Source organism: Raphanus sativus, chromosome 4, assembly GCF_000801105.2.
Source record: "Raphanus sativus cultivar WK10039 chromosome 4, ASM80110v3, whole genome shotgun sequence".
In the NCBI taxonomy this organism is placed as follows: Eukaryota; Viridiplantae; Streptophyta; class Magnoliopsida; order Brassicales; family Brassicaceae; genus Raphanus; species Raphanus sativus.
Window position 1 is genome coordinate 35055512 of NC_079514.1, and position 109303 is coordinate 35164814.

Consider the following 109303-nt stretch of genomic DNA (forward strand, 5'->3'; position numbering starts at 1 on the left):
TTGGAACATAACTTTCATCCAAGCTTACTTGAAAGGCACAATGCTCTTCTGGAAACTCAGCAAACGAGCACACAGCTTGAGAGGGATGCTCCACAGCCTGGGCATTGTAGTACACTCTCGTGTTTACCCAGTTGGAAGCATCTCTCCTTTGCCGTGTGCTTCTCCTCAAGACAGGTACTTGCACTGGTTCTGATTGTACCTCTTGAACTCCACTCGTTTCTTCTTGTTGAGTCTGATCCTCTTGCTCAGACTGACTTCATTTCCTTCTCCCATCTCAACTTGATCATGACCACTGCCTGAACTTTGATCTCCTTGACCTCCAGCTTCAGGTGTATTGCCTCCCTCATGATCAAGATGAGTGGGTTCTTCAGTTCCATTTGTAGGAGGTGTGTGTTGCCTCCCTTGATCCTGGGTCACTCCTATCCCAAGTCCTTCAAATATCATCCGTAGACTGACTGCTCTATCAGATGGTCTAGCTAGTTCTTCTAGCTCCTCCCAATTCTTGCCTTGATAATATCCTTTCTCCTCCAAGAATTTAACATCTCTGGAAATCAGTACTCTTCTTGCATCCGGATCATAGCACTTGTATCCCTTTTGGGATGTAGAGTACCCAATAAACATTGCCTTAGAGCTCTTTGCTTCAAGCTTGTTCCTTGTTTCTCCTGGTACCAGCACATAACACACACAACCAAATACTCTCAAGTGATCTAGCACTGGTTTGTTCTTGTTAAGTACCTCAAAAGGTGCTTGATCCTTTAGTATCTTGGTTGGTGTTCTGTTGATCAAGTAGCAAGCTACTAAGACAGCATCACTCCAATATCTCTTTGGTACACTCGTTTGAAACATAAGAGCTCGTGCAACTTCCATCAGATGCCGGTTCTTCCTCTCAGTCACACCATTTTGTTGTGGTGTGTAAGGGCAGCTAGTTTGATGCAAGATCCCATGCTTGGACAGATAGTCTTTAAAGGCATGACCTATGTACTCTCCACCATTATCAGACCTGAAAATCTTGATCTTGGCATTATATTGGTTAGTCACATAATCATGAAAATTCTTGAATGCATCTATCACCCTATCCTTTGTTTTAATGAGAGTTATCCAGGTGTATTTCGATTTCTCATCAATGAAGGTGACATAGTACTTGTATCCATCTCTGGATAAACAAGGAGATGTCCACACATCAGAGTGGATTAAATCAAAACAATTTTCATAAACAGTAGTTGATCTTTGAAACACAGTCTTACAATGTTTTCCCAAAATACAAGCTTCACAATCATTGTTTTGAAAAACAACACCTGGTAACATCAAGCTTAAAGCTCTAAGGTGAGGATGACCTAGTCTAGCATGCCACAATGCATCATTATTAGAAGAAACTGAATTGAAGGAACAACAGGAACTAGAAATGGGTAAAGTGTCTTGAAGTAGATAAAGCTCTCCCTTGGTAACACCTTGTCCAATGAGCTTTCTACTCTCAATATCCTGAAACATAACCTCATTAGGGGTGAAAATAACATTGCATTGAAGATCATTAGTGCATCTTTTCACAGATAAAAGATTAGAAGTGAACTCGGGCATGTAAAAGGCTTTAGAATCCCTATCAAACAACTTGAGTTTTCCAACTCCTTTGATAGGAATCCTAGCACCATTTGCAATCATAACATGCCCTTGAGCCGGTTCTAAATCCTTAATGAGCTTACAATCACTTATCATGTGATGAGATGCACCTGAATCAATAATCAAAGGCTTATGCATGTTTTGAGCAATATGAGTCTTAGGGTGATCATTTCTATTCTGCAAGCTTTCAATCACTTCTAGCAACTTATCAGAAACATTCAAGGTTTTTTCAGCACTATATGTATGCTCAATCATGTCTAGCAACCTATCAGGGATACTTGAAACAAGATGAGCATTATAAGAGTAACCAAGAGTGTTTCCGAGTGTTTTACCAGACTCCTTGAGAGCTTTGATGAGGGACTCTATGTCAGACCTCCTTATGGTCTCATTGTCTCCACTCTTACTGCCCAATTGTTGAGATGCCATTGCTTTACCTTCGCTTTCACCCACCTTCACACTTGGACTAGCTCCGGATGGACCAGCTCCATTTGTTTCAGCAGAAAGGTTAGCTCTTGCATCTCCACCTTTTGTGAACTTCGGCGGTTTGAGGTGTGGGTGTAAGATCCAACACTGGCTCTTCCTATGCCCTGTCTTCTTGCAATGATCACAATCACCCGAGAACCTCTCACCATACTTTCTATCTCCACCTTTGTACATAGCCTTGTTAGCTTGTACTTCCTCAGCCTTGTGTGCTAGGGAGAGTTCCTTCTTCCCTCCAAAGAGACCAATAGATCCCTCTTCCTTCTGTAGTTGCGCGTACACCTCTTCCATGGATGGAAGTGTAGTAGACCTCAAGATGTGTGCTATCACATCCTTATAGGCCGGATCCAATGTCATCATAAGCCCGAACACCTGATCTTGCTCTCTTCTCTCCGCGAGTGTATCTTGATCAGTAGTGTTGGGTCTCAAGCCCTCCAGCTCGTTCCAAAGAGCTCTGAACTTCCCCAAGTGTTTGGCGAACTCCTCACCATCTTGAACAAGAGCATTGATAGCTCCTTTCAACTCAAACACACGACTTAAGTTGGTTTTGTTACCATAAGTCTTTTGAAGCACCTCCCATAGATGCTTAGGAGTCTCGCAGTAGCTGTAGGCTTCAAGGAGATGCAGCTCAAAAGATCCCTGAAGCACGGATAGCACCATAAGATCATCTTTCACCCATCGCTTGAACTCAGCTAAAGCTTTCTCCTTTTCCTTCTCATCTTCATCTTCCTTGGTCACTGGCTTTGTTTGAGCTTCATCCGTGATGTGACTCCAAAGCCCTAACCTTCCAATAGCTGTTTTCACCAGCCTAGACCACAGCAAGTAGTTGCTTCCTCCCTTGAGAGCAACCGGAACCGAGATCACCTTGTTGTTGTTGTAGTTATCCTCCATGTTTTTCTTCCCGCCAAGAACACTTTTGAATCTTCACTTGAATCGAACTGAAGAACACAAACCCAGATCTCAATACCAAAGCCAACCAGGCTCTGATACCATATGATTTTAGAGAATAAGATTGGTATTGAGAGAATAGAAGAGAAATAAAGAGAATCAGAGTGTAGAGAAAGATTGTTTGTAAAGAGATTATGTAACCATTGTTGCAAAGCTTAAGAGAAAAGATGTCTCTGGTTTCTTAATCTTAAAATGTCGACAATACAAGAGTATATAAAGGAAAGGAGAGTAAAGGCTAAGGGCTTTCAGAACACTATTCAAAGCATGTGGAGTCAAGGCAATACTAGGCTAAGAATGCACACATGCTTTGGTCAAAAGGAAAGAGTGGCGCGCCAGCCTGTCTTGGTCTGGCTGAGCTTAAGGATAAGAAACCTTATCCTCCAACGGTCAGTAACAGTATGCGCCCTTCCCTTAAGCTCTCCATCCCTTCTTACTTCACTTATGGTCGACCTTGTACCTTACTTAAGTTCCAAGTCTCCAAATAGTGTATAGTAACTCTTGTAATAGTAAATAGTTGTCATGTCACTATTTACTATTACACCACTTCTCCCAAATGATCCCTTAGCTTTATAAACCCATTCTGAACTCTTCCTCACCATTTATACTCTTCAGTTTAACACTTGAGCCTTTGTTTTACAGATACAAAGAACAAACAAGACAGGTGAGAACCAAAATCAACAACGAACGAAACAAAACCCTAAGCTATGTCAGATTCTAGGATCCAAACCCAGCGCAACATATAACTAATTAAAAATTCAATTGCTCTGCCCTAAGAACCCAAATCAACAACAACGAAATCAAACCCTAGAGAGATCACCTCAAGTTAGAAGACATCTCTCCTCTCTCTTTCTCTCTCGACCTTGCGCCCGTTTCCGTTTCCCAATTCTCTTTTGCATAACTCTCATCCCTAATTTTAAACTAATCATCATAATAGGCCCACTAAACAGGCCCAATTTATTAACGCCCACGATCTTGACCTGGTCGGTGTATCGATTTTAATAATTCCTATATTGTTTTGATATGTTGCTGTGATTTTAAATAGTTTGATGATTTCCTATTTATATATGTGTTCATAAATGTTACAAAAGAGTGATGTTTTTAAATTACAGTTTGTGATATTAATAATCACAAAAGAAACTGTTAATTTTAATAGATATTTCTACGAAACTATATGAAATTGAAGTTACTTATTTTTACTATGTGGTGAAATGTTAACAACTGTGATTAGACTCTGGAATACCCAAATTTTATGTACACAATAAAAATGATTGTGTTACTATGATTAAATTAAAAATTTTAATCTGTATAGATCACAAGAATTTATGATCAATTTCAGAAGTTTAAAGTGATATTTGTAAACAATGTAAAATAGAAGGACCATCTTGCAGACCAATAAAAACAGCCGTATGTCTTCATGAAGTGCATATTCAATTTAAAGCATTAAATGTGTTTTTCAACACAATATTCAATATTTATGCTAGAATATTTATGCTAGTTTCAAAGTCTCCTCTCCTCCTCCAATTTTTTTTCTACAGTCTATATTACGATTTATAAATTAAATTCGTAATTGATTTGGTAATTATTCACCTCTTTTGGATTTTTTCCTAGAAATAAACGAGATTTTTTGTATTTTAATAATTAATTTTTATTGGTTTAAAATTTTGATTGTATTATAGCTTTTTTTAAAAAATGGTGAGCTTCTTTTTTTACTTTTAAAAATGTTGCACCATCAAAGAGAAGTACCTAACCAATGATGACGATGTACCTAACCAATGATGATTTTGTGTTTGATTCAGAATTAGAGCGTAAACTATATCTCATTAGAATGAATACAATTCTAAAAACTCAACAAATTTGACTGTTCATTATTTTTGTAACATCCCGATCCGTCCACGGTTAATAGGTTACTCACGCCTGCTCTCTGGGCCCGTGGGCTCCATCCCGTCTGACGGTCGGTCCGTTAATTTTCCAAGGTTTGAAATCATTATTTACTGACCCTGCAATTACCACCCGACATTTCCCCGTACTTTGACCTCACTTACACGGTATCGCGAATCACTTCCCGATAGGTCACTCATCCTTTCACTACTCCAGCCCAAACACGCTTAACTTTGGAATTCTAAACGGATGTGTGACAGAAAAGGTAAGTCGACTTTGTTGATATAGGTAGCCAAATCAATTCTTTTAAGCCTTTTTCACATGTCACAACTCGGGATGTTACAATTCACCCCCTCTCAAAGAACACAACGCCCTCGTTGTGCTCCACGACAGGTCTCAAGACGCCTCTCAGGTCAGAACTGAGACGGCCAACCAGCTCTAATATCACTTGTAACGTCCCGATCCGCCCACGGCTAATAGGCCACCCACGCCCGCTCTCTGGGCCCGTGGGCCCCATCCCATATGACGGTCGGTCCGTTAATTTTCCAAGGTTCGAAATCATTATTTACTGACCCTGCAATCACCACCCGACCTTTCCCCGTACTTTGACCTCACTTACACGGTATCGCGAATCACTTCCCGATAGGTCATCCATCCTTCCACTACTTCAGCTTAAGCACGCTTAACTTTGGAGTTCTAAATGGATGTGTGACAGAAAAGGTAAGTCGACTTTGTTGATATAGGTAGCCAAATCAACTCGGGATGTTACAATTTTACCACTGGAATCAAGAAGAATTTGATCGCCAAAGTTTTCATTTCTAGAGGTGTTGGTCTGATGTTCTGGGTTCAGACCAGTATGTGGCACATTAGCGACACCAGCAGCAGCTAACAACATCGACAAATATTGATGTTATTCTGCGTTTTAAAGTCCAGATTAGTTGCTGTGCTTCTTGGTTTTTGATTGTTGGACTACACTATGATTTGTTGATTGTTCGCTTTCTTCTCTCTGCCATTACTTGCACCGATAATGTTTGCTATATCTGCAACTGATCAATATAAAAATCCACACCAAATAATTTAAACATATAAGTCTCATTAAAAAAAACTGAAAGGAAACCTCAGAAAAGTAATCGAAGGATGATACTAAACTGAAAATGGAACAAATTATAAAGTTTTTAGTATGGCAAATGAAGTCTTTTACCCAATTCATAGAGTTTCCATAGTTATATAACTGGCTATTGCTACCTGACGTTAAATAGCTATTACTAGTTTACTGACGTTAACCATTCATGAAGCAAGTGATAATAAGTCATGTACTAATAGACGTGAGACAACAAGTGTAACATAAACCAAAGTCATAATCTAACATGATCGTCAATAACACTAAAGGCCGTACACCCAAACATAAACCAAAACTCACAAAAACATTCAAACATCAAGCTTTCTTTTAATCCTGTGTTCTAAATAGCGAATCTTATCTTCAGCGCTAGGAAACGCTATAAGCCCTTGTCTATTTGCTGCACCAGCTATCAAATGATCAAGGGCTGCACAATAAAAGGGAGACCACTTCCTCACTCCAGGCAAACCATCTAGGATCTCAACCACACGCTCTATGCTATATGCTTGCTCGCGCTCCATCATCCGTCTCATCAATTGATTCTTCTTTGCGAGAATCTCGTTACGTGCAGCCATAGCCTCCACAACCGCTTCAGGCAAATTTGTGTTGTCGGAATCATACTCATCGTCGCTGTTTTCGCTCACTATGGAATCTAAAATTGCCTCTTCTTGCAGAGGGCTCCACCCTTGTGTCCCCGACATAGTAATAGCACCAAACACTACTCCTCAAACAGAACAATTCGAGTAAGAATATTTCCTTGTAAGATAATTCTGAAACGTAACAAAGAAAAAGAGTTAAGTTACTTTTCTCCTCAGATCTTCTAATTACTTTTCAAGTCCTAATGAATCAAACTAACTTACATTCAATCTCAGAACCAATCGAATAATAAAATTGTTTCTGAAGAGCCGAGATGTGAATAAAGACGGCCAATCTAAGCTCGCAAATTAGAAAGATGGTGAAAGAACTCAAATGCAATTTAAAAAAAAAAAATCGAAACTGAAGCACAGAGTCCCACAACACACGACTCACTTAAACATTTTTAAGATTTCTTCATTATTGATGAATCGAAGAGATGATAAAAAAAAATTTGTTGATGAACTCTGAATTTTGTTCGACTGCTAGCAAAATTATCATTTACTGTTCAGAACTAGTAGAATGAGAGAAAGCTATGGTGTGTCATATGTGTGAGTTCAGGGCCGGCTTAGATACTAGGGCCGGGCCCAAGGGTCCAATTTTTAAAAAAATTGTTTGGTTTTTTTAATAGAAACAGAGATAAATATATTTTGAATAAACTATATATGTAAAAACTAAATTTTGTTTTAAAATTTGTCATATAAATAATAAAATAACTTAAATCATTACATGAATTTTAAATTTTAATTAGATTTTTCGAAAACAAATTACCTAAAAGTTATACTCCCTCTGTCATTTTAGAAATTTTATTTTGTTTCAAAATGTCATTTATAATTTCAATGTTATTTTGTGCATTAAATCTATTTTTAATTCAATTTCTTGTTCTTTAAATTATTTTCATTTAAATATAATTTTGTTTTAAAATTTGTCATATAAATAATAAAATAACTTAAATCATTACATGAATTTTAAATTTTAATTAGATTTTTCGAAAACAAATTACCTAAAAGTTATACTCCCTCTGTCATTTTAGAAATTTTATTTTGTTTCAAAATGTCATTTATAATTTCAATGTTATTTTGTGCATTAAATCTATTTTTAATATTTAAAATAGTCAATTTCTTGTTCTTTAAATTATTTTCATTTAAATATTTATATATTAAATATGGGTATGTTAGTCTATTATATAAGTTTATTAAATATGATTGTATTAGTCTAATATATAAGTTTATGTATTATTATTTCTTTGCCCAGGAGCCATGTACTCGGTGTTATGTCTGAGAATTAAAATTCAGATCAACGATCCGATTCTGCTCCGATCTAGTCTAAAAACGGATATCTGGGAAGCCCGGATCTGGGTAGTGTTTCTACGGATACGGTAGATTTGAATACGGATCCGGATAGTGTTTCTACGAATTCGGGTAGTGAAATTGTAGGTCAGGATACCTGGATCCGGATCCAGACCTATTATATATTTAAAATATAATTATATTTATATGTATGTACCATATATAATTTATATATAAAATAACTAAAATTTTAATTTTACTAAATTTCAATATTTTTTCAATTTTATTTATTTTTGAATAATTTTAAATAGACTAAATAAATAATTAATTAGCTAATTTTTAATTTAGTTTTTAGTTTTTTAAAAGATTCGAATCTGGGTATCTGCGGATATTCAGATTTTAATCTCGATATCCAAACTTCGAATACCACAAGGCTCGAATCTGGATTTGGGTAGCAATTTTACGGATTTGGATATCCTAATATATCACGGATATTCAGTCCGTTCTACCTCTGCTGAGTGTATTTATTTTTTATTTTATTTTTGAAAGAAAGAAGGGACATTGTTTTCTAATGCAGGCCGTAACAATAAAATCATGTTATTGTAGGTTTTCCAAATCAAAATCATAAAATTATGTTTTTCAAAAACTAAGTTTTTCTGTCTCATCATGTTTTCCCGACATCGCTAAAACCATTATTTTTTTTACCAAAATATTAAAATATGTTTTCTATCAAAATGGCTAAATTTTACTGTTTCACCAAACCCATAAAATTAAAGTTTTCTGCCAAAAAATAAACTTTCTAGTCGAAAATCATATTTTCTGCCGATACTAAAAATTACTTTCCACCAAAATAACAATAATAATTCTACAAAAACCGTAAAATCACAGTTTTTGCTAAAATCTAAAGTTCGTGTATTTTATCAAAATCACAGAATTGTGTATTTTTGCCAAAACCAAAAAATTATATGTTTTCCACTAAAACCAGATAATCGATTTTCTCTCCAAAATCACTTTTGTCACCAAAATCTTTGGACTGTAAAATCACTTTTAAATTACTGTAAAATAATTTATCTTTTTAATACAAATATTTTAATAGAACTTTTTAAAAAAAAAAAAAAAATAATAATTACTATAAATTACTACATTATCATAGTTTCAATATTATTAACTCATGAAGTTTTAATTGTGAATACTAATACAAAAATAGGATATAGCCACAAAAGATTAACAGTCTAGTTTTCTATTAATATAGGAATAATTAGTACATCATCACTCATGGTAAAATAAATAAAATATATATATTTCAGTTAAGGACAAGTGTAGCTATACACTATTTATAAGATAACTATTTATGCAGATATATATCCATGTAAACAACTAAGGCTGGGTGTTCGGGTACCCATTCGAGTTTCGATTCAGTCCATTCGGGTTTCGGATTTTCGGGGTCAAAGATTTCAGCTCCATTCGGGTATTTCTAAATTCGGTTCGGGTTTGGTTCGGATCTTTGCGGGTTCGGTTCGGGTTCGGATAACCCATTTAAAATGTTTTTAAATTTTCAAAATTTATTATATACTTTAAATTTTCAAAATCTATAAGAAAGATAATATATTACATATAAATTTTCATAACATATAAATTGGTTTTCTTTGAATATTTGGATAAAAATTGGTTTTCTTTGAATATTTGGACAAAATACCTTAATTTAACATATAAATTGGTTTTCTTTGAATATTTGGATAAAAAATCAATAGATATTTAACTATTTTTAGTGTTTTCAGTATACTTTAGCTATTTTAAACATTTATTTTTGACTATTTGCATATATTTTCGAGTATTTTGGAAAACTTAAAGGTATCTTATATATTTTTAATATTTTTAATATGTATTATATATAAAAATAATGTATATATTTAAGTATATAAATTTATTTCGGATACATTCGGGTACCCAAAATACTTTGGTTCGGATCGGGTTCGGTTTCGGTTCTTTAAATACCAAAATTTTGAACCCGTTCGGATATTTAATCAATTTCGGTTCGGATTCGGTGCTACTTTTTCGGATCGGGTTCGGTTCAGTTTTTCAGGTTTGGATTTTTTGCCCAGCCCTATAAACAACTCTATACACATGTTTTTCTTTCCGCAGATTTACACAGATGTTAATTTCATATCGTCAAAACAGTAACTCAAAGTGCATCCGAAATTTACAGCGTATATATACTAACTCGCAAGCAATACCCCACATTACTTCTCTTATGCGAGCCCACACAGACACATACTAATAACTCTATATAGTATCCCCTCCTTATTAATCAAGAAGCATTTTTAAAGAGTAACCTTAAATGTGTAAGTTATTTACATGAGTGCCATGCTGACGTGTTAGCACCATATTCACTCTCAGCCCATATATAAAATCACCCTTGATTCACTAGAGAAATTACAAAGAAATGCCATTGTGGTACCACTCGAATTTCCTCATATACATTATAGTTCAAAATGAATAATTGGACGATTTCGTGTAAAAAGGAAAGTCAAAGATATGTCTGATTTCATCATTTCATGTTTAAGGAAAGTCAAAGATCATTACTATTTCTCTTAATTCTATTTCCCATTAACTCATTCCATGATTTCCTTTTCTATCAAAATATATTGCCATATATAAAGTTACCATAGATCATTGCCATATAATGTATTACGCAATTATGTAGTATAATGTTGTAAAATCTAATATTTGTTTTTTTTTCAATGCAAGATGTATCAGAAGCCATTTTATTAAAAGTAAACTAAACATTTTTTATAATGTATCAGAAGCCATATAATGTATCAGAAGCCATTTTATTATAACCGTAAATAATAGAACAAAAATTGTAAATTTTAAACTAATTTAGTATGTTATTTAATATAACCGTAATTTATGCCGAATCCTCCATAGAAATGGTTATCATTTTAAGTTTATACTATACACTTAATATTTGGTCAAATATCGTATTGAATATTGTTTCCTATATTAGGTTCGAAAATATAGTACTAACCAAATTTTGGAAGGCGATAATGCGTGTAGTTAAATATAATAATAGCGTAAATTTTGGGTAAACTACTCAATATTTGTTTCTGGTAATTCTTGTGTGCCTAAATCCTAAGTTGTCTGACTATATATGACCTTCTAAACTCATTTACTCAGCATCATTACCAACCAAGTTCGAACCGGTATGCAATCTAACAAAAAATGAGTCTATGCACTCAATATCTGAGTTGAAACATTTCAAAGGTGAAAAAGAGATGTAAAAAGTTTTTGGAAGCAATACTAGGCTAAAGGTGTAGAAACTTTTACAATATTTTTTCATGGATGCAAAAATAAGTTTTTTTTAGTTTATTGCAATATGCTCTATATCAACTTAGCCCTGTCTAACCAAATAACTAACACTTTCATATGGTAAATTTTTGCGGGAGGACAAAATGCGACATTTAAAAAGGTTTTGGTTTCTTAGTTTGATCCTTTTCTGAAACAAGGATAAAAAGGATTTGATTTCTCTTTTTGATTCAAATATATAAGCAGGTGACTTCAAATAGACGAGGAGCTTCATGTTCTCACATTTTGTTTGACCCTGAACTCCTAGAAATAGAAGCCTTCAAAAACAAGTAAGCATATATGAACATTTTCATCTGTTAATTATTTTACTTCTATATTTGCTTAAACAAACTACATTGACAGGATTTGTTTTTCAGGATACCAAGAAGAGCATTTTCATATGAGTTGCATATTAATTCGAATTTTATTTTGGTTTTCAGTTTCTGAATAATAAAGCCTTTGCATTGTATCGTTCATATTTTGATTTGTACCATTGTTGTTTTTAGCATTTGATCTTAAGATTCTAATTGATGAACTATGTACCGTTTAAATTATCTTGCCAGGACTAAACTATTGAAAGCGTTATTTTTAGTTATTTATTGTCCATTGTTTAGTTTGTTTTATTTTGTTGCTAAATATTTCATTGAATGGAAAAAATCGATTAGCTTATAAATATTATAAAAACTACAAAAGAGATTTCGCAGGTATAATTTCGGAAACAAAAGAAGGTAAGAAATATTGAAAGAGTAATAATCGATTATTTCATTAGTTTATACCAGTACATATAATAATCGATTAGTTACGTTAGTTCATCATTATTATTAGTTCAAAAAAAAAAGTAAACCCCTGTTATAATATTTTTTGTACCTGCAAAATCTCTTTTGTAGTTTTTGTATATGTATTTTCTTATAGTGATTTTTATTTTACAATGCAAACAAAAATTAAATTACAGAAAATAGAATATTAATTTCCAACATTAAAAATATAAGAACAATTTAAGTTGAAATGTTTTCACAGATAAACTAATTTATTTGAAATCAAATTTCTATATATTTAAATGTAAATGATACACTTTATGGTATCAATTCATAATCGTGATTTGCAAGTTATGATCTTTAATTTAATACATTTATGATTTAGAATATAAGTGAGTGATATTTTGTATCAATATATTGATCTCCACGCAAATTTAGATTATTATCTAGGTCAATATTGTATTGTATATGGAAAGTCTTGATTGCAATCACAAAATTTTATGTGGAGATAAAATTAGTGCTGATTGCCGTTATTTATACTACCTTCTTAATCTTTACATCACAAACGAAATCCTTGATTCAAATGTTTAATATTAACCTAAAACAATATTCAGCCGTATTTATCAACTTCCGAAAACAAAAACATTTGAAGAAATCTTAACTTGCAATTTGCCAATCAGTATCATCGAGCGTATATTTGATATATTGATCTCATTTAATAAAGAAATAATTTGAAACTTATATAAATATAAGTGATGGAAGTGCTTCAATGATATCATCTTCTCTCTATTCTTTTGTCTCTAACTTTTTTTTAGATCCAGTACTTAAATAAATGGCAAGTTTAGATTTAATTTGTTGGCGATTTGAAGCATGTCTACACAATATGCCCCTCACATAGAAGACTCATATTTAACATTTACTAGATCTTGATCAGTAGGACCGCACATGTATTTATTTTCAGTTTTAGTTTTCATTTATTTATACTTAGTTATATATTTATAATATTTGATCATTTTATATTGACTAAGCTAGGGGTGGGTATTTGGGTACCCATTCGAATTTCGTTAAAATTTATTCGAGTTTGAGATTTTTGAGTTTAAAGATTCTAGCTCTATTCGGCTATTTATAAATTTTGATTCCGGTTTAATTCAGATCTTTGCGGGTCCGGATAACCCGTTTAAACTATTTTTAAATTTTTTAAATTTATATACTTTAAATTTCCCTAAATCTAAAAATAAAAATACTATAACATGTAAATTTGAGTAATGCAAGCCAAATTACCTAAATTAAAAATTTACTTATCTTGAATATTTGGATGGAGAAGAAATATATATTTTAAGTATTTTTGGTGTTTTTTTATATTTCAAATATTTTAGTCAACTTTAAGATAGCTTATATCTTGGATATTAACTATAAAAATAGATAACATATTCAAGTATATATGATTCAAATACATTCGAATATCCAAAATATTTCGATCGGATCATGTTTGGTTCTGGTTATTTAGGTACCAGAATGATAAATTTGTTTGGATATTTATCCACTTTTGATTCAAATTTAATAATATTTTTTCGAGATATACGCTTAAGTCAAATTTTAGTTGTTTCCATATCTAAAATGACTTTCTGTACACGATGTTTTTTTAATTGTTTAGTTAAACAAACCAGTTGGTTAGCAGATAAACATGGTAAGTTAACTGATAATGTATATTTTATTGATTTCGATTTTGGCTAAAGCCGTGTGATACTGAAATTATGAAAAATGACATTAGCGAAGGAAGCAAAAAAATGACCGAATGCTATACCTATTTTCAAACATAATTTTTTTTTTTAATATTACTATCTATGTTTCTAAACAAAACTGAAATGTAATTCAGTTTTAATAATATAGATATTTGGTTATCCTTTTATGGTATATTATTTTACATTCACGAACCTAATAAATGATATACTATAGAACCACAAAATCATATTATTTAATCATATTTGCCAATTAAACTAAAACTCAATATCATGATCTCAGTTATGCATAATGTTCCTCTCTTTATACTATAGAACCTATAGAATCGTATCATGTAACTATTTTTGATGGTAGTCTATCTATAGTTTAACTATTTTCAATACAAAAATACACGTAACCTAATGTTACCTATCAAATATTTGATTGATTCCAGTCAGTGCTTCAGATTGTTTTGGGATTTGTATTTGATTTTTTGTTACTGATTTGTTCAAAGCTCCCTTAGATAGATCTACACAAACCAAAATTAAATAAAACAAAGATACTGGTTAAAAGACCAAACCGGAATGAAAGTTTGGTTTATTATTTTATTAACGAACAAAAATCATTCAATTAGTGTAATGTATACAAAAGGTCGCTACGTACCTTTCGAACGAAGAGATAGATGAAAATTATAAATATATGTTTATCATCCGTAGTTAAAAATAAATGTCTATCATCTGTAGTTAATAATTATGAACAAAAATATGTTGAAAATGTTATTATATAACCGATCCATAAACTATGTTTACAAATTTAGAACATATGTTAAAATTAAATTAAAATTTTAGAAATCAATCTCACCCTGCGCAAGGCGCAGGTCCTACCTAGTTTGAAGTAATTGAAAACATAACATAACAAAAATAATCGAACAGCCGACACTCAATATTGCCTCAACCGTTTCTGTCTTTCAACTGATTCTTATTGTATGGTACACATGATTAGAATATTCTCACATCAAATGATCGAGAGAAGAATGGTCGCTAATGACACGGAAAGGTCCTCCACCAAAAAGAAAAAGGAGACTTCCACAGTGGTATATCGCGGGGCACGAATGAGAAGCTGGGGCAAATGGGTCTCGGAGATTAGGGAGCCTCGTAAGAAATCAAGAATCTGGCTCGGTACTTTCCCCACCGCGGAGATGGCAGCTCGTGCGCACGATGCTGCGGCACTGAGTATCAAAGGAAGCTCAGCAATTCTTACACTACAAGAAAACACGCCGATATCGAGGGGCTTTTTCCTCGGTATTTCGTCGGAATACGCGTATTCCGACGAAATACCGAGGAAAATGTCCCTCGAAAAAAACTCGTCGAAATTTCATTTTCCGTCGAAATTTCCTCGAAATTTTGTGACGGAATTTCGAGGAAACATAATTCCGAGGAAATTTAGAGGACTGTCCTTCGTCGAAGAGGTCCTCGGAATATATTGAGGAACAATTCCCTCGGTATATACCGAGGATTATACCGAGGGAAAAGACCTACGAAAATTTTCGAGGAACCTGTCCCTCGGAAAATTTCGACGAACGGTGTTCCTCGAAAATTTTCGAGGAAAGCGGTTCGTCGAAATTTTCCGAGGGACAGGTTCCTCGAAAATTTTCGAGGGCTGCTTTCCTCGAAAATTTTCGAGGAACCCTCCCTCGGAATATACCGAGGAACACTTCCCTCGGTATATACCGAGGACATCTGTTCCTCGGAATATTCCGAAAATTAAATTTTTAAAAAATAATATTTTTAAAATTTAAATTCGTAAATATAAAATTAAAATTTAAATTAAAAACATATTATTTAAAATTCAAAGTCATACAAACGAAAAGAAAACATTTAGAGTTTTTGAAATAAATTAAACTACGGGGTTTGGAAGTCCGGGTCTGGCATGTTCGGGAAGTCGACGTTGGCGTTCGGGTTCATGCTCCTCATCATCGCCATCATTTGCTCGTTCAGCTTCCTCTGTGCCTCCCAGCCCGCCTCTTGACTCGCCACCATGGACTCCAGCGCAGATATGCGAGCATCCTTGTCCCTCATCTGGCTCAGAAGGACTTCTTGATCAACATAGGACGGTGGTGGTGCAGAAGCAGACGGAACCGAGGGAGACCGACGAGCCAAACCGAACAAACGGCCCTTCTTCTTTGGAACCGACTGAAAAAGAAAGTGTAAATTTAAATAATATAAAGATTTAAATAATATAAAAAAGGATTGAACTTTAAAAAATGAACTTACCGCTTCAACGATTTGGTTGATCCGAACCCGAGGCAAGCCGGTCGATCCCGTCGAATCGTCATCCTCGGTTTGAAGCTGAGACACTTCCTGTTCCATCTGACTGTCGATGAGGGTGACCACATCCCTCACAACACCATCATCAATCTCGCCGGTCTTCTTGTTGGTATACGCCGTCTTTATTAGGCGGAGATGATCAACCGGCTCCCCCTCATTTTCTTGCGCCTTGGAAAAAACATAAATTAAACAAACATTAGTAATTAAAAGAAATGCACAAAAAAATATTAGAATCTTAAATAATATAATAAAAACCGACAAGCTTACCAAGCGATCTCCCAGACTGGCTAAAGACTGAGCACCCAAGTTATGGACGTACATGCCCTTCCCCTTACGGTCGCTCTTGTGGTTGGTGGAGTTGGTGGAAGAAGTTGCTCTGACTTCGTTCTTACTCCTATGCTCACTCAACTCCCGCCAGACCGTCGGGTCCATCCCCTTTGGAACCTTTAAAAAAAAATTGTTAAATAAATAAAAAAATATTTTAAAAAATAAAAAAATTGTATCATAAATAAAAACGAACCTTGTTTATTTCCCACTTCTTCTTCCACGAGTGCATCTGCTTCCCATAGTTGTCCATAACTTTATGGACGAAGTGGTAATAGATAAACAACGTATCATCGGCATTCCAGTTGAATTGTTGCTGAAAATAAAACACAATTAGTAGAAAATTAATATTAAAGATGAAAAAAATAAGTAAAAAATAAGTAAAAAATAGAAAACTTACCGCAAACTGTTGAAACCACATATGCTGCTTCTCGAGAGGGAAGTCGGTGAAAGTCGGATGTCCATTGTCGAGGGACGAGTACATCATACTGTTGATCCATCCGCTGATCCCGTTCCCGGATCGGTCAAACCTAATAAAAAGAATTAATTATTTTAGAATTAAATATTTTAAATGAATCAAATTTTAATGAAAAAAAAATAGGTTTAATTACCATGTCTGACTCTGTCAACGTGGATACTGAGTGAGATATGGAAGATGGTCACGACCCGGCTGTCGAACAAACTCCGCAACTCTCAGAAGTGCCGGATGAGCAGGAGCATGAGCAGGAGCAGGAGTGGGTGCCACACCGGGAGCGGGAGGAGAATGAGAGGGAAATGGAGAAGGAGATGTCTGGTAGGAGCTGTACGGCGATGCGGAACCCGAAATAGAGCCGCTCCCCGAACCACCACGACCACGACGCTGTCGAGAGCGGGTATGTTCCTCTTGAGACCTTTATATAAATAAATTTTATTTAATATATACAATTATTTATTTAATTTGTTAATATATTAAAATTGTTTAATAATTACAAAAAATAGTTTTGATATATTAAAAATAGATTTAATATATAAAATAGTTTTAAATATTAAAAATAGTTTAATAATTACAAAAAATAGTTTTAATATATTAAAAATAGTTTTAATATATTAAAAATAGTTTAATAAATAAAAAAAATAGTTTTAATATATAAAAATAGTTTTAATATATAAAAATAGTTTTAAAAATCAAAAAACGTTTTAAAAATCCTGTGCGTGAACGACGGCTTCCTCTGTGAAGTCGGTGAAATCTACTACAAGGCCAACTCCTGCTACATCTTCTGCTGCACTTAAGTTACTGGATGTGATTGGTTGTAGTGGGTCTTCCAGCTCAGAACTCCCCTGAACTCGGCCTCTCGGGTTGAATCTGGTAACAGTAACCCATGGATCATCTCTGTTTCTTATCCGGGGGTACTTGATATAACAAACCTGTAACATTTTAAAAAATTTTAGTACAAGTTTAAATTATTACACATGATGACCAATAACTTACCTGATCGGCCTGAGAAGCAAGAATGAAAGGATCATAATATTGCAGCTTTCGTCTCGAATTAACTGATGTAACACCAAATGCATCTGTTCTCACACCTCGATCTGGAGTGATGTCGTGCCAATCACAATAGAAAACAGTACAGCGCAATCCAAGCAGGCCTAAATACTTGATTTCCAAAATCTCATGTATGTGTCCGTAGTATACATCATCTCCCGATGCAGAACAAACGCCAGCATCATAGGTCGTACGCGAACGTTTCGTCTTTTCAGTTGTGAATGCATATCCTCGAGTACAAAATCTCGGATATGACTTCACAACATAGTTTGGTCCAACCACCATCTCGCGTATCCAATCGTCAAATGTTTCACCTCTGGCCAAACCAGCAGACACCTATTAATAGCACATATATATGAGTATAAATATGTGATAAATATTTTTTTAATTTCTATAAATATGTGGTAAATGATTTTTTAATTTGTTTAAGGCACTCACATAAGTAAACATCCATCCAGCAAATTCTCTTTGCTTCATTTCTTCTAGTTCTGCCTCTGTAGCGTATCTATATTCGAACCGCTTTTCTGCCATGAAAATCCTGTGAAGACAAAAAATGTAATTAATTAAGATATAAATGTTAATTTGTTAAAATAAAATTTTGTAAGATAATAAACTTACCTCTCATATTGAAGAACATCTTCGCAGTTGGTGAGCAAATATGTTTGCAAATGACTGCGCTCCTGCTCAGTAAGTCGACGGTCCTTTGATTTTCCGCTAAGTCGTCCAACATCTGTGAAAATGTCAGGAACCGTAACATGGTATGTTGCCCGTTCGCCTCTATCATCGTGCCGTGCAGGTCTTCTGTTTTTGGTCTGAACTTCTGCTGGAAAGTAGTACTCAGCAAAGTTTGAAATTTCTTCATTGATCATCTGTGCGACTATAGAACCTTCCACCCTACTTAGATTTTTCACCATCTTCTTCAAATGGAACATATACCGCTCATACAGATACATCCATCTATACTGCACAGGACCACCAAGTTCCAATTCTCTTGCCAGGTGAATAACAAGATGCTCCATAACATCAAAAAATGAGGGAGGAAATATCTTCTCAAGGTTGCACTGAATCATGGCTATGTTAGTCTTCAGATTTTCAATACCTTCAAGAGTCACTGATCTGGCGCATAAATCGCGGAAGAAAGCACTTATCCCTGCTATTGCTTCATGAACATTTCGTGGTAATAGTTCCTTGAAAGCAAACGGAAGTAAGCGCTGCATCAACACATGACAATCGTGACTTTTTAAACCAATAAACTTTCCTTCCTTTCTGTCGATACAGTTACGCAAATTAGATGCATAACCGTCTGGAAACTCCACATCGTTTGAAATCCAATCGAAGAACGCATTTTTTCCCTCTGCATCAAGTCGGTATATGGGAAAAGGAGCCCTACCATTCCTATCAACATGAAGTTCTGAACGATCACATATATCAACTAAATCCAGTCTTGACTTCAAATTATCCTTTGTTTTACCTTGAACGTTAAGGATCGTGTTCATGAGGTTGTCAAAAAAGTTCTTCTCAATGTGCATGACATCTAAATTATGCCTTAGCAAATGATCCTCCCAGTATGGCAGATCCCAGAATATACTTTTTTGTGCCAGTTATGTAGGTTTCCAACAGCATCTACCGGAAAACGCGCATGTCCACCGACGTCTGGCGTCCTTTCTGCACCAAAATCTCTTAGTTGTGTCTTCAAACCTTTCCCACTAATTTCTGCAGGTGGACTGTCAAACACCCTCTTGTTCTTCGTAAACAAATTCCTACTCCTACGATAAGGATGATCAGGTGGTAGGAATCTCCTGTGACAGTCAAACCAACACGTTTTCCTTCCGTGTTTTAGTTGGAAAGCATCAGTATTATCTTGACAATATGGACATGATAGCCTTCCATGCGTTGTCCATCCAGATAACATACCATATGCTGGAAAATCACTTATTGTCCACATTAGTACTGCCCGCATTTGAAAGTTTTCTTTACACGAAATATCGTATGTTTCAGCACCTTGAGCCCATAGTTGTTGCAACTCATATATTAGTGGCTGAAGAAACACATCAAGTGATCTCTTAGGATGCCTGGTCCGGGAACGAGAATGGAGAGAAACAAAAACTCTCGTCGCAAGCACAAGTTTGGGGGTAAGTTGTATGGTGTAACAATGACTGGCCATAGAGAATATTGTCTTCCACTCTTCCCATACGGGCTGAAACCATCAGTACATAATCCAAGGTAGACATTTCTTCTCTCATACGCAAAGTCGGGATACTTTGATTGGAAATGTTTCCACGCTTTTGCATCTGAAGGATGTCTAATCTCACCATCTGTTGAGTGCTCCGCATGCCATCTCATTCGTTGCGCTGTGCGTTCTGAAAGATACAACCTCTGCAACCTTTCCGTCAAAGGCAAATACCACATCCTTTTATATGGCACTGGAACTCTTCCACTCGTATCTTTATAACGAGGCTTCCCACAAAATTTGCATGTAGTCCGCTGATCATCCGCCCTCCAATAAATCATGCAGTTATCGCTGCATACATCTATTACCTGATAAGATAAACCAACCCCAGCTACGAGTTTTTGAACCTCGTAGTATGAACCTGGAGCTACATTATCCTCAGGTAGAATACCTTTAACAAAATTAGCTATCGCATCCACACAGTCTTCAGCCAAGTTATAATCTGTTTTAATGCCCATCAGTCTCATAGCAGATGATAAAGCTGAATGACCATCTCTGCAACCTTCGTACAATGGTTGCTTTCCAGCATCCAACATTTCATAAAATCTCCTAGCTTCTGCATTGGGTAAATCTTCCCCTCTAAAATGATCATTTATCATCTGCTCAGTACCTACACCATAATCTACATCCGCCCTAATTGGTTCTTCTAATCTAACCGCCGGCTGAGGTTCACTAGTACTACCAAGTTCATAATCAGTTTCCCCATGATGATACCAAATTTTGTAACTTCGTGTAAACCCACTCAATAATAGATGAGTCCAAACATCCCACTCTTTAATAACTTTTCTATTTTTACAATTAGAGCAAGGACATCTTAACTTATCTGTTTCTGCTTCCGGTTGTTGGCGAGCTACCCTCATGAACTCGATTATACCTTGATTGTATTCTTCCGTTAGCAATCTCGTGTCCGGATCCAAATGAGGACGATCTATCCAAGAACGAAAATAATTTGAAGAAGACATGTTTTTTTGGAATCAAATTCGTGAGACTAGGAGAGAAGAAGAAAAGAAATGGAGTGAATGAAGAGGAAGAGGGGTGGCTGTATTTATAGATGAAATTGTCCCGGCATACTGAGGAAATTTCGAGGAAATTTCGAGGGAAACAGCCATCTCCTCGAAATTTCCTCGAAATAGTTTAAATCCCCAACGGCTCACCCAACGGCTCTCTAACGGCTACAAGATGTCGTCGAAATATTAGAAATATCCGTCGATTGTTTCCGACGACCCTGGTTTCCTCGGTATTCCCTCGAAAAATACCGAGGAAGTTGGTCTTCCTCGAAATTTCCTCAAAAAATAGTGAGGAAATTTCGAGGAAACCCCATTTCTTGGTTTCCTCGGTATTTCCTCGATATTCTGTCAGAAATTTTCGAGGAACTCATTTTCCCTCGGTATTTCCCTCAGAATCTGCGTGTTTTCTTGTAGTGTTAACTTTCCAGAGCTCTCAGATTCTTTGCCACGACCTGTCTCGCTCAGCCCAGCCGACATCCAGGCCGCAGCAACAAAGGCTGCATTTATGAATATCAAAACATTATCGCTTCATCTCGAGGATGAACCGCCATCTCCAACTAGATGTGAGACTGAGACTAGCGAAGAAAAGGCGTCGCCCCAGTCTCCATCTACGCTTTCAGAGGAGCTAGGAGAAATAGTGGAGTTGCCGACTTTGGACAACGAGTTGAAGAAAGATTTGGCGTTGTTCGACTCGTTGGAAGGGCTAGACTGGATGCCTCCATGGTTAGAGGCTACCCAAGAAGAGTTTACGTACCCACTTTTCCAAGAAAGCTTGTGGAAATATGAGTAAGATTAATTTCTTGAAAATATAGTTTTGTTTCACCAAATATCGATACCCATAATATCTTTTACAACGTCAAATTTTCTTGGAAAAGAAAGTGTAAGCAACACATACTATAAGCTTTCCATGTTTCTTTTTATCGTACACGTGATTGTGTTATTAATATCTTTTTGGGGTCACTAATCATTCAAACTTTGTGTTTTTCCCGAGAAAATTAGAATTTTGTTTATCTTTAAAACACAAAGTCAAAATACAAAAATGGAATACCAAAAAAAAATCCATTGATAGAATTTCCGGAGAACAAATAACTAAACTTTGTTTAATTAATTTAATATTGCTTTATGTTTTTTTTTTGAGCAACTATTGCTTTATGCTATTGCTAGGAGAGAAAGATCAATACGCCCAAGAAAAAATCGTTATTGGAAATATAAGAAGAAAGAAAACAGACTAGTACAAAGCTCTAAGTAAATTGTTTTACATTGAGATTCCCATATTCGACGTCTGATGTAAATTAAAACACAAGTAGGTGACAATACAAATCAGCTGTACGTAAGGTATCTCAGATATGTGTTCACTCTTTTGTTCGGTTGTTCTCCGACTTTATTTGGGTACCAATCAAATCATGTGGGTTTTGGCTGAGTTCAGCGTTCAAAAAGTCAATGGAAAATAAATACCACATCAGTAACCATCACGCGTATGTTCGTCGTCATGATAAATTGACCTCTAAAAAAGGAACCCGATCGAAGAGATTCCCACTACATCAATAAATTAACTGAATCTATGACTTATAGATACCATCTAATGGAAATATTCTCAGGATCCTGTTAAATCGTCTTTGGCTCGTTTGCTTTTAGTGGTCTACCAAATTTGTAAACGGCAACGTCACGTATGCATGAAGAAAATTTATAAAGGGAAAAAAATGAAGAAATTTTATAAAGGGATCCAATCAAATTGTTTATTCGTGTGCAGTACTATATTCGTTTTCTTCATTTCAATCGTACTTATGCTTTTTTAGCAAAAAAAAACTAATGCTTTTTCAAGTTGGAAAATAAGAAAACAAAGACAAAGACATTACTTAAATTTTTGATTGGTCGGATTATCTCACTCAATAGGTGTCCCCTACCACACCACAATGTTTTCATGTCACTTTCACTCCTTGATTAATTTTCTTTTAACTGAAGATTTATTATTTTTTCTTCGGAAAAGAACTAAAAATAAAATGAAACTCTTTCCCACCTCTTTCCTTCAGTAAAAACCTTAGACCATGCGCAACGGTGAGACTCATTAGAGTCCTTAGCGACAAGGACATTTCTGATTAATCTGGAATATTTCGGTTTTTTTTTTTTAAAAAAGATGACTATTCACGAGTCGCCACGTGGTCAATGGACCCGTGAACAGTGTCACGGATCAATCCTTACCAAAGGATTTTAAACATTCTTTTTGACACACACTCGAAGAAAATGAGCTACACACTTCCTAAGGACTCCCTCAAGAACTCTCATTATGGATGCTATTAGTTACCTTTACAGAGATAGCTAGCACAGGGAAAAAAACGTCAAGTTTGTCCCGAACCAATACCAAATATTACAGAACCAAAATATTTTATAAAATCGATTTATTATATAATATTTAAGTTTTACAAGTAACCAAATATACAAATATATCACACGGGAGCTCAACGCTCAAAATATCATCAACATTCTAAATATATACTTGTATTTGAAAAAAGCAAAATACTACACTAGCTTTTGTTAAGATCATGCAGTCGGTACATTTTTTCACTAATGGTACCCTGCAAAACAAGCAGAGTCATGATCAGCTAGCTTTCTCAGTGAATTCGGTTTTCCACTACCCGCAAATCAGTTCCTCAAAAACTTAAAGTAAGAATCATCATGCAAGATATCATCATTATACTGTTACAAAAAAAAGATATCATCATTTATATGCGGGAGCGGTCTTAGGTAGAGATGTGGTGGGGTATGTGCCACACACTGTTTTAATTTCTTCCCTTACTAATTATCTCAAATTTATGCAAATACCCCTAATATATGATTTATATATGTGCTACATACTATATAAGCTGCTGGATCCGCCCCTGATTATATGCAATGACCATTGCATATTAATGCATACTCAAATATACTGTATGTATATATATATTTTACTCTTTTTTTGTTCACACATATGTATATATTTTACTCTTTTTTTGTTCACACATATGTATATATTTTACTTTAACTTCCACAGTTCCACTTGCAGCTTTTCCACTCCTTTAACATTATCTCATGCATCCAAACAGATGATAGCCATAGAGGCGAAATAATTTCACATATTTCGGCTGCCTCTAAATATTAGCACACCCGGAGTACGGCATCGTCATGCGTATCACGACCCAAAGCTGTAATTTTGTTCCTCTGTCCTTCCATGCTGATGGATTGTCAAACGGCCATGAAAATACTGCAGAACGGAAAAAGATGCAAAAAATGCAAGTTTGCGTTTTCACTGACAAAAGTATAAAGAAAACTTATTAAGTGGAGACAGAATAATAGTTGTGAATTAAATATTTTATAGTATTTAGTCTATTTACTTATATAATAATATTTTGAACTCTTATATAAATACTGCTAAATTTTAAATAATAGATAATTATGTAATAAATTAAATAAGATCGCACTATAAAGGTCAATCTATTATTTTAAATATATTAAAAATAAGCTGAATACTTATAAAAGGAAGGGAATATATTTAATAAATTTAATTTGTTATCATATATTGTAATAATTATTTTAATTATTAATATTTGTTATTTATTTAAATATATAAAATAATTTTTGCTCATTTATCACCTTCTCCATGACTTTAGGTTGAGTCACTAGTTTTCATTAACAATTTTAATTAAGCTGATTAAAGCTTTGATATCTTTAATGAAGAATTACATAATTTATTATTTAACTGACTATAAATTAATATTATAAAAAATATCTAAAAAATTAATGAAAAAAGTGTTTGAAAAAAGTAAATAAAATATAATTCCATGTATTTATTTTGTGTTTATCTATGTTTTCTTTCTTATTTGTTAATTTTTATAATTAGTAGTATATATACACACATAATAATTAGATTTATCATTATACTATAATATTTAAATATTTTTATAAAATAAAATTTATTTATATTTTTGTAAACTTAATCTGTCATGGTAAATTTTTTAAATTATTAAATTATTAACAATGTATATAAGCAACAACAGTAAATCTGATTTATATTTGTTTGTTAAAGTGATTTTTCGTGGTATTTTTTATTCTTATTATTCAGTTGCAAGAGTAACATTTATTTGTTGTTAAAGTAGAAAAATAACCTTTATTTGTTTTATTTTCCTATATATTTTTATTAGGAATGAAAATTATCTTTTAAAAATATTTTCAAAATATCTGCCTCCAAAAGGCAATATTTTCAAATTATTATTCTTCTATCTATAAACCTTATATTTCTAAAAAAAAATTAACTTAACTCTTTTTTTTTCAAGAGTTTCACCAAATTATGACTTTGTTTAAATTAAAATTTCTTACAAGACTATTATGTAAAGAAAATGTGATTTTTTATAAAATTGATATTTACTAAAACGATTTTTAGCCATAATTATTAAAGTGTTAAAATTAAAATACCAATTGAAAATAAAAATTATGATTTTATAATAATAAATACTATTTTACAGGAGAATAGCAATATATATTTTAGAGTAAAAAAGTATATAGATTGACTATAGTCTATTTTTCTCTATTATAGCATTTAGAAATGAAAATAACAATAATAGAAAATACTCTTATCTTATACATTTCATATTAGTGTTTTGTTTGTCAACATGGTTTGTCTATTTGAGTGTTTATTTAGTTATTATATGTGGCATTTCACAATATAATTATACATATATTAATAGTTTTATTTATTTTGATTAATGTAATAAGTAAAGTTGGATTCGGTTTAAATTCTTGTATTTTTTTTTGTTTTGAGATTTTGTGGGTTTTGGTAATTCCAAGAATTTGGTTTAATAACATCAATTTATATTAGAAATTATATATTTGTTCATTTAATTTGATAATTGTTTATAAATTAATATAATAAAAGACTGGTTAAAGATAACAATATATCTTAAAATAACAAAATACTAATGTTGTTATCCAAAAATAAATGTCTTTAAATCAATAAAACATAAAAATTAATAAATTGAAAGATTCATAAAACAGTATAAATTTATTTTTTATTTTTAATTAATATTGCATTTATTAATAAGTATCTAACAAAAATAAGTCCGTATGTCGGCATGTGTAGACAAAACATCTAGTATAACTGATCTAAATAATTTGTATTAAGTTCCGTACAAGAATTTTTTTTTTTGTATTAACAATAAAATTATTTTCTAACTGTGACAGCTTATACAGATTAACTGTCATTCTACATATTTAATTAAAATTATCGGCAGCTTCATTAATTTTGAGCTTACGTTTTCGAGTATAATCTGAATGACAATCACACACAAAAAATCATTGCTATGAGACAACTTGCAGAACATAACCGAGTTCTGCAAAGTACGTAAAATCGTGAAAAATGACAATCACACAAAATCAGATAAGTGTTATTATTTTTCAGTTCAAAAAAATAAAGCTGAAGTCTTCTTTACCCAATCCTTCAATACTAAATAGTTGTATTTCTAAATAGTTGTACTTTCGAAGTTTTACTTTATAATATATCCTAACTAGTAAGTTTTTAATAAATAACACAAATCAAAATTGTGTCAAGTTTTCCTTATATTAATTAAGTGTTTTTGTTTACTTGTTCCTTCTTTGCAAGTGGATACAATAATTGGAAAAATAGAAATTGAAATAGATTACAAAACCTAAGATTTTTAAGAATTTTTTTTATGTTTCAGAATATAAAATAATTTTAATAGTCTAGATAATTGGTTAGTTTAATTATAATATTGTTACGTATCTTATAAGTGGTTAGTTTAATTTAAAAAAATATTATTTTTAATATGAGAGCATTCATTCCAAACATTTTGGAACAGAGGGATCTTATATACTCCCTCTGTTTTTTAAAGATGTATGTTTTGATGTTTTCACACATATTAAGAAAATACATTAAATATACATCATTTTTAGAAATTTTCAAATTCCAATACATTTTAACCAATAGTCTTTCAATAAATTCAATCAATTTTATTGAAATTTGCAATTTTTGTATAGAAAATATAAAAAATACATCTTTGTGAAACAATTTATTTTTCTAAAACATCTATTTCTAAAAATCAGAGGGAGTAATAAAGTATCCTTGGGGGTTTTGATGACACGTGGCATATATTAATGAAACGGTGTGTTTGGTTTATTCTTACGTTTTATGCTTTGTGATTTTATTTTGGACTTTTAATTCCGTTTGGTGTTGTGTTTGATTTCTGATTTCGTTTGGGCTTTCATTACCAGTCCAGGCCCAGAGTCAATTTAGGTTTCTTCATCACTTCGCCTGTGGAGTTTCAAGCGGCTGTCGACAAGAGTTCTAGATTTTGTGATCGTCGATCGGCCTTACGATTTCCTCACCGTAACGACACACTAATTCCTGCTTTGCTCCCACTTCTACATAATTAACCCACAGAGTAACCGTCTAAATCTAATTCTATAAATATACTCCATTCCAGACATGAGCAGAGCAGATCAATGAGACGCAACTTTGTCTATATTGAAATTTTATTGCGTCTTTGTTTAAATGTCTTTCATGTTTATTCCCCTGCAGATTGCCAGGCAATGAAGCAAAGCAGACAATGTCTTCATCAAAGGTTGTTCATGCGCAGAAGATTGAACCGCTTACAGTTTCTGAGCTCAACCAATTTATTATCATTGCTGATTCTCAGGTAGAGTCTTGGTTACTTAGATTTGTGATTATTTTCCTAATTTTTCTGCTTTTTCACTTAACAGATAATTGAGTTTCTCTGCATGGCTAGAGTGACCGGTATCCAACAAGATGACGGTTGGTGTTATATTGGATTCTGTGGGTGTTTTAAGAAACTCGTCCGAGACGTCTCTTCCTTCACATGTGTTACATGTAATGAAACAAATGCTGTGGCATCACTCAGGTGAGAATTTCTAGATGTATGTATTTGGCATTTTAAAATCAAATGGCATATCAAATAAATACGTTCCTGTTAATTCTCTGTATGGAACAGGTACTGTGTGACATTGTCCGTGTCAAACAACACTGATACTGCATGTTTCCTCGGTTTGATTTGGAGATGGCTAAACTGACTAACATCCAAGCTGCTGAGGCTGCACAAATTGTGGTATTGCCTCAAATCAACAATTACCTATTAAGTATTACTATTACTTTAGATCAATGATATATATAAATATTGCTTTACGTTCTGCAGGGGTAGGTGTTGATGCCCAGGTTAATACAGCGCTTTCTGAGTCCCTACCTGAGCATGTTGTGAAAACCTTCACCTTCCAGCTTAAACTGAACGAATTCAATTTTACGTCAAAGCACCAGACCTTCACCATATCCCACATATTTCCTGAGCGAGAGCTTGCACCTATGCCAGCCTTCGTTATGCCTGTTTGTTCTTCATCTAATTTATGACTTTGTTGCTGCTTACAATATATAAAGTTTATGTTTGTTTACATCATTACTATGAAGGGGAGAAGATCCCTGAAAAAGTGCTACCTGCATGTTTCGCTGGGAACAGATGGGAGAGATGGAGAGACTAGGAATGATGGAGAGGAGCCATTTACATCTGATGCTTCTATACCCGAACGTTAGCATCGACCCAAGAACCAATGAGTGCTGGTGAGAAGACCGGGAAGAGAGCACGCGTGGAATGAGTCCACTACTATTGAACAACCAAAGTTTATATTTTTCATATTATGCTTAACTATCTTTTCCTTTCAGCTTGAATCTTTTTCCTTATTGTTTCCTTTTGCTTAAAAACTGTAGTGGTTGTCTTTCAATTATTAATGCAAGTCTTTTTCAGGGAAAAAAACCCACAAGAAATATGAAGTCTGTTCACATGCATTTTACATCTTTCGTTTCAGCTTGTGAAAACGTGTACGTCTTAGAAAACCTTCGACAAAGTGCAGAGCGAAAATACATATATACCACATCCTCTGTATTTTACAGGCAAGCTTAAAAGTTATAAAGTGATAATAACTACCACACAATAACAGGTTTAAACAGTTGTGACGACAAAAACTTCAAAAATCTGAGATTGTAACCAATTACTTTGAAGCATCCACGAACGTCCTTGCTGCCCACATCAGTAGAATTAGTGAGACATTTTCAGCCCTCTCCATTGACTTTAATTAAACTGCAACTGTTGCAGTTACGCACACTGTAAATGCACTGAAATTGCAAGAGGCACCAGTACGGACGTATCTTCTACATTCTATCACTACACAGTTGTGATCCGAAGCTCTCAATTCTTGATAACTCAAGCATCAAGATTTACAGAAGTCATGGTGAAGATGCCAGTTGAAGTAAAAGGCAAGGAAACTAAAAGGAGATCTCCAAAACAGCTAAGTGTTTCTGAAGCATCCACAGCAGCATCATCATCTGTAACCAAAAAATCCACAAAAAAAATGGTTCGTCCAAATCAGGTTTCCGACCGCTCTTTACAACTAATCCAGCTTATTTGTTTTAAAGTTATTTCTACAACTAACTCCTATGTTCAAACCTCTGTTTCTACAAAAAAAAATATATGCATTATATATATTTAAAATTAACACAATAGATTAATTTTAACTAAAATTTAAAATTTAGATAAGAAAACCCAGGCGGAGCCCGGGAATACCACTAGTTATATATAAATGTTAGATACTGAACCTTGAAAATACCTGTAATTTAAAAGTTGGTGATAATTATCTTGTCATGATTGCCATGCAAGACTAACCACATTTTTCCTTCCTTTTGTTCGAGCATGTTGATCCATTCCTTTTTTTCTTTGTTGCTATAAATTTAGACAGCGATATCGCAGCACCATGTGTTAAGTGTGCTTGTTTTTTACACCGTTGTGTCGGTGTTACTTGAGTATCATTCAATTTGCTTTAATTACTACTACATCATTTTTGTTTGATGTGATATAGATAATTTTCTAATCAGACCTATGATTGGAGAGCAAAATCCATAAATAATTACATAGATTAATTCAGGATCCTATATTTTATCTGCTATAAACAAGTTTTAGTAAGACCATTTAAATTAGTATTTTTTTTTTTGACATCTTAAATTAGTATAACAAATAGATCTATAGTATATATATAATTTTTACTCTACCTTTTAGTAGAATAGATATCAACCAACCATTTACAATATTTAGATTAAAATAAATAAAGGCTATACGTAATAAAACAAATGATTGAATGTTCTATTCTTTCTCCATCAACCTAACAAAATCTGCAAATCAACTAACCATTTTTAAAATATACATCAATAATATAACATTCGATATGTTAAACAATTGCATCATCTTTAAAATTACACTAGAGTATGACCCGTTCTAAGTTTTTATATTTGATTTTTTATAATTATATTTAGATTTGATATTAATTTAATTTGATAAAATAATCTCTTAAATAAATAAAATACATAATTAGACATAATATTTATCAATAAGTCATGTTCCTATTTTAATAAAATAGATTCCTCTAGATCATCACAAACATACACAAAATCAGTTTACTTTTATGCTACTAACATTCCTCCGAATTTGATTGTCAATTAATCAGGGAAAAAATAATATTCTTTCTGGTTTATAATATAAATAGTTTTAGTTAAAAGCATAAAGAATAAAAAAAATATTTTTTAAATATCATTTAATAGATAAAATAGTTTTAACTGAACCAATTATACATAAATTTATTTAATTGGTTACACTATATAACAAAAGTTATCTAAAAATGGAAACTACATACATTTTTAACCAAGATACTTTTTCCTAAAACTACTTAGAGCATCTCAATTTTTTTTGTAATCAACGTACAAATCCAATAAAGACTATGTAAACTAATTTGGTAATTCCACATCTAAACGACAAAACAACTGTTTCAGAACACTACATGCCATATTATCAATCATTGTATTATGTGTTTTTAATTTGGTACATGTATAACCACTAAGTGATTAAATGATTAAATCTCTCATTCAGGATCTGAATATCTTCCAGATAGATTGTGTATAGTGACCATTCTGTTGGTTTTAAAACCATCTTCATCAGTTAGGAATAGTCTCTTGCAAATGTCACATGAAACTGTCATAAATTCTTCATTCTTTTGAATACCCATATGAAAACCTCTTTTTCGGCATAAATATTATAGGCTATCTCTCATGTTTGTCATCTCCATCAAACCATCCAAACCTTCTAATATGATGCATCGTCTTTGAAAACATCTTTAATGTAAATTTTCATTTTTCTTCTGAAACAGAGTAGAATATAATACGGAATAATTCTTGTTACCTACTCTATTTTTAACTTTATAATGGAACAATAAGTAAATAAAAAATAGATTACTCTATTTATAGAACAAGCTCATCTTTTACTCTATTGTGGAGTAGAAAATAGAATAAGATTAAAACATTATTTATTCTATATTCCATTTTATTCTATTTTTAAGTAAAAATAAAATGAGATTGGTGATATCCTTACAATATAAAACAAAGGAAATATATTTTCTTTTAATATAGGTATTTTGATATTAAATGGAGGAAAATAAAAAAAGTTTTACAAAGATTATAGTGTTTTTGAGAAATGCCAACTGAATAATATACTTAAAAATAGTATTGCAGAGGGATCATACAATTTTCCAAAACTCTTTATATCTTCTTAAAACTACCGACTGTAAGAAAAGATTGTAGTATGTGCCTGTAGCTGGGCAAAATATTCATGAATTTTGTTCAATTGAACAGAAAAATCTGTATAACCATAACTCACAATACTAATATGCAATATTCGTAAGAAGCAAATCAAATCATAAATACTAATACTTTTAGAAAAACTATCCAATCATATTCGATATATGCACATATATACATATATATACATATATGTTTAAGTAATTATATATATAACATATATAATTATTATATTTTATATAAATATATATATGTAAATATTGTACATATAACTTATATAATTATTATATTTTATATAAGTCTTACAATATTTTATGTATTAATTTTATAATATTAATAATTAGAATTAAAAAACTAACTATTTTATTTTTTAGTAAATTATTATTTTAAATTATTTTAGAACCTCAAAAAATTCCTAGATATCCAAGACATCTATTTTTTGGACATTTCAGAACACCAAATATTTCTGGATGATTTACAAATCGAATCATATCAGATAATTGATTATTGGAACAAAAAAAATCAGTCAAAAATCTGAATATTCGATCAGTACTTGTGATGAGAGATTCATCTTTGGAAAATTAGTCTCTTGATATCTTTTTGTGGAACATGAAGGAAGTAGTTGTAATCATATTCCTTTATACAGCAAATTTTGAGTAGAGTCCCGTAGTTGTTACTTCTTATATCGATAGGTTTTCTACATAAAAAGTTTTCTTATTCAAACTGCTACTGTCTAAATATTTTCTTCAAAAAGTCACAAAAGTGTGGAAAACAATTATTCATGCTGGGCCCATGTGTGTTTTTACCGTTTCCCCAACAGGAATGTAATAGGTGCTGTGGCGAAAAGTCTTTGATCTGAATATGAGACTGAACTTGGTTTGTGTTGAGTAACGTCTTTGAAGTTAAGCATAGCATCGCAGCTTGCATTAGGTTGAGTACAGAGGAAGCAATGTCAACTTTTCATGATTAATTCGAGTTCCTGAACAGTTTGCATTACGCTTACAGTTCGGATGCATACATAAGCTTAACTTAATACATACAAAAATAAACCCCAACAAATATTGAAGTGATGATGATTAAAAAAAAGAAACTGTTTAAACAGTCTTCGGTTAAGAAACAATTTATTAAGAATTATAAGGTAACAATAGTGATCTTATAGCTTCAAACTGGAAACTAGAAGTGAATCGTAAGTGTGTTCCAGAACCATCATAATTCCTTCTTCACAATATATGCAGCCTTGAACCAAAAACTATTTCCGAGATTGACCCCCAGTGAAACTTCCTGTAATGTATTTGTTCATTTTTGGTCGATATAAACAGCATCAACATCATCAAGTTCAAGTAGTTTCTGCATAAGCTCTTTGTTCAGTTCCATGGCCTCATCATCCACCTGCAACAACCCCAGTAATCTTATTTTCCCAGAGAATGACTGATGAATACTGATAAGAGCGACTCTTATTTGAGGGAAAGACAAGTTTAAATGAAAGAACTTATTTGAGGGATCATATCTTGGGGGGTGTAAGACATGCTGAAAAGGTTATGGCACAGAGGAAACAGAACAGAGCAAAGGTTCACACTACCTCAACTGTAGTCAGAGGGAGAAGTTCAGAGCCATTGTCAGGCTCAAAGTTCACTCCTTCATCGCGTAGCTTCGCCAACACTGTTGAGTAGTTCTCGTTAGAAGTTACAATTTTGTAGTACCTGAACAATTGTAGAGACAAGAAACAGATGTAACAATACAAAACATAAGAAAATGTACTGGTGAATCATCATGAAGAGAAAAAAAAAATCACTGACAATAAAAATATGCTGAAACACTCAGAATTTAAAGTGTTATACCTTTCTTCCCTATCTTCATCAGTATCATCTTCATAACTTGGGGGATCAATAACATCCTCAGCTCCAGCATCTAGAGCAATAATAAAGAGCTGGTCTTTGTCAGCCTCGGTGACCTTTATGTTGACGACCCTAACTCGTCTAAACTTGAACATGACAGATCCTGAATCAGCCATTTTGCCTCCATAATCCTTAACAACAGATCTAACAGCTGCAACTGATCGATTAATTTTGTCTGTTAAGACCTCGACTACCATACTAACTCCACCATAACCATATACCTAAAAGGAGAGTTTATTTCAGAGTCGTCAAAACTTAACACTTGAAACACACAAAAACTAGAGTTTGAAGCTTGTGTGAGATATAAACCTCATAGATCTTCTCGATAAAATCTTCTTGGCCCTTCTCAGAAGCCCTTTTAATATTACGCTCCACAATGTCCTTGGGTACATCTAGGTCTTTTGCTTTCTCAAGTATGGTAGCTAGAACTGTATTGGACACTGGGTTTGGACCCCCTTTCCTGACACTGAATGATGATATAACAAAAGAAAAAAAACAAATGATCCTCTTTGTCATAGACTCACACACAAGAAGTTGAATCCAACAAACTAAACATAGAATATGCAACATAGAGAAAAACAAAGGTTAAAGACTTACGCAGATACAACCTCCTTGCCAATCCTACAGTATAGCTTCGCCTTCTTTGAATCTTGAGCCCCCTGTATTCACCAGAAAAGAAAAACACAATGTCTCTGGGTCAATCCTATTTTTTTTTGTACAACACCTATTGAACAAACCTACTTAAAAGACATTTCATCAAACAAGTGGTGGGCATCAACAATTACTAGCTCTAGAAACTACTAATTTGATTATTCCTGAGAGCATTTACAATCATTAGTAAAGCATTCAAAATTGGAACTCTGAAGACGGACCTTTCGGCCAGCGATTTTGGAAGAGCGACGACCCATACAAAGAGGAGAAGATATCCAAATCTTTCTGACTTGCTGAGGCTTGATGCTGTTCTGCCCGCGGGTGAAGTTGGAAGTGGTGTGAGTGGAGATTGAGGAGAGAGAGGAGAGAGAGCTGGGGATGGTGAGAAGACGATGATGGTTTCTTCTTCCGGAGTTGAGAATGGATCTGGTGGAAGAGACGACTCCATTGGTGGAGAATCGGAGGAGGAGTACTCCAACAGCACCTCTCATCGTGCAGTGGGACGACGCCATTGTAGAGATGGATAGAGATGAGTTGAGAAGAGAGGGAAATGAGGTATAACTAGTATAGTATCCGATTCCCAAAACCAAACCTTTGTTTTTGTTCATGGTTTGGATCCGACCCAATTTACACTATGGATAGGATCTGGGTTGTTTTGGTTTAGTAATGTTCTGCCTAGGCCTGGGCGTTCGGGTACCCGTTGGCGTTCGGATCGGGTTTTTCGGATTTTCGGGTTTTCGGATTTACGCTTCTAGGTCCCATAGTAAAATTTCATTAGTACGGGTCGGGTTCGGATAATAACACTTCGGGTTCGGTTAATAATTATATTGCATCCTAAAACCCATAAAGTAACCATATATCATTCGGGTTCGGGTTATATCGGTTCGGTTCGGATATAACCAAAGTAAAAAAAACAAAAACTTAAAGAAAACATAAAGAAAAACAGCTAAATTAGTTAAAACTAATCTATCTCACATAAAATTGCTAAAATAACAATAAAATGTTAAATCAAGTATGAAAACAAACATTATTTGTAAACAATATACATTATATTATAGAGAGTAGACTTGTTATTCCAATGAACAAATTATAAATTACTTATTTATAACTAATTGTGTACTTGAAATATTTTTAATATTGTTAATATTTATTATTATATATCATATTACCACGAATATTAAATTTAATAACTAAAATACTTATATATATATATTTCAAAATATTTATATTAACTATTAGTTTCGGGTTTTTCGGGTTACCCGTTCGGGTTCGGTTAATAACACTTCGGGTTCGGATATTTTTTATACCACCCTACAAGACCCGTTCGGGTATTTTTACATTTCGGGTCGGATAACGGGTCGGGTTTTTCGGTTCGGGTTCGGTTCGGATTTCGGGTTCCGGATTTTATGCCCAGGCCTAGTTCTGCCTCCGATTGAAGAAGACCCAACTTTTTAGTTTGGTTTGGATGTCGTAAATTTGGAATTGGTTCCTTGTGATAGGTCTAACCGAATTAAGTTCGTAACGGTGTCACAAATGAATTAGCTCATTCAACTCAGACACTCAGCTTAATTCCCGATAAATTTAGATTTTTCATGAGCTGCCTCAACTTGACTCACTAATTAGAGCCGTGGAGGTGATTAAAAATAATAGAATCTGAAGCTGCGGTGACCGCTAACGGTTATTCAGAGAACAAAAAAGGAAACTCTATTGCTGCTAATTATTTCAGCGTCTCTTCTACTAGTTGTTAATTGACGCTGCGACCAGAAAACAAGCTGCTGTACATCATCGGTGTTGTGTGTTGCCGAGATATCATGTTTTATTTTTGGCTGCAGCCGCTAGACGCAGCGGTTGAGAAACGAACAGGGCTTAGGTCTATATCCTATGCGTAGGTTTGTTCAAAACATTCTAGTCTCAAAGTAACAGTGCCAGCGTCAACATAGGAACAAGTTGACAGGTGCACAAGAAATCATTTGTAGTCACATTAAGATGACAAATGATGATTAGGAATGCACCTCCTATCATGAAACGAGCTAGTAGCAACAGAGTTTTTATGCAGAAAATCATAAAACATTGAAAGATTCCAATCTGAAAGAATACAAAATACATAAAAGAAGTGTCTGAAATACCCTGCAAAAAGGCAAACAGAAACAACTCACTTGCCTTCTTTCATGGCCACCTCACTGATTCTCTTTTCTGCAATTTGCAATTGTCAGACAAAAGGCATTTGAACCAGCACAAGCTTCACACCTCACTATCCCAACTTCCTTCTGAAGCACTGAATAAGGCATGGCCTTTACCTCCCAAACACAGTTATTCAAGCTCTTCGCTCTTCCCAGTGTTTGGATACTCACCCATATCCCACCAAACAAACAAAATCATTATCTCTTTTTTTTCTCCTTTTTTCAATCTATTGGATTTTTTTTTAATCTTTTCTCCTCTTTTAAGCTTTTCTATTTTTTTTTTCCTTTCAAATTTAGGTGTCCTTACCAATGAGTGTCGAATTCTGGAAGTAGTCCAAAGCAACAGTGAGTTGCTCTGATTCTTCTTATTTGTTTTTGTTTTTTTTTTTTGGTCTTTATATCCTTTTCTTTATTTGCAGGTCTCATCACCATTGCTGAGACCCTCACACTATCGACTTCAAGCCCAATCTGTTGCTGCTACAAAAAAAGAAGCAAGAAAACACCAAAACAAGAGCATAAAGAGATCATGATTTGCATAAATTAACAAATGGGTTGCAAAAGAACATGCCTCATTAGTGAATTCTGCAAAGATTCTGACCTAGCTCCGTCTTCAGGTCTCCCCATGAGTAAATTATTTGACTAAGACACGAAAAAATAAATTTATAAGCGAACGAGGGAAAACATATGATTGCAACGCAAATCTGCTGCAGATAGACCCATTCTCAGGTAAGAAAGAGAGTAATATTGATCACTAAAGTAGCATAAGGTAGACATGCTTTAGACATCAAATAGCACAACATTCAAATTTAAGCTAGTCATATCAAGTTTATTCAAACAAAAGCACGAGATCACCCTTCAACATGTCATGCACTGGGTGGTGACACTCACAAATCACAATCTATCAAATATAAAATCATAGATATCTTAAGCAAGATACCAAACGTGAAAAATCTACCGGAGAATAAACCTAATGCCAAATGACAAGAGTTGGAATAAAAAACCTGAAGTTCTTCTGACAAACCACTTTTGAACAATCCATCTGAATGCAAGTTTCTATGTTCACCAGATGACTCCAAATTCGCAGCAGCCAAAAAACCCTGTAATAACCCATGATGACAAAGATCAGTACGTTCAAGACATTTTTGGCCAATTTTTTACGATTTTTATACTATAATCATCGAATAGGATAAATAACCTCATGATCAAGGTTCCGTCCGAAGAATTCATTCTGCAAAACACCATCAGCGATTTCTCCTAACATGGATTCCCGCTCCTCTTTATCAACATCCTCATTCAGATTTAGTCTCTTTGGAAGAGGTTGTGCGTCAGTGTCATTGATGGATTCAGATCCCACAACACGACCTTTTTCTTTATTATGCCCACCTTCACATGTTATCACAACTCTAGGATCAGGTCTCACATCCTTTCCTACAGGCTCAGCCAGATCATGACAGCCTTGAACAAGAGCCCTATTATCCACTTCCAGGTTTTGGTCATTTTGAGAAACTTTTCTAATTTCAGTGCTGTTACCGATCAATTTTTCGGCCTCAACTTCCACATTAGGCCCTGACACAATGCCAATCGGAGGAGTCCCACCAGTTGTGATAGCACTACTTTCAGGAGAAACTACATCTACACTAGGTGGACTAACAGATGCACGCTTCTCAGGTTTCTCTGGCCTTGTATCCATCATTTCATTGTCGTTTTTTCTCTTTGCATGTCTCTCAACATTGGCGGACAAAGATTCAACCGTCTCACCAGGTTCTCCACCTTGTTGATTCTGGTGCTTGGGTAGTCGAAATCTTTTACATCCGTTTGGAAAAACAAAAGGTGGAAGCTGCCGTCTACGAACATGAGAAACAAATACGTCCATCCCAGGTCTCCAAAACATATACATGTTTACGTCTTGCCTGAACTCGTCCACGGTTCCACGTATATCAAACTGTTGACACTCTTGGCCACCACCTCCTTCTGCCCTTTGCAAGCCCATGAAAAAAGCACAATGCTGAAACTGCCTGGAAGTGTCCACATACTCATTTGGTTGAGGATGGCACATTAACATCCCATTTGTGTCCCGTTCTATCTGCATTATTGGATAAAAAACAGAGTACAAACCCTCCAGTTATTGAAAATTTTCCAGTAAAAAGTTAGAGAGGACACTGAAGTCACTAAAGGAGTACTCCTGAACATCAAACGAACATAAGACTATATACCTTCAAGGTCAGCTGCCGGAACCTTGACTCCACCCAACCCTTCCAAGCCAATAAATCTTCAGCATCTGCTGCTTGTACATCAACCTGAAGGTAGTTTTTATATGCCTCGAAAAACATATACTGCTCAAATAAGGAACTCCAGTGTTGTTTATTTAACTCAATCTCCTGCAGACAAAATGGTGCTTAGCAACAGGATCTGAGGATACTGTTCATATACAAAATCGGCTCCCTTACCTGACAGATCTTGTTACCATACTGGAATTGCTCCATCATAACACGAAGAGTGCTTTGAGAGACATTGTAACTAGAATTCATGCATGGGTAAGCAGGAGTTATTATTGGCATAAGATGATAACGGTCACGGTGATATTTTCGTGGATCCCAGACAGGAATCCCAAGCTCATCCTCTTCTATTGCACAAAGCATGACTGGATTCGGCCAACGCCACTGTGTATATACTCTAAAGAATCGAGAAACCAACATACTAGGAATAGCATTTGGATAAAGCTGACACAGGCGTGCAACCAGAAGTGCCCAGTTTACACCACCAAGAAACCCAGTAACCTGCTCAAAATAATAGAGATGTAGATGTCAAGAGCTTGAACATTTTTGTCAACAGATGTAATAACAGAAAGACAACACCTTACATTTGAATAGACCCCACGCCTCTTGGCCCAGTACTTCATGCATCTTAATGTTGTCCGGAAGTGCTAGATTTGCAAATAAATGTCAGAGATGGCTAACAAAATGTGTATTAGTCTATTTACCAAAAAAAAAAACAGGCATTCAATTGATTTAACCTCGAAATTTGGAACGAGTTTAAGAATCTGATCAGCAACCCTACAACCATTGAGACTGCGGACAGTTTGCTCATCAACATCAGCCAGCACAGAAGAGTCGGAGATATCCAGATCCTGTTAGAAACAAGGGACCTGACTCAGCAAGAAAATATAATCTTTGGCGAGGTTTCAGCTCAGTACATGAATAAATCATGCCTGAAGGTTCAAAAAAATGGCAGCCAAACATCTAAGTGTTAACTAAGGACAACAATTTCCGAGAAATAAGTTTCTTTGATATCTCAGCCCTAGGCCGAAGAGTAGGACACAATACATAACCATTAACAAGCAACAGAAGCACGAAAGCCACCACAAAAAAAAATCGAAGATAGCATAACATAAAACTATTACTAAAATCACCCCTAAGTTTGAGCGGAAACAGAGAGAGAATTACCTGTGGCACAACAAGAAGTGAAACGCTGGCATAGAGAAGATCAATAGATATTCCTTGGAACTTAAATTTCATGACAGGGACATGTGCATCGGCAACAGGTTGAAGGTCAGTCACTTCTTCCATCTCAGCCAATATATCACGCAATATGATGAAGAAATCCTCCTGCAAGAACAAAAAAAAACCCGTTAGAAACTAAAAAAACAATATGGCATCAGTAAAAACATTGTTGTGTAACAAGAGTCACACCTCTCGGTTGACATAAGATGGGCCAACACATAGAGTATCAATATCAGCCCCAGGTCCATGTACCTGCAAAGTTAAAAAAAAAAAAAAAAATCAGACTAAATACCTAGTAATGCAGAGAGACTATAATCCAAACTTACTCCAAGGCGGTAAGATCCAAAAGTGAAAATGAGAGCGTTAGCGTCCTCCATCATCTGATCTGAATATCCCCTCTGGTGAGTTAACTCTTTCACCCACTCTTTTACAATCTAATACATATCAATGGGTAAAGATTAGAGAGATTAAAACAGCAAAACAAAGTAAAGGATAAGAGCCGATTCGAAACCTGATCAATGCGTCCAAGAACTTGCTCTCTCCGCATCGTTTCCTCTTTGCTCTCGTAGAGTCCCTCATCAACCAGAAACTTCGGATAACAAAACAAAAAAAAAAAAACAAAATCAGCGAAAAGCGTAAGTCAAACACACACGAAAGCAAGAGAGAGAGTGATTACCTTCTCCAGCTCCAAATTACGCTTCAAATCAGCCGAGGAAGGACCGGAAACAGAGAGCGGCTTCGTGATTCCATAGCTTTTCATAGCTTGAGTACCCACCATGGTGTAAAACCCTAGCCGATCTAACCACAAATAATATATATATAGCTATCTATCTACGAAGATGATTATTATATATATAGTTTAAAGATCTGATCAAAGCAGAGAGATCATGATGATGATGATGATGATAATTTTCGAAATCTTAATTAGGAAAGGGAATTTTCAAATTTCGAAAAAAAAAAGTGGAGACGGAAAAGGAAACCGAAGGAAGAAGGGGGGGGGGGGGGAAGTGGCGAGAAAAGCTCGGAAGCCCTAAATCGATGATGACTACAAATTTTTTCAAAGACGAGTCAAAGAGAGAAGGACGAGGAGGTTACAATCAATTTTGACTGGAGGAAGAGAGAGAGAGAGATGGAGACGCAAAGGGACACACGAGAGGGAAGGAGAGACCGTCTATTCGTCAAGAGTCCATATTTATTAGGTGAAGCCAAATTTATCAAAGAATAATCAAAACGTTTTTTCTTTTTTTTAATGTTTACATGAAATTTCTTTTTTTTTGTCTAAATGAAATTTCTTTTTCTTTTTTTTAATGTTTACATGAAATTTCTTTTTTTTTGTCTAAATGAAATTTCTTTCATCTATACAAACACATTTGGATTTTTACTTTGTTTACCCCTATTAAATAGACTTTCTTTGAAATTCATTAATGACATTTTGGACATTTTGCATTGGTTTCTTTTTAATTGTTTTTGGTTTGTCATTAACCACCAGTTTCATAATTCAATTTTGGTATGTGATTATTCCGTGTTTGATACTGCATCATTTTAATATTTTTCCAACCGGACATGTTTGAAACTGCATCGTTTTTTCTCAAACTATTTAATGGTTTGGTTTTAAACCGCTTTTTCCTAAATATAATCCCAACTATCTAACAAAAATTATTTATAAAAAATAAAAATTGTTTATTGGTTCAACCGGTAACTGGATTTCGATTTTAGTAGTTTTTATTGGATTTTTAAATTTTTTTTTTTTTTCAAACCCGAACTGAATTTATCTTTGATCAACCGGTAATCTGTTCAACCGCAGGTCTCAATCGAATTTCAAAAAACCGATCAAAACTATAAAACTGTTATATTGATTTATATGTAAAATATCTAATTCAAAATTAAAAACCTAAAAATACATGTATAATATAGTTTTACCGAACATAAATCTGGATATAAAATACATATATGAGACGGGTTATATAAATACATATACAAGACGGATTATATAAATGTGATTATATAAAATTTTCACCAGACATAAATCCGCGCTTTGAAAGCGCAGGTCAAAATCTAGTATTCATTAAATATCCGATCAATACTATTAAATTTGAAGTATATCCCATTAATATTAGTTGTGTCCATTTAAAAAAACAAGGAAACAATGTCTTAGTGGTTATATACGTGATATTTATATAACTACTTAACCACTAATCTAACTTTATATATTACACATCTAAACAACGGAGTAGTTAAATATTTCAATAATATAATTACTTTTAGAGTCTTTGCAGATCAGTTCATACAAACTGTTACTTCTCTATCTTTTTTTTCGACACAAGCTGAGACAGTATATGGCTTTTGCATAAACGTTGATCAATCATCTGCAAATACAAATTTTAAAAACATACTTAGAAACTAAAAAGGGTAAAATTTGTTTATTGGTTCAACCAGTGGTTTAACCGGTAACCGGGTTCCATGTTTTAATGATTTTTTGCGGGTTTTGATAGATTTTTAAATACAAAGACTTAAAAATTCATAAATATTTATATGTGTAATGTGAATAATAAAATTGATTTTCAAAAAGTAAACCAAAAGTAAAATATTATTAATAAATTGTCGATAATAAAATTGAAAAACCTAACTTCTTTATCAAAAATTATACAAAAGAGATTTAAAAATGAAATTAAAAACTAAAATAAAAAGAGTAAAAGTTATCTATTGGTTCAACCAGTAGTTCAACCGGTAACCGGGTTCCGAGTTTTAGTGGTTTTTTTGTGGATTTTATTGAGTTTTTAAATATCAAAAATTATAAATTTATAAATATTTATATGTGTAATATGAGTAGTAAAATTAAATTAAAAATCTAAAGTAAACCAAAAGTAAAAAGTTATTAATAAATTGTCGATAACAAAACTGAAAAATCTAGCTTATTTATTGAAAATTATACAAAACATATTTTAAATACATAATTAAAAACTTTTTTTTAAAAGTAAAATTTATTTATTGGTTCAACCAGTGGTTTAACCGGAAACCGAGTTCTGGGTTTTAGTGCTTTTTAACGGATTTTATTAGATTTTTTCACAAAACTCAAACCAGATTTATCTTGGGTCACCGGATTTACCGGTTCATTCGCGGATCCGGGTCCGGTTTCAAAACATTGGTACTTTTATTTTCGGATCGATATGTCGGGTTTTTGGGTAAGAATATTCTTGACTAATTATCTTAATTCTTAAGTAACTATTAAGAAAATACAATATGTTGCAAACTTTAGGAATGAAGTTTAAAATAGTTTATGAAATGCATGTGACATAAGTATATAATTACGCAACTGACATATTTAATATAATTATCAAATTATATTAAACTAAACTAATATTAATTAAAAATATAATTAGAAAAACACAAATATAAAATTTAAATTTCTCAAAAAAATTAAAATAAAAATTATACCCGTCATTTGAAAGGACGGGTCCTAATTTAGTCAATACTATTAAAACAAGAACATGATCTATTGATACAGGTGTTGTCCAACTATTTTAATATAATTATTAAAAAATATTAATCATTTTAAAAAAATATTATATAAATACAAACATAAATATAATTAAAAACACAAATTTAAAATTTTAAATTTTTAAAAACGTAAAACAAAAAAATATACCCGCCTTCTAAGGGCGGAGTCAGAATATCTATACTATTAAAACACAAGGAGCTTTTTGGAGATCACCTTAGAATTTGAAATAATTACCATTCTTTGCCACTGATTTATTTTAAGCCATGCTTTTAATTAAATGTTTATATTTATAGTTTTTAAATCGTAAAAAAAAACCAACTCCTAAATCTATGTATCTTTTTTTTTGTCGATTCTTTACTTAATTCATGGAATTATTTTCATGCCTATATGAATTACTATATGTGTAAGACTTAACCTCTGGTTTAATCCGGTTTTTGTAACGTTCTCACTGTATACATGGTAATATAAGGTCATATACTCAAATGATAATTGAAAGTATTTTTAACCAAAACATATTAAGTATGTTATTCGTAATCAGTATTTTATACACGAACGTTGTGTAATTGGTTAATTGCATAGTTTTTATTGTGTTCTTAACTCTGTCGGTAATCTAAAATATACCAAAATTTTGGTTCGGTGCAAACTTTGAGACTAACCAAACAAAGTCCAAATCAGAGTTAAAATATCCAGAAATAAAAATATTCTCTTTTTGAATAAAATACTATAAACAAAATTCCATTATTTTAAAAACAACAACGAGATTGACGATGAAAACTATGAAGTATTTTTTCTTTTTTTTTTGAACTATGAATTTAACAATAAGATTTTGTTGATCTAACTTAATAGATCTCAAAAAACAAATATTATATATTGTTGTAACTTAAAATATCTCCAATAGTGTATATGCTTCGAATATTCTTAGTTATACTCGATTTTATTTTGGTAATTATCCACAAAATCCTCCAGTGATGAGAGCTATATATATCGTTTTTGATTCTCAAACCTCCATATACTGTCAAGTTTCATAAAAAAAAAAACCCTCCATACTGTCTACCGTGCTCCAAAGTTATAGGTTCCATTATCGAATCCGCAATTTGAATGATCTAAAACCTTTCAGATTTGCATGGAAAGTTCACTTGAAATTGCTTCATTCATGGAATTCAATCAGCCCGGCTGATTCTTCTCTTGAGATGGTTTTGACAGACGAACATGTAAGCTATGTTTGGTTTTGACAAACTAATATTAACTATGTTTTAATGTTTAGTATATTAACATAGTTTTTGTTTTTTGTTTTTGGGAGTCAAAATCCAGGCCAGTTGCAAGCAATCATTATTGCAACAACTCAATGTGCATAATGGCGGACATTTTCGTTAACTTTTGGTTGCTTGTGTATTAAGGTACTCTATGTTTTCTAAGTCATTAAAAACCTACTTTGAGAAAATTAGGGTTGAAGTTTGCTGAAACATAGAAACATCATTGCATAAAAATAAAATGTGATGGTTGAGTGTATTTATCAGAAAAATAATATCTATCCTTTTATCAAACTACTTAGAGCCTATCACTGTATGATGAGTGAATATCATCTTAATTTTACTACTGTTATATATTTACGGAGTGAGATTAATTTTTTTCTCGGACAGTTCTTTTTTACAGGATTAACTGAGATGACAGTCATACTCTATGTAGCAAAACCGTTACAAAATATAGCATCATTATCACAAGTTAGTTAAAAATCTAAACAATATATAGAATCGAAACCAAAAAGATTTTTTTAAAAAAATATACATAGAAAATTAACAATCTTTGATTTCGTAGCCAATAATAGTTAAACATATTTTTTTAAAATCCCTTTAATTTGCTTACTATCTACAAGTGTGCCATTAGAATATATCTATTATATTAAAATAGAAGTCACAACTTCATTTCATGTGTGATATTTTAAGTTGGACCATTATTTAGAAGATTTATAAAATACACATAACTTAACTATAATATCATTTATATCTTCATTTTTATTTAAAATAAAAATAACTATTAATTTAAGAAAATTCTAACAAAATCTTTGAAGAATCTCTTAAGAATCTTTTCAAAATTTATTTTCGAAAATTGATTAATTTAAATTTTAGTTATCATAAAATATAATCAGAAATTTAAATTTAATTGAGTTTTGATTTATAAACAAAAAATAAAAATTATATAAAAGTGTAATGATAATCTATACTATTAAAACACAAGGCCCTTTTTGAGGTGCCCTTGATTTTTTAAAGTATTTACAAGTACTCTATGCTTTGTATTAAAGAGTTTTTCTTTTTTATATTAATAAAAAAACGTTTCCCATATATTGTGGTAACCAATCACGATGATATATAAATCTGTTGACCATTAATTGTTTTTCGAACCAACATTGTACCAACATTACGTAATGGTCCAAACATATTTCAAATTGCAAATGCTATAGTCATAACAGAACCAAGTCTTATTTTTAAAAATCCTTCTTCACCTGCACCTAAACAATCTACGAACTCACCTAACAACACACTTTAACGTTTAAAAATATGGCTAAACCAGACCCCTCCATCACTCCATGCAATGTACCGTCATGAACTGTACCCTGCATACAAATGTGCAGACATTAATAACAAGCAGATCTTTCAGATAACACAATATTACTATCACATTATTCATCATACATTGCTATAGCATGTTTACGATTACATTATTATGAGTCATGACGTTAAAAACACTAATTTAATTAATAGTATAGATACTATTTCTCATCCATAACAGATGCTTAGGTTTTTGGAGAAACTTGGGGATACTCTAAATCATATCTCACCCGATTGTTTGAACTTTCTTATCGAAATCTATGAAGTTAGATTAATATTTTAGCATGAACACAATCAAACGGTTATATGGTTTAATATTTAAAAATTATATCACAAAATAATTATAATTCGAACAAAAAGAGGATTAGTCGAACTGTATTACTTTAGATTTTTTATACAGATATATTATTGTTAGCAGATATTTCAGTTTTAAAAATCGCAACTACATTATTATATATTCATAGAATATTCCAAAAATTCCAAGTATATTTTATTCTCTATTTCACTATATATAAATAGCACAAACAACACATATCGCAGTCACCATTCGAAATACACAGCCTTAAACTTCATATATTATTATGGATACCCAACTCAAAATCAGCAGCTTACTCGAAGTAAAACCTTTCAAAACATCACGGAGTGTAAGAGCGAAAGTGTTGCATACGTGGATATCTTTCAGTCACCAGTACGGTGCCTCTCTTCAGATGGTTCTGACAGACGAGAATGTAATTAATACAAAGTTCCTATCGTTTCTTATTTTTGCTTTATATATGAACTAAAGTGTTGGCTTTTTACGTGTCTTAGGGTGTTAAGATCCATGCTGATTGCAGTCAGAAACTGTTGAAACTCTTCGAGAGGCTTTGTGTTGTTGGAGAATGGAAATTGATAACAAACTTTGCATTACATCAAGCGACTGGTTTTGTCCGTCACACCAACCATATTTACAAAATTGAATTCGTTTGTCAAACTGTTATAACGGATTGCAATATCACCTGCCGCAACATGTTCCTCGATCTCATTGATTTTGCAATCATTTCTAATGGTTCACGTGATCCATGTTATCTTATTGGTAATGTTTCGGTTTGTGTTTTGTTTTTTCAATAGTATTACTGGTTTCGAACTTTGTTTAACAAACTATTTGTTTATGCATCTCAGATCTTATAGGTGAGATAGTAGAATTTGGCGGTTTGAGAATCTTGACATGCGTAAGAAAAGAAGTTTCCAGGTTGGAGTTTACTTTGAGAGATATCAGGTTAGTTTAGTTATAATATGATTTATTTCTATAGTTGACCCGTGGTCGTATAAATATTTGCTTTCACTTCAATTTTTTCTTTGTTCTAATGATATATATATATATATATATATATATATATATATATATGTGTGTGTGTAAATTAATATGTATTACATAATTGTTAGTATAACATTTTAAAACAATTTTTTATTTATTACTTTAAATAATTATATTATGTGATTTTAATCGTCTATTATATCACAGTGTATCATATAAAAATCTAATATTTATAACTAATTGGACTTATATTATAAAAGTGTTATGCTAACAATTTATAAATAAAATATTTTATATTTTATTTATATGATATATAAATTGATTTTGATTTGCGATTTATATTTTATTATTTTTATTAATAAATATTGAAAATATTAAATGTTAACAAAAAATCTATAAGGAAATTTATTTTGGTTAAAATTCATTCTATTAAAGAAATCTATTATTTAAATTAGGAAAAGACATTAAATACTTAAATCTATCATTTAAATAAGGAAAATATAAAATTCTCTACTATCTTTGTTACCAAACAAAATTTAGTTTTTTTAAAGACTCCTATCCCTATTACCAAACAAAAGCTTAAAGTACCTCTACTTTAATAAGATAGATGGGGAAGAGAATACACGGACAGAAAAGTAAAAAACATAATAACAAAAAGTAGTTAATATATTTTATAATACGTCTATTTACTGAATCAAAAATGTTTATTTACTGAAAACATAGTTTTACTGTTGTAATAAAACGTTATTTATTTTTAATATGATTAAGAAAGATAAAAAGCTTAAGTCTTTTATAAATAAACACAATATATCAAAATAGCCAATATTAATCTAAATAATAATACAATTATTTAGGCTTTTGTATAATTTTAGAAGTAAATTTACAAATAAAATTTACTGAAATTATTTTTAAGTTTAATTTCTTAATGTAGTTTCCAATTAAAAAAATATTATTTCACAATACTAACATTTTGTATAGATGAATATAAAAATAAACCTAAAAATAATTCCTAACAAAATTCATTAAAACACTTGATATACATCTTATGTTGAAACACATTTCTTATAAAAATAAAAATTTGTCAATGGAAACATACCCACCTTCTCAAAGGTTGCTTGCCATGCTATCTGTCGGTAAGATTGTACGTTATCGTAGTTGATATATATATATGTCGGACCAAATCAAATTTATTAACGACAATCGACCTCAACCCGGATACTCATGCCTAAACCTACTTATGAAAAATCGAACAAGAACATAAATTTTAAACAAAAACGGTTGTCCCGCCCTCTAAAAGGGCGGGTCAAAATCTAGTATTCTATTAAAACACAAGTATGACCTATTAATATGAGATTGTGTCCAACTATTATTCTCTTTATTTAAATATTTTCTTATTATTTTCTAAAATTAACCTCCAACTTAGTTTCATGATTCTCGAGACTTATTTCTCTCAATAACTAGTAGTGGACAGTTCCATTTTAATTCCTTAATTCTGGGAAAGCATTTTTCTTGATTAATTATTTTCTGATTGTGTTTTGATAAACACTTGATAATAACATAAGGCAAATAGAAAACATATATTAGTTCACGGTTTATGTCATATTACTTTCTTTTGACTAAGGTACTAATTCGTTTATAAAACCTATGTTTTATTTTTCACCTAATAACTAGATTTTGACCCGTCCTTATATGTTTTGTTTTGTGTTTTTATAGTAATTTAATTTAATTTTTGTGTTTTTATAATTATATTAGTGTTTAATATTAATTTAATTTAATATATTTTGGTGACTATATTCAATATGTCAAGTTGCATAATTATACACTTGTACCATATGCATTTCAGAAACCATTCTAAAGTTCTAAAGTTTGCAATATATTATATTTACTTATTAGTTACCTAACATAATTTAGTCAAGAATATTTATATCCCAATCATCCCAAAAATAAAAGTCTCATACTCTATTAGACATGATCTATAATGGTTCTTAAATTATTATATTCGAAAACTAATATCAAACTCAACTCACAACTAAAATCGAACAATTTTTTTGAAAAATGTTTAAAGAAATATTTTTAACATATTCTGTTATATATATATATATATATATATATATGTAGTTGGGTTAGAATGGTCTTCACTAACTTTAAGTAGAATCACATTTAATAAATATTTTTTATTCGAATAATCTATTTAAAACCCGTTAAACTAATTGAGTTTATATGAATATTTATTTCTATTAAAAATTTACTTAAACCAGTTAAACCCCGTCAATCATAAAATTAAATTTTATTAATAACGCGCTTCCACCATTAATTAATATTAATATTAGTTAACTTTATTAGTTAACTTTTAAAGTTTCATAAGAAATATATTTCCATCGGTTTATATATATTTCTGTTTAAATTTTAATATATATATATCGAAATATTTAATATTTTGTAAACAAAACATATTTTGTGTTGTACATTTTTAGAAATTTAATTTTCATTTTATTTTTAGTAATCATATTTGTGTTTTTTTATAATCATATTTATGTATAAATCTTAACAAAAATATATTCTAATTAATTTTAGGGTCCTTAATTTATCTTTAAATAAAGGAAAATAATAGTTGGTGTAAATATATATCAATAGATTATGTTCCAAATTTAATAAAATAGATTTTGGTTTGATTAAATAAGATATATTGATGCATTTACAAATTTGGTGCTTTTTAATTAATTTTTTGAACTATATACGTTGAAAACAAACAGTTTTTAAGGAGTAGTGGGGTAGTGCATAGTGGTTACATGTACATCATTATTTTATGAAGACACAATTAGATGCAGTTACAAATTAATTAACATATTCTATAAAAGTTACAAATCTATTTTATTAAAGTGGTTACATGAATAATCATTGAATAACCATTTAGATGTAGTTATATTTTGAGTTGGACCCAACTAATATCAGTTGGTCATGCTTCAACTTTAATAGTATTGATATTTTACTACAGCATTACGATCTCCGGAAGAGCATAGATCATAGTTATTTTTATTGTTGTAAAAAAACAGCATTACGATCTACACTTTTTAATAACAGTTGGCATAACGGGTGCGCTTTGTATGTTTAACAATTAATTTATTGTATTATTTTGTAAGTATATTTTTCAAAATATTTATTCGGTTTTCGGTGCGGTTGGAAATAAAAATAAATTAATTTTACTATATAATAATATATTAGCTATGAAAATAAATATATAGAAACCAAAGTTAGATATTATCTAATTTTTTATAAAACATAAAATAATAGTTTGGATATGTAGGATTTATTTTCAAAATTGTAGATTTATACTGAGTTTGAAGACTTTATATTGAAATCTGTATAATTTTTATTGAATTGGAATATTTTCATTGAAATTTTTAGACTTAATACTGGATTTTGAAGAATTTATATTAAAATTTGTAGAATTTGTTAAAGTTGATTGGTTTGAATAATCAATTTTGTTTTGCTAATGTGTTTAATGGTTTGGATTATTGGTATAGGTGACGTCACCTTCTGGGAACATAGTACATACGTTGAAAGGAAATCAGGAGATAAGTTTGAGTTCAAGGCACCAAGAAGTGGAATGTATAAGTTCTGTTTCCACAACCCTTACTCTACTCCTGAAACTGTCTCCTTCTACATTCACGTTGGTCATATACCCAAAGAGCATGACTTAGCTAAAGACAGTTTGATTCAGTTCATCCTTATATTGAGCATTGAGTTGGGACTGTTTTGTGTTTTCTTGTCGTTGATGTTGTGTTTCTCTTCTGTTTGCTTGTATGCTTGTCAGAGCATATGGACCCGGTGAATGTTAAGATAGCTGAGCTGAGAGAGGCTTTGGAGTCTGTTGTTACTGAGCAAAAAGTATTTGAAAGCATGTGATACCCACCATCGTCATAGTGATTTTTTCTCCATCCATCTTTTACATTTTGGCATTTTGTATGTTTTTGACTCTTTCCTGTGATTTCAAGAACTTTTGAGATGCAGCATAACTTTAGAGACTATGTTTTTATCCCAAAAGATACAATATTTACGAGTGGACATTACTTTTTGTGATGAATTTTGTTTTTGTTGGGAACTTTGGTGCAGCCAATGAAAGCACAAGAAAGCGAGTAATATTCTACACAGCAGGAGAGTACATATTCCTAGAATAGCAAGCGGTCTTCAGGTTCTATACATCCGCAAGCTCTTCAGCAAGTCAGTTGCGCACAACAGGGTTTGAACATAATTTCAAGGTTTTCTTTTTATTATGTTTGAATTTGTTAACACAATCATAAAACAATTTTAATTTCAAGTATTGGTTAATTATTACTTTAATAGCTAAAGACCCTCTTTATTGTTTCCAGTGTCTACAATTTTTTATTGGCTTAAGTTTACTTATGTAAAACATGGAGAACCTGAGAAGCTTACTATATTCTGATTTTTTTTATCTTACCTCTCCTCTCTCATATGATTCATAAACATTCACCCACACCATAACACGCTTTAACAAGCAAATCCAAAGCTACCCTAGTTTGGATTTGATTATCCTGAAGAGGAATAAGCATTAACGTGTGAGGAATCATCAGATGGTGATACATAATAAAACAGCAGTGCATATTTCTGTTCCATTTCAAGAAAAGGAAAACCCAGGTTGCAATTTGTCATTTGATAGTGGCTTGATTCTGTAGAACATAATGGATTTTATTAGTTTTAGCAATTAGTTGTGTAAACATGATAATGTTTTACTGTATATTTGAGTTTATTATGCCTGAAATATATATAGGTCAATTTGGAAATGATATTGACTTTATGTTTGGTTCACTGAGAGATTTGAGTCATGTGAATTATATAAGATTGAAAGAGAGTCGAATTATAAAAAGAAAATTCAGATAAATAACGCCGAAAGTCAAGACAATATCCATAAGTAATAATCAAGACGGAAACATTCATATAACTATTATACAAATCAGAAATTATCAAATAAAGGAAACACTTAGGACCAAACCCGGGATTAGCCCCAAAGTTATTACAAAACCATAACACTTTCAACATAGCTTGTAACACTTACGTTTGTTATAGCGCGATCATCAATTCCTTTAATTTCAACTCTTCTGACACTCTTGCTATTCAGGTTGTAAAAGAAAACATAGAACGGATTTTTCCAGTGACTTATGATCCAAGCAATTTCACCATTATCAGTAGCCCATGTTGCCTTTACTTCTTCAAAATCTGTATTTGGGGAAACAAAGCTGTGCTTGGACCATTTCTCTCTCTTGGTATGTTCTAGAACCCATAACTCACCATGACTACCACTATAGATCACAGCACATAACTTTCCCTTGAAATTCACCAGAGCCGAAATGTTAGTTAACTCAAAGTCCTTTGGCATATTTATTAATCTAAATTCTTCAGACATAACATCAAAGGATGCTATCAAACAAGTCTTATCCGACTTAGCTACGTAATACAAAATCCCGTTGATGCATATCCCATCTCTCTTACGTTCAGGATAATGCGGAAACAAGCATTTGATCTTTCTCCAGGATAGTATTCCCTTCCCTATCGTCAGAACTTGATGCTCCTTGGAGTTAACTTGTTTTCTGTAGTTGGTCACGGTCATGCACAAAACCTTGAACTGTTTATTGATGGGATCATACCCAAAAAAAGTTCTCAAATCAGAATTCTTCGCTTTAACTTTGGGTAAAGTTAGGTGTTGACCGGTGAAAGGGTTACATATCACAGGAACCCGTTCCCACTTTCCCATTAAGAATGGTCGATCGATAAGACACGTAAATCCCTGGACAGATAGACAACTTTCGGGTCCCGAACCTCCATTTAATTTCATATGAGAAAATGCTTCTACAACACTTAACTCCTTATCAAGATCTTGAGGCTGAGGAGTTGAAAAGAAATGCCACTTACCGCTGTATTTAAAGGTGAGCAAAATACGCGGATGCGCTGATGAAACGGCAAGAAAATAATTTGTGAAATCCGGAGTACGAAGTAAGGATTCCCATTCCTTCCAGATGCGGCGACAAATCGCGATGGATTCCGCAGGTAATCTTGAGATTATCTCAAAGATGAGTTCATTAGGAATAGTCTTTATGGGCAGTTGGATGTTGTGACGGGCAATTTTAAGGTGGCGATTCTCCGGATCACCCATAGAGATCTTTTTCACAATTGCTTTGGAAGAATCTTGTTCTTTTCACTTTTTCTTTATCAATTGAATTCGGTCGTGACAACATTGTGCTTTTTATAAGCATACCATAAATATCATTTAAATATTGGTAATTTTTTATTTCTTATGGGGAAATGTAAAAAATTAATCTATAATATATTTTAAACTAAAAGCCAATTTTCATATAGTGAAATATTTATTAAAATTTATTGGTCAAAATGTTTTAGTTTACGATCAACCTATTTTTCATCGTTGCATAATTAATAATAACTCTTGACCAACTGTTTGTACAAAAAAATGGTTTAATGAAGGAAGACTAATTTGTTTTCGATAAAATCATCTAAATGACTAAGAAAATGTAAGATATTTATTACCATAATTTTAAATATTGGTAACTTATTTATTTTTTTACGGGGAAATGTAAACATTTAATCTATTATATACTTTAAACTAAAAGACAATTTTAATTTAGTGAAATATTATCAATATTTATTGGTCAAACTGTTTTAACTTACGACCAACCTATTTTTTGTTGGTACGTAATTAATATAACTATTGACCAGCCTTTTGTAAAAAAATGGTTTAATGAAAGAAGACTAATTTGTTTTCGATAAAATCATCTAAATTACTAAAACAGTCTTAACATATTTATTACCATGAATATCTTTTCAATATTGGTAACTTATTTATTTCTTACGGGAAATGTAAAAATTTTATCTATAATATATTTTAAACTAAAAAACAATTTTTAGTGAATTATTTATAAAAAATTATTGGTCAAACTGTTTTAATTTACGACCAACCTATTTTTCGTCGGTACATAATTAATGATAACTATTTACCAACTTTTTTTGTAAAAAAATAGTCTAATAAAAGGAGACTACTTTGCTTTCGATAAAATCATCTAAATGACTAAAACAGTCTTAACATATTTATTATCGAAAATATTAAAAGTTTAAAATAATACTAATTTATTAAAGAGGATGAAATTTATCATATTAACTTTGTCTTATTCTATTAGTCGTTTAAATAACTAAATATACTTTTATTTTTCTTACAGTAAGTAACATCTCTTGTAGAATATGAGATATTTAATATAGAAAGAGCAATACGAATTTACAAACTAGAGGTGGACACGGGTCGAATATTCAGGTATTTGGAGATATTTGTGATCTGTTTTGTTTGATAATCAGTTATCCGATTTGATCTCTAGCTACTTGAATATATGGTGTCCATGATATCGGAAAAAATATATTTTTAACTGAATATATGATTCGATCTTTACAAATAAAAATAAAATATAAAAATAAATTATAAATCCAAAGATTATATAAATAATAATATCTTATTAAAAAAATAAGATCAATTTCTTTTAATAGTTTTAATTACTAAAATAATAAATAAAAATATTGTAAAATTTCATAAAATATATATAATTTTTTTTTGATCAACTGGGCTTTTCATAAATTAAAAGAGTTAAGAGATACAAGGGCCTGGGCCAGAAAGTAAGCAGGCCTTAGCGTTTAAGTCCGCAAGCCCGTTAAACTCTCTCTTGATGAAACTGAAGCTACAAACAGAAAACAGAGAATGGGATAACGAGGCTATGTCCGAAAGCACACTGTATAGTTCAGTCGAGAATCGTCCCGTCAATAAAGCTCGGATGAGCACTTGAGAATCTGAGCGAAGCCAGATGAAGTTGTAGTTGAGTTCCGATGCGTGAATAAGAGCACTTCTCAGCGCCAATGCCTCAGCCATGCAAGCAGAGGAGACATGACTTTGAAAAGCAGAGCCCTTATCGTATCACTCTTCCTTCCTGATCTGTGAAGACCCATGCTAAACCCGCTTTGCCGGTGTCAGATCGCCAAGCAGCGTCAGAATTGCAGAAGACAGTAGCCGGGTTAGGGTTCTGATAGAGTTGAGGATTTTCGCTTGTCGATCCAACAATCCATATGTGCTTAAGCTCTGCTATAAATATGTGTGCCTGGTGATTAGTAATGTACACAACATATTATTGTAGATTTCTCTGTGTCATGTTGGTTGTCTATCATGTGAAGTTCGTCTACTACTAAATCCATCGTCTCAAAAATTGTGTAGTTAATTGCGGATAAGATAAAACGGTGCAAGACAGACTCATTTGTAGGGTGAGTGCAAAAGTTTTGTTTTCTCTTTAGTAAAATTGAGATATGTATATTGAAAAAGGTTCATGTTTCCTGTCGTTCCAACAGCCTTGAATATGATAATGCGGAGAGACCTGAGTGCAACAATCTCCTCTCCGTATATCAGATTGTTTCAGGCAAGACAAATGAGGTAATGAAGAACAGCAATAATAATGGGGTTTGAATCTTAAAGATTAATGCTTTCTCTTTTTAGTCATCTCATCATAATCACTTGAGATGTAAAAAAAACAATGATTATGTAGCCTTATTAACCAGGGAATATTTTGCAGGAAGTGATTGAGGAATGCGAAGATATGAGCTGGGGCACATTTAAGCCTCTCCTCACGGATGCTGTGGTCGAGCATCTGAGTCCAATCCAGGTCTCTGCAAAGTCAAAACTTATAAACTCAATCAAATACTTTCAAGTTTGTACCATTTAAGTTCATCCGCGTAATGTGTTATTTGGTTTGGTATATGTTTTCCTTTGCAGGTCCGTTATCACGATATAACAGCGGAGTCAGCGTATTTGGACAAAGTATTGTCAGAAGGCGCGGACAGAGCCACGGAGATAGCAGAAGTCACAGTTCACAGTTTGAAACAAGCGATGGGATTCTATATATGAGGAATAGTGCTAATTGTTTCTTAAGTTAAAAGTGAAAAACAGAGGAAAAGTTTTTAACGTGGGTTCGAAACGATTCTTGAATTAGTTCAGTCAAATGCTGATCAATATGCTTGCTTGTTGAATTAGTTAAGACAATTTGTCAATTTGTTGACACTAGCTCTCATCTTCCCTTTCCAATCAAAGATCAATGCACTCATGTCATAGATAAAAAAAAACATATTATTGTAAAAACCTGTTTGGTCTGAATAAGAGTTTTACATTCTATTGAATTTAAAAAAAATGTTCACAAAATTTCAAGTTCTTCACTAAGGTTGCTTTTTTGGTCTATAACGCAAATATCTATTTTGATTACCACCTAACTATGTTGGATCAGTGACGAATTTAAAGATGTTTAATTGTTTATCTGTCAACAGATGAAGTAAACACACACACATGTGGGTGTAGTTCTAAATCACCAGGTTTGTGCAAATACAGAGAGACAAACATAAAAAGAAACACACGAAGCTAAACCGGAAACAATAACGGAAACTAAGACCATGATAAACCGACCCACATACAAAACCAAAATATTGGGAGCTAGGTTGCTTTCTCCGCAAGTTTCTTTCTCTGCAGTCCACTTGGTTTGGTTGCTTCATTGTCCTCTTCGAGATTTAGCAGCTTGACGGCTATAACAAATATAACTCTATACGTTAGTTTCATTTAAATTGATCAATTTCATTATAATAAATAGAGTTTTTTTGTATTCTTTCAAATTCAGAACATTACCTCTTAAGCATTGCGGAGCTTCTGCGTTTGTTTCGACCAAAAGCTTTCATGAACCACTCTTGTTTGCAAGAGAACAATATGCACCCAATCGTCGATCCAAAGACAAAACCAGGTCCGAATCCTATCGCAGCTGCCACCCAACTCAACACCTCTTCGTTTTCTTCCTCCGGTTTCGGCGTTTCAGGCTGCTGTTTTGCAGGCGGCGTGTGGATATCTCTGCAAACTTCATCGATTGCCGGGCCGAAAAGTCCAGAGTTCTCCTCGAAAGAAGAGCATTGTTGTCTTCGAAACTGCGTGCCTCCTGGTACCAGACCCGTAAGCCGATTGTGAGAGAAGTTCATGTAGGCAAGATACGAGAGGTTCCCTAACTCTTGTGGGATGTCTCGGGAAAGTTTGTTTTGGGAAACGTCCAGCGACTCGAGAGCCGTCAAGTTTCCCATGGATGATGGGATGCGATGGGTGAAAGCGTTGTGTGATAAGTTGAGCACATGAAGCTCTTTTAATGTACCGATGGACCGTGGAATCTTTCCTTCGAGCTTGTTTCCGGAGAAGTCGAGTGCGGTGTAGATTTTGAGAATACGCACCAGCTCCATCTCTATACCTTTATTCGTCAAAACCATTGAATCATGATAATAGCCGAAAATATCTCCCATGTACTTTTCTTTAGACCGATCTTTGTTAGTTTTAAGTGATGACATGGCACTCCAGTTCACAAAGTAATTTGAAGGCAATGTTCCTGTTGGAAACAAACACAAATCAATTTAAGAAACACAAATACCTACTGAGTATTACCTATAGTTGATGTTCAGTACCTTGTGCAGATTAATATATATATATATATATATATAATAATTTTTAAATTTAATGTTTTTATTGATAATTATTAAATTAAATAAAAATACCTACTGAGTATTACCTATAGTTTTAAATTAGTTTTTTTTGTTTCATAGTTTTATTTATGTGACGAAGAATTTGGATCAAAAAATATTCTATAGTATTAATCATATTAAGAAACTTCGATTTGAAATTAAACACTTATTGTATTTGGACTAAAAAGAAACATAGTAGCACTAAATGGATTATAAACAAATTACAATCCATAAAACTCAACAAAATAACAATAGTTTAGGGATGTTCAATCTGGTGAAACTAAACCATTTAAAACCGAACCGAACCAAAATAAAGAAAAAACTGGATATGGTCTTACCAAATATACCAAATTGATGCTATTTTTGAGAAATCGCAATCTATACTATTATTTGCGAAGTGATTTTTCGCAACGGAACTCTCACGTTAAAAATTAGAGCGGTTAATATCGATTGTACCTTAATGAATAAAAAAAGTTATATTAGCTAAAAAAATAAAACGAATTTAAAACTAATAATAGTAAGAATTATCCAAAATCTTAAAATAAAGATGTTAAATAAATAGATAATTTATATATATATTGTGTCGTAATCCGAAGAACTTTTAATAAAAAATCCAAAACTAAAAGAAAAGACACATATAATCAAAAAAAATATTAAGTGATGTTTAAGATTTATTTATTAACAATGGATATAATGAATGAAACATTTTTCAAAAATATAATACGTAAGAATTTAAATGAAAAAATAAATTATGATTTATAACTATAATATTTTCATTAGTAATGCATAGATTAATAAATGATTATAAAATATTTTTGTTTCCATGGACAGACGAAACACCTAGAAACTCGTTCGATAGAGCAATTAGGAGCCGACATCAGATAATGGTTTAACCTCATTTATATGTTTGGTTTTATAAAAAAGTCAATTTTAGTGACAAATGCATGTGTATAAATTAATATGAATAGAGATAATATGATCATGTATATAATAAATAGTTATATATAATATGTACTATAATTAAAAATTTATTTTAATAATTTTATATTTGTCTATTAGATTAGATAATTGAACGTAAATTAATATAATACAATTTTGGCCAAAATAAATAAAACAGTTCTAATATATATTATGTTGTTATCTGAAAATAATATTTTTAATCTTAAATATTAAAAATTAATTTTAATAATAGTCATATATATATATATATATTGTAATGAGAAACTTAATTATAGATACATATATCGCCAATATAAAAGTTTAAGAGTATAAACATAACTTATCATGATAATTATTGAAATAATAATATATGTATCAATAAATATTTATAAGATTATTAAGCCTGCATGAATGGGCCAACCATCTAGTATATGAATAAGGTTCATTATATTAACCGATCCAACCAAATAAACAGAAGAAACTAATTAATTAAAATATATCAGTATACTTACATAAAAAATAATAATATGTATTTGGATCAATATTTCCTACAATAATCAAAGAATTTTGGGTATAATATTAATCATTAAAATCATAAACTAAATATAAGATAAACATCATTATGATATTATCGGTAGATATTTAATATCAATTGTTAATATCTATTTATAAATTAAATGTTCTAAATATCATGATATATATATTAGATTTATTTTTAAAATAATTGTATATATCGATAAAATAGGTTAATGTTTATTAATTATCTTAAATATAATATATATACATATATAAATATATATATATATATAACAAAATAAAATTTTAAACAATAATATTAATTAAACTAATGATTTATTCTAAAATCATGAAGAAGATAACGAGTAAGCAAACATTATGGAGAATATGATAAATTAGTAAATTCACTTCGTAAATAATAGTATAGATTATGTGAATGAATAAATTTACAATATTTTAGATCAATATTTGTAACAGCTTCAAAACTTCTTTTTACAAAAAGTAATTTTCATAATACTAAGAGGCGTACCATTGAAGTGATTATCGGAAATGTCGATGATTCGCAACGTAGAAAACGAGGCTTGATGTATCTGTCCGTGAAATTCATTGGAGCGTAAGACAAGAACTTGAAGATGTTTTAGGGAACTCAACCAGACCGGAAAGGTGTCGTTGATTCTGTTGCTTTTCACGTTCAAAACTTCAAGAGTTGAGAAACGGGTCAAAGATCTTGGAAGCTTACCAGCGAGTTGGTTATGCCCGACATCAAGCGACCTTAGACTTGCAAATGTGTTATTTGGAAGATCTCCAGTAAGACGATTCTGACGAAGGTTTAAGAATGAAAGAGTGCTCTTGAGGTTTCCCATACAATGAGGGATGTAACCATTGAGGTTATTGCTTGATAAATCAAGTGTGATTAGAGAGCGCATATCACATATGAAAGAGGGAATCTCTCCAGTGAAATTGTTATTGGAGCCAACCAAGTACTGCATAGATGGTTTCGACAAAGAGGATAGTCCAAAACCAATGAACATGTTGTAAGAAAGATCCACAAACTTCAAAGTTGGTAGTCTCCATAGCCAGCCAGGAACATGACCTTTGATTTTGTTGTTGGAGATGTCTAGATTTGTCAATTTGTGTTGGGTTCTTAAGAGCTCAGGAAACTCGGTGATACCGCATCCTGACAAGTACAAGTCACTTACCATTTGCAAATGATGATTTGCACCTGAACTTTTGTTAGTGGTTGAAACATGGTTCCCAGAGAGATCCAGTAAAAAGATTGACTGGCTCGAGCGTAAGATTGCATTCAAGTCAATGGTAGTGGTGGTGTTTAAATGGGACAGGTTAAGAAGTTGGAGCAACTTGAGATTCGAGAAGATACTAAAGTCAACCGGGCCTTGGGTGTTTAAACCAGAAAGGTCAAGGTCTTGAAGATTTACTAATTTGGAAATGGATTTTGGGATTGGTCCTGTGAAGTAGTTATTGCCAAGGTCTAACACTGTTAGTTGAGATGGTGAAGATATATTGCCAAATTCAAGAGTACCTTTGAGTTGGTTATCTCTTAAATCAACATAAGTCAAAGAAGGAATAGTGAAGAGAGAAGAAGGAAGAGTTCCATTAAAAGAGTTGTCCCATGCCTGAAAGTACTCCAGGTTGTGGAGTGAACTCATGTTAGAAGGAAGTGTGCCAGAAAATTGATTGTGGGAGAGATCTAATTCCGATAACGTTCCATGATTGTGAAGGGAATGTGGGAAGTTGCCACTAAATTTATTGGACTCAACACTTAAGAAGTTCAACTGGTTCATACTGCCAAAAGATGGCAGCTCACCGATGAAATCATTACCAGAGAGGTCAAGATACGTAAGATGTGAAAGATTTCTAACTGAAGAAGGGATCGAACCACTAAAATAATTTTTAGAAAGGTCGAGAGAGGTAAGATGAGAAAAATTTCCAATAGAAGATGAGATGCGACCACTGAAATAGTTATATGAAAGATCGAGATTGGTTAGGTTTTTAACCTTATAAAGACTGCTATTGAAACGAAGCCGACCTTGGAGGCAGCTGCGACTAAGGTCTAGCTCGATCACTTCCCAAGACTTGGTATCACATGTGATACCATCCCAAGAGCAACAGTCAGTATTAACTGCCCATGACTCCGTCTTGGGAAGAATGCCGTCGAAACAAGGTTTCTTTACTTTAAACTCGTTCTTGAACTTGAGAAGTGCATCTCTTTGTACAGGATGACACAAATGTCGAGCAGGAGCTGCAAACTCAGCCGTGAATAAGAAAAGAAAAGAGAGAGTAATAGGAATGATACTCCTTGAATTCCAAAAGCCTTTCATTTTTTTTTTCTGTAAGATAGTTTGATTTTCCTGAATGTTAACAATGAAAAAGCAGGGATGAAAGTTTGAGATGCTAAGATGGTTGCATGACAATCTATTTATATACACATAATAGTCCCATAATAGTAGATAAATTCAATCAAGTTGACTCACCAACTACTTTTTTCTACCAAGTCTTCCTGACGTTGGACAGGAAGGATGAAAAGTCTTTGTGTTGATTTATCGATTTCTATACAACTTTTGGTTGTATTACTGGAAATTTCATGTCCTTGTGTAAAACCAAACTGTAAGCTAACATATTCCACAAAAGAGAAGAACATCAAAAATGTAAATAACTAGATCATGACCCGCGCGACCGCGCGGATTCCATTTTTGTCTTAACATATAACATATATTCTATAGTAGTTAATATAATTTGGAGTTTGTCTAATTCTATATTGTAGTTTTAAATAATTTTAAGTTTGTCTAATTCTATATTGTGTAGTTTAATATAATTGTGAGTTTCTCAGTTTCGTAGTATAGATGTAGGGTGAAAACAATAATCTAATATTAACCAATACAATTTAAACTAACATAACTGAAGTCTTCATTATGATATTAATAAAATAGTTATAATTTATACAACAGATAAACAAAAATATTTATGAGAAAAAAACTAACAAAGATTAACCGTGCTGATATATAAATGTTTTATATTTGGTTAAATAATTTAAATGAAATTGTACTAATCCAAAAAAAATAGTTTCAAATTTTTTTATTAATAAAATAGTATTTTGAATGTATATGCAAAAGGTTCAATACGAAAATGACTAATGTGGTTTTTATAAAGGTAAATGCTTACAATGTTTCTGTTTTATACTTATTCACAATATAAATATTATGGCCCATAAAGTAAAATTTTATTGTAAATATCTATGTTTTGATATGTAATTAATAAGCTGTAACAGCAATTGTCCAAGAAAAAATTAAAGATGTTATATTTTATTTCCTTTTCTATGCTATATATATAAGAAAATATATTCTAGTTATTGAATATCTACGGTAAATCCGTCCCTTTAAATTATAGAATGTTTTATGTTATCTATCTTATTAAAAGAGAAGTACCCATTTAAAAATACCCCTTAATTTTCACTTTTATTTACACTTCATGCCACTGTAGTATTAATTAAGCTTCCTATTTTTATGCTTGTCTTTTTCACTTTAGTTAATGTGTTTTCCAAAATTAAATTTAAATTAAATACACAGTTAAATAATACTTTCTATTTTAATGCTTTATCTTTTCCACTTAGATTAATGTATTTTCCAAAATTAAATTTGAATTAAATACACTTCATTAACTTCTCTATTAACTCAAAGTCAAATTCAAAAAAAAAATTACATTTTTATTGGACAAACAATTTATTAAAATTATAATATCAATTTTTCATTTAACGAATCTGAACGAAAAAATATTACCAAATTTGAACCGAAATTATATAATATCCAAACCGACTTACCATTTTGGTATCTACAGAACCATAACAAACCTGATCCGAACGAAATATTTGGATATTCGAATGTATTTAAATCATATTTATATACTTCAATATGTTAGCTATTTTTAGAGTTAATATCCAAGATATAATCTATTTTAAAGTTGTTTAAAATATTTGAATATAAAAAATAGTCAAAAGTAAACATCTAAAGTAGATCAATAATCAAAACACCATAAATATTTAAAATATATATTTATTCTCCATCTAAATATTCAAGTTAAACCTATTTAAACTTTTTAATTTAGATACTTTGGCTTACATTACTCAAATTTACATGTTATATTATTTTTATTTTTAAATTTAGAGAAATTTAAAGATATATAAATTTTAAAAATTTAAAAATAGTTTAAATGGGTTATCAAACCCGCAAAGATCTGAACCAAACCGGAACCAAAATTTATAAATACATGAATGGAGCTAAAATCTTTAAACTCGAAAATCTTTAAACTCGAAAATCTCAAACCCGAATAGATTTTAACCGAATTCGAGTGGGTACCCAAATACCTATCCCTAACTTAGTCAATATAAAACGATCAAATATTATAAATATACTATTTATACCCGTGCGATCGCACGGGTCAAGATCTAGTACTTATATTATTTGAGTATCAAGAAATATATATTCTGATATTTGTATCCAGCAATTTAAAATTTAAAGTTAATCAATAACTGGTTAAAGACTTGTTAATGACTCGGATGTATAATATAATGCAAAAAATTATAGTTGTTTATGAATAGATGTATAATATAATGTACAAAAGTATAATATAGTATAGAAAAAATCATAGTTGTTTACGAACAAATGTATAATATAATGTCCAGAATTATAATATAATGTATAATGTATGCAAAAAAATTATAGTTGTTTACGAATAGATGTATAACATAATGTCTAGAAGTATAATATAATGAACAAAAATAATAGTTGTTTACGAATAGATTTTAAAGTTGTATTCCCATTCGATGTATAATAATAGAGAGAATGGGTTTTTTTGTTTACGAATAGATGTATAATATAATGTATAGTGTCAATAGAGTTAAATTATTATACATCGAGTGTAAGATGCCATATAGTTGGTTGATATTTAGTTATTTAAGGAAAGATTTAAATGAAAGGTTAAGGTATAAATAATAATGTGATGTCTAACTTAAAATTCCACCTAGAGGAAGTTGTAATGTTTCTGTTTTAATAAGATAGATACAATCACAATAAAAAGCGTCAATTCAGTTTGATCAAAAAATTAGGGGTACATTTAATGTAAATAAAAGTCCATAAAAATACGACAACTAAAACTTGTTAAGTTATTTAATATTTAAACTTTTTTGCTACACGATTTAATATCCAAACTAAATTTATTTTATTTTAATATCTATACTTTTAAAACTAAACTTATTTTTATATCCATATTATGCTAATTTTATACAAAATATTAGTAAATTTCAAAAAAAAATTATGAAATCTTTAAAATTCGAAAATCTATAAAATGTAAAATTTTACTTTAAATATTAAGAAAAAAAAATTAAATTTTGGATAATATTTTAAAAATTTAAAAATTAATTAAAAATAAATAAATCATTTTTACACTTCAAAAAGAAAATTAAATTTGAATCTAAACTAATATTATCAAAAAATTAAGATTGTCCAACATTTAGTTACTTTTATTCTTACAAGTTAAAATAAAATTTGAAATTTTGAAAAAAAAAGTTTTTTTAATTTTTGATATTTTAAAGTTCTGTTTGAAACTTATTATTAAAATGACTAAAATAATGGACTTATTTGTATAATAGCTATTTTTGGAAGAAATTAAGTAAGTGGCAATGATTTTGACATAATGTAGTGTTTAACATTTAGACCATTAATTATCCGGTTTTGTCCCTACATGTAAAAGGTTTCCAGTTGCAAGTTGCAAATGAAAGAATAGGTGACGTCGTTTTTTTGGTGACGTAATGACAATCACATATTGATATATAGCATAGTACAAAGCATTATTAAAATAGAATAGCACAATATATATTGTTCAAATTTTAAAATATACTATGAATGCAGGGGAAAGAGGTAATGCTACCCAAAATTAACCCAAACCTTCTATAAATTAAATCCAAAACACTAATCAATAAATCCTAAAAAAATATAAACCCTAATCAAAATATCAAAATATGCAAATAGTATATGTTATGAAGTATTATAAGAATATAAACCTTAAATCCAAATACAATTGAACAAAACAAAATAGTATATATTTTAGATTAAACTAAACCCTAAACTTGAATTTCCTAAACCCAAACCCAAATGTAAAATATTTTAGATTAAACTAAAATTCGAAAATAGTATACAATATTTTCTACTATTAACTATACTATATGAAATAGAAAGGAAAAAGATTTGATAGCGAAATACATATGTTTGACTAAAATAGTATCTGTTGGTGAAATTATGAAAAATATTTTATATTTAAGATTAAACTAAACCCTAAGCTTGAATTCCTAAACCCAAACCTAAATATAAAATATTTTAGATTAAACTAAAATTTGAAATTAATATATAATATTTTCTACTATAAACTATACTACATGAAATGGAAAGGAAAAAGACTTGATAGAGAAATACATGTGTGACAAAAATAGTGATAACGTCGATACCTGTAAATGTGAACAACAGTAAATTGATCTGTTCAACACAAACACAAAGTAAGGCGTCCGAGCCACATCCGTTCTTCCCGCATATAGACTAATTGTGATAAATATGTGTTCTATTCCAAATATCACCAAACAGTTGAACACTTTTGTGTATGATATAAGTTAACTGAATTGGCCTTGAAAGGTGAATATAATGAACTTTAGATATCTATCTATAATTACATAGTATGCTGAGTTTAACAGATTGTTTAATAGAATAGAACATGATTAAAAAGAAACTGTTCATCTTCTAATTAATTTTAGATCTTCCACGGCGATAAAATATAAGTATATCTTGCGACATCAGTGGAGATAGTATATGTAATCGATTAGTAAAACGAAGAGGTTAGGACAATTGAGGAAAATCTAGCCGCGTCACCGTTTACGTTGTCGGTGATTTCATAGATTTAGATGCGGCGAAGTTTTCCGTCATTAGTCAAGCGAATCTTTACAGACGGACATCTCCTCGCCAAAGCTACTCCGGGAATAAATCACACAGTGGATCAATATTAAGAAAGAAAACACTCACTTTCGACAAAATATCAACAAAAATTATTTTCATAAGTTAGGTGAATCTTAAAAAACCACGTTCTTCTTTTACATTCACTAATTATTAATTAGTTTTTTTTCTTTGCAGGTTTTACCGGTTGGAATAAAGGGTACTATGGCAATATTATAGGAAAGACACAAATTGTATTGGTGTATTAGGGAAATTGGTCATCTAGTGAATTATGCTTTTTTTTAACGCTATCTCATATAATTTCCCTAAAATAATTAGTTTGTGTATTAAATAGGATAACAAAAAATGAGTATTATAAAAATTAACGAAATTCAGTTGAATTGTTTTTATAGAATTTGTTTTTGATCTTAATATTTAAAGTAAAATTTTAAAATTCGCAAATCTATAAAATTTAGAATTTTACTTTAAACATTAACGAAATTTAGTTGATTTTTTTTTATATTAATAATTTTCCCCCGGGAACTCTTTTTCTTCAACAAAAAAGAGCTTTTGTTTGGAAAGTACAGTATAACCTCTTTAAATTAATAATCTATAAATTAATATAATTTCATAGTCCTAAGTTGATTTTTTGTTCAATTAATATTTCGATAAATTAATAATCTTTATAAATTAATAAAAAATATTTTGGTGTAGTACAACATTATTAATTTATAGAGGTTTCACTGTACTAATATAGGTTACAGACTTGCAAGTCTTCGTTCACACCAAATAACTAATATTATAAAAAAAAATTACCCAACATTTAGTTACTTTCATTTTTACAAGTTAAATTTGAAAATCTGAAAATTTGAAATTTTTTCTTTCTAATTTTTGATATTTTTAATTCTGTTTGAAACTTACTACTAAAATTTGCATACTTTAGATATTGAAATAAGCACAATTTTAAAAATAAATGTACTAAAATAAATAAAAATAATTAATTTTTGTATTAAACCAGATACAAAATTTTAAGTACTAGAAACATTAACGAAATTTAGTTGAATAATTTTTATAGAATTTCTCTTTGATCTAATAATAAATAATTTTCCTCCGAGAATTCATTTTCTTAATAAAAAAATTATTTTGTGTTTGGTAAGTCACTAATAGACATGACCGAATCTCGGTACAGCCAAATGAAATACTGGCCTTGATCTTCATTTTTTTTTTGAAGTTTAACGTAGAAACTAGATCTTGACCCGTGCGACTGCACGGGTATTAATTTTCAGTTTTAGTTTTTTTTATACTAAATAATATATTTATAATATTTAATCGTTTTATATTGACTAAGTTAGGGGTGGGTATTTGGGTATCCACTCGAATTCGGTTAAAATCTATTCGGATTTGAGTTTTTTGAATTTAAAGATTCTACCTCTATTCGGGTATTTATAAACTTTGGTTCCGGTTTGATTCAGATCTTTGCGGGTTTGATAACCCGTTTAAACTATTTTTGAATTTTCAAAATTTATATATCTTTAAATTTCCCTAAATCTAAAAATAAAAATAATATAACATGTAAATTTGAGTAATGTAAGCCAAAGTACCTAAATTAAAAATTAAAATAGGTTTAACTTGAATATTTGGATGAAGAATAAATATATATTTTAAATATTTTTGGAGTTTTGATTATTGTTTATCTACTTTAAAATGTTTACTTTTGATTATTTTTTATATTTCAAATATTTTAACCAACTTAAAATAGCTTATATCTTGGATATTAATTCGAAAAATAGCTAACATATTGAAGTATATAAATATGATTTAAATACATTTGAATATCCGAAATATTTCGTTCGGATGAATTTTGGTTATGGTTCTCTAGATACCAAAATGGTAAAACCGTTTGGATATTATCTAGTTTCGGTTCAAATATGCTAATACTTTTTCGTTCAAATTTTTTAAATGAAGAGTTGATATTATAATTTCCAGAATCGTTTGTCTAAAAAAAATGTATTTTTTTTGAATTTGACATTGATTTAATGGAGAAGTTAATGAAGTGTATTTAATTTAAATTTAATTTGGAAAACACATTAATTGAAGTGGAAAAGACAGCATTAAAATAAAAAATATTTTTTAATGTCAGTGGCATACCATTGTAAATAAAAGTGAAAACTAAGGAGTATTTTATATACGTACTTCTCTTTTAATAATATAGATAAACCTCTAAACATTAATATAAGCCTCCAAATTTTAGAATTCTTAAGAAATGTTTTGAGCACTAAAATTTTAGATCCAACCCTACTAATAGAGGTTACAGACTTACAAGTCTTCTGTTCACACCAAATAACCAAAACAGACATCAAATCTTTGATATAATTTTTTTTTGAATGTCTGTAATTAATAAATCGAAACAAAGATTTGGGTCCTTTGGGATGCAAACTCATAAAAACTACTTGCATAAGGAAAATGAACGTAATATTATACAAATCACAATTTGGGTTTCATCAAATGGTTCTTTGTGTTAGAGTTCTTTGAGAGTCAAAAATATTGGGTGAAGCCTGGATTTGGGAGTTTTTGTGATAGGGCCCACTCCAATAATCGATATTTCACCGAAAGAGGAATTAGCGGGTAGTTGTGCCAATTTCAAATATGGGAAGACAAGAAAAGGGAAGGCGGGAGGGGGCTACCAGAGTACCAGATCAAGAATTTAAGAGAATCTGAATCCCATCTCTATTATTAAGAGAAAAGTACCCAGTAAAAAATACCTCAAAGTTTTTTATTTACACTTCCATGTTTTAATAAATTACATTTTAAAATTATTATCTTTTATAGTTACATTAATGTGTTTTCCTTAAAAATATATCTTACTATTGCTGTCTTTTCTGTTTATAAATGCATTTTCCTTAACTTTATTTTACCAAAAAGGTAATAATGATTTTCTAACCTTTCTAAACAAATAAATTCAATAAATTCAAAATCCCAACAAGAAAATCATTTTAGTTCATGCGTACATAATCAACAAAAAATATTTATTATAGCAATACGATGTAAAAACTAAAATACCAAAACAATTGTAATATTACCTATTATTAAATCATCTAATTTGTTTTCAAATTAATTTTTCCTTTGCCTCGTGGATCAAAAATTAAATAACATAACTAAAAAAAATCCAAAAAAAACAAGTAGAGTTATCAACCAGGTCAACCAGTCGTTGAACAAGTAGTCAGATTTCAGAATTTAACGGTTTTACGGGTTTTATTAAGTTCTTATATAATGTTTTTTTTCTAAAACTCAAACTAGAGTACATATAGGTCATTGGATTGATCGGTTTAACTTCAGATCAAAATCGAGTTAAAAAATACTGATTATATTACAACAACTGTGTAATACAATAATAACATTTAGTATAAATAAAATTAAAAATTGAATATTTATATCCGCGCGGTTGTGCAGATCAGAATCTAATATATATTAATTGAGAAGCATTGATGATAAAAAAACATTAAAACATTTTCTTGTAGTCACATGTCATCACGACGAAAATCTTTAGAAAAATAAGTTAGTTAAGTTGGTTCATCTAAATATATATTATACTTTTTATTAAACTACCTATCAAACATATTAGTATTCTCCAATATTTTTTTAAATAAAATCTACCGAATTAACTATTATGATTAACATATATATGACAGTTAACAATTCTGAATAATAAATATTTGATAACATTTTTTGTATTATCTTTACTTTTTGTTTAATTTTATACTATTAAACCAAATTAAACAATCACATTCATTATGCAATAAAAATAATATTTTCTTATATTTTATATTTTAAATTTTCTAAAACGATTATAAATTACTAAAAATGTTAAAAGTCCCACATTAATTTTTTTTATCAATAGTTTAACTTTTTTTTTATAACAATACATAAATGGTCATGAATATAAAATCTCATTTAATATATATATTCCACATTAATTTTTTATCAATAGTTTAACTTTTTTATAACAATACATAAATGGCCATGAATATAAAGTCTCATTTAATATATATATCCGAATATTGCTGTCCGAAAACGAATAACGAATATCCAATCAATAATCGAATAAAAAAAGTTAAGACTATCACCTAGCTTTGTTTGGTTCATTATTCATGATAAAATTCAATTCGGTTTAAATTCGAATAACCACGGCTCGAATCGGTTTGTTAGTCTCCACACATTTAGCAAAATTAGAGACTTGCAAGGAAGGACGCCTCCCTCGTATCTCTGTCCTCCTCCATGCTCTCTCGTCTCTACCCAATCCTCCGCCATAACCGCCTCTCCTCCCCAGAAGCGCGTGAAATGACACGCGCCGCTCTTCACCACCACGCCCGTCTCCTCCATCCCCAGCTAGCCCGTTCTTCCCCGAGAATCGCTCTCGCCACCACCGCAACACCGAATCGTCTCAATGTCACTTCCTCACTATCATCATCATCCTCCTCCTCGGATTTCTCTTCCATGTTCAGCCGGAGGTTCCACGCCCTACGCAATATCGGAGGAGGAGGAGACTGGAGGCTCCCAAAGCCAGCGGCCGCGGGGGGTCGCGTGTTCGCGGAGAGGAGGAGAGAGTACAGGAAGATGAGGAAGAGAGCGCCTAAGAGGAAGCAGGAGCTGGAGCTTAGCGTCAGCATCTGCATCGAAGAGCAGCTTCCTGATGATGATACCGAGATTCAGGTCAGCTTCTCTCTAATCTATTCGATGCTAATTAAGATTTAGCTTATTATATAATCTTTCTTTTGTAGAATATTGCGGAGATGCTTCGTGTCAATGTTCCAATGGCGATGAAGCTGGCTTTCAACGGTTTGAAAGATTCAAAGTACAAAACGAGAGAAACTGATATAGAAGACGTTGGCGGGTTTGAAACCGTTGAGTTATCTGTGATGCTTTGCAACGATGAGTTCATCTGTAAACTCAACAAAGAGTGGAGGGGTGAAGATCATCCTACCGATGTGCTTTCCATGTCACAGCATGTCCCTGAGCTCAAGCTTCCTGTTGTAAGTGTGTGTGTGAGAGAGAGAGATGTTATTTTTCATTCACTCAGTAATATGTATGGCTAAAACTTAATCTATTTCATTGTTGGTGGTGTAGCTTATGATGGGAGATATCGTCATTTCTGTTGAGACCGCTGCAAGGCAGGCTGCTGAGAGAGGTCACTCTCTTCTTGATGAGATTCGCATTCTTGTGGTATGTTCCACAATATATAAGCGAAAATGTGAATTACTAAGAGTTTTGTTTGGATAAATTAGATTCCTTTTCTTAGAACTTTGTTATTCCATTAAGCTAAACCATGTAAGGGAAGGATCCGTTTGTTATATATTCTTGATGTGATTTGTGTTGCAGCCTCCGTTTGCTGATACATTTATGTTTTGTCTTGAAGATACATGGGATGTTACACCTACTGGGGTTTGATCATGAGCTCAGCGACGAGGCTGAGAAAGAAATGGAGGAGGAAGAGGAGTTGCTGCTAAAGAGCCTTGGGTGGAAAGGGAAAGGACTCATTCAGAGTGCATATGACATTGAGAAAACAGCTAATCCTCTGCCGGAGAAAGCAGATGGTAATTTTCCACCATTTACATTTCCTCCTGGTTACTGTAAATATATTGTTTGTGCTAAGACTAGTGTTAAAAGACAGGAAGAAAGGGGACGGCCTAAGATTCTACAGACCCAAGTTCTCCTTTATATTCTGTGATATGGATGGTGAGGTTACCCTATTCAACAGTCCGTAGTTGTTTCCTTTTGGCTTTCTTCTCTATCTTATTGGATCATAATGTGAGTGCTAGGCACACTGCTTAACAGCAAAAGTCAGATTTCAGAAGCTAATGCGAAAGCTTTAAAAGAAGCCACGCTGAGGGGGCTTAAAGTCGTGATAGCTACGGGGAAGGTGAGAAGAGTACAGTCTATCCATCCAATAACGTCTTCCCCTAATTTTCTGTTACTTGTTCTCCTTCTGTATGTTTTGGAGATGGATATGGCTGACATCATTTATTTGTCACAGTCCCGCCCAGGTGCACTCAAAATCTTGAAAATGGCTGATCTAGCTGGACGCAATGGCATTGTTTCAGAGTCCTCCCCAGGCGTATTCGTTCAGGTTTCTTATTTTCCTTAACCAGAGACTTGCACCTTTCTAATTGTATGTCTGATTTTTTATAGCTCACTGAAACTCTGTTTGATTACAGGGATTACTTGTTTATGGTAGACAGGGGAAAGAAGTGTATAGAGGAAACTTGGACCGAGATGTCTGCAGAGAGGTAATCCACTAATGATTTATACTATTACATATTTAATCCTGGAACTCAGTCTCCTTACATTGCGATTGAATGACCGAGAGAGAGATACTATTTCCGATATTTAGAAATGTTGATTTCTAATATGCAGACGTGTCTTTATTCTCTCGAGCATGGGATTCCTCTCATTGCATTCAGCCAGGATCGCTGCTTGACGTTATTTGACCATCCTCTTGTCGACTCTCTTCACACAACTTACAATGAGCCAAAGGTAGGTTTCTTGAAAACAGTTCCCTTCTAGTTTGATTTCTCTTAACGGGTTCTTACACAATCTCTACATTTGTTTTTTTGGTTAACAGGCAGAGATCATATCGTCGGTTGATCAACTTATAGCTGAAGCTGACATTCAGGTAAGGTTCTTACTTGCAGACGTGTCTTTTGCTTTCTTGCATCTGTATTAGCCTATGTACTGAAGTTCGGTTGTCTTTGTGTATCCGAAGAAAGTGATATTTATGGACACCACCGAGGGGGTCTCATCTGTTATCCGTCCTTATTGGTCAGAAGCAACGGGAGACCGTGCCAGTGTCGTTCAAGCTCAATCAGACATGTTAGAAATCGTCCCACCAGGAACCTCCAAAGGCAACGGTGTAAAAATGCTACTCAATCATTTGGGCGCTTCACCGAGTGAGGTAAAAATATAGCTTCTTCTTACTCGATCATTTATAGTAACTCAAGTAGAGGTAGGCATAGTCAAACTGAACTGAATCTTATTCAAAACGAACAAAGCTGAAGTTTCTTTTCGATGATTGATGAGGCAAATGGGATTATTGTATCAGATAATGGCGATAGGGGACGGGGAAAACGACATAGAGATGCTGGAACTAGCGTCGTTCGGAGTCGCTATGAGCAACGGTGCAGAAAAGACAAAGGCCGTGGCTGATGTGATCGGTGTGAGCAACGACGAAGACGGGGTTGCTGATGCCATATACCGATACGCTTTCTGAGTCTACACTCGACTCAAGCTTTACTACAAGAGATGCCAAAGTTTCCTTGTTGAGGTTAACTAGATTATTCTTCTTTGATCAAAAAAAAAAGTTAGACATTATTCTTCTTAGAGATAAAAGAAAATATTGTTCAATTCTTATATCATTCACCTTTTGAAGGAAAATTATTTGTGGCAGACTTGTTATATCAAGCAATTTATTCGAGTGTGACTATGACTACGAGCAAAGATAAAAGCTGGCATTTGTATGAATTGGTCAAAGGCAACAACTAAACATCGAACAAAAGCTGGTGTTAAAACTTAACTGTTCTTATCTACATGGATGGTTCAACCTCTGTAGATGCTCGAAAGATCTGTGTGACAATCCACGGGTGCTCCAGAAGCTTGTGCAAGGCCAAAAGTTGCGTAGACTCCTTAACAAGCATTTGTTTAGATCAGAAACTTCAGAACTCACTCTTTACTGTACATGAGCTAAAGAGAGATTTTACGAGAGAAATGGGAATAGTAATCTGGCTAATCAAGTCTTTTGCAGATGAAAAGACAAAGGGTGTAGGAGGGAATTTGAGATCGACTTGCACGATCTTGTAGCATTTGTAGAACAAAGAGTGTTCATGAATCATAACATCGTAGTAATGCCATCATGATCTAAAGTGAAGTGTTTGTTACTTTCAGTATGTGTCTAAATTCTCCCCTGCCTCAAAAGGAGGGATACCGTAAAAGAACTCATAACAGAGAACTCCAAGACTCCACATATACACACTAGCATAGTGTTCTACGCTTTCCACTGTAAATCCACAAGCCGAAGAGTCCAGGTTAGCTATCACTAGTGATTCTGAATTACTGCAACCGAGTAGTGTTAATATATTTACTTGTGTTTCTAAAAATATTATGAAATAAACTAATCTTGACTCAACCTATTCATATGTAAAAATTGTTAGGGATAAAATAGGATCAGGACTAAAATAAAATTGGGTCTAATATTTATAGAGTCGGGCTAGGCTTAAAAACTATAATACAGTATCTCTACATATAATCTTTAACCTGGATTATCCCTTCTTCAAATGCCTGTATGATATTTGTAAGACATACAGTAACGACAAGCCCAGCTAATAGCCCAATTGCTTTCAAGAACGTTGATTTAATTCGAAACCCAGTAAAGCACGTGTCGGTACCTCGTCAAGGTAAACTCCATGCAGAGCTGACAACACCCCGCGTGACACTCTTCTCTATCGCCTAACTGTCCACTTCACACGCGCACATATCCCGCATCATCGTTCGCCAAGCGTCTCCTTTTACTTCCCCTATTATATATCCTTCAGTTCACAAATCACAAAATAGCATAAAAAAAGAACACTAAAATTTCCGAAGAAAGAAACAAACAGAAAAAAAGAGAATATGGCGGATCTTCAACAACATCAGCAACCAATGACGAGAAATCTCCACGACTCCCCTTCATCACCATCGACAAGACAAACCGTGAGATTCCTAACGGCAGCGACGATCGGCATGTCACTGCTGGTGCTCTCGGGACTGACGCTCACCGGAACCGTGATCGGTCTAATCGTAGCGACGCCGTTGATGGTGCTTTTCAGCCCCGTGCTCGTGCCTGCGGTGATAACGATGTGCGTTTTGACGGCGGGATTCTTATTTTCCGGTGGTTGTGGGGTGGCAGCAGCGACGGCTTTGTCGTGGATCTACAGGTACGTTACCGGAAAGCATCCCATGGGAGCGGATAAAGTGGATTACGCGAGGATGATGATTTCGGAGAAGGCTAAAGAGTTAGGACATTATGCTCAGCCGCAAACAGACCAAACCACAACAGCTCCTTATTAGTCAATAAATGCTATATGTGGATCTATGCAATTTCTAATTTCTGTTCATTTTTGGATTTCATTGTCTCAGCTCGCCACCTTTAGTTATGTTTATGTTTTAAATTTTCCTTCGAATGTGTTTTTTTCTTCTTCTTGTATTTGGCCTACGTACTGGGAATTAGATACAAGCCAGATTTTGATCAAAAAAAAAAAAAGATACAAGCCAGATTTTTGATTTACGTCATTTCTATTGTTAATATCTAAAAAAGTTCTGATTAATTAAATAATTAGACTAACTATTTAAATAATAAAATAGATTCTATAAGTTATTAGAGTAAAAGCCTAAGTGAGTGAAGACAAGCCGAAAATCCTTGTTTTCATGGCATGAAAAATTCATATAAATATGATTATAATGGTAGGGTAACCAAGGTGCGGTTTGATGCAGCCAAAACCTTATCTTTATGAATTCACAATCATTTCGGTCCTGCTGACAACTTAAATCTCTTCTCCTTTCTTTAGTTTCTTGTTCAATAAAGCTCAATGAGCTATTTCTATGTTTGTATTATCCCAAAAAGTAATGGTTTATATAGTTTTGAGAATCATTTTGGTCCAAGAAAGAATTTCCAATTTTTTTAATAATATAAACCCACTATTTTTTTTGGTCTCAATATATTGCTATCTATGTTTCCGAACAACATTGTACTTTTTTTATACAATTATCCATATTTTCAAATAATTTCCAAATATATTTCATTTTTAATAATATAGATGAAAATTTCCAAATATATTTCATTTTTAATAATATAGATATACATAAATCTGTGTAATTTTGGTTTTATCAAAAATTGTATAACTAATTAATTTTTCATTATTTTATTTATAATTAGATATATTAGTTTTAAATTTTAATTTAGTGATATTTTTTGATAAAAATTATTTTTTAAAAATATTTGTGTATTTGAATAAAACATCATGTAATATGAAAAGGAGGGAGGGAGTAAGAGTTTATGGATGATATGATTGTTTTATGGATTGGTCACTTTCACTGACATTACATTTCCGTACAGGTTATTAGTTTAGGATTTCCGCTTACGAAAAGACACGAGTCATCTTTGATTAGTTAAACCCATGTGCTAATCCATATCCTTAAACTTGAAGATGAACAAGATTAATAAAACCGCCCATATGCTAATCCAATTCAAAACTAAAAGATAAGCAAGGACCATGTATTAAGCCATTTAAAGATTTAACAAAACTTGATTTCAACCAATCATAATAAATGAAAATTCTTAATTAATATATAGAATTGATGGCTAATCAAAACGAATATATATATTGACTTATTGAGTTGGTTCACGTTTGCCCATGTATTAAGCCATTCAGTTTGACTTTCTTGTTTTCTTAATAGAGATGTTGAAAATTATGCATTCTCCTCCTCCCCAGTTGATTGCTGCTTTGAAAATTCTCTGAAGAAGAAGATTGAGAACGGTTTGAACACTAATCCATTTTCCAACCACCGAAGGAGGAATTATGCATCCTCCTTGATCCTCCTCATCCATTTTCTGACGTCCAGGTTTCATTTTCTCCATATATCTGATCGACCTTAATCGAGAGTATTCGAACTAGTTAAGGTAGAGAGACGAAGGAGTTTGACTTTATTTTGAAAGTCATAAAACTCTGTTTTCTTTAAACTAAGTCATAAAACTCTGTTGCAAAGTGATTTCTAGTTTATTTTTCATTTTCTTGGACTTCATTTCCTTCTAAGGCCTCTCTCAGTAATCAAAAAACTATATACATATTTATCACCTTGTTGGTGCAGGTTTGATAGCTGGAAAATGGAAAGATCTTCAACGATGCAATCTATACATGAGAATTTCAAGAATGTTAGAGGACAGTTAAAGAAGGTTTACAGAACTATAAAAACTCTTGAAAACTGGAGGAAGGCAATCCTATTAGTCTGCGTTGTCGCATTGGGTGTTGATCCTTTGTTTCTCTTCATCCCCGTGATTGATTCTCCTAACTTCTGCTTCACCTTCGACAAGAAGCTTGCAGCAGCAGTTTCTGTCATTCGCACCTTTATCGACACGTTCTATGTGATTCACATCATTTTTAATTTCATCACCGAGTTCATAGCCCCTCGTTCTCAAGTGTCTTTACGAGGCGAGTTAATCGTGCATTCTAAGGCTATTAGGAAAAGACTATTCTTCTTTCACTTCATTGTTGATATTTGTTCTGTTATCCCCATCCCTCAGGTGTGTGTGTTCACTTCCTTTCTCCATTATGATATAGAAGGATATACAATATTTGTTATTAATATCTATAATATTCTATATCCTTCTATACATGAAATATGTTTTTTTTTTAATTGTGATATTAAGTGAAAATTCTTCTAGGTTGTGGTTCTCATTCTTATTCACCGGTCTGACTCGCTTGTGTCACAAGAAATACTGAAATGGATTATACTTACTCAATATATACCAAGAATCATCCGTATCTACCCGCTTTTAAAAGAGGTGACAAGAGCCTCTGGAACAATAGCAGAAACAAAGTGGGTTGGTGCTGCTTTCAACCTTTTCCTCTACATGTTGCACAGTCATGTACGTCTCTTCTCTTCCTTGCTCCCACTGCTTTTTTTTCTTTTCTTTTTTTTTTTTAATGAAGCAACAAAAATTGTTACAATTGTGATATATGCATATATGACGTGGTCAGGTGTTTGGGGCTTTCTGGTACGTGAGTTCAGTAGAAAAGAAAAACAAATGTTGGCGTCTAGAGTGTGCTAAGATATCCGGATGCAATCTCACTCGTCAGTATTGTGCACGAGGTCGTGAAAACAACGGTCCTTATCTGAACACTACATGCCCATTAATCGAACCAGACCAAATCATAGGGTCTACAGTCTTCAACTTTGGTATGTACACTGATGCATTGAGGTCAGGGATCGTAGAGTCAAAGCCAAGGGATTTTCCGAGGAAGTTCTTTTACTGCTTTTGGTGGGGTCTTCGAAATATTAGGTTTGTAAAATTCAAACCATCTCTTGTGAAGATCTGAAAGTTCATAATAGCTTAACATTGCTCTTTAAAACTTTTGCAGTGCTTTAGGACAAAACCTACAGACAAGCAACTCTGTAGGGGATATCGTTTTTGCTATTATAATCTGCGTCTCTGGTTTACTGTTGTTTGCTGTACTCATTGGAAACATTCAGGTAAAAACGAATATAGCATATTTATATATATGCATACTTTTTTTGATCAAGGTGTATTCCAACCGATAATGTACGCCGCTAATCTAGACCCACTTCGATGGGAACCAGCTAGTCTAGACCCACTTCGATGGGAATCAGAATACACCGGGTTATTGAAAACAAAAAGATGTATATATATAAATATATATATATGTATATATATATATATATATATATTATATATATTATCTCATAGAGCTGATGCTTAGAAGATTCTTCTTTTTCGGTGATCATAGAAGTATTTACAATCAACTACAATAAGATTAGATGAAATGGAGGAGAAGAAGAGAGACACTGAAAAATGGATGTCAAATCGGATGCTACCAGAGTACTTGAAGGAACGCATTAGGAGATATGAGAACTACAAATGGCGAAAAACTAGAGGCATTGAAGAGGAAGCTCTTCTTCATAGCCTTCCTAAAGACCTCAGGCTCGAAACCAAACGCCATCTTTACCTTACTCTCTTAAACAGTGTAAGCTCCATTTTTATTGTTAGATTGATATGTGACTTTCTTATAGTTGTTAACTTTTATAGTTTTTTGACTTTTCAGGTTCCGTGGCTCAACATGATGGACGATAGTTGGTTGCTAGAAGTACTGTGCGACCGCGTGAAGTCAGTGTTCTACTCAGCTAATAGCTACATAGTGAAAGAGGGTGACCCTGTTGCGGAGATGCTGATTATAACGAAAGGCAACTTGAAAAGTATGATCGGGTCTAGTGATATAAGTGGCTACTACGATGCATCTTACCTCCAAGCAGGTGACATATGTGGAGATCTTCTCTTTTGGGTTCTTGATCCACATTCTTCTTCTACCCTCCCCACATCAGACAGAACAGTATTGACTCTGACGGATGTTGAAGGCTTCATTCTCTTGCATGATGATCTTAAGTTTGTAGCTTCTCATTTCAATCGCTTTCACAGCAGTAGACTCAGACACATGTTCAGGCAAGGCTGCACAACCAATATATCACTTCAGGTTTTTATTACTTTGTTACTACCTTCAAAGTGAGCATGTAATTCCCTTTCTTTTTTCAGGTTTTATTCAGCGCATTGGCGATTATGGGCGGCATGCTTCATACAGGCAGCATGGAGGGAACATTACAAAAGGAAGCGTTCTAGGATTTTACATGCAAAAAGTGACTATAATCATATCCCACAAGGCACACATCTCAATCTTGGAGCAGCTCTCTATGTGTCGAGATTTGTAACCAAAGCACTGCGAAATCGACAGAAAAATGCAGCAAATTGTTCCATATCTCCACATAGGTTACCCCCAATACCTCATAAACCAGCTGATCCCGAGTTTTCAAAGAATTAATCAAAATGTATACTTCAAAGCAAATGATAATAGAGTAGTGTATGATAGGGCATGAGTGAGCGAGCTTACACACATTAGTTATGTGGTCGTCTGATTTTTTGGTAAGGAAAACTTGTGGACAGGCAATGGAAATGTGAACATATGTTTTCGGTATTAATTAGTTACTAGATTTTGATCCGCGCTTTCGAAGCGCGGGTTATTATTTTTCACTTTTATAAAATATATTATTTGTTTGTAATTATTGAATTTATTTATTTTAATATTTTTTTTAATAAATTCGACACATAGAGTATCTCTGATAAACTATGTATTTCTCTAGTTTTGTTTTATTCGCTCTTCAATCAACATATTTATTTGGCTTATTGTTAAAATAAATGATTATAGACTTTGATCTCTGCACCTCCGCGGATGTATATTTTTAAAAATATGATGATATTTGTTTTTCAAGTAATTATTAAGGTTTGGAAAATGAATCTGAGGAACAGAACTGATACCAATCCGTAAATATAGTACCAAACATGAACATAAATTGATTAAATATTCGAATTATTCAAAATTTTGTTAGTTAGAGAACCGAATCGGATCCGAACCGAAATATTCGTGTACCTGAATTTATCTAAAAATAGATTTATATACTTATATATTAATTATTTTTATATTTAACGTATATAAAACATCAAGAATGATAATTTTAAATTGGTTTAAAATACTTGAAAATATATATAGATAGTCAAAAACAAATATCTGAAATAGTTAAAGTATACTCAAATCACCAAAAATACTTAAAATAATTATTGATTCCGTATCCAAAATTTTAAATCAACCCAATTGATATGTTAAGCTTAGGTATTCTCACATATGTTATTTAAATTTATATGTAATATATTACTTTATTTATAGATTTTGAGAAATTTAAAATATATAGTGATTTAAAACTTTAAAAATAATTTAAATAGGTTATCCAAACCCAAACTAAACCCGCAAAGATCCGAATCAAACTCAAACAAAAATTTAGAAACATCCTAATAGGACTAAAATCTTTGACCTCGAAAACCCGAAACGCAAACCAATCAGAACCAAACCCGTATGGATGTCTGAAAACCCATCCTTAGTCATTATTATATATCATATAATTTCATCATATAATTAATCGTATTTTGTATGTACCATCATATAAATAATCATATAATTAATAGTATTTAATACGTATCATCATATAAATAATTACATATATTATATTTTAAAATTTTAATATGAAATATAAAAAACCATAATTTGAGTTGGTATTTCAAATTGGGCTTTGTATTGTATTTTTCTTATATATATTGACAACATTCTTTTATAATGGACTTAATGACTTAAGCCCATTAATTTTTCTGTTTAATACTACTATCTTTGTTTCCAAACAAAATTATTATTTTTAAAGACTACAATCCATGTTTCCAAACACACCAATTTTTTAAAAAACTCTTATCCAAGTATTCAAACACACCGAAATTGTACTTCAGCTTTAATAAGATAGAAGGTTATCCAAACCCAAACTAAACCCGCAAAGATCCGAATCAAACTCAAACAAAAATTTAGAAACATCCTAATAGGACTAAAATCTTTGACCTCGAAAACCCGAAACGCAAACCAATCAGAACCAAACCCGTATGGATGTCTGAAACCCATCCTTAGTCATTATTATATATCATATAATTTCATCATATAATTAATCGTATTTTGTATGTACCATCATATAAATAATCATATAATTAATAGTATTTAATACGTATCATCATATAAATAATTACATATATTATATTTTAAAATTTTAATATGAAATATAAAAAACCATAATTTGAGTTGGTATTTCAAATTGGGCTTTGTATTGTATTTTTCTTATATATATTGACAACATTCTTTTATAATGGACTTAATGACTTAAGCCCATTAATTTTTCTGTTTAATACTACTATCTTTGTTTCCAAACAAAATTATTATTTTTAAAGACTACAATCCATGTTTCCAAACACACCAATTTTTTAAAAAACTCTTATCCAAGTATTCAAACACACCGAAATTGTACTTCAGCTTTAATAAGATAGATGTGGTCATTTCTGTTAAACGGTATTTCCAAAATCTGAAATTAGCTACCAACAGGTCCCTTGATTCACAATCCCTAAAGATTTGGCACCACACCAACACTTTTACTCTTATCTCTTCGAATAAACCTAAAAGAAAGATAGATTAGTAATTTAGATCACACAGTGAGGACAGGTTCGAACAACCCGAAAACTCATCTCAAACCATATAACATAGCAAATACAAGGCATATGATAATATCACTTGGCACGTCAAACAAGACTTCCTAGACCTTCTAGCTAGACTTACTATCCGCTCATGTCCCTCTAGCCTACACACTACATGCGGGGATCTCGCACTGGTCCACTCCGCACTACAAGCCACTTGTGCCCAGACTCAACATCCACACAACCACTAATCACCTCATCCACGTTATTCATCCTTGCATTACAATAGAAAGATGAAATCCACAACCGATCCTCACATTTTCCTTCGACAACATAGATCCGGATCTAGAATAAAGAGAAAGAGGCAGCCACACAACCACAAATCTGCACTCTTACACTTAACATAAGATGTGAAAAAGGATTAGAGATCAGAACTGTCGCATCCAGTGACAAACCATCGCGAGGACGAAGGACAAAAGGCATCAAAGGCTTATCTTATGATTGTAGACAAATCGTACAAACGACATCAATCAGGGGGTGCAACGGATGATGAAACAGAGCGATCAACGGCGGAGATCGATGAGACATGAATAAGAGCAACTGTTTGCAGCTCATTTAGAATTAGTCGAATACCATTTAATTTCCGGCAATCTGCTCATTATCCTGATAGGATCTTTATCTCTCTACTATTTTGTTTTCAAACCTAAAACCTACCGTATCCTAATGGTTAAAAGTTTAAAGACTTCTACGTCGAGGTCTAGACATCCAGTATTGTCTCTTAATTATAATATCATAATAAACCCTAACTTTAGGCTACTTGAAGCTTTAGTATGTGGAGGGTATGTCGCAGCTACACCCGCGTTTGATCACAACACTATTCCGATGAACACAGCGGTACAAACAACACCGGGGACTCCTAATAAATTAACTGCAGCGACACGTTTTCAGTTTTCAACTTTATTATTTGCCATCGTTAACGTTCAAAAATTATACATTTTGTGCAAACTTCTATATATATGTTCAAAAGCAACAGTTTAAAGTTCACACCATATTATTCTAATCAGAGTCCGCATTCAAAAAAAAAATACAAATCAAATTTTGCAATATTTACCATTCATTAATTATTATTTTTTTAACTTTGATTAGTTATGTTATTATAACAACGATTAAAAATATTATATAGACGGTTTTACAGCCAATAATTCTACTAATATATAAAAATACACGTCTGATCGCGCTACTCTAAGCTGCCTTTTCAAATCCATTAATTTATTATTGTGATTGATTATAGACTATGTATAAGAGAGAAAATCATTTTCGGCAACTATAAGTGCATGTGCAGTTTGGACTTTTCGAACTCACACACTCGCCTATTCCCTTCCACTTTGAAGCACAATCAAAATTACACGCCATAGCCTCACAACCTTCATCACCGTAAGATATATTTATATGACACATTTTTTCTCCTTGTGTTTCCTTCGTCACCATACCTAAAATAAATATTTTAAAACATGACTTTCAGTTTAAAAAAAAAAAATACAAGAGAAAAACACTTGATTTTAAATAGATTTTGTGTATAGCAAACCTAAAACGAAGACGACCATAAGAATAACACAAATGATTGGTCTAGTCATTTTAATGTTATTAGAAGTAAAATTCAAAATAAAGTGACAATGAGAGTAATGAGAATGTTTTTGACAAAAGAGTGCAATGAGAATGTACACATGAACAATCATATATATACTAGATGTTTTACCCGCACATACGTGCATAACTCTTTATAGATATTTATTATTAATAAATGTACTATTAGTTTAAAAATCAAAACATTTAAATAAAACACTAAATGTATATTATTTATGAATCTTTCAATTATTTAATTTTAACTTCTATTGATTTAAAACATGATCCTGAAAGGATCTGATAGAAAATCTGTAAATTAACTAATACCATTTACAGTGAATCTGTTGTAAAATAAATTCAACAGATTAGTTGCTTACGTGCAATGTTGAATAATGAATTAAAATCTAAGTGGATTAAATTTATGTCGAATAAATTCAACTAGTTGAGGGAAAAACACACATGTTATACTTGAGTGTTAAATGGCTTTTAGATAATAAAAATAAAGAGTTGTGTTCTAATGTTATTGGCTATTGATAGTTATAATCTTTTTATCCTAATTATATAAAGTCAGTTTCTCCATCATAAATTTAATTTATTTTAAATTTTATTTTATATCAAAATTTATCATCTTTTCATATTCTATAATAGAGATCTGTTTTATTTAATTTGGATATAAAATAAAACAAATTTCATTATAATTTCTATTGATATTTACTAAATTTATATTATTTTAGTTTTAGTACTCTTAAATATTTTAGTGAAATAAAATTCAATTGTATTTTTAATTCTGCAGTGATAACACTTTAACACAAATTAAATATTAATAAAACTGTAAGAAATAATATTAAATTTTATTAAACAAAACAATTATCGAGTAAATTTTTTAATTAGTGTTGAAAGAACTTAAACAATCATGTGATCACTATTCAGAGTTGCATCAGAATTAAATGGATAGTTACCATTTTTTTTATAAAAATCATGCCCAGATTTACATGTACAATTTTGGGACTGGAGTAATTCTTGGGTTCAATCCATACGGTGAATCTCTAGGTTCACACTCCAATAGGAGTTCAGCATTTCATATTTAATATCTTTTAAAAAAAAATATTGTCAAATTATATTATGTTTTTTAAATTAAAAGATAAAAACTCAAGAATTAAAATAAAAAATAATAGTAGTTGAAAACAATATTTTAAAAAAAAAAACTTTTAATACCATCAGCAAAATACTAAACCCTAAACCCTAAATCCTAAATCCTAAATCATTGGGTAAACCCTAAACCCTTGGACAAATTCTAAATTCTTGATTTTTTTAAAGTAATTTTAGTACCGTCAGCAAAACACTAAACCCTAAATTCTAAATATTATACCTAAACCTCTGGGTAAATCTTAAACCCTTAGATAAATCATAAATCCTAGAATTTAAGATTTATCCAAGGGTTTAAGATTTACCCAAGGGTTTAGGATATAACATTCAGGGTTTAGGGATTAGTATTTAGGGTTTAGTGTTTTGTTGATGGCATTAAAATTATTTTTAAGGCTATTTTTGTTTCCAAGTAATATTATTTTTTTATTTATTCTTATCTTTTAATTTTTAAAATATGACAATATATTTTTTTTAAAAGATATTAAATATAAAATGGTGAACTCTTATTGGTGGGTGAACCTTCTAGGTTTAACTTAGGGAGTGAACCCAAGAATTACTCTAAGGAACATTTTATCGTGTTTTTGAGCACTTGGATGGATGGTAGTGCCGTTCAAACGATTTACAGTGTCCTAATCTAATTTTAACACTATGCCATTTAATATATTTTTTTTCAAATTATAAAACAATAATATAAAAGTAATTAAATTTTGAACAAGATAATTGAATTACACTAAATTTTATAAAACAATAAATTTAAAACAGTAAAAGTAATACTAGTATTTTTTTTTATGTTTTTCCATGCAAAATCACTCATTAGTAATAACAGTCTCAATTCATAACAAAATCAATCCATGTAATCTTTTGTGTGAGGTTTTATTGGGTAAGGATGTAACTTTTAATTTTTTTGCTGTAGAATTTTAGTTGTAACTGTAGAATTTCTGCTTTGATTTTTAGAAGGAAATTGTAATTAGTAAATATTAATTTGATGATAAAAAACTCACAGACGTGTTCAAACTTTCTAGAACACTGATTTTTTTTTGCTGTAGAAAAAAGCCGTAGACTTTTTGCTATGATTTTAGATTTTATTACTATAGATTTTATGGAAAGCTCGAAAAAATTGCTTTGAATATTTGGCTCTAGAAAATACTTACACATGGGTGTGATTGGTAATAGCTGTAGGTGCTGTCCAGAGCACCATTTATTTCTAAAGCACTAAATTCACAGCAATCAAGCTTTATTGACTTTTTAAAAATCACAGCTCCGGAAATAATCTACAGCTGTGTAAGTGCTTTCTAAAGCCAAATATTCAAATCAAATTTTTTGAGCTCTCCATAAAATATACAGCAATAAAATCTAAAGCCAAATCAAAAAGTTTACAACTTTTTTTTCTACAACAAAAATTTTAAAGCTACAGCCATTACCAATCGGACCCATAGATTATTTTAAGAGCTATGATTTTTAAAAAAAAATTATTAAAATTTGATTGCTGTGCATTTGGTACTTTAGAAATAAATGGTGTTCTAAACAGCATCTATAGTCATTACCAATTACACTTTTTATGCTGTGGAAAAAATGGTATCTACAGCCAAAAGAAATTAGGCTGTAGGTTTCAAAAAAGTAAAGAAAAATTAGATAGGTAAAAAAATGTGGCTGTAAGTTATTTGTGACTGTCTACAGCAATGAGAGCAACTTCCAATCACCCTCGTTATTTCACAAATATATCACAGATAGTTGTTACCCTCTTGTGTCTTGTCTGTTTTGCATAAACATCTAAACCTGTTGTAGCCTGTTTATTTTTTAGTATAAGATTGACCTCGAGCAATCAAGAAAAATGATTAAATGTTTACCTGCTCTCGTGACCTTTGCCTAAAGGTAAATCCGAGACAATAACTCCGCTTCTTAATGTGCAATTTTCTATTAAATCTTATGTTAACATGTTGGTATCACCGTTGCTGCTCGCGAATATGATCTCCTCTGTACACATAGTGACTTGCCCTTTAAAACTGAAGATATATTAGATATTCAGACTGTGATTATTAACTCTATTATTGGATTCTCTAATTATCACTTCCATAAAGAAAAAGACTACTGCATGTAGGTAGCTTTCTTAGTATACAAAAACTATGTTTTTGTTTCCCTATATGCATCATGAGCAGATTGCTAAGTTAATCAGTCAACTGTAGTTACCAATTGAATAATATATCTTCTTGTTAAACTTTGTACAAGCTTAGTATATAGTTTTGTTGCAAATAGATAACAACAATAATGGACCTTTGTTCTGAATTCGACTCCAAATGAAAAGTTAGATAATGAACATGTTATAAATTTAGAATGAAAGTCAGATAATGAAAATGTTATAAATTTAGATAATGACAGTCTGAAATCTTTCAACACACCTTCGGCAGACCCGTTAGTAAATGAAAAGTTAGATAATGACAATGTTATAATTTTGGACCTTGCATGATGTCATAGTGCGATTTTCGTTAGGTGTTAGCAGATGAAAAATAAAATTTTGCAAGCGAATTTCAGATCAAAAGGCTTAACATCTGAGTTTTAAAATTTCAGGTTAGAATCTACCGTTGTGATTAAAATTGGTTTTGGTTCGGTTGATGAACTTGGATTTGATTCAGTTTCGATAATTTGCTGTGTTAGACGGTCTAGAAAGAGAAAAAGAGACAGAACATACTGCCGATAATTTGGCAAAATGTAAGGATAGTTTCCAGTAATAGATGTAACTTTTATTGGAGAAGGGATTCTCTCAGGTCGTACTCAGTACCCGAACCATTGAGTTCCAAGTTTTAAAAAGGGTTTCAAGTGTTTTATCACAATGGATTTTTGAGATGACCCTCTCATCTCGGCATCTCCCTCCCTTCAATAGTCTATCATCCTTCCTCTTAGTATCGCCTCCGCCTTACGCACCTCCTTCACGGGTCCAATCACAAATATCTGCATCAAACCCCACAGTAATTCCATCATTCGTTTCCACCAATTAAAAAATCATTTAATGCATAGCATATTTTATGTCCAATGGATTAAGGCCAACCTTGTCAGGTGGACCCTTTGCCCCTCCAATTAGAATTTCAGCACTGCAAGACAGAGGAAAACATCACTTTTATAGAGACCATATGTGGTGTTCAAGTTTTCGAGCTACAACAACATGAAGGAGAGAGTATATTACTTGCAAGCTTCCTTAATGGCAAGGATTGATGCTCCTTTCCTTCCAATCACACGTCCCATCTTTCCTGGTGGAACATCAAGCACTGACAATATTTCTTCTTCAGGACATTGATCTCCGATCTTCAAGTTATCTGAAACAGTTAAGCAGTCAGTATTCACCCATTCTCAAGAGTAACCTTAGTTATCTCATGAATAGGTCATATATGTACACAAACCTGGAAGCGGCGGGACAGTTGGCCAATTAGCAAAATCAGTATCATTCATGCAGCAGAGACACCTACAGTACAAAGAGCCACGAACTGCCAGGTGCCATAATGACCGCTGGCTCAGTTTGGCCATCATTTTGTGATAGAGATACAGAAGGAAGCGGACATCATCTGCGGCTGCACGGATCATGAGCTCAGTCATTGGCCTGTATGTCCAGAACTTTGGGTCCTAAATTTTTGAAAATTTTAAGGACTCATTTATCCATTCTGGAATCTTAGTTATAATTTGAACGGATTCAGAAGAAAATGTAATGAACCTGCCGCATGAGCACACGAACTTCTTCTTTCTCTTCATAAGATATGCCTACACCAAAAAGTAAAAGGGATTGGTTCACCACCACCAAGTGATACACAAAAATGTTGTTATCATTATTTCAAGGCGCAAGAAAATGGAACAGAACAAGAACTTCCAGAAAAGCAGGCTCACTCAACATTTGCTCGTTTGAAACCAGTATAAGCCATACTCATAACAAGAATAACAAGATAAATCAAAAATAAAACTAACATGATAATAATAAAATGTACCGCAGTAGCGTGGATCAGCAAGGAGGGAAACAAACGATATGTAGTCATCTAGAGGTCTCCTCCTGCCTTCTTGTTCTTCTATCAGAGAAAAAGCAATCTGTAGGAAAAAAAAAAACAAGATCAAGAGTTTCTCCAAGGCAAGAAATAGCCTAGAGGCAAAGAGAGTCAAACCGTACTTGAGTGTCCACAACATTGTGCAACCTTATCCCAAACTGAAAGTACAAGGCCTGTATCACGGAAAAAATAAAAAATAATTAGGACATGGTGTGATGAAGTCTAGAGATATGTCATCACAAATAAAAAAGTCAATAGTTGAGACACCTCACTGTCACGTTTGCAATCGTGAATGACTTTGGTGATGTAAGTAGACTCGAGTGCAGGCTTACATGCTCTCATAAGCACATCTCCACCTTGGATGACATCAACCAGGTATATTGCATTAGGGAATGCAATCTGCCACCAACACACAGGACAGGATCTCCCTCCATTAAGACAAAAAAAAAACAGTAATGTGGGTTTCTCTGTATATGAGAGAGAAAGAAAGGTGAGACCTGCATGATACAAAGCTTGCCATGTCGGCAGAGGTCAACACCCTCGCAGTCAAAACCAACGACCAGCTTGTTTTCAGGAGAAGGGTTTAAGAAATCAGCGGGAAGCTGCAAAGGCTCTGTCACTATGTGAATAGGAACAGGTGGCTCATTAGCATCTTGCGTCAATGACCTTCCTCCTGGACAGTTAAAAAAAAAAAACTGAAACATGTCAGTCACTGTAGACTAGCAAGAGTGTTGGATGACAGTAAAAAAAATCGCTGAAACATGAAAATAATGAATCTACAATATTTAAAACTAAACAAAGATACGGTTAATGATCTAATCCAAGTGATACATTCAATTTTCTCATCACTATTCCACAGTCCATAATAAGATCAAAACAGAAGATTAAGCAAGCAAATCGTTTTAATGAAGAAACATGATGATACTCCCACATTTCGATCATCGTTTTAACACTTAATCGGATCACAGATGAAGTATCGTTTTCTAACATTTAATCAATCAATTGATCAAACGGCGGAATCAATAATAAGGAGAATCTGAGGTATAAGCAGATCGAGAGATACGATGAAAAGAGAAACGAGAATCAGTAGCGAAAGCGAGTCAGAAGAATCGGAGGATCAAGGGATAGAGAAAGAGGGAGTCGAAGAGGGGGCACCTGGCTCAGGAGGGATCGGGACGTGAGTACGCTGAGTTGGAGAAGACGACGCCATTTCGATCACAGCAGCAGCATCGTAGCGACTCACTCACCTGTCTTTGTTTTCTTCTTATTCAGTGTCCTCGTCAACGCCAATGGATTCGAGTTTGGTGAAAATGGACCGCTTTTGGGCTTGGGCTTTACTTGAATCAAAGCACAACTAATAATCCGGCCCCTTTCGATAAAAATATTAAAAAGTTAACAACAGTTTTTCTTTTTACATGACAGGTTGATGTTATATATGATAGGTTTCCGGAGGAAATTAGTCTAAACCCAAACATAAACTCGTTTATCAGTTTGAAAAACCAAGATCTTCGTCATTCAGGAAGCAATTATTTACTCAATTTGCCATCGAAGTTGACGAAAGAGATTTCTACGGCCCAGCTAGGAAACAAGACATCCCAAGGCCCTGTCGATTCGATAAAGATGGAAGTATAATCTATCATTTCATAGATGAAGATGGACATTGCCGTTTTGACGTCTGCAACTGCGAAGCTTGTTCAGACGCCTACTGGAGCTACGAATCCGACGATGAAAAACGGAGACGAAGAAAAAAAAAAAAGACCCTCTATACAAAAAGTATCTCGAAGGAGATCCTTCTGTTGGTCCGTTAAGCGATGGTAGATATGACTTTATAGTTGAATACCCCAGCGCAAAGAAAGAACCAGAACAAGACTTACTGATGATCAGCCCAAACGACTTTCCTCCACCAGAAGATTTCATCAAAAACGACGTTGCTCATACCCCAAAAATCCTTTCTACAGCAATAGGTTCTTCTGGACCTACTCAGCTTAGCCAAGCAGAAAAAGTTTTAAACTGGCAAACAGAAAATTCTCTCGCTCAGAATTATCTGTTAACAGCAATAAACCAGAAAGTCGATCAACTGACTGAAGGAGTTAACAAAAGGCATCTTAGCCTTCAAAACTCAATAACAGAAATACACAGCCGGCTCAATAGTCTCCATCAGGAAATGATGACGATGGCGAAGCACATGATGGTTGACACGACTCAATTTCGAAGCAAAGAAGCAGAGACGGCAAGCCTCAAAAATCAATTAAAAGACCTCCAACGGAGCTTAGAGAGTCTGATCTACAGTCAACGACAGAAAGACTCTTACTTCAACCCATTGGGGAGTTCATTGACAGATTTACCGATGTACCAAGGATCATACTCTCCAGGATTCCTTTCGGGCTATCAAACCCCAAAAATGAGATCGCCACTACCTGGTTTTCTATCCTCCGATGAAGCCTTTACATCAAGATACGGCTCATCTTCGATCTTCACAGAAAAGCCAAAACAAACCAGATCAAAATCAAGGAGGCACAAAGAGGCTGAATTTCAAGTCAACCCACCGAAAAGGCCAACTCTTACGTCATCATCTAGCCATGAGTCAGTGGACAACAGAGGAAAAGATATCGGCATCATCGAATTTTCGATGACTAGTTTGCTAGATAATCTTGTCAAAACCACCGAATTACCGGAGCATCAATCGGTTCCTCAAGAAGAGTCTCAGCCCTCACCGATCGTCAACATCAAGCACTTCTCAGACTCAAGCTCCAGCGAGTACGATATAGACTCTGGTGAAGAATCACTCCCAAAACAGTATGTAATTGGTGAAGGTTCAAGTACTCCTAAACAAGAGCCAAATGTCAACGAAGTATATTCAAGTGAAGAAGACATGAACTACGAAGCTCCAAGAGAAGAAACTCGCAATAAGCGTTTCTCTTCGAAGGTTATGGTGTTTACATTCGATGACATTCCTTTTGACAAATGGAATGACCGGTTGGACGAATTCCATGCATGGATGAACTCAGAAGCCATTACATCTCCCCTGCATTTGGTGATTCAACAGTTCACAGCGAGACTGTCTGGTGCACTGAAGGAATGGTGGAATTCCCTCGGGGAATACAGACAACAGCAGGTATATCAGATAACAATTCCGTTGCTTCTAGGAGAAATCCACAGAGAATTCATTGGCACTCCAACACATCAAAAGGAGCAAATTCAAGAAGAATTCTTCTCAGCAAAATGTTGTTCTCTAAAAAAGAAAGATCTTGCGAAACATTTTGAAAGACAGACGAGAAGATATTATGCGCTAAACGGACTTAATAATCCAAGCCTGAAGCACGTCTATCTATCGTCTATTGATGATTATCTTAGTCAGCAGACTAAGTTATACATCAGAGATCAAGGACAAACAATTGAAGAAATCTCCATTGGCCAAATCCAGCAATATGTCTTCAGAACTCTCGACAAACTTTGCAAGCAGAAGGAGTTCTGGATGGAGTTCATGGATCGATCGAAGCAACTATCGAAAATATGTGCAAGACCAGATCTGTCGATCAAATGCTCAAAGTCCAAGAAATCATGCTCTTGTGATTCTAATGGAAAGCGCAAGAAATTCAAAAAGCGTTTCTCAAAACGCTCACCAACCTTCAGGCGCAAAAGATTCTTTCGAAAGAAAAGAAGCTTCAAGAAGTCAACAAAGTGCTTTCTGTGTCGAAAAGAAGGACATTATGCTAAGAATTGTCCTAACAAGTCAAAGAAGAAAAAACAATATCTAATCAGCTCGATATCAAAGATCGCACCAGATATTGACATCGACACCCACGACTTAGAGTCAGTTCTATCCTATGATAGTGACGACAGCGGAGCCATTTTGTGGATACTCCGACTCCGACTCTGATGATTCCACTGAATCATCTCACGAGGAAGACGAAGACTGCTGCTTCAAAATCACAGAGATACCGAAGGAAAAGGAAAAATACCCTCCGCATCTTCAGGTGAAGATCTCTGATCCAGCCCATAAAGAGAAACCGGTCGATGCCATCGCATTCATAGATACTGGGGCCCACACGACGATAATAAATCCGAAAATTCTCCCGTCTTCTATGTGGCTACCGCATCAACAAGAATTTCGTGTGGCAAATTCATGATCATTATCCATCAAACTCAAATCAAAGCCAATTACAATTGAGCTTTTTCCAGGATGCCGAATCACGACTAGAGTCCTTGGGTCAACAGCACCAGGCAAAGACGTGATTTTAGGGTGGGACTCATATTGCACTCTCAAGAAATCGTTCAACATCTCGATCGAACCAGAAGGCATACGGTGGAAGAATTTTTACAAATCCTTCACAACAGTACCGCGACTTTTTGCAGTTGAAGAATATGTATCTCAAGAATACGCGATAATCAAAGAAGAGATGACAAAGTATTCCTGTGCAGATTCTCTTACGGAATTCCTTCAAAAGTGCAAAAAACCGTTGTGGCTCAACTCCCAGTTCTTTGTCTCGTTACCTTTCAAAGAAAACGTTCTGACTACACCGACGAAAGCTAGTCACACGGGAATGCCACCAACCCTTCTAAAGCAAGCTAATGAAGAGTGTGATCAACTAGTAGAGCAAGGAGTAGTTTCAAACACGACTTCTCCATGGGCATGTAAGGCATTTTACGTCAACAACCGTGCAGAACAAGCAAGAGGAAAACTCCGGCTAGTAATCGACTACAAGCCACTAAACCAATTCCTCCAAGACTTCAAGTTTCCTCTACCAAACAAAAAGGCGCTTCTTCAGCACCTTCAAGGAGCAACTGTATTCTCGAAGTTTGACCTCAAGTCTGGATTTTGGCAACTTGGCGTTCAACCAGAAGAAAGATACAAGACCGCATTTTGTTTGCCAAATCGACACCTTCAATGGAATGTCCTACCTTTTGGCCTAAAGACAGCACCGTCACTGTTTCAGGAGGCAATGCTACGTATATTCAAGCCCCTTCTCGAATCAGCTTTGATATACATAGACGACATCCTGCTGTTCTCGTCAAATGAGAAAGAGCATGTTCAACTCCTTCAACAGTTCCAAAGTATCATCCTACAGTATGGAATCATGCTATCGGCCCGCAAAATGGTCATAGCCCAGCCCGACATCGAGTTCCTTGGAATGCAGATAAAAGATGGCAACTTTACACCTCAGGCCCATTTAGCTACGACACTTCTCGATTTTCCCGACGAAAACCTAACTAAGCGACAAGTCCAGCAATTTCTTGGTGTAATCAATTATGTAAGCGATTTCATCCCGCAACTTTCGCAACTGACAAGACCACTCAAGAAGATGCTGACAAAGAATCCACCTCAATGGGCAAACCGACAAACCGAGGCAATCAAAAGCCTAAAACTAGAGGTGCAGAGGCTACCACCTTTAAAGATTCCTTCCACAGGAACGCGCATACTGCAGACTGATGCGAGTGACAAATATTGGGGAGCTATTTTATTTGAAGAGATAAATGGGAAACGTCAAATCTGTGGATACAGAAGCAGACGCTTTAAAGATTCTGAAATGCATTATCACTCCACGTTCAAAGAGATATTGGCGGTCAAGAAAGCTATCGAGAAGTTCGAGTTTCATCTGATTGGACATAAATTTCGAATCGAAATGGATATGTCATCTTTTCCAAAGATGTTACAATTCAAGCAGAAGATGGTCCCACACCAACAATTATTGAGATGGAGCGAGTGGTTTTCGAAATACGATTTCGAATCCGTCTATTTAAAGGGCTCGAAGAACACTCTAGCAGACATGCTCAGTAGAAACCCACCGAAAGAAATACAAATGATGGAGAGCTCTAACTCAAAGAGTTTCTACGACTTCACAGTCAACATGCCTGAAGACGCCCAAGAACTCATCAACAAAAACACTCTACACGAGCGTCTCAGACAAATGATCTTTCGATACCAGTCAACTATTCTGTCAAGATATGGACCCAGCAATCACTTCATCAGCCCCATGGGGATTCACCCTGACTTCCCATTCGCACATCTCTACAGAATCGAGAACACCTTCATGCCAGAAGAAGTCCTCTGTTTCCTCTGGTATCTTTGCTCGAGCTACACCATCGGTATAGTTTTTGATATTCAATGGCTGTACCAATACATCAACGCTCAATTCGACGACCCTCTCCGTGGACACAACGAATGCCTCTCCACTTTTCTGACGTGGTTCTCGCCGTTATCTGCTTGGAACGGAAAATAAAGAAAATCAGCAAAAGCAACTGGACTACCATTCAAGAAGTTAAGAGGCCAAGGAGGTCTTAACCCCTTCTTCAATCCTCACACCATCTATTTCTTTCACCGTCATGTTCAAGTCAATAGCAAAACCAAAAAGGTCCATGCACTACCTACGCTCATCCACCACAACGACTATCGAAGAGGAGTCAGACCTGATTTCAACCTCAATGACACCAAAGCCTATGAAGACTTCCAGACTCATGCATTCCGACTCAACAATGCAACTCAGACATTCCCTATTCCTTTCAACCCGAACTGGTTCTACTACCCTATTGATTACCAGATGGATCTTGATGAAGATCTCCAATTCTTTATGGAGAAACGTGCCCCTCTGCCGGCCAGCATAGAATCCAAGAAGAAAAGGCCCATAGAAGCCCAAGCTCCCATTGAAGCCCAAGCAACGCAAGGAAACGAACAACCACAAGAATGTCTTCCAGAGTTCTTTCAAGATGCGCAACTTCCAGACGACAAGATGAATATCGACGAGATAGAAAAGAAGTTCAGCATTGAAATTGACGAAGAGGCAGCAAAAATAATTGAAGATTATGAAGAAGAGTACGTCTGCCCAGGTGAATATTACGGATGCTGCGACAAGCATATCATCGAGTTCGAGATCGATCATTAAAATAAGCATCCGTTATTAATGTATAATTATGTAAAATATGTGTGCTTTTAATTAAATAAAGCGATGATGTAATCGCTAGGTAAGCATGATGCAAGCGATGACGTAATCGCTATGTAAGCATGATGCAAGCAATGAGGTAAGCGCTTATGTCAGCGCCTTATCCTCATCTATAAATATGTGTGTACCCCCTTGTGAAATATCATCAAATAATTTCATAAAAAACCTCTCTCTAAGTTTCTCTCTCTAATGTCTCTCTAAAATTCTCTAGTTTTCCAGACCTTATCTCATCTTTGATAAGCTCTGATTTCTATCATCCATACAAAAGATGCGATCCAATTCTTAGCTGTAATTCTTCTTGATCGGTCTCCGTCAATACGACTCTGTCAACACGACTTTCGGGGGAGGTGATTATCCTAACAGTGGTTGAGCTTGATCGAAAGGGCCGAGGTAGTGCCTAAATCGCTCCCAATACCTGGAAAATCACCGAGCTCGTCTGATCAATACGACTCTGTCAACACGACGTGATCGGTTAAAGACGTCGATGCCGATGCAGACGTCGACGCCGACGCAGATGTCGATACCGATACAGATTATTGTTCGTTTTGAAGACGCAAAAATTTGATACCGATACCGACGCCGATGCAGGAAGCAGAATTAAGTGATGTTCGTTTGATAGATGCTGCGACGTATCCTCGAAAAGGCATACAATCTCTTGTGGAATGAACAAGCTAAAATGAGCTAAGGTCAGATAAAGTTATGGTTGTGGAAACCATTTCTAGGACCTGAAAACTAGATTTGCTTACAATGATTAAAGTTTTGTTTGTGATAACTGATAAGACGAGTAAAAAAAACTTTTATATGACGATATAACTAACCTACGGACAAACGCAAGAAACAAAAGGCAGATTAGCTTTCAAGATTTCTCAGACTTTTAATAGTTTTTTTTAACAATAAAACGGGTCCCCACCCAGTGTCAAACACTTTCCAGTAGAGAAATGTTTATCTTCTTCTTCAATCTTATTGGGCCACATTTTCTACCTTTCTCCTTTTCATCGCCTAACCTCTCTGTCTCTCTACCACAAGTCATCTTCTTCCTCTCTCTCTCGAATCTTGTTCCTTTGCTCCTCTTTCGTCCTTGGCCTTGGTGTGGTCATTCTTGAAGTCGGTGTTTAATATCGTTTTTCTTTGATCGGGTGAGATCTAATTGTAGTATGTGGTTATAGTTTCAGCCTGGTTCATGTGATTACGATTTTAGGTTTTATATTATTAGGAGGGGTTTTTGAGATAATTAGGGTTTTTTGAGGTGTTATGATGAAGAGAGGGAAAGAAGAGGAGGAGAAGATATCAGTAGAACCCATGTTTCCTCGACTAAATGTGAAGGATGACAAAGGAGGAGGACCTCGAGCTCCTCCTAGAAACAAGATGGCTCTCTATGAGCACCTTTCCATCCCTTCTCACACCTTTACTACTCATCATAATGCTTCCTTCCCACGTCACACCAACTCTTTCTTTCCTCCTCCTCCTCGACCATTTAACCAGGTAGGTACTCTTCACTTTAGTAATAGTTTAGTACTCTTCCATGTTTTTTCAGTATTTTGTTTTGTGGATTGAACTTACAGGATTGATTTGTGCTCAAAAAGTTAAAATTATAGTGTTGGAAGACATTTATGTGGAAAATAATACCTATTTTTACTCTGTTGCAGCCTTGTGGCGTGGAAAGAAACTTGACTTCCCAGCATCTTGATTCTTCAGCTTCTGGCCATGTAACCCAATTGTCTCTCATGGAAAATGTGTCAACTTTACCACATCAAAGGAAAAAAACGGTACGAGAGGATGATGATTTTGCGGTTCCAGTATATACTACTAATAGTCAGTGTCCTGGTAGAACCAAGAGTGAAAAACGCACCACACTGTTTAGAGACCAGGCCAAGGGCGGTGGCTTTGCTAACTCTTTAGGTTCATCAGCTACACATGGGATGGAACTTGAAATAAATGATTCCTTGAGACAAGAGTCTACAAGTACTAGGATGATAGACCAAGATGGTGATGAATCTAGTAGAGTGATGGAAACTGATGATGGAGTTGAAGAATCTCATTGCAAAAGTAGAAGATACGTCTCTGTGGGGCATATAGATGAAGAGGCATGTGATGATGATGACCTGATGGTGGATTCTTCTATATCCAGCGTAGACGCCTTCTCTCCTGATGAAGTTGTGGGAGTATTAGGTCAAAAACGTTTCTGGAGAGCTAGGAAAGCTATTGCCAAGTAAGTTCCACTAGACACTAGACAGACTTTTGGTTGAACTTGGTTTATATGTATTTTGCCTTCCTCTGCTGTTTTTTTAATGCTTAAATGATGCAATGGTTTGCTGACTATACATATATGATTTAGAACTCGGTTCTTATTTATTTTTTGATTGAGAAGTGTGATGGTTGTATAGTGAAGAGTCCCCCTGATTCCTCCAAATTTTGTGTCCTAATATTTGGTCATTTTAACGCATTGGGTCGTGTGTTTCTATTGTTCAACAGGGACTAGCTCTCTTTGCGGTACTTATGGTATATGTCCTTTTTTCTTGATCTGACCATGTTTCTCCTTACAGTCAACAAAGAATATTTGCGGTTCAACTATTTGAGTTGCACAGACTCATTAAGGTAAACTCGAATTCAGAAGAACGTTTCATGAATACTTGTTTTCTTCAAACTGTAATTTGTTTTCATAATAATAATAAAAATAAAAATAAAAATAAAAATAATCAGGTTCAAAGACTTATTGCTTCATCATCGGATGTCTTGCTCGATGAGATTAGTTATCTCGGAAAAGTTGCTGCTAAAAGCTATCCCGTGAAGAAGCTTCTTCCCTCAGAATCTATAGTAAAGCCTCCTCCTCTTCCCCACGCTACCGACCACAGAAGCAGCCACTCGGAGAAGACTGACCAACAACATAAAATGGAATGCTCAGCTGAGAACGTAGTCGGGAAGTCGTCAAACCAAGGTCAGAATCAACCGTCACCACCAGCTGTAAATGGATGTTACTATCCTCCTCCTCTCCCTGGAGGAAATCAGCAATGGTTGATCCCTGTAATGTCTCCTTCCGAAGGGCTAGTATACAAGCCTCACCCAGGTCCAGGAGGACACCACACAGAGGCCCTCGTCTGTGGAGGCTATTATGGTCATTTTATGCCTGCACCGATGATAATGGGTAGTTTCATGGGGGGTGGTGGTTCACCTCCTTTTCCTGGTAATGTCTACTTCCCTCCTTATGGTATGATGAACCCTTACGGTTCAGGCCAACAACAACAACAGCCACCCAATGAGCAAATGAATCAGTTTCTGCATCCTGGAAACCTTCAGTACGCATCGGCTGTGAACACCCAACAACAGAGCTCCGTGAACGAAGCGGTCTCACAACAACAGCCAACAAAATCTTATCCCCGGGCTAGAAAGAGCAGGCAAAGGAGCACAGGAAGCAGTAGTCCAAGTGGTACGAACTCCTTTCGGCCATTGTCAGTGGTTGATGATGATGACAACAATGAGCAAATGATGACGACAACCACAACAACGACGAGAACGACTGTTACTCAGACAACAAGAGAAGGAGGTGGTGGGGTGGCGAGAGTGATAAAGGTGGTTCCGCACAACGCCAAGCTGGCGAGTGAGAACGCTGCAAGGATTTTCCGGTCGATACAGGAAGAACGTAAACACTACGACTCCTTTTCTAACCACTCTTAAGCTTTTGTCTTTTTCTTTCTTGTTCGTTTTCGTAATCTGTGTCTGCGACTTACTCTATATCAGTACCATTAAATCAGAATCATTTCCAAATTATACCCTTAATGAATGTTTTAAAGTTTTCTCAAAAATATCTTTAATGATATGAACAAACTAAAAAATTCATTAGTGGCGTTAGTGTCTTTCGATTTTATGGGCTTATTTCAACATTTAGATTGACTTGCTAACTAATTAAATGTATTATGTTTTTATATAATCAAATTAAATTCCATAAACCTTTTAATATCAATACCACAAATTAAAGTCTGTAATAATTTTAATAAATTGATATTAGAGATTGAAATTTTGTAACTACACGAGAATAAGACTTAATCAAAAATATTATTGGTCAATTTATATGTTTAGCAATTTATAATCGAAAATAAATCTTTAAAATTATATAATAGCCCAAATAAGAATTTCGGATAAAACCAATGTTTTGAAAAAACCAACCCGGACACTGAATCAGACGATTTATTGGGTTACTGGGTCATTGAGTCAACCACAGGTAAACCGCAGGTGAACCGCAGATTAATAAATAAATTAATTTTATTATATAATAATATATTAGCTAATAAAATAAAAAATAAAAATATATAAAACTAAAGTTACTACTTTGTAAATATCTTTAAAACATAAAATAATAGTTTAGATATGTATATATTTTATGTTTAATAAACATTTAGAATACTTAACTTTTTATATTTTTATTTTCATTTGATATACAACTAAAAAAATTATCTACTGGTTCAACCGGTGGTTCAGCCGGTATCGGTTTTTGGGTATTGGTGGGTTTGAGCGAGTTTTTGCGGGTTTTTAAATTTTGGGTTTTTTACAAAACCCAATCCGAATTTATTTTGGGTCACCGAGTTTTCCGGTTAAACAGCGGGTCTGGGTCGGATTTCAAAACACTAGATAAAACCATGGTTTAACTTATTTACAAACATAAAACGGTTGTGACGCATTTTAAATTTCGTCATACTATACATACTATAACAAACCCGCATAATTGAAACTCGATCATGTCACAGTTTATATATTTAAAACGAAGAATTATCAATCTTTATATTGAAAAAACAAAAAAAATCTTTATATTTAAAGGCGGGTCAGAATCTAGTGTATCTTTTTAAAGTATAAAATTGTGTATACATGTTATGCTCCAAATATTTACAATGGAAACGTCTTCTAGCCTTAAAACATGAGAAACACATAGGTGTATCATGACTTTTCCCCCTAGCTTCTTTACACATATTTGTGATATTATTTTTTTCTTTTGCCACAGATTATCTGGTGTATTTTGATTAATATGTTAAAAGAAACATGTCAAAAACATTTCACATAGTTAGCGTGCAAATAAATAATTAAATATTGAAAAAGTATTATACACTTCACATAGTTATTTGGTGAGATCATAGATCGGATGTTACAATTTTGTTGATATCGATATTAAATATGTGTTTCATTTAAAGATAACTCAATTAGCTGAAGAGCAAGTAACATCCAAAATTGTAGTATTGAATAGATAGTATAAAAGTCAGTTAAACTGGAACGCACAAAAAAAAGTATGAAAAATCAAACAATTTTTATTGGGATTTATTCTTTTTCTTGCTATGCCGAGGAACTAAGCGGCCCCTTTTAACCTGTTTAGGTTTAAGGTCATCAGACATGGCCGACGGTATTTTGAGGTCTTTCAAGATCGTAGAGTTGGCTTTTCTTGCCAACTTATTATTGAGGATGAGAACCTTTTCGTTTTCCAAATCCAACCTCAAATAACTGGTGCTACAGTCCTCTATGACTTGACATAGATGCTTCAGATTATCCACTTCAACTCCATTCACTTTCTTCACCTGTTTCCATTTCCAATGTATTTATACTCTTATTCAGATGAAAGTCTTCTAGTAATAAAGATTTAAGTTCTGTTTTGAAATAAGCAAGAGTAAGCAATAAAATACATTACCTGCAAATCTTCAAAACTGGCGTATCCTGCATTAATGTCATCCTCTAAGATCTATATCAGGAAACAAAACTCATTACTTATAGGTCAAGTAATCATCATTCATTCTAAATGATTCAAAGCCGGATTCACAGGGTTATGTTTTTTTTATAGTAAAAATACTTTAAGCTTAGAAAAGGAACGCATAAAAAGTAACAAACCTGAGAAATTATTACTATCTGTTCACTGGCTTTCTTGGGCATCTTTTTTGAAGGACAATCGCACATATCAGAGCCATCAATGTATGGTTGAGATAGAGGTACAAAAAGAAAACCCCCGTATATATAGTAACTTCGCTGCTTGTCAAAATTATGCAATGGAACTAGTGGTTGCACCTGCGCACAGTAGATAAATACATAACCTTGTACACATGATAGTGTCTATGATAGATGTCACAAAGACGTTAGTTAAAATGTGAAGGAAGACTTACAGGTTTTAGACCGACATTGAACTCATACTCTTTTCCCTCTCTTAAGACTTTAATTAAAGCGGTTTCAGATGGTTTCTTCATAGAGACCAAATGCTTGAAAGTTACTGTGTCCTGGTTAAGAAACGGAACTGTGCACACGGGGAATGTTCAGTAAAACACAGTGAAAATGGAGAAAACTTATATATGTAAGACTAGTGTACCTTTACTATCGTTTCCTATACGAACGCCATCAATGGCGAGAATAACATCATCCTTTTTCAGAAAGTTGTAAGCATCTGACAGCGGGTTTATTTCGTTTACAAGAATCCCAGTCATATCTTTGCCCATCTTGAAATAGTTACGAAGTTGGGCATTACCCATCAACTGATACGACAAGTTAATAGAGCCGAAACTAACATGTTTTTCTTCAACACCGTCTAAAAAGTGTTTAACTACTGGAGTTGGAATCATGTAGCTGCAGGTGCACAAAACATAATAATATAAGAAACTAAAGATTTGAAATATAGCTATGCTTATTAGGAATATATTGTAGATAATTATATCTTGAAAATCTGCAAACTCGACTCACCCAATACCATCGGACCAGAACAAACCTTCAAATGCTACACCAGCAACTTTGTTTCCCAAAAAAACCGGACCACCACTGTTTCCAGAATTGATAGCTGCATCTATTTGTATTGTGAGTAGCTCCGTAGAGCTGTGACTATATTCTCTTAGTTCAACTCTCGAAACAACACCTTTTGTAACGGATATACTGTCACCACCTGCATCATAATCATGTAAGCTTACACGCATCGAAATATTTTATACTTGTTGGGGATGGATTGTCACCATCCACAAGGCCCAGCGAATAGGAGGCCCATTACTACTATTCAAAGGATGACTGGCTCGGGGATGGCTTCTGACGAGCCGTGACTCGGCTCGTGACCTCTACAGCTGAAGGACGAGAAGCCGACGGAAACGATCGGGCGGCTCGGGCCGAGCAGTCATCTCGACTGGGCCTTTAAGCCAAAAGGCCCATAACGAAGGGGACGAATTAGGTCAAAACCAACCGACCTAGGAGACTATATAAGGAGTTGAGGACAGGAAAGAAAGGTATCACCACATAGACAGACAGACTTGCGGCTAGATTAGGGTTTCTTTGATTCTCTTTGTATCTCGCCGCTCTCTTGTACTTCCGGCTAGGAGCTCACCGAGCATCGACTAGCCGGCTTTCTTACTCTTGTACCCTCGTTATTCCGACTCTAATAAAACGTCTCTGTTCACCCCACTCTTGAGTTCTTCTACTTTCTGATTAACCAAACTCACCTCAAACAATTGGCGCCCACCGTGGGGCCGATCAGAGTAACGTTTCTTAGCCTGATATGACGATTGGTGACTCGAACCCCGGCTCTTCCGGCGAAGCGACCGAGCTTACGCCTCCGCCTCCTCCCCCTCTTCTCTCGTCGGACTTCATGAGCTCCGTGATGGCTCGTCTCGCGCATCAAGAAGAAGTCCAGAAAACGACGAATGAGCAGCTCGCCGCCCTCGTGGCTGCCCTCACTGCTCCCGCTGGACCGACGAACCGTTCCCAACCCGTCTGCCGGCATCTTTTCCCTCCAACGCCGGCGGAAGACCGCGCCGTAGACGAATCCGACCCTAACGGACCTCCTGCCGTGTACCCTACTCCGACGACAGCAGATCCGACGACGATTCGCGAGATCGCCGAGCTCAAACTCAGCCTTCAGCAAATGAGCTCGCAGATTCACCAAGCGACGAGCGCAGCCCCTCAGATCGACAGCGTCATCGCCTCTACTTCGCGCTCGCCCTTCGCTAGCGAGCTAACCAGGGTCCAGCTCCGCAAGATAGAAAAGCTCCGTCTTCCCGAGTACAAACCCGGAGGCGACCCCGTCGAACACCTGACAGCCTTCAACATAGCTATGGCCAGAGCTCGCCTTTCCGACGAAGAGAAGGACGCAGGATACTGTCAGCTCTTCGTCGAAACACTCAACGAGCAAGCGCTAACCTGGTTCTCACAGCTCAGCGAGAACTCGATTCGCAGTTTCCGCGACCTATCAGCCGTTTTCCTCAAGACTTACATCATGTTTACCAAGCGAGCAGCAACCGCTTCCAGCCTGTGGAATATGGCGCAAACAAAAGACCAAAGCCTTAAGGACTACATGGAAAAGTTCAAGACGATCGTTTCCCGAGTCGACGTCCCCGATCACATCGCTATCGACGCTTTGATGAACACTCTCCTCGTCAACTCGAAGTTTCGTAAGGACCTGTATTCCAACCCTACGACTTCGCTCCCCGATGCTATTGCCCGGTCTCACAATTTTATCCGAATGGAAGAAGACACCAAGGCAATAATTCGGAAGCAGAACGCTGCCAAGCCGGTTGCAGCCAAAAGTGCGGGAGCTCGGCCAGAGCCACGCCAGCACGCGCCAGCTGATAACGGCGGCAAAAAAGGAGGTCTCCTCTACGTCGTGGACGAGAACAACGCTCCTGTCTCAACCATGGTCATGCACGATAAAAAGTGGAATGTTTATCAGCGAGAGACCGACTCTCCAGATGCGTCCCCCAGTACCCCTAGTGCTGGTGTCGTGGCTAAAGTCGATTCGGCCCCGGGACCGACCAGAACTCCCATCGATCTCACGAAGCATTGCAAGTATCACGACGTGAAGGGACACGACACGACCGAGTGCAAATCTCTCTACGCCCAGTTCCTCTCCTCGATCGAAAGCGGAGACTACAAGATCCAGCCGCCAAAACCCAAACCAAAAGGAGAAAACAGCTGGAGCAGAAACAAAGACAAGAAAGCTCAGCGCAAATCGCAAGGCAAAAACCGTAAAAACGACAAACAGTCGAAGGACGCTGAGAAGGCCACCCGGGAAACCGATGATGACGACGACTCGGCGGACGACGATCAGCCTGCCAATCGCCAGCGCATTGAAGTGATCCGCGCCCAGCCTCAAGGAAGGAACGAACCAGGATCCTCGTCGGACGAGGACGACGGTATGGAGACCCCAGACGACACTATGGATCTTCGGTCCTTCCTCGAGCAAAAGTCTCGATCCACTACCGAGGAAACGCCAGTCTCTTCTGATCTCCGCCGACAGATCGACTCGAATCGCGCCGCGAAAGCTTCGGCACAAGACTCCTCCCAAAGGCAGCCCGCCGACAAGCCGAACTGCGATTTGCGAGACAAACTCATCGCGAAGATCGGTGACCTGCGGACGACCCTTAACCGCAAGAAAAGAGATACTGCCGAAACAAGTAGCGACCTTCGCGATGTGCTCCGCGCCAAGCGAGCACAAACTCGTCCCCGGATAAACGTCATTATGGGTGGATCACCTCCCTGCGGCGATTCAGTTAGAGCAGTCAAAGACCACCGAAGGCAAGCTACTACTTCCCAACGGTGGCCCCAGAAGCAAGTAGACGATCAGCCGATTACCTTTTCGTCTGACGACACACTCGGCGTGCACCTCCCTCACAACGATCCTTTGCTCGTCGTGCTCGGCGTCGACAAGTACGACGTCACAAAAGTACTTATCGATACCGGGAGTTCGGTCGATATCATCTTTCGCGAAACTCTCGTGAAGATGGGAATTGACCTCAACGACGTCAAGCCTTCTACTCGGACCCTGACAGGATTCAACGGCTCGTCAGAAGTGATCGCAGGCACGATCCGCCTCTCGGTTCACGCATGCGGAGTCACTCGGACGGTCAAATTTTCTGTGGTCGGCTCCAAAGCCCCTTACCACGTTATACTCGGCACCCCATGGCTGCACTCAATGCGAGCAATCGCATCAACGTATCATCAGTGTGTTAAGTTCCCAGGATCAGACGGATCGATCAAAACCCTGAAGGGTGATCAGCAAGCCGCGCGAGATCTCCTGATCGCCACGGTTAAAATTCAGCGCTCCCAATCACTCGTCAACTCGGTCTCTCCTCCCACGAGCAAAGTCTGCCCGCAAAAGGAGGAGGTGCTTGAGGTACCAGTCGACGAGTCGGATCCGAGCAAATCGGTCCGAGTAGGCGCATTTCTACCCGACGAAATGCAGCAGAAGATCCTCGAGTTCCTTAAGCAAAACCTGTCCACGTTCGCCTGGACGATGTCTGATATGAAGGGAATCGACCCGGCTATCACAACCCACGAACTCAATGTTGATCCCAACTTCAAACCCATCCGGCAGAAAAGAAGAAAGTTGGGACCAGAGCGATCCAAAGCAGTCGCAGAGGAAGTCGAGCGTTTACTCGGTGCCGGTTCAATCACTGAAGTTCGTTACCCGGAATGGCTAGCCAACCCGGTGGTCGTCAAGAAGAAGAACGGTAAATGGCGCGTCTGCGTCGACTTTACCGACCTCAACAAAGCATGTCCTAAGGACAGCTACCCGTTGCCTAGCATCGATCGCTTAGTCGAATCGACGGCCGGTAACGAGATGTTGACGTTCATGGACGCCTTCTCGGGCTATAACCAGATCCTGATGCACCCAGACGACCGGGAGAAAACTGCTTTTATCACCGATCGGGGAACCTACTGCTATAAGGTGATGCCATTCGGATTAAAAAATGCTGGAGCAACCTACCAGCGGCTTGTCAACCGAATGTTCGCCGAGCAGCTTGGGAAGACAATGGAAGTCTATATCGACGACATGCTCGTCAAATCGCTCCGAGCCGACGACCACCTAACTCACCTGAAGGAATGCTTCGCCATCTTAAACAAGTACGGGATGAAGTTGAATCCCGCAAAGTGCACGTTTGGCGTCTCCTCGGGCGAATTTCTTGGTTACATCGTCACGCAACGAGGAATAGAGGCTAACCCGAAACAGATCTCAGCAGTCCTGAACCTCCCCAGTCCGAGAAACTGCCGCGAAGTTCAGAGACTGACAGGACGCATCGCCGCCCTTAATCGCTTTATCTCCCGATCTACCGACAAATGTCTTCCCTTCTATGATCTCTTCCGAGGGAACAAGAAGTTCATCTGGGATGATAAATGCGAGGACGCGTTCGTCCAACTCAAGCAATACCTAACGACTCCTCCCGTCTTGGCCAAGCCAGACGTAGGAGACGTTTTGTCTCTCTATATCGCTGTCTCCTCGGCAGCCGTCAGCAGTGTCTTGATCAAGGAGGACCGTGGCGAGCAGCGTCCGATTTTTTACACTAGCAGACGCATGACCGGCCCGGAGACCAGATACCCAACCCTTGAGAAGCTGGCTCTGGCCGTCGTCGACTCCGCGAGGAAATTACGACCCTACTTCCAGTCACACTCTATCGAAGTTCTGACCGACCAACCGCTCCGCACCGTCCTGCAAAATCCCAACAGAGCCGGCCGGCTGACCAAGTGGGCAATCGAACTGAGTGAACTCGACATTGCGTACAAATGTCGAACAGCCGCCAAATCTCAAGTCCTCGCCGACTTCCTTGTCGAGCTCACGCCAGATCTTGCACAAGACCTCGATGTCCCGAGTCCCAATTGGATTCTTCATGTCGACGGATCTTCGACGAGCAAAGGATCCGGTGCTGGAGTCCAGCTTCAATCGCCAACAGGAGAACTCATCCGCCAGTCTTTCAGCTTCGGCTTCCCGGCCTCTAACAACGAGGCAGAATATGAATCGTTGATCGCCGGTCTTCGTCTCGCCCGAGCCGTCAAAGCCAAACGCTTGAGTGCTTATTGCGACTCGCAGCTCGTCGCTAGCCAGTTTAGCGGCGACTACGATGCTCGCAATGACAGAATGGATGCGTATCTCCGAGTGGTTCAGGAGCTCGCTAGGGAATTCGATTTCTTCGAACTCACCAAGGTTCCTCGCGGAGAGAACGTTTGCGCCGATGCCTTAGCCGCACTCGGGAGCAAACTCCACGATCAGGTCAAAAGGACGATACCCATACAGCGGATCGATCGACCGAGCATCGATTCTTCCTCCGACGACAGCTCTCCCATCACCCCAATCTTTGCGACAACTCGACGATCCACCACCGATCAAACCGAAACTGAGATGCCGGATCAAGCCGACACCGAGATGACCGATCGTGACGATACCCCAGTCGATTGGCGAGCCGAGTTCCTAGATTATCTCGTACGAGAAAGACTGCCGAACGATAAGTGGGCAGCGAGACGCCTGAAGAGACGCAGTGCCCATTACGTCGTCATGAACGACGAACTCCACCGAGTGACCGCGAATAAGGTCCTCTTAAAGTGCATCCAGGGCGATGAAGTACACCGAGTAATGGCTGAAACTCACGAAGGAGCAGGAGGAAACCACTCGGGAGGCCGAGCACTCGCCCTTAAGGTTCGAAGCTTGGGATTCTTTTGGCCGTCTATGAACACTGACTGCGAGGCATACGCTCGTCGGTGCGACAAATGCCAGCGTCACGCTCCGAGCATCCACAGTCCCACTGAGCTGTTGCGGACATCTGCTGCCCCTTATCCGTTCATGAGGTGGGGGATGGACATCATCGGGCCAATGCCGAACTCGCGCCAACGTCGTTTCATCCTGGTCCTCACTGATTACTTCACCAAATGGATTGAAGCCGAAGCGTTCTCTCAGGTAACGGACAAGGAAGTCCGCACCTTCGTCTGGAAGAACATCATTTGCCGTCACGGTTTGCCGTACGAGATCATAACGGACAATGGCTCTCAGTTCATGTCCGGAAACTTCAAAGAGTTCTGCAACAAGTGGAATATCCGTCTAAGCCCTTCGACTCCTCGTTACCCGCAAGGAAACGGACAGGCGGAATCTTCCAACAAGATTATCATCGATGGTATCAGAAGCGACTCGACCTAAAGAAAGGCCATTGGGCCGACGAGCTGGACGGCGTCCTCTGGTCGCACGAACGACTCTCGCGGTGCGACCAAATCCACCCCTTTCTCTCTTGCTTACGGGATGGAAGCAATGGCCCCCGCCGAAGTTAACGTGACAAGCCTTCGGCGAGCCAAGATGCCGCAGTTCGTCGAGCTTAATCAAGATATGCTCCTCGATGCCCTCGATGAACTCGAGGAAAAACGAGATCAAGCCGCTTCTTCGGATCCAAAATTACCAGAACCAGATCGAGAGCTACTATATAAGAAGG

The 109303-nt window shown here is 34.4% G+C and overlaps 14 protein-coding genes, 2 long non-coding RNA genes and 1 pseudogene across 24 annotated transcripts in view; 8 read left to right on the plus strand and 9 right to left on the minus strand.

The window, feature by feature from the left end:
• Positions 1-6219: 6219 nt before the first annotated feature.
• LOC108851849 (UPF0725 protein At2g20625) lies at positions 6220-7188 on the minus strand. Its single transcript, XM_018625321.2, has 2 exons — positions 6898-7188; positions 6220-6807 (listed from the first exon to the last, which is right to left on the minus strand). The coding sequence occupies exon 2, from the start codon at positions 6736-6738 to the stop codon at positions 6349-6351; it is 390 nt and encodes a 129-aa protein (XP_018480823.2). The 5' UTR covers positions 6739-6807; positions 6898-7188; the 3' UTR covers positions 6220-6348.
• An 8374-nt stretch (positions 7189-15562) lies between these two features.
• Positions 15563-16445, minus strand: LOC130510529 (uncharacterized). The gene is made up of 3 exons (XM_057006923.1): positions 16373-16445; positions 16052-16273; positions 15563-15970 (listed from the first exon to the last, which is right to left on the minus strand). The coding sequence occupies exons 1-3, from the start codon at positions 16424-16426 to the stop codon at positions 15680-15682; spliced, it is 567 nt and encodes a 188-aa protein (XP_056862903.1). The 5' UTR covers positions 16427-16445; the 3' UTR covers positions 15563-15679.
• Positions 16446-16505: 60 nt separating this feature from the next.
• On the minus strand, positions 16506-19341 carry LOC130511326 (uncharacterized). The gene is made up of 5 exons (XM_057008255.1): positions 18570-19341; positions 18390-18489; positions 17898-18287; positions 17704-17833; positions 16506-16549 (listed from the first exon to the last, which is right to left on the minus strand). Exons 1-5 carry the CDS (start codon positions 19166-19168, stop codon positions 16506-16508), a joined length of 1263 nt encoding a protein of 420 aa, XP_056864235.1. The 5' UTR covers positions 19169-19341.
• A 2352-nt stretch (positions 19342-21693) lies between these two features.
• LOC108837194 (ethylene-responsive transcription factor ERF042) lies at positions 21694-21978 on the plus strand. Its single transcript, XM_018610260.2, has one exon. It carries the CDS (start codon positions 21694-21696, stop codon positions 21976-21978), a length of 285 nt encoding a protein of 94 aa, XP_018465762.2.
• A 5492-nt stretch (positions 21979-27470) lies between these two features.
• Positions 27471-28920, plus strand: LOC108853166 (uncharacterized). 3 transcript variants are annotated; one of them, XR_001949691.2, is made up of 6 exons: positions 27471-27616; positions 27754-27871; positions 27936-28093; positions 28184-28297; positions 28385-28569; positions 28651-28920. It is a non-coding gene; the product is annotated as an uncharacterized LOC108853166 (long non-coding RNA). The 3 variants fall into 3 exon arrangements; XR_008944325.1 differs by having other exon boundaries at positions 28385-28920; XR_008944326.1 differs by having other exon boundaries at positions 27962-28093; positions 28385-28920.
• Positions 28921-32807: 3887 nt separating this feature from the next.
• LOC130510936 (probable transcriptional regulatory protein At2g25830) lies at positions 32808-35063 on the minus strand. Its single transcript, XM_057007653.1, has 6 exons — positions 34625-35063; positions 34350-34411; positions 34062-34218; positions 33696-33973; positions 33437-33557; positions 32808-33246 (listed from the first exon to the last, which is right to left on the minus strand). Exons 1-6 carry the CDS (start codon positions 35009-35011, stop codon positions 33154-33156), a joined length of 1098 nt encoding a protein of 365 aa, XP_056863633.1. The 5' UTR covers positions 35012-35063; the 3' UTR covers positions 32808-33153.
• Positions 35064-36397: 1334 nt separating this feature from the next.
• LOC108854698 (nuclear poly(A) polymerase 2) lies at positions 36398-41017 on the minus strand. 4 transcript variants are annotated; one of them, XM_018628322.2, is made up of 13 exons: positions 40760-41017; positions 40595-40672; positions 40410-40517; positions 40273-40335; positions 40027-40188; positions 39597-39710; positions 39444-39506; positions 39031-39360; positions 38797-38961; positions 37779-38666; positions 37585-37680; positions 37182-37222; positions 36398-37057 (listed from the first exon to the last, which is right to left on the minus strand). In XM_018628322.2, the coding sequence occupies exons 1-13, from the start codon at positions 40859-40861 to the stop codon at positions 37027-37029; spliced, it is 2241 nt and encodes a 746-aa protein (XP_018483824.1). In that variant the 5' UTR covers positions 40862-41017; the 3' UTR covers positions 36398-37026. The 4 variants fall into 4 exon arrangements, with proteins under 4 accessions (XP_018483824.1, XP_018483823.1, XP_018483822.1 ...); XM_018628321.2 differs by having other exon boundaries at positions 36398-37060; XM_018628320.2 differs by having other exon boundaries at positions 37152-37222.
• A 5752-nt stretch (positions 41018-46769) lies between these two features.
• LOC108833312 (uncharacterized) lies at positions 46770-51728 on the plus strand (annotated as a pseudogene).
• Positions 51729-52487: 759 nt separating this feature from the next.
• Positions 52488-53677, minus strand: LOC108833314 (putative F-box protein At1g46984). Its single transcript, XM_018606741.2, has one exon. The coding sequence runs from the start codon at positions 53649-53651 to the stop codon at positions 52515-52517; it is 1137 nt and encodes a 378-aa protein (XP_018462243.1). The 5' UTR covers positions 53652-53677; the 3' UTR covers positions 52488-52514.
• Positions 53678-55246: 1569 nt separating this feature from the next.
• Positions 55247-56704, plus strand: LOC108833315 (uncharacterized). Its single transcript, XR_008944912.1, has 4 exons — positions 55247-55807; positions 55892-55973; positions 56113-56202; positions 56313-56704. It is a non-coding gene; the product is annotated as an uncharacterized LOC108833315 (long non-coding RNA).
• A 118-nt stretch (positions 56705-56822) lies between these two features.
• LOC108833316 (receptor-like protein 32) lies at positions 56823-61925 on the minus strand. Its single transcript, XM_057008437.1, has 3 exons — positions 60063-61925; positions 57210-57945; positions 56823-57109 (listed from the first exon to the last, which is right to left on the minus strand). Exons 1-3 carry the CDS (start codon positions 61870-61872, stop codon positions 57076-57078), a joined length of 2580 nt encoding a protein of 859 aa, XP_056864417.1. The 5' UTR covers positions 61873-61925; the 3' UTR covers positions 56823-57075.
• An 8795-nt stretch (positions 61926-70720) lies between these two features.
• Positions 70721-73999, plus strand: LOC108848265 (endoribonuclease YBEY, chloroplastic). 2 transcript variants are annotated; one of them, XR_008945291.1, is made up of 13 exons: positions 70721-71232; positions 71301-71552; positions 71647-71742; positions 71936-72113; positions 72187-72255; positions 72339-72439; positions 72554-72646; positions 72735-72806; positions 72934-73053; positions 73142-73192; positions 73283-73471; positions 73619-73840; positions 73964-73999. XR_008945291.1 is itself a non-coding variant. In XM_018621585.2 (12 exons), exons 1-12 carry the CDS (start codon positions 70798-70800, stop codon positions 73784-73786), a joined length of 1824 nt encoding a protein of 607 aa, XP_018477087.2. In that variant the 5' UTR covers positions 70721-70797; the 3' UTR covers positions 73787-73999. The 2 variants fall into 2 exon arrangements, 1 of the variants encoding a protein (XP_018477087.2); XM_018621585.2 differs by having other exon boundaries at positions 73619-73999.
• Positions 74000-75079: 1080 nt separating this feature from the next.
• LOC108852620 (oleosin Ara h 15.0101) lies at positions 75080-75840 on the plus strand. Its single transcript, XM_018626118.2, has one exon. The coding sequence runs from the start codon at positions 75181-75183 to the stop codon at positions 75616-75618; it is 438 nt and encodes a 145-aa protein (XP_018481620.1). The 5' UTR covers positions 75080-75180; the 3' UTR covers positions 75619-75840.
• A 1140-nt stretch (positions 75841-76980) lies between these two features.
• On the plus strand, positions 76981-80384 carry LOC108851980 (probable cyclic nucleotide-gated ion channel 12). 2 transcript variants are annotated; one of them, XM_057008633.1, is made up of 8 exons: positions 76981-77227; positions 77416-77848; positions 77990-78193; positions 78306-78607; positions 78687-78798; positions 79074-79310; positions 79389-79783; positions 79874-80384. In XM_057008633.1, the coding sequence occupies exons 2-8, from the start codon at positions 77432-77434 to the stop codon at positions 80154-80156; spliced, it is 1950 nt and encodes a 649-aa protein (XP_056864613.1). In that variant the 5' UTR covers positions 76981-77227; positions 77416-77431; the 3' UTR covers positions 80157-80384. The 2 variants fall into 2 exon arrangements, with proteins under 2 accessions (XP_056864613.1, XP_018480963.1); XM_018625461.2 differs by having other exon boundaries at positions 76981-77169; positions 79874-80383.
• Positions 80385-87823: 7439 nt separating this feature from the next.
• On the minus strand, positions 87824-90494 carry LOC108848678 (uncharacterized). The gene is made up of 10 exons (XM_018622100.2): positions 90337-90494; positions 89679-89854; positions 89449-89580; positions 89304-89354; positions 89128-89224; positions 88860-88906; positions 88552-88771; positions 88338-88467; positions 88203-88245; positions 87824-88105 (listed from the first exon to the last, which is right to left on the minus strand). The coding sequence occupies exons 1-10, from the start codon at positions 90389-90391 to the stop codon at positions 88031-88033; spliced, it is 1026 nt and encodes a 341-aa protein (XP_018477602.1). The 5' UTR covers positions 90392-90494; the 3' UTR covers positions 87824-88030.
• A 5765-nt stretch (positions 90495-96259) lies between these two features.
• Positions 96260-99893, plus strand: LOC108854558 (protein EARLY FLOWERING 3). Of its 2 annotated transcripts, none has more exons than XM_018628152.2 (4): positions 96260-97601; positions 97766-98328; positions 98663-98714; positions 98820-99893. In XM_018628152.2, exons 1-4 carry the CDS (start codon positions 97371-97373, stop codon positions 99789-99791), a joined length of 1818 nt encoding a protein of 605 aa, XP_018483654.1. In that variant the 5' UTR covers positions 96260-97370; the 3' UTR covers positions 99792-99893. The 2 variants fall into 2 exon arrangements, with proteins under 2 accessions (XP_018483654.1, XP_018483656.1); XM_018628154.2 differs by having other exon boundaries at positions 96260-96805.
• A 133-nt stretch (positions 99894-100026) lies between these two features.
• Positions 100027-109303, minus strand: part of LOC108853114 (putative protease Do-like 3, mitochondrial) — a 21282-nt gene continuing 12005 nt past the window's right edge. Inside the window, exons 3-8 of the mRNA XM_057007659.1 lie at positions 102819-103014; positions 102451-102704; positions 102251-102378; positions 101982-102155; positions 101785-101835; positions 100027-101674 (exon numbers count right to left, since the gene is read on the minus strand). Coding sequence (XP_056863639.1) covers positions 101411-101674; positions 101785-101835; positions 101982-102155; positions 102251-102378; positions 102451-102704; positions 102819-103014 — 1067 coding nt within the window. The 3' untranslated portion in view covers positions 100027-101410. The remainder of the gene's footprint in view (positions 101675-101784; positions 101836-101981; positions 102156-102250; positions 102379-102450; positions 102705-102818; positions 103015-109303) is intronic.

Coding starts and splice junctions, on each gene's coding strand:
- LOC108851980 (XM_057008633.1), top strand. CDS start 77,432: ATGGAAAGATCTTCAACGATGCAATCTATACATGAGAATTTCAAGAAT. Junction 78,194..78,305: donor TCTACATGTTGCACAGTCAT/GTACGTCTCTTC, acceptor TGACGTGGTCAG/GTGTTTGGGGCTTTCTGGTA. Junction 79,311..79,388: donor ACCTTACTCTCTTAAACAGT/GTAAGCTCCATT, acceptor TTGACTTTTCAG/GTTCCGTGGCTCAACATGAT.
- LOC108837194 (XM_018610260.2), top strand. CDS start 21,694: ATGAATATCAAAACATTATCGCTTCATCTCGAGGATGAACCGCCATCT.
- LOC130510529 (XM_057006923.1), bottom strand. CDS start 16,426: ATGTACGTCCATAACTTGGGTGCTCAGTCTTTAGCCAGTCTGGGAGAT. Junction 16,274..16,372: donor CCAGTCTGGGAGATCGCTTG/GTAAGCTTGTCG, acceptor GTTTTTTCCAAG/GCGCAAGAAAATGAGGGGGA. Junction 15,971..16,051: donor TCAACCAAATCGTTGAAGCG/GTAAGTTCATTT, acceptor TTTCTTTTTCAG/TCGGTTCCAAAGAAGAAGGG.
- LOC108833316 (XM_057008437.1), bottom strand. CDS start 61,872: ATGAAAGGCTTTTGGAATTCAAGGAGTATCATTCCTATTACTCTCTCT. Junction 57,946..60,062: donor TTCCGATAATCACTTCAATG/GTACGCCTCTTA, acceptor TGTTTCCAACAG/GAACATTGCCTTCAAATTAC. Junction 57,110..57,209: donor AGCTCCGCAATGCTTAAGAG/GTAATGTTCTGA, acceptor TATTTGTTATAG/CCGTCAAGCTGCTAAATCTC.
- LOC108854558 (XM_018628152.2), top strand. CDS start 97,371: ATGATGAAGAGAGGGAAAGAAGAGGAGGAGAAGATATCAGTAGAACCC. Junction 98,329..98,662: donor GCTAGGAAAGCTATTGCCAA/GTAAGTTCCACT, acceptor TTCTCCTTACAG/TCAACAAAGAATATTTGCGG. Junction 98,715..98,819: donor AGTTGCACAGACTCATTAAG/GTAAACTCGAAT, acceptor AAAAATAATCAG/GTTCAAAGACTTATTGCTTC.
- LOC108833314 (XM_018606741.2), bottom strand. CDS start 53,651: ATGGGTGATCCGGAGAATCGCCACCTTAAAATTGCCCGTCACAACATC.
- LOC108848678 (XM_018622100.2), bottom strand. CDS start 90,391: ATGGCGTCGTCTTCTCCAACTCAGCGTACTCACGTCCCGATCCCTCCT. Junction 88,246..88,337: donor GCCATTAAGGAAGCTTGCAA/GTAATATACTCT, acceptor TCTGTCTTGCAG/TGCTGAAATTCTAATTGGAG. Junction 88,106..88,202: donor CAAAGGGTCCACCTGACAAG/GTTGGCCTTAAT, acceptor GGTTTGATGCAG/ATATTTGTGATTGGACCCGT.
- LOC130511326 (XM_057008255.1), bottom strand. CDS start 19,168: ATGCAGCGCTTACTTCCGTTTGCTTTCAAGGAACTATTACCACGAAAT. Junction 17,834..17,897: donor TTGCTTCTCAGGCCGATCAG/GTAAGTTATTGG, acceptor AAAATGTTACAG/GTTTGTTATATCAAGTACCC. Junction 16,550..17,703: donor ACTACAACCAATCACATCCA/GTAACTTAAGTG, acceptor TTTTTTTTAAAG/GTTCCAAAGGGGATGGACCC.
- LOC108854698 (XM_018628319.2), bottom strand. CDS start 40,861: ATGGTGGGTACTCAAGCTATGAAAAGCTATGGAATCACGAAGCCGCTC. Junction 39,507..39,596: donor AACTCGTTCCAAATTTCGAG/GTTAAATCAATT, acceptor TTGCAAATCTAG/CACTTCCGGACAACATTAAG. Junction 37,223..37,584: donor GTTTGTCAGAAGAACTTCAG/GTTTTTTATTCC, acceptor TTCGTGTCTTAG/TCAAATAATTTACTCATGGG.
- LOC108851849 (XM_018625321.2), bottom strand. CDS start 6,738: ATGTCGGGGACACAAGGGTGGAGCCCTCTGCAAGAAGAGGCAATTTTA.
- LOC130510936 (XM_057007653.1), bottom strand. CDS start 35,011: ATGAACAAAAACAAAGGTTTGGTTTTGGGAATCGGATACTATACTAGT. Junction 33,558..33,695: donor GATGAAGATAGGGAAGAAAG/GTATAACACTTT, acceptor ACAATTGTTCAG/GTACTACAAAATTGTAACTT. Junction 33,247..33,436: donor TCCCTCTGACTACAGTTGAG/GTAGTGTGAACC, acceptor GGGTTGTTGCAG/GTGGATGATGAGGCCATGGA.
- LOC108848265 (XM_018621585.2), top strand. CDS start 70,798: ATGCTCTCTCGTCTCTACCCAATCCTCCGCCATAACCGCCTCTCCTCC. Junction 71,233..71,300: donor ATGATGATACCGAGATTCAG/GTCAGCTTCTCT, acceptor TTTCTTTTGTAG/AATATTGCGGAGATGCTTCG. Junction 72,440..72,553: donor TCGTGATAGCTACGGGGAAG/GTGAGAAGAGTA, acceptor TATTTGTCACAG/TCCCGCCCAGGTGCACTCAA.
- LOC108852620 (XM_018626118.2), top strand. CDS start 75,181: ATGGCGGATCTTCAACAACATCAGCAACCAATGACGAGAAATCTCCAC.